This window comes from Mercenaria mercenaria, chromosome 6 (assembly GCF_021730395.1).
Source record: "Mercenaria mercenaria strain notata chromosome 6, MADL_Memer_1, whole genome shotgun sequence".
Lineage (NCBI taxonomy): Eukaryota > Metazoa > Mollusca > Bivalvia > Venerida > Veneridae > Mercenaria > Mercenaria mercenaria.
The window spans coordinates 14,466,143-14,610,321 of record NC_069366.1 but is presented as its reverse complement, the minus strand read 5'-3'; the positions used below and the strand labels follow the sequence as shown (position 1 = coordinate 14,610,321).

General features: G+C 34.6%; 6 protein-coding genes across 14 annotated transcripts; 5 read left to right on the top strand and 1 right to left on the bottom strand.

The window, feature by feature from the left end:
- The first annotated feature begins 6,097 nt into the window (after positions 1–6,097).
- LOC123549594 (myosin heavy chain, striated muscle-like) lies at positions 6,098–10,653 on the top strand. The gene is made up of 4 exons (XM_045337794.2): positions 6,098–6,165; positions 8,822–8,933; positions 9,318–9,462; positions 9,953–10,653. Exons 1-4 carry the CDS (start codon positions 6,154–6,156, stop codon positions 10,554–10,556), a joined length of 873 nt encoding a protein of 290 aa, XP_045193729.2. The 5' UTR covers positions 6,098–6,153; the 3' UTR covers positions 10,557–10,653.
- Positions 10,654–19,737: 9,084 nt separating this feature from the next.
- Positions 19,738–35,154, top strand: LOC123550659 (vacuolar protein sorting-associated protein 4B-like). Of its 2 annotated transcripts, none has more exons than XM_053545185.1 (12): positions 19,738–19,931; positions 21,451–21,562; positions 21,807–21,954; positions 22,753–22,820; positions 23,496–23,615; positions 25,694–25,731; positions 26,077–26,195; positions 26,515–26,684; positions 27,221–27,389; positions 28,396–28,507; positions 29,989–30,129; positions 30,948–35,154. In XM_053545185.1, the coding sequence occupies exons 1-12, from the start codon at positions 19,908–19,910 to the stop codon at positions 31,047–31,049; spliced, it is 1,323 nt and encodes a 440-aa protein (XP_053401160.1). In that variant the 5' UTR covers positions 19,738–19,907; the 3' UTR covers positions 31,050–35,154. The 2 variants fall into 2 exon arrangements, with proteins under 2 accessions (XP_053401160.1, XP_053401159.1); XM_053545184.1 differs by lacking the exon at positions 19,738–19,931 and adding an exon at positions 20,705–20,897.
- A 1,195-nt stretch (positions 35,155–36,349) lies between these two features.
- LOC123549595 (PSME3-interacting protein-like) lies at positions 36,350–47,510 on the top strand. Its single transcript, XM_045337795.2, has 7 exons — positions 36,350–36,431; positions 39,634–39,773; positions 40,252–40,350; positions 41,522–41,643; positions 42,651–42,772; positions 45,108–45,176; positions 45,890–47,510. The coding sequence occupies exons 2-7, from the start codon at positions 39,635–39,637 to the stop codon at positions 46,113–46,115; spliced, it is 777 nt and encodes a 258-aa protein (XP_045193730.1). The 5' UTR covers positions 36,350–36,431; position 39,634; the 3' UTR covers positions 46,116–47,510.
- Positions 47,511–58,925: 11,415 nt separating this feature from the next.
- Positions 58,926–67,587, bottom strand: LOC123549596 (NADH dehydrogenase [ubiquinone] 1 beta subcomplex subunit 9-like). The gene is made up of 5 exons (XM_053546679.1): positions 67,427–67,587; positions 62,133–62,272; positions 61,160–61,282; positions 59,344–59,440; positions 58,926–59,061 (listed from the first exon to the last, which is right to left on the bottom strand). Exons 1-5 carry the CDS (start codon positions 67,540–67,542, stop codon positions 58,926–58,928), a joined length of 612 nt encoding a protein of 203 aa, XP_053402654.1. The 5' UTR covers positions 67,543–67,587.
- An 8,643-nt stretch (positions 67,588–76,230) lies between these two features.
- On the top strand, positions 76,231–143,700 carry LOC128557613 (mucolipin-3-like). Of its 8 annotated transcripts, none has more exons than XR_008371266.1 (17): positions 76,231–76,306; positions 79,918–79,961; positions 80,924–80,957; positions 82,874–83,059; positions 126,080–126,219; positions 127,041–127,137; positions 128,903–128,998; positions 129,324–129,455; positions 131,753–131,876; positions 132,122–132,212; positions 132,780–132,879; positions 133,251–133,366; positions 134,903–135,070; positions 138,979–139,110; positions 139,464–139,586; positions 141,684–141,878; positions 142,177–142,317. XR_008371266.1 is itself a non-coding variant. In XM_053545164.1 (17 exons), exons 2-17 carry the CDS (start codon positions 79,923–79,925, stop codon positions 143,400–143,402), a joined length of 2,100 nt encoding a protein of 699 aa, XP_053401139.1. In that variant the 5' UTR covers positions 76,239–76,306; positions 79,918–79,922; the 3' UTR covers positions 143,403–143,700. The 8 variants fall into 8 exon arrangements, 7 of the variants coding, with proteins under 7 accessions (XP_053401145.1, XP_053401139.1, XP_053401142.1 ...); XM_053545164.1 differs by lacking the exon at positions 141,684–141,878 and adding an exon at positions 143,100–143,700 and having other exon boundaries at positions 76,239–76,306; positions 142,177–142,395; XM_053545167.1 differs by lacking the exon at positions 141,684–141,878 and adding an exon at positions 143,100–143,700 and having other exon boundaries at positions 76,242–76,306; positions 82,898–83,059; positions 142,177–142,395.
- Positions 83,461–105,409, top strand: LOC123549597 (mucolipin-1-like). Its single transcript, XM_053545171.1, has 12 exons — positions 83,461–83,596; positions 84,400–84,496; positions 87,571–88,138; positions 93,415–93,538; positions 93,792–93,882; positions 94,450–94,549; positions 95,197–95,312; positions 96,960–97,127; positions 101,562–101,693; positions 102,047–102,169; positions 103,748–103,966; positions 104,579–105,409. The coding sequence occupies exons 3-12, from the start codon at positions 87,979–87,981 to the stop codon at positions 104,879–104,881; spliced, it is 1,536 nt and encodes a 511-aa protein (XP_053401146.1). The 5' UTR covers positions 83,461–83,596; positions 84,400–84,496; positions 87,571–87,978; the 3' UTR covers positions 104,882–105,409.
- Positions 143,701–144,179: the final 479 nt, after the last annotated feature.

Here is a 144,179-nt window from a genome sequence, read left to right as displayed (position 1 = left end):
AAGGAGCTGGCAGGCCAGCGTCAGCATTTTCTTTGTCGTGCGTAACTACTATTTGAACTTGCTATAAGCTAAGCATTGTAATAAACCTAGTCAGCGACCCGTTAGATATGTTAATGTTCAACACATATGAGACTGAAGGATCTGTGAAGTACATATACTAGTATACCATCGAGCAGTTACACAAAATGGAAACAACTTCATTTTAGGAAGAGACTCTTTAGGTTTAAATATAGCATTAGCTGGTTCCCAGTTTGCCCGAGCATTTGCAATTGCTCGCACAGAAAGCAAAGTAGAAAAAAACATCCATGGGATTCAGTATCTTCGTTCTTTTTTGTTGTTTCTAAACAAAAATCCAATCGGTATACTGACTCGTCCAGGTGGGCCGTAATAATATGATACGGTAATGTGATTTGTAAGAAAATGATACAGCAATACGACTGTCCTAATTTTAGACATTTGTTATAATATGACGAGGCAATGCAACAGCCCTTAATTTAGACAAAATTTTCAATAATTCTGTGTAACATATTGAAGTTTTACCTAAGGGTATATAATATTAATGTCCCCCACCCATTTGGGGAGACATATTGATTTTGCCCCATATTAATTTTGCCCTGTCCTTCCGTCCGTTCGTCACACTTCATTTCCGATTAATAACTGAAGAACTATTTGATCTAGAACCTTCAAACTTCATAGGGTGACAGGGCTTATGGAGTAGACGACCCGTATTGTTTTTTGGTCACTCCATCAAAGGTCAAGGTCACAGGGGCCTAAACATGGAAAACCATTTCCAATCAATAACTTGAGAACCATTTGACCCAGAATGTTGAAACTTAATAGGATGATTGGACATGCAGAGTAGATGACCCCTATTGATTTTGGGGTCACTCTGTTAAAGGTCAAGGTCACAGGGGCCTGAACATGGAAAACCATTTCCGATCAATAACTTGAGAACCATTTGACCCAGAATGTTGAAACTTAATAGGATGATTGGTCATGCAGAGTAGATGACCCCTATTGATTTTGGGGTCACTCTGTTAAAGGTCAAGGTCACAGGGGCATGAACACGGAAAACCATTTCCGATCAATAACTTGAGAACCACTTGACCCAGAATGTTGAAACTTAATAGGATGATTGGACATGCAGAGTAGATGACCCCTATTGATTTTGGTCAAGGTCACAGGTGCCTGAACATGGAAAACCATTTCCAGTCAGTAACTTGAGAACCACTTGACCCAGAATGTTGAAACTTCATAGGAGAGTAGATGACCCCTATTGATTTTCGGGTCACTCTGAAAAAGGTTAAGATCACATGTTGAAACTTCATAGGATGATTGGTTATGCAGAGTAGATGACCCCTATTGATTGTGGGGTCACTCTGTTAAAGGTCAAGGGGACAGGGGCCTGAACATGGAAACCCATTTTCGATCAATAGTTAGACTTACAAATTCTGTTGAGTTCAAATAATCTGTAAATGTTAATTACTTTCTTCATACTGACACTGATATTTCCTCAGAAAACCATTTTCTCTCTAGGCTCATCTCAACAGACGTTAAGGATAGAGGTAAGAGATATCGTAATTTTTTGAGAAAGTGCTATTAGAGAGGATTGATGTTATGGCCAAGTTCTTTACGTTTAATAACTCTAATGCCAGTCTAATTAATAACTTGAGAACCACTTGACCCAGAATGTTGAAACTTCATAGGATGATGCCATGCAGAGTAGATGACTGCTATTGATTTTGGGGTCACTCTGTTAAAGGTCAAGGTCAGAGGGACACATGGAAAACCATTTCCGATCAATAACTTAGAACCACTTGACCCAGAATGTTGAAACTTCATAGGATGATTGAACATACAAAGTAGATGACCCCTATTGATTTTGGGATCACTCTATTAAAGGGCAAGTCCAACGGGACCTGAAAATGGAAAACGATTTCCGGTCAGTAACTTGAGAACAATTTGACCAAGAATGTTGAAACTTCATAGGATTATTGGACATGCAGAGTAAATGACCCCTATTGGTTTTGGGGTCACTCTGTTAAAGGTCAAGGTTGCAGCGGACAGGAAATTGAAATCCATTTCCGGTCAATAATCTGAGAACCATTTGACCTAGAACCTTCAAACTTCATAGGGTAATAGGACTTAAGAGTAGATGATACCTATTGTTTTTAGGATCACTCCATCAAAGGTCAAGGTCACAGGGGGCTGAACATAGAAACACTTTCCATTCAATAACTTGAGAACCACTTGATCCAGAATGTTGAAACTTAATAGGATGATTGGACATGCAGAGTAGATGATCCCTATTGATTTTGGGGTCACTTGATCAAAGAAAGATAAAGGTCACAGGCTAGGGGGCTGATCATAGAAAACCGTTTCCAATTCATAACTTGAGAACCGCTAGGCCCAGAATGTTGAAACATAGTAGGATGATTGGACAATGCCAAGTAGATGATCCCTGTTGCAGCCAACCATCAGTGTCTCTTTGACTTTCGCTCCTGTCCCCTATTGACTTCTTGCCTATACGACTATGCATTGGGGGAGACATGCGCTTTTCTATAAAAGCATCTTCTAGTTTTCAACCTTGATTTTGTTACTAGATTTAAAAATTACAGAAATACATTTGCCCTTTTCCTTATTTTAGTGTGTTTCTGTATAATCATTGATTGTTTTTCATATTACACTTAATTTCAGTGTCATTTTTTGTTCACATGCTGTAAAAACTTTAGAATAAATATTTTTATCAGGAATAAGATTTTAAAACTTTGGTTATTTCCCTTTCTGATTTCTATTTCTTCTAAAAGCTGGTCTATAATTTCTCTATTAAAATACGGTAGTGTAATATCTCTATAGCCAAGACAAGTGGGTGTGTTTAAATTTAATGCCAGTGACCAGAGGTTAGTTTGTTCTGTGCATTCGTGTGTGTTCTGGTTCAGCGTCTTTTTCATGCATAAACGACGGTGTCTACTTGTAGCAGTGAGCACAATGTCCAATTTATAGTACTGCCTCACTGGAATATCACGCCGTTTACAAGTGACATGATACCCCACCCAGACACATTATACTGCCAGCGGACTGACCGGTCCTAACGCTATCCTCTTAATGCTGAGGTATCATCAAAAACAGAGACAGGGTGCATATAATTGAAATTTCATCATCAAAATTGCAGGTATAGGATCAATACGTTTTATAGTTGGATATGTATAGTTCTACCAAGGAGAGTGGCAAATTCAGTTATCACGTGTTATCTGAACTTTGAACAAAGAAAAATACGTCTTAAAACGTCAAAATACATGAATTTTGATACATTTCTTCAAATTTTATAGTCATACCAATATTATTGATGACAAATCTGTCTATAAAATGTTCAACATCTTCAAATAGGTGTCATTAGCATTGTTCTTATTTACCTTAAAATAGCCTACATGTATATAAATCACACGAGGACGGTATCGCTCACACAAGTAGGTAGCCGGATACCCGGTGTGATATTGAAAATTAAAAAATATCTGATAAAGTAAAGACACTATCATTCTGCTACTTTATCCGATTTGTAAAACGTCACCTAAGTACATATAAAAGTTGTGTTTTTAGAAATAGAATGAATAGCATTTATAAGAACACAAAAGTGTACCGAATGATGTTATATACGAAAATGATTAAAAATCACACAAATATGAAATGCCCTTTTAAGATATGACACGACAACGTTACCGGCCTTATTTTGTCTTCACGTACAATCTATCGTTTTTTAAGCATAATGCTTTTCATTAGTTTGTAGATGTTATATATTAAAATGTATTTTCGTGACATTCTGAAAATTAGGTGATGTCAAATATGAATAGATTTATATGAAAGCACAATTTGTTCAGCTTACTGTTCTGATTGTAAGCTAAATTAAAAAAAAATGTAGTTTAAGATATTTACAGCATAACAAGTTACTGGTTAGCTATTTTGTTCTGTATTTTGTAACGAATAATATGTTGTGTTTTAAGTCTCATTTTTCATAACCTTCGGAATTTAAAAACTTATGATACGCTTACTTTATCTAGGTCATGACTTTAACCTGAACAATATAAAAGTTGCAGTTTGATAAACATAAAACTAATGAGCCCATAGTCCTAAAACAAGATAATGTTTGATAGCTGCAAAGATTTTGATGACTAGCAGCATAGGTACTACAGTATAAAAAGTAAGGAAGGATATTGCCTCTGAGAAGACATGGATGGCTATTGATGAACATATATTTGTTAAATTTGTTCAATTAATATTGAGCCTCACGGCATTTTCAAAAATGACATTAAATCCGTGATTTTGTCAGAATAAATTTGTATATTTGATGTATTGATAAAGTAACACATAAGCACAGATAGTGCTTGACTCCCTTTTCATTCTACCATTGCTATAATTATTGTTGAATTGCTGTTAATATTAGTATTTGGGTCATTTGTGGCTGATTTGGGTTCATTATGTCAATAGCTGGATCCCAGCATCACACATTATGCCATATGCAATAGTTAAAGGGAACCAGATATTTGTTAGAGCAAGTACTCGGTGTAAAATACTATGTATAAATTTGGACCAATCAGAAACAAGTTCTATAAATAGCACGTCTGCTAAGGTATAAATAGGTAGATGGATGACAGAGAGATCATTCGGTATCCAGCGAGAGAAGAAGATACATCGAGAATTCAACTAATAATTTATCCCAGTACCTTGATAAGGAAGTTATTGCAACTACACTGTCAGGGCGGATAAATTATTAAAAAAGAAGACGTTTGAAGTTCATAGACTAAAGAAGAGTTGCAGAATTTCAACAAGGTTTAGAGCTATAGGACCAGCGCATAGTAGTTTTACCTTAAGGGTGGTTGAATGCTATAGACGATAGCAAATATAGGCTGAGCATCAGAAAGCTGAGACAGAGATCCAGAGTTTGGTATCCTATGCGATAGGACTCGTATGTTGTTGATTCAAAGACATTGTCTGACGGGAACTTAAACATAAAGACCAGTCAAGTATAGAGTCTCCAGCCTATAAGAGTTTGAGCTTATTATTATTATTAACTGAAGATTGTTAGTTTGAAACATGATCCCTGAAATTATTTAGCTCCTAATAGAAATCATTTACGAATCATTGGTACACGAATCATTTAGTCAAGATAGCCAGAGTAAAATTCTATATATGAGATATTTGGTCTCACCAGCTCTACGTTTTAACAAAGGACATTCTACATCGTTTGTCAGCTAGTCTAAGACATAGTCACCTTAGCAATTGGACCCAAAACATTGTTCAAGATACTAAAGGCATAGGCAATTCCCTGTGTCATATACCCCGTATCCTGACAGATGTCAATATTTCCATGAGCTCAATAATCACATATTTCACAGTGAGCATATTAGAGTCAGGCATCAATCATTAAAGTCCTTTAAAACAGAACTAATACAGCGAACACAATGGACTCAGACATCAATCATTAGAGTATTTTGAAACAACTGTTATAGTGAACACAATATACTAAGGGATCAATTATTTGAGTCCTTTAAAGAAGCTACCACAGTGAACACATTTGACTCAGGCATTAATTATTCAAGTCCTTTAAAACATTGTTACACACATGAATTTCTTTAACTTAACTCGCCCGCTTAGCTCAAAAGGGAGAGTGCAGATCTACGTACGGACCGCGGGGTCGTTAATTCGATCATCAGGCGAGGCGTATGTTTTCATAAAAGAGATTGTGTCTGAAATCATTCGTCTTCCATCTCTGATTCATGTGGGGAGGTTGTTAGTTACTTGCGGAGAACATGTTTGTACTGGGACAGAATCCAGGAACACCGGTTAGGTTAACTGCCCTCCGTTACATAATTGAAATACTGTTGAAAAACGGTGTTAAACCCAAAGCAAACATTCAAACAAACAAACAAATTTCTTTCACTCAAAAGACTGTAAACATTCATGTGAGAAGGTCTTTTCTCTTTGTCATTTGTCAGAAGCTGTAAATTGTGAAAACAGTAAGGCAAACAGCTCGGCATTAGAATCATAGGAATTTTGGATCAAATGACTACCTTACACAAAGTACACCGAAGGTAGGTAGTAGCTTTAAACGTGAATATAAATAATATTTGAGTGGTGTTTAATCAAAGTTTGGTTTATATGGCTCTCCAGGTAATATTTCAAATACTGTTTTAATAATTTAATTGTTGTATTCAGCAAAACTAGACGACAACAGACGGAAAATAGTTTTCTTTTTGCAAATGCGAAAACATTTTTTGAAACAAGTTTAACATGTTTATCATTTACTAGTATACCATACTACATGTATATATATATGGTTCAATGGTTATTCTATATATTGTAAAACTATGTGGGTCAATATTTAAAAGTTAAAATCGTGCAATGATTTTACTTGACATTTCGGCAACCAGTTTTCCTTCAGAAATAAAGATGAAGCAAAAGAATTTCAAAAATGTATTGACTGAAGTAAGTGTTGAAAATCTGAAGTCATACCAGGCATATATGATTCTTCAATCATACTATCGTATAGACTATAAACTTGGTGACCGTTAGATCGAGCAAATGAAACTTTGTTGTGTCATTCAAATACAGAAGATGAAACGCGTACAATCACCAGACTTGGCTAGATACCCATGTGAACTATTGTAAGGCACAAGTATCTGGTCGGATGCCCTTAATCGCAACTTATAATAGAACGTAATAAGTTCATTAAAAATGAATGGCTATATCGAGTGTAGAATAAACTGTAATTTAATTGTCATAACAACATGTATACGTAATGAGTTAACATTATTGAATTTAAAATGAATCAATCAATGACATTATGAATATGAATGAATTCACGACGTGTAAATAAAGTAACAAATATATATGTATATATACATCTCTATTCAACCAGTACATAATAGCGTTATTAGGCAATGCTTTTATAAAAGCGGTTTATATATGCTAACGTTCTTTTAACGATTACGGGCTTTGATAAAGAAGAATATACAAAAAATATAATTTGCTAAACAATTAACTAGAAACATATAAGAGTGTAGAAGGTTAAAGAAAGAATCTTCATACTAAATGCGGACCCTGTTCGAAACATCTTGATTTTAGAACCATAAACTTACCATTGTAGTTTGGTCTGGTGAGATACTACTTAGGCGTAAAAAAAATGTTTGTTTCCGGTATCCCGACCTACCCTAAATTTTTGGCCCGATCCTAAATGTTTTTATGGCATTGGAGAATATTTTCTTCAAGTGCACTTTTTATGCTTTAAACATGGTCAATGATGTTAGAAATCAACTAACTGATGTTCTAAAGGCATAACCCCCTTATTTGTATTCATTTTTTGACAAAAAATAATAAATTTCCGAAAAGTCTCACTTCATAAAATAATATTCAAAAAAATAAAAAATGCCGACCTACCTACCCTAATTTTTTTGAGCATGCTACCGGAAACAAAGAATTGTTTTAGGCCTTACGTAGATGACCGCTTAAATCGGTGCTAGGGGCGGCAGAGAAGTTGCACGTTTCATTACCTCTCATGAACAGTCTCGGCCAAACCGAGACTGCTTTTATTATTCTTGTTTGCTTCCAGATAAAGTTCATATGCATTGTATTAACTATCACAACGGCAGTCCGTTAGTGTCAGTTGTGGTTTTAAAAAGTCTCATCATACGGACTCAGTGTTGATACATTTTCTAGTAGTTTTCTGGTACCTCTTTCTGATAAACAGGTTAAATACAACCGAGTCTGCAATTATTTGGGTTGAGTTCCGTGCTTTCAAAGGATCGTCTAAGAGATCTTACAAAATCGTCAAGGAAATTATTATCGTGTACGCCATTATGAAGCCTGTCTACTGAAGGTGTTACATCTTCAAACCACGTGATCTCAGAACGGTTAACATAAAAGTAATTCTTTCTCCTCTGTTCACAAAGGATAGTTGTTAATTATTTGCAGTGAAAAAGTCTGTTCCGTTCTTCTGGGGCCGTATTCATAAAGCATCTTAAGTATAAGTATAAGAAATTGATTATTTACTTAAGTATAACTTAGGTTAGAAATTTATTTTACATAAGTATATTTGTTATTCATAAAACAACTTAATAAGTAATTCTTGTTTTTTATTGTGGACGAAAACATTTAAAAAAAACATTAATTTCAGACAGATACAACATGCACAATTATGTTTAAAGTGCTTTTATCTGAAAACAACACTCACCACGCTATTTTATTTTCTGACTTTAAGTCATTATTCTACGTATCTTAAAGTTTTAGCGGTTTATGACTAGAACTTAAGTTTTTACTTAGACTTAAGTTGAAATCACCACAAACTTAAGTAAAATCTTAAACTTAAGTCAAAACTTATACTTAAGATGCTTTATGAATACGGCCCCAGATATAGAAACCTGGATAAGCTATTGTCCATAGTCAACGTTATATAACTGAAACACTGTTACACCAATGTATGGGAACCTACAAATCTGTGTCACAGAATTCTGGTATCAGTTTTCAAATTAATTTTATGCTTCCTATATGTGTACTGACAAATAGCTTTACACACTAGCGAATAAGGTCTTATCACCTTGACAGACGGCCACTCTGTGTCAAAAGTGTAAAATTATGACGGACAGCGAATATTTAAATACAAAATCTTTCTTTTGTAGAAATTTAATATTGATAATTTAGAATATTTTAACAGGGCCTAATGCTACGTAATATTTCATTCACTGCAGAGCTGCAAGTAACCGCACTCAAAGATATTGTTCCATTTCACCACTGCCATTTTGTAAACTGTATATTTTTATATTTATTTCAGAAAGCTATCGATATTGTAACCAATGCTGTAGAAGAAGACAAGAAAAGAAATTACAAGAAAGCATTGGAACAGTATGAGAAAAGTGTAGAATACTTTTTTCATGCAATTAAATGTGAGTTCTCACAGTTTTTTGACAAGTGCTAGAAACTGGAAGTACACGTGACTGCTTCTTTTACCACGTGTCACATCTAAATGGTACAAGAACTCGAGACAAATTTCTTATTGATTACGTGATAGTAATATGTCATGTAATTTTAGTGTATTAAGTTTGCTTTAAGCTAAGCTAGGGTTTGCAAAATACTTGAAGCATAAATGTCAATTTACCAGATTTGGTGTCTTAAGACGTTCACGAGGCATCAGCGATTTGAATCTTCGGGAGATACTTATTTACACACAAAATAAATTCAGATGCTATTGCAATTCTAATGTTTTCCTGAATTGTTTAAAAATTGGTAAATAGAAATAGCTGGATGATCTGCGTTTACACAAATTACAGTTGAGGCCCCGTCTGAGAAGTCTAAGAATTCCATTCGTGAGAAATGCAAGCAGTACCTAGACAGGGCCGAAAGGATTAGACACTATCTCAGTGAAAAACGATATCCAAAATCCTTGGAGGACACAGATGCTGGGGCATATGGAGGGTATCATATCTCGCATATTCTTTAACAGAAAAGCTTGAATAGTTTTATATATAGCTTGCTTCACCTGTTGCAGATTAGTTCCATAAATCTCGAAGAAATTTTTGATCACCATATTTTGTTTAATATAATTGAGCGAAATTGGCAAAAAAAATTCTGAAATATTAAAGGTTGTTTACCTGACAGCACTTTATTTTCAGTTTTAACCTGTTCTTCGCAAGTCATTGCTGCTGTTTGAAGGTATTAATATGAATAAAACGCGTTCCATAGACTATTAAAATGATTTTCAATATTTTGTTTTGTATGGTGTATATTGTAGCATAAATGTCCGACTAGACGTTTGCGTTGAAACCAATGTACGAATCTAAACATGTTCAGTTCATAAAATCAGTTTTGAAGAGTAAGCAATGACCCCATTCTAATTTAAAAGTAGTTATCTCAGGTATAGATTATTTTGCTTTGCTTAGTATATTATACATCATTCTAACTTCAGAACCGACGATTTCCTCTACTATGAGAAGAGCTTTGAGAATAGGGTAGAAGGAGAAAAAGAGCAGTCTGAAAAGCTGATTTTGGAAATTGAAAGTAAATTAAGAGACAAGGAACAAGAAAATGCTTTACTCAAAACTGAAAGGGATAACTTTGAGAAAGTAAATAACAAGCTGAATAGAGAAATTAAAGAATTGAAAGATTTATTACATAGTGATCCCGAAATAGACAACATACAAAAGAAGTTAGAGTCTAGTTTCAATCTAACACTTAGTTATGAGCTAGACGAGTTGAAAACAGAACAGAGAAAGGAGCGTAAGCATCTTGTAGAACAACTAGGGAAAGGTTTTGATAAAAAGATTAAGGAGAAAGACAAAACATTGAAACAGTTGGAACAGAAATTTCAAGCAGAGGAAAAGAAAAGAATATTGCTTGAAGAGAAATTTTATTCAAAGCGGAAAAAGTGTAAAGAGCTGAATAAAAGAGTTGAAGAGATTGCAAAAGAGAAATCTGAAATGAAGAAAGATTTTGAAAAGGAAAGAAAAACACTTGAGCAAGAAATACAAGAGAAGGATAGACTAATCGATAAACTGCGAGAGTCTAGATAGAAATTATTGAGAAAAATGAAAGCACACAGCTAATACCGTATGCAAGTAGCAATTATTACCCCAAAATTACTTGAGTCTGCGACGGAAGGTACATACTGTTGTGCAGTAAAAAATCAGAAAAATCGTTAAAAAATCATTTAAAAAATGTATATTTTTTAACATAGAAATTACAATAAGGATAAATTATTCAATATGTTTATGTTGCTTAAATTTTAAATAATGAAAATTCTTTTATGTTTTCATGACACTTGTGAAAACTTTATTGTTGTCTCAACTTTGACACATTTATGCACTTTAATCTTTGATAGTCCAGAATGTGCTAAAAGGCTTCTAAATCTATTTGTGATAGGTCATTGTGACTGACTTGATAATTTAAATGTAAAGACTTCCTGACTGATAAGGTGTTGATTGCTGTCAAAACTCTTAAATTTCAAATACTTGTAATTTTATTACCCTGTATGCTTTCTTGAATTTGATTGGTTTATACTGTTAATTGCACTTACAATAAGGATCATTTCAATTGGTCAGTAATGATATGCTGAGAAAAATATATTTTGAAGACAGCAAGTTTGGGGGTATAGATTTGGATTTCCAAGTAGAAACATCGTGGTTTTCCACTAGAACACTAGAATTGTTAATACATAAATCTTTTTTCTAATTGTTATATTCTACGGATAACCGTGTGAAAATTGTTATTTGTTGACTGTGTGGTTCTCCACCGAAGAAAAATAAAGAAGATAAGCTGGAACTGTGTGTTTATCATTTGGAAGTAATAAGTAGTGCCTTAGTACCTACAACATACATCATAATTTTACGGCATTACAATACTAAAAAAACCGACATTATTCGTGATGTCATATGGCGCAATGCCATTTTACTGGATTGAATAATTGAAATAACTGTAGCTTCTAATGTGTGTTAGTGCTATATCTTGTCACAGTTGAGTTTTGAATATCCACCTCTTAGCTGGAATGTTGAAGTCTGAAAATTAAGTCCTTTTGATTGAAGAACCACAGGTCGCCCAACACGACATAAATGAAATATTGCAAGACGCATTTGAATTTTTATTTAAAACCATGAAACAGTATATTCTAAAATAACATCAGTTGTTTGTAGTTCTTATGAATTTTACAATAGAAGATGAAATAATCGTTAGGTGAACTTTTAGTTTTAGTATGAATTAAAAGCGCAATATCCATATATATGGCAAATATTTCATTTTTTTGCAATATAAATGCAAACATTTTGATTTTCATATTCATGAAATCTGACCTTTACATGTTCAAGAATATATCAGAAGCATATCGATTTGCTTGGTTAGTATCCATATAAATCTAGAGCATAGCCGTGGTTCTATAATATCCTTGCCATTGCGTTACAAGAGCATTGAGACTCATGCTTGGAGAAACAGTTATGACAGTCAAATTATATACATGTATGATAAGAGAATTGGTAGAAATTGTTATAAAAGTCATCTTTATGCATTTTTTATGATATCGATCCTAGACTAAGCTTTTATGAATAATGAAGCTTTCCAGGCAAGTAGTTCGTACACATTATAACTTGTATCCTGAGAACGTTCTTGGAATTCCGTCATCAAGACAAGTATATAAGTTTCATCCTGTAGCGGAACATATTATGTGATTTTTTTGTCTTATACACATGGATAGTATGCGATTATAATGTAATAAATATAGGCTTCCAAACTAGTCCGGATTAAATTGCAGCAGAACTGGACACACTAATATGATAAGGAGCTGGCAGGCTAGAGCCAGCATTTTCTTTGTCGTGTGTAACTACTATTTGAAATTGCTACAAGCTAAGCGTTGTAAAAAACCTAGTCCGCGACTCGTTAGATATGTTAATGTTCAACACATATGAGACTGAAAGATATGTGAAGTACGTATACTAGTATACCATCGTGCAGTTACACAAAATGGAAACAACTTCATTTTAGAAAGTGAGTGAGTTGGGTTTTACGGCGAATCGACACAAAATGGTCATATATCGCCGACATTTTAGAAAGAGACTCGTTAGGTTTATATATTGCATTGGCTGGTTTCCAGTTTGCCCGAGCAATTGCTCGCACAAAAAGCAAAGTATGGGATTCAGTATCTACGGTCTTTTTCGTTGTTTATAAACAAAAAATCCAATCGTAATACCGACACTTCCAGATGGGCCGTAATAATATGATAGGGTAATGTGATTTGTTATAAAATGGTACAACAATACGACTGACCTAATTTTAGACATTTGTTATAATATGATAAGGTAATGCGACAGTAAAATTCTTAAAGAATTATCTGTACAGCTAGCCGCACCTCTATCTGATCTCTTTAATCAGTCTCTACGAACATCTGAATTTCCTGAACCATGGAAGGAAGCTTTCGTGACGCCAATTTTTAAATCTGGTGACCGATCTCTACCAGGGAATTATCGTCCCATATCTCTCCTATGTACAATAGGTAAGGTTTTCGAAAGAGTTGTCTTCAAGCATGTATACAACCATTTATCCTCACGCAGTCTCCTGACTTCGTTTCAATCAAGTTTCGTGCAAGGAGATTCTACTGTCAACCAACTTACTTATTTGTATAACTTCTTTTCCGAAGTAATTGACTCTGGAAAAGAGGTCCGAGCCGTATTCTGTGATATCAGTAAGGCTTTTGACCGAGTATGGCATATTGGGCTTTTACACAAACTGAAACGCTTTGGCATTACTGGTAGTCTTCTTGGCTGGTTCTCGTCTTATCTGAGTAACAGGAGACAAAGAGTGGTCATTCCTGGAGCGAAGTCACATTGTAATTATTTACGAGCAGGTGTACCCCAAGGGTCAATTTTAGGACCCATGCTCTTTCTCATCTTTATAAATGACATTGTCATTGATATTAATGCCAACATACGTCTATTCGCTGACGATACTAGTCTCTACATCACAGTGGAAGATCCAGCATCTGCTGCAGAAATTCTTAACTCCGACCTACGGAAGATCTCAATTTGGGCGTCCCAATGGCTGGTTAAATTTAACCCTCGCAAAACTGAATCTCTTATTCTTTCTCGTAGACCAAATGTCAGACCACACCCTACTATTTATATGAACAATGTAGAAATCCAAGAAGTGACCAGTCACATACATTTGGGTCTCTTCTTCTCGAACAACTTGAAATGGGATACCCATATTGAATATATAGTGAAGAAGGCCTATCAACGTATTAACGTCACGCGAAAGCTCAAAATTTGTCTTGCTGGGCGTTCCCTGGAAACCATAGATATGTCCTTTATACGTCCCATCTTAGAGTATGGTGATGTTGTATTTGCCAATTGCACACGTGAGCAAAGCGCAACTCTGTAAAAAGTCCAAAATGAGGCCGCTGGTATTGTCACTGGCGCTACAAAACTAGTCTCTATACAAAAACTTCTAAACGAGATTGGGTGGGACACCCTTGAGTCCAGGCGTCAAAAACATAAACTCATACTCTTCTACAAGATGAAGTCAAATCTAACTCCATCATATCTTTCTGAACTTTGTCCGCCCTAGGTTCACAACGAAACATACCAACTGCGCAACAATAAGGATTTTAGAGTACCAAGAGCACGAACATCACAATACTATGACGCTTTTCTTCCGTCAACTACCAGAGCCTTTAATGATCTTCCAATATCACTTCGTAACGCGCCAACTCTTTCCTCCTTTAAAAGACAACTCTTTATGCCAGTCAACAATGTGCCATCGTATTTCTTTTCAGGTAAGCGGAGAATGCAGATTCTCCACGCCCGTCTCCGTACAAATTGCAGCTCACTTGCTGATGACCTCTTCTCAAAACATATGATTCCATCGCCTCTGTGCACTTGCGGAGAGCAGGAAACAACAACACATTTCTTTTTTCACTGCAGGAAATATGATACAATCAGAGTACCACTAATTAACTCCGTTAGCGTCGGTGTACTGCCTCTCTAAAGACTTTGCTGTTTGGAAATACATCTTTATCGGACAACTCTAATGAAAATATATTTCACGCTGTCCATACATACATAGAGAAATCAAAACGTTTTGACTGAAGTTTTGTAAATCTCAGTTATATCACCGATCTCAACCTCTAATATCGCTCCTCTAACAACCTCACTTACTTCTAGATGTTCTAATCTTTTCCTTAGACTGTTTCGTGTCAATACTTACGCTTCGTTTTTATTATAACAATCATAGTAATCAACGGACATATTCAACTTTGGTCGAGATTTATTATTATAATCAATATTAACTGCCATAACCTTGTACCGATACTTATTATATAGTGGAGATAATTACTATAAGCTCTAGCAGCTTTCAATTCAATCCACTTGTCTTGATATTTGTATTGTATGGATGTTATATGTATGTATGTTATATGTAATATATATCTTGATAAATAAATATGTTTAAACCAATGCGACAATGCGACGGCCCTTAGTTTAGACAAAAAAGTATTCCAATAATTCTACAACATAATGAAGTTATACCTAAGGGTGTATAATAATTCTCAACCTTGATTCTGTTAAACCAGATTTAAAAATTATAGACCTAAATTTTCCCGTTTTAGTGTGTTTCTCTTTAATAACTGATTTTTAATATTACCCTTAATTTCGGTGTGATTTCTTGTTCACATGCTTTTAAAGCTTTAGAATAAATATTATGAGTTCTTTGCTTTATCAGGATTAAGATTTTATAACCTTGGCTATTTTCCTGTCTTTCTGATTTCTATTTCTTCTTACGATGTCGTCGTTGTTTTTCAAAGATCGTCCCTGACATGATTGTTTGTCTTTTTTCAGCGAACGCCGTCTAAGAAAGAATTCGTTACCTATGTCACGTGACTTCAGTTTGCAAATCAAACTACTTGATAACGCATTATAGATAATTTATCAAAATGGAAGATTTATGCAACACTCTGCATAATTGGACGAGAGTGTCAATTTCTTTCACTCTGTTGATTGTGCTACTCTGAGTGAAATGTAGACAAAGCGTTTAACCTAAACGACGCTGTTCACAGTTTTAAAGCTAACTTTGGCTCAGTATATTTAGCAAGAATATTGATATATCTCAAAATGATAAGTAAGTTTAATAAATATGATAAAAACCTGTTCAAATACCAACATATATCAAATTAAAGAAAGAGCTGAATACGGTATGCGTATCACATGAATAAGGGTGTGATAAGAGTCTTTTATGTAGAGAAGTGCTTTTTAAAAGATTTTCCTTGTTACAATTATCGTCTGTATATGAAAAGGTTTCTTGCTTTTGTGACTTATTCAGATTGCATATTAAAATGAGTACTTGTTTGCTTTGATATATTTGTTATAAATTATTTAACTGATTTATTATATATGAATATTTTTCTTTAGTATGGTATGCAAATATTGAACTCAGTTGAAATCTGTTTTATTATGTATATGCTATATAATGACTGAATCTCATTACACTGCAATGAAGGTATGCTGCATACAGTTTATCTATGTGATATAACTACGGTCAAACTATGCTTATGAAACAGAAATATTGAAATAATTACAATTGTATGTTTTGCTTGACCTTCACTTTTTTATAGGTGTGACGTCATTGTCCAAAGATTCATGAATAGCGAATATGCATTTGTTAAAGCGGGATCAGTTGGCCTATTTTTGAAATAAATAAAAATAATAAATAAATAAATCGTTTAATTGATTTTTTCTCATGTATTCTAATCAAACTTGATTTGTAGCATCTTTATTAGGCAGGCAGCCAACTTTGTTCAGCTGGGACATTTGACCCCTTTTATGGGCTGCTAGAGCTAAAACTAGAAATGCCTTTATACAGCATCTCATGAACAGCTTGGTGGATCTTTGTCATACTTGGTCTGGAGCATCATTATAAGGTCCGCTTCCAAATTTATTGATCGCGGCCGATGATATTGAATAGGTAAAGTATATGCGCGCTGGGGAAAATATTTCATGATGGACCTGTGAATTCTTTACTTATGGGTGAAACAGTTCTCATAAGCGTAAATACGACTAGCTTCTACTGATTATAAAACATACCGTACGATTTGTTGTGAATTAACTGTTGTTGTTCTTTCAGTAGTTCAACCGCCACCCTTGTTTAAGAGCAACATTTAAAAAAAAATTCATCCTCAAGTAAAAAATAAGTAGACTCGCCCAGTTTAATCAATCTAGACGCATAATCTAACTCTATACATAGAGCGCCTACTTCACCCGATTTACATTCGGAACATTTTCACGCGTTTCGGGCTTTATCGTATGTTTAACATGGGATTTTTGAACCGTCCAAAGATGTTGGAAATGTTTGTCTCATTGTTTATTTTTTTTTTAATAAAACTGTTACTGCTTTCATTGTCTACCACTTTTTTTCCACCCTTGCCTGAAAAAACAGTAATGAGTTTGTACACTGTTCAGACAATTGTGCTCTGTTGAAATTTAACCAAACACAAGTTTACCTGCATATACAGAAAGCATGATATGTCACCATGCGCGGATCCAGAAGGGGGGGGGGGGGCGGGGGGCCGGACCCCCTCTGGAAAATCTTTAAAAAAGGAAAGAAGACAAGAAGGAAAGAAAATGTTTTTCGAAAAAGGCAACATTAGGACTGCATGTAAAGTATATGTGGCTGCTGCTACATACGACCCCGACATAATTCATATTATTTATCTAACAGAAACTAAGAATTTTACCTTCAAGAAAGCTTGATTTTATCATTTTCCCAAATTTAACAGGTTAGTCCATAAAACTGTCACAGAATGCAAAAAATGAAGTGCTAAATTTCAAAATTTCCAGGGGGCGGGGGGGGGGGGGGGGTGATCGGACCCCCTCTGAGAAAATTGGCTGTGTCTGTGCATGGTCACTATACCTGTCCAGTACTGGACATTATGGTAAACACTTCTTACCTGCACAAATGACAATTTCGCAACTTCTGTCTGGTTTGTACAAATTTCTGGCCGCGATAAACCATTTGACTTGTTTATATAGGAACTTGGGCCCTATTAGGGACCACTATAACTAAAAGTAGATATGCACCACTAAAATGTAATGGATTTTTATCAAACTCGATGTGTAACAATATCGTAAGGTCTCCTGCTATTTTGTTACAAATGGATATAGGGACCAATTTAGCTAAAAATATGAACACGTTTAATGACCTCTTCTCATGAACCGCTTCATGAATCTTCATCAAACTACTGCTGTAATTATTCGTCTAAGGATAAACGAAACAAAATTGCAACCCTACGAAACCTTTGCGAAAAATTAAAAGAGAACAATTTAAATTGTTAAAGTGCGGTGTTTAGTTTTGCAATTTGAAAAATGTTAGATGAAAGATGAATGTTAGATGAAAAATTCATAAACTTCTTTCCTTATTACAATTCGCCGACCATCATTTTTAAAGATATTTCTTGTTATTATATTATTTCTAGTTTGTTTAATACACCTTAATCATAACGTCGCCAGTGTAAAGAATCACGTGTATGGTATATACATAAATTAAGAGATAGAAAGACAACATGGCTGGTTTATATTTGGTTTATTTATACTGTTTTAGCACTGGCAATGGACTAACACAGAGCAACATGAATTTGTTGTGTTAAAAGGAGACACTAAAATAAAGACGGCAGACGTATTGGATTACTATATATGATTAAAATACAGAAACAAAGATATTTGTTGATGGCAGTCATTTGGATTGGGAATTAGTTTCAGCCTGGAATGCATGCAAGTAGAACATTGACCCCAGCGGAAAGATGGTATTCCCAAACTGACCGTATTTTGGTGATACAAAAGAATAGTACATACATAAATATATATGTTTTATATATATTTTAAATCACTAACAAATTTTCCTTTCTCGTTTATTTTGGCTCTATTTTCTTCTATTTTCTACTAACAATCTTTTGTGGCTTGACGCGCACGAAAATGTCTACGTCCTTTTAAATGGTTAGACAGTATTGGAAGATAGATACCTGTGACTTAAATTTGCAAATACTGGGTTGGTTACAAAAATACGATAAATATAACTGAATCTCACTGATCATGCTGTACAAGATCTATAAAAGAAATGTCATGGTAGACACTATCTAGAAACAATGATTTCTTTGTGCGATTCTCACGAATCGGATCAAACTGAAACTCCCAGTACAACATCAAAATAGAAAAAGTGGAAACTTCACAGGTCGCTCAACACGACAAAAACGAAAATGTTGCAGGCTCGGTTTGATTTGGCCTGTTCATGGACGGTAGTGGAAATGCATGCTACCGTCCACGCCCTCTAGCCCCGGGTTGAACAGAACTCAACATTTACACATGCTAAAAGTACAAAAAGCAATTTAGAGACATCTGCAGATGTATTCAAACGACGGTGCACATGGAACCTTCAATGATACACGGGTTGTGGCGTGTAATTCCATGAAAAGCGGCGTTTGATCCCCAGATAAAGTAATGGGTTTGCCCTAAATGAAAAAACAATGGGCAGAACTAAACAAAATGGAATTTAGAAAGGGGATCTGAGGTTATGGGGCCTGCATATCACAGGAACTGTCAAAAGACAAAAATAAAAAGCAGGCACCATATCCAAGGGGTGATTATACAATTCCCAAGGCTATGAAAGCGGGAGTATTGGAACGCTAGCAAGACATTTCGACCCCAAGACATTTCGACACCAAGGGTTGGAACCACCCAGGCCGAAATGGTCATGCTGAGAAACTAAACAGTACCATTAACACGACATAAAAGTCGTGCTGAACGATCTGAGAAGATCGAAATATAACAGCCCTGATTGAATGTACGGGGAGACTTTTTACGGCCGCCACACGGCACAAACAACGCTGCTGTGATAATAAAATAGAAAAAGTGGAAACTTCACAGGTCGCTCAACGCGACAAAAACGAAAATGTTGCAGGCTCGGTTTGATTGAGCCTGTTCATGGACGGTAGTGGAAAGGCTAGTGTTAAGCCTTCAGTATTTCACTAACAGCCTAGCTGGTTACGTGTTCTGGCACAATCATCGTTTTTTTTATTACTAACTATATTTAACACCCAAGTATAATAGTAAGATTTTCTGAATGACTCCCGACCTTCCAGTGTTGTAATCAAATTATTAAAGTTGATTGTTGGAAGATTGGGATGTTTTAGTGGTTTATAACCTGTATCCATAGTTTGTAAGAGTTACTTGCCCTGAATTGGTCATGTGACTTTACGGAAGAAGATTTCCCAATTTTCATAATGTTTTGACTATGAATCATTTTAAACAACTTAAATTAAACATTCGAAAGCATTGACCAATTCATGTGACATAGCTTCATCTGTTTATTTGTTCAAGTCTAACAGTTAATTTCTGTCAATGTCTGGAGGAGGCACACTACAGGTACAAAAGCAAAACATTACTGTACCCCACCCAGTCCTCGTAGCTGTCATTTTTTCCCGTTTGTACCGGCCGTTGATGGATATGCTAAATTTATAACCACAAGTTTTGTAGCAGACATTGATGTGTACATTTTGAAAGCCAGGTAGAAGCTAGACTTTAGAAGAATTATGTGTGCTGATTCTTTTTTCCATCAGTTTTTAGACAAATTTTATCAAGTAATTTTTTGGTTTAATGATTAAAGTGAAAAATAATCTAGGCCCTCTTGTATAGCAGCATCTGTTCATTATCATCAAACTGTTTCCAATTATTGAAATGAGTGTGCAGTATCAGTAAACAGTGTGGCATCTGTGGACTGTCAAAATTTACTTAACAAAGATGTGTATGGGTATATATGGGTTTGGTTTTCTGATATTATCAGTTATTACAGTAATAATATTCCTATGTTGCACATACTTCGCCTTTATAATATAAATTGTACTGAAACAGAAAAATTTATAAAAGAGCCTAACATGTATATAACAGTCACATGAGGTTTACAATTTTTCATAAAATGAAATATATCGATCAGTAGTAATATAATATCACAATCAATACGATTTATAAATATACTTACGCCAAAAAAGTTATTTATAGATCTTATATTCATCATATGATCAGAACTATGTTAATGACAACCAATCAGTGGAATGTATGAAATGTAGTCATACGCAGGTGACATGATTAACAACAGTATAAATAAAGGTAATGCCTTGCATTAGAAACAGTGCGGCTTATAGATTGTCATTGATAAGGAAACATTAAAAAATATAGAACTGAAAAAAAGGCAAATTGGACTAAATATATAGACTAAGTGTATATTGATAATTTTTTTAATTGAATTGAATATACTGGTAACGGTTTAAGTAAAAAGGAAAGATGCGGTACATTGAAGGCAGAGGTGCTTACTATGGGGGACCAGCAATATGTGTTAGTATAAATAAAGACTAGCATTTAATTGAAATGAAAAATTAGTTTTAAGTACAAGTAGAATTAAGTAGAAATGGAAGGATAATTTTAATACTAGGCATATCTTTCAACTTTATATTGGCCATTTTTGTGTTAATAATATATCTGCACTCTTGATTGTTTTTGCCCAGTTCTAATTTGAAGAGTTATATTAGTTTTATCAATAGATCTTCCCGTTATATCCTAGCTTGGGACCAAAGTTTTTTGTGTGTGTTAGGCTTAAAGAAGGTTAATAAGGGCTGAAGAAGAAAAAGGCATTTTCAAATCCAAAATGATAATAGAAACAGAAGTTAAAGGCTATCTTTAAAATAAAAGAATCTGCAAATTGGTTTATGAGGAAACATGATCAGTTTGGCAGACTTCAACTTCTGGAGATGGAATGAATAGATGCTGTGGTTTTCTTGTAGGACAACATAATATTCCTTTCTGGCACAATGTGATATTGAGACTGTGTTGGATTGGTTAATTGTTAATTTTAACAACAGTACAAAAATGATTTTTTGATTAATTTTAGAAAGCTATTGAGCTTGTTACCAAGGCAACAGAAGAAGATAAGAAGAAAAATTATGAAGAAGCCTTGAAACTATATCAACATGCTGTAGAGTATTTCCTACATGCAATCAAATGTGAGTTGTATTTGTCTTAATTCAGTAAATTTATGTTGTACACTTGAAAGTCTGAACTTCCAAGAATTCTTACCAGTTTTAGCATAGTGCCTTGTTTAATGTATTAAAGGAGTCATTCGTAATAGTGAAATGTTAAGTACTTGAAGTTTGATGGTGAGAGATAAGTAGATCATTTTTTTGTCGCATTTTTGTTGAGCCTGTTTTGTTTAAAACCATACAGAAAAATGTGCTCTATTTCCTTCAGATGAAGCACAGAGTGATAAAGCAAAGGAGAGCATTCGTGCCAAGTGTATACAGTACCTTGATAGAGCTGAAAAACTGAAAACATACCTCGGCAAAAATGACAAGAAACCAAAACCAATGAAAGCTGGTGGTGGAGGAAGTAGTAAGAAGTAAGTTTTTTGTTTGCATTAATTCCTTGTTTTGTTGAAGGTTTTAGAACTCTCAGTCAGTACTTTTGAGGGTTCACTTTCTTTAGAGATGGGTCTTTTTACTAAACAGGTGTCTCATGATTGGCTGTATCAATAGGGGGTAAAAGATTGTCACTGCAGAGAATATTTGCTTTTGACTGCTGCACTTAAAATTATTCCAGTCTAGAGCTTGTGGGACAAATGTCTACAGATTTTGCCTATTGTTTCTTTAACCCTTATCATGTTGGACACAATTGATTCAGCCTTTACGACCAGTGTAGATCATGATCAGACTGCACATCCCTGCAGTCTGATCAAAATCAGCACTGTTTGCCATTCAGTCAGTATCTTTTTGGTAAGCACCCCTTTTAACAGTTAACATTACTGTCCGAATTGAAAGATTGAATCATGGACAATTTCTTTACAGAAATTTAACATGGTAAGGGTTAGATACAAGTCTTAATCGTATAATCAATGATAAGCTCTTTTGAAAAACTTATTGTTTTCTCATTTACAATACTTAATTTATGTAGTCACTGTTTTAACTCCTTTTATAATTATTGAGCAATTGGGTTCAGTACTATTTTTCCTACACACAGAAAGTTATTGTTACCAAATTACATAGATGGACACGGATTGTATCTTATATGTTATCTCAGTGTTATATTTTTTTAAGCATACTTTTCATATAGTAATTCTTCTATTCTAATGATAACTTGTTAGCACTTGAACACACCTACTACAGCAATTAGAATGTCATTACCTATACATTAATTTCAGAGATTCGTCTGACAGTGAAGATGAAGAAAAAAGTGCTGATACAAAGAAATTTGAAGGGGCCTTGTCAGGTAAAAATATTTTGTTTATTCTGATGTTATCAAATGTCTGTTTTATTTAGTTGCTCACTTTTTTTGCTACAATTTTGTTGCTAGCCTTACTCGTTTGGCTTATCGAGATTACTTACCGGTTTTATGATCTGATATTTTATAGTTGAATGTGACGGAAACAGCGATAGTCGAAAGTTATCACGGTGTCCCGAAACACCCTATTATTTGGATTATTTTGTTGCTCTCTTTATTTTTCTGCAATTTTTCTGCAATTTTTCTTTCTTTACTGTTTAATAGATCTGTTGTTGACTTATCTTAAGTTAATAGTAATACTTAATTTAAAATGATGAAGTTCAGATAAACCAGTTTACACACATCTAGATTTAGGTCTCACTTTTACTGATGTTTTAATATTAGGATCTTTCAGCTTTGATTTTATGTTGGGAAATATCTTGCCTAGACTAAAATGTCTTGTCAGGAATGAAACTAACTACACCAAAAAATACCAAGTTGTCAGACTTGTTAAAAATGAAATAGGATAACTTCAAAATATCATCAAGATGGAAGCTGTGGTTAGAAAGCTATATATAACTTACTGTTGCAAGGTGTCCGATTTGTTTTTACTGTAGCAACATTACTGGTTTACATGTACAAAATTTCAAAAATTGATACTATATAATTTTTTTTCACGTCTAGGTGCCATTGTGATGGAGAAGCCCAACATTCTGTGGGATGATGTTGCTGGCCTCGACGGAGCCAAAGAAGCCCTTAAAGAAGCTGTCATTTTACCTGTAAAATTTCCACATTTGTTCACAGGTTTGTAAATAAAACAATTATTAAGGTTAATTGGTATATTGTCTCCAAGATGTACTTAGCAACTGTTGATACTGTTTACAATGAAAATTGGGGTTATGAGTTGGGAATGGAGGAGTGGGTATTTCAGAATTAGTAAACAACAATTTTAAGGCTCTTATACCAAATATGAACTGAAGGACCTGAAGCAATAGTTAAGAAATGCTTTGTAAACATTTAATAGCACCTAATGTTATTATTTTTTTGGTTGAAAGTATTTATCTATTCTGGCTACATCTGTGCTGTCAGAACATCCATTCAGTACTGCTACACTTACTAAACATCAACCAAACTTATCTACATCCCAGCACAATGAGACAGAGTCATTATTACATGGAAATGGAGGTCATGTGAACAGTTTTCAAATTGAGAAAGATCTCATAACAGTGCAAAATTAATTCAATTTAAAAGTTACAGTACCATGGTTACAAACAAAAGAAAAACCTTATATTAGGGGTACAGAAGCCAGCTACTTAGCAAATAGAACAGGGCTGGGATTAGACTGTACGTAAGTTTGGACGGTATTACACCTTCATTGGAAATACTATAGCATATTCCTACCCTTTTAGCGAAATGAAAGGTATAGAAATGATAATAGAAATAAGTTTTGGTTATTTGTTTGATTTATACTTTAATTGCAGGTGTCAATGAATTTAATGTCTAAATAAATCCAGTTTTTAGCTCGACTATACGAAGTATGGAGAGCTATCCTATTCGACCCAGCGTCGGCGTCCTTTCGCGTCCGCACTTTGGTTAAAGTTTTGATGCACTTTCTCTTTATCTTTGTTATTACTTGATGGATTTACTTCAAACTTAAAATAGTTATTCCTCATCATCACCCACATCATATGACACAAGGGTCATAACTCTGGCACCAATATTTCATGAATTATCCCTCCTTTTTACTTAGAATTTCAGGTTAAAGTTTTGATGCACTTCCACTCTATCTCAGTTATTACTAGATGGATTTGATTCAAACTGAATTTATTTGTTCGAAGTTTTGAATGCACTTTCTCTTTATTTTGTTATTTACTTGATTGAATTTATTCTGAACCTTAAAAAGTTATTCCATCATCACCCACATCATTGACATATGGGTCATAACTTGGCACCAATATTTCATGAATTACCCCCTTCACTTAATTCAGGTTAAAGTTTTGATGCACTTTCACTCTACCTCAGTTATTACTAGATGGATTTGATTCAACTGAAAATTTGTTCCACACTCTCCCACATCATATGACACAAGGCCCATAACTCTGGTACCAATATTTCATGAATTATGCCTCCTTTTTACTTAGAATTTCAGGTTAAAGTTTTGATGCACTTCGACTCTATCTCAGTTATTCCTAAATGGATTTGATTCAAACTTAAAATGGTTATTCAACATCATCACTCACATCATGTGACACAAGGGCCATAACTTTTGTGCCAATATTTCATGTATTACCAACTTCAGGTTAATGTTTTGATACACTTTCACTCTACCTCAGTCATTATTAAATGGATTTGATTCAGACTTAAAACAGTTGTTCCACCTTATCACCCACATCATATGACACAAGGTGTTAGCTCTGGCATCAATTTTTCATGAATTATGCCCCCTTTTACTTGGAATTTAAGGTTAATTTTGATGCATTTTCACAATATCTCAGTTATTACGAAATACATTTGATTCAAACTTGAAGTAGTTGTTCCACATCATCACCAACATGATATGACACAAGGTGCATAACTCTTGCACCAATATTTTATGAATTATGCCCCCTTTTTGCTTAGAATTATACTAATAGTTATAGCGTTTTGATATGCTTTATCTTAACCTCTCTTATTACTTAATATTTTTGACACAGACTCGCACTATTGTGCAATATCTTTATCCACCATTGGAGTCATTAAACACTCCAGCGACAGCTCCAGTTTCCTCAGATGTACCCATTTTCAGCATCACAATAGTCGAGCGCACTGTCTCCTGTGACAGCTCTTGTTGAAGTTGTCAAGCTGATTTTGACTGATGATACAATGTCATTCAAAATTTTCAGGGAAAAGAAAACCATGGCGTGGAATTCTTTTATATGGTGTAAGTTGATGTGTTCTATTGTACCTTTTAATATGAATTATTTATACTGGTTTAAGCTTGTCATATTTAAAGCCTCTGTTAGTTAAGTTATCTAAAATAATATATCTGTGTCAATCTTCAGTTAAAAGCTACATAATAATTTTGGTTCCCTTTACTACAAGCTGTTTCAGTGCTTCGTTCGTTGAAAGTCCATTTACATGTTTATGGATGTCCCAGTTCAGTTTATCACATATTTGAAATCAATTATTTCTGTTATTTATAGCATTAATATCAAGAGATGTTGAAAAGATTATGCTTCCTATGTTATAAAGGAATTAATGTTGATATGGTGGTTTATATTTTCAGCCTCCTGGAACAGGAAAGTCATTTTTAGCTAAGGCAGTAGCAACAGAAGCGAACAACTCAACATTTTTCTCAGTATCTTCATCTGACCTTGTGTCAAAGTGGCTCGGAGAATCTGAAAAGTATGTACTTGTCATGTTTGATGCCATTCACTGCTGTAAATTTATAAAGGAGCAAAACAACAGTCCCTCTATGTACTGTATATGTACTCATTTGGGCAGTAGTTTTATTTTAGCTGTATTTGTGGTTTTGTTCGGGAGTGCAAAATTAAATCAACCACCAAAATTATGTACATAAATTACAAGTAAAAAGGTTAACAATTATCAACATTTTGGTTTCCTGGAATGGTGTCTGGAACTAGCAGAGTAATAAAACAGATTTGTCTAAAAAGTAATTGTGCACCAGCATGCACTGCTTGAAATAACTTCATTTAATTTTTAGATTAGTCAAAACCTTATTCAGCATGGCTAGAGAAAACAAACCGAGTATAATATTTATTGATGAAGTGGATGCGCTATGTGGATCTCGCAGTGAAAATGAGTCAGAATCGGCACGAAGAATCAAAACTGAGTTTCTCGTTCAGATGCAAGGTGTAGGAAATGACCAGGATGGTATGTGCTGCGTTTTAGCTGGAGTTTGTCAATTTAAACATTCAGTGTTTCTTTTGTTGTCAACCAACTCAGTACAAGTAATATGCCAACCTTTAAAAGGTGGAGGAATCCCACAGGTGTGCCACTGGGCATTAGTTTAGGTATAGGTGGGCACATAAGTGGAACCAAAATCCTTCCACAAGTCATTTGGATGGCTTTCTTGCATGACAGTATGAGCAGGGCTTGAATAAACCAATAGAGGGAAGGGCAAATGGTCCATTAAGTACTACTTAGCAGGTTATGGAGAGCTTGAGACCATCAGATAGTTACATAGGACAAGCAACTGTTTACGATGGTATGAATTGACTGAAGAAATTGTATGAAAAATTTGTACCTGTCTTTTTTGCAGGGTAGTAAATTGGTATTGATCAAAAGTCTTTAAGTACATATGTGTTGTCTCATAAAAACAAACAAAATCTTTCTGTTATGAGATAAAAATAGATTCAGTTCGGGGTTAAGCTATATCTTGCTAATTTGATTTTTAAATTTTTTTTCAGGTGTACTAGTTTTAGGAGCTACAAATATACCATGGAGTTTAGATTCTGCTATACGTAGAAGATTTGAGAAGCGTATATATATCCCGCTTCCTGAGGCTCCAGCCAGGTCACTTATGTTTAAGCTTCATCTTGGCTCTACACCAAATTCACTCACTGAGGAAGACTTTAGGTAAGTTGATTGAAAAGTAAAGTTCAAAGGTTCAAATATTCAGATTTTAAAACAACATAAAAAAAATCCAACTGTTCCTGCATGTGACAAGCAGCTTCATTAGAATCAGCTTGACCTAATGCTTTCAGTCCAACACTAGCCTTTAGCATCACAAGGTGATTTCACAGGTCATGTTACATAACTAGCTTTTATCTTGTCAAAAATTATGTCCCTTTTTAACAGTGAAATTTGCTGAACGTTTTTGCATATAATCTAGTATCATTTGGAAGAGTTTCAAGTAGTTTTTATACAGCTGTTGAAATTTTTTGTTGTAAGGTTGAAGTGGTTTTGAGCCACTTGTTTCAATCATGAATGCATTACTTTATAAATTCGTGTTAGAAACACAATTTGTTAAATAATCAAAACTCTTTTTAGCTCATGAATCTGATTATTGTCATCACTTGACTGGCGTCGGCGTTGCCTGGTTAAGTTTTATGTTTAGGTCAGCTTTTCTCCTAAAGTTTAGGCTAAAATATCAAAAGTAATTGCTATGAAACTTGAAATTGTGACCATCAGTACTGACCCTTGAGTCAGCAGTCAACATAACTCATCCTGCTTTTGCAAATTGATGGCCTTTTGGGCTTAGAAAATATCAGTTTATTGGTTAAGTTTTATGTTTATGTAAACTTTTCTCCTAAACACTCATCAAGATTGCTTTGAAACTTGCAACATTGCTTTACCCTCATAAGCTGATTCGTACAGCAAGTAACATAACTCAAGCCTGCTTTTTGTCCAGAAATTATGTCCCCATTTTGGACTTAGAAAATCATGGAGTAGACAAATATTTCTTTATACAGGAAAAAAAAATCAGTGAGCGTCTGCACCGGCAAGGCGGTGCTCTTGTTTCCACCTTACAGTAGCTATCTTATGTAGTGGTCAAATAAAAAGGCAGATGAAACAGCAGAAAAATACATTGAAAGACATGATGACAATGTTTTTTAAGTGAAATTATTGTTTTTGTCTGCAGACAGCTGGGGGTGAAGTCGGATGGTTATTCTGGTGCAGATGTTTGTATTGTTGTGAGAGATGCCCTCATGCAGCCTGTACGTAAAGTACAGACAGCTACACACTTCAGGAGGGTAAGTGTTTATATCATTCTGGCATCAGCTATATTGTGTCTATTGACCCTGCAATCTCACCTTGCTACCTGGCTATTGACATTGCCTCAAACCTGTTTGTAAGGAAAACTAGGGAAAAAGTGTCTCGTTGAAAGTAAAATAAGGGATAAACCATCTGTTTGTAAGTAAAACAAAGGGGAAAAGCATCTGGTTGGAAGTAAAAAAAGGGATAAACCATCTCGAAAGTAAAACAAGGGATAAACCATCTGTTTGAAACTAAAACAAGGGATAAAGCATCTATTTGTAAGTAAAACAATGGAAAAAGCATCTGGTTGAAAGTAAAACAAGGTATGAACCATCTGTTTGTAAAAACAAGGGATAAAGCATCTGGTTGAAAGTAAAACTATCTGTTTGTAAGTAAAACCAGGGAAAAAGCATCTGGTTGAAAGTAAAACAAGGGAAAAGCATTTGGTTGAAAGTAAAACAAAGGATAAACCATTTGTAAATAAAACCAGGGAAAAGGTGATCTGGTTGAAAGTCAAACCAGGGAAAAATGATTGGTTGAAAGTGAAACAAGGGAGAAACCATCTGTTTGTAAGTAAAACATGGGATAAAGCATCAGGTTGAAAGTAAAACAAGGGATAAACGATCTGTAAGTAAAACAAGTGATAACCTGTCTGGTTGAAAGTAAAAAAGGGATAAACCATCTTGTTGAAAGTAAAACAAGGGATAAACCATCTGGTTGAAAGTAGAACAAGGGATAATGATCTGTTTTTAAGTAAAACAAGTGATGAACTGTCAGGTTGAAAGTAAAACAAGGGATAAACCATCTGGTTGAAAGTAGAACAAGGGATAAAGCATCTGGTTGAAAGCAAAACAAGGGATAAACCATCTATTTGTAAGTAAAGCAAGGGAAAAAAGCATGTGGTTAAATATAAAACAAGGGATAAACCATCAGGTCAAAAAAGAAAACAAGGGATAAAGCATCTAAATATAAAACTAGGGATAAACCATCTGTTTGGATAAACCATCTGATTAAAAAAAACCAAAGGAAAAACCATCTGGTTCAAAGTAAAACAAGGGATAAAGCATCTGGTGGAAAGTAAAATAAGGGATAAACCATCTGCTTGAAAAATAAAACAAGGATAAACCATCTGAAAGTAAAACAAGGGATAAACCATCTGCTTGAAAAATAAAACAAGGGATGAATCATCTGGTTGGATACACCATCTGTAAGTAAAACAAGAGATAAACCATTTGGTTGACAAATAAAGGAAGGGATGAACCATCTGGTAGGATAAACTGTCAGGTTGAGAAATAAAATAAGTGATAAACCATCTGAAAGTAAAACAAGGGATAGACCATCTCTGAAAGATTTTCATCCTGAAATTTTAAAATTCAAAATATGTATATCAGGCTTCTACTGCCAATAATAAAATGTATATGAAAAAACTTAATGCTGGTATATTCAGAATCGTAATAATAGATTATTACTGTTGTAGGTAAGAGGTCCGTCCAGAGACAATCCAGAAGTTATTGTTGATGATCTTTTGACCCCATGTTCTCCAGGGGCACCTGGTGCAATAGAAATGAACTGGACACAAGTGGATGGTGATAAACTGCTAGAACCTGTTGTTAGCATGGTAAATATTCTGTTTATTTCTGTCTTTAGATATTTTATTTAATATTACCTTGGCTGATTGTTTACTGAGCAAATTTTTATCATGTTTTCTGACCTGATTCATACAAGGTTTTTATTTAAATTTTGTTTTCTGCCGTCATTTTTTCCAACAACTTTGAACTGAATTCATACTGCCTTGGAAGCCTTGTGGTAGAGCACCCACTTCGAGTGAGGGAGGTCACAAGTTCAATGCCTGGCCGCCTGGGGGATGGGGTGGGGGGCATATGTTCTCCGTGACTATTTGATAAACGACATTGTGTCTGAAATCATTAGTCCTCCACCTCTGATTCATGTGGGGAAGTTGGCAGTTACTTGCGGAGAACAGGTTTGTACTGGTACAGAATCCAGGAACTGGTTAGGTTAACTGCCTGCCGTTACATGACTGAAATACTGTTGGAAAATGGCGTTAAACCCAAAACAAACAAACAAACAGTCTGATGTCAGTATAATGTGTTTAAGTGGAATATCATACCAGGTGTGTACGGCATGAAATTACAGTGAGGAAGCACTAGAAAGTTTGGCATTGTGTTTACTGCTACAAGTAGACATGGTGGTTTCTATGACTGAAAAATTGTTGAAAAAGACCCTAAACCTAAACACACTCACACACTGTGAATTCATGGTCTGTTAATGTAAATCTGAAACTTTGAAATGTTTGCAATTTACTTAAATCATAGCTTTTCACAACCGTGTCAGGATAAACTGAAGGAGGGTAAAAATATGTTGGAACATCACTACAGCATAGTTTCATTACACTAAATACATATTTTTTTATTCCAGAGTGATATGTTGATGTCACTGTCAACACAGAAAGCGACTGTCAATGAAACTGACTTGAAAAAACATGAAGAATTCACAAACGATTTTGGGCAGGAAGGCTAGCACATATTGGAATTGTGACTTGATTTTCCTGTTAATAGCGATGTAAATTATTTTCGAGGAGGAACAATTTGATCTGCTGTTTTCTGAATAACTACAAACATAATCTAGGAGAGCAGCATTTTAGTATCATAAACAATTCAATATGAGCATGAGTGCAAAGGAGTTACTGATGATTGTATGACTGTTAATGCTAAAACAATTTGAATATACAGTTGGACGGTATATCTAAGTTTAAATGTTCCTAAAAGTCACTTTTGCTTTAAGACGTTTGAATTAGAAATTATCATGACTCTAGATATGATTTTTGATAGTTTTGTTTCCAGTACTTCTATGATTTTTGAATAACATTTCTAAACTTGTATCCAGAATAGCTCAATTCTTCTCTCAGTGTTGCTAGAGCGATTGTTTATGTGACTTAATCAGAACAAAAATGATTGTTATGTACCAGGAAACACTCAGCTCCCTTTTTGTTTTACTTCAGTGTTATAAATGTATTTCTTCAACCCAAAACTTTAAAACATTTTGTTCCTACTGATTCAGTATTCTTCAGTCTCATAATTCATAGACTTTGATAAACTTTTTTGTCCTATGACTTGAATATGTATATCTTTACTGTCTAGGAATGTAAGATATACTTCAGTCACATGTATAGGCCTTAAATGCACTTCAATGTTTGTAGTAGACTAGGGTAATTACTTGATATGAAAACTTTGATACAGGTACAGTTGAACCTAAGCAATCACCTGTATTAAGCAGCCACTTGCATTAAGCATCCAGTCAGCTTACTTCCAAAATTGACTTTCTGTTCTAATTTCAACCTCTCTTAAGCAGCCACCTGCCTTTAGCGGCCAGATTATGCTGCTCCCTTGGCTGGCTGCTAAACACAGGTTTGACTGTATATCCCTAGATAGGTTTTGCTTTAAGTAAGTTGACTAGAAACTGTTTGTACAGATGCTACCATACATTTTACATTATCAGTGTTAGATCAGTCATTATAAAAATGCATTACTTTTAACCCTTAGCCTGCTGGCAGCAAGTGATTTTGCCTTTGCGACCAGTGCAGACCTGCGCAGGCTGATCATGGTCTGCACTGTTCGCTATTCAGTCAGTAAATTTTCAGTGAACACCCTTTGAATAATAAGTGATGCTGCCCAAATTGAATGATGGACCAGTCCATTTTAGAAATTTAGCAGGGTAAGGGTTAATTTACTAATTGATGATATACAATCAATATAAAACATTTATGTAGAAAAATGATGTCAGTGACAACTTCAGCATATCATGAATGATTGTCGGTTTTTTTACTATTTCAGATTTCTCTGTTTACATTGTATTACTTTTATCTAGTAAACTTTATTCATGTCATTACAAAAAAATAAAATGATTATGTAAGATAATAATGTTGTATTGTATCTGAAACATTTATAAATTTATTCACATAAATACCTGACTCACAGATAGAAGAATGTTCTTATAAACTAGTCCTTTGAATTAAACAAGGAGCAGTAAGGGCTTCTTTGAAATAATTCATCATATCAAGTAGTGAATTGGACTCGACAGTTTGATAGAATTATTAGATAAAAAATGACTGTTTTCAGTCCAAGTCTTTCATGAGGAAAGGTTGTCAGTCATAAAAATAGATTTGAAGTCCTGAGACATGGTTAGAAATACTGGATAGTTTAACATATTGAATATTTTGTTTCTGTTAGGTTTTTAGTTAAAAGAACACACACTTTAGGTGAAGTGGCAACTTCACAAAACACATAATACTGTGATAAGTGATAAATCCACCACCAACAAAAATAGAACTTAACTATACCTGGTGTAGTATGGACTGATGCAAGGTGAACCCTTAGATATCTTTGTTTCCATTGGGTTTATTTCGCTTGAATTTTATGTAATATGCACTTTTGAACATATGCAACAAGTTTCCAATTGTGTAATGAGATCCAGAAAATTATTCTAAAATGCAAACAGGCCGTTGTCTTCAGTTGCCCTGTGTTACCAGATGGTGTTGTGAAATCACGAGTATGGTTAAGATTTAACGAATTGATTATTCTCTAAAATATTATTTGTTTTGATATATGAAGTAAAGTTGCTCCTCATAAATTTAGGTCATACATGTGTTCTAAGGAGCTGATATTATTTTGCTCCAACATAATTAAATTATTGTTGTATGCTCCTAAATATTGTATTATATAAGGTCTATGAGGAGTAGTCATGTGATTTCATATTGTATTATATAATTTTGAATTCACGAAGAAAGCGTGCATAATTAGAAGTACTATAAAAGCTCTAGAAGTTAAGACATTTTTATGACATTACAACGTATTAGTGGTGAAAGAAATATACACTTGGATTTAAATGGATTTACAAATAAAAAATAAAAAGTTATAGTTATAATATTCATTGTGGAAAGGACAAGAAAGGAATATAATATTATTCAGTCTAACATAAATCCAAATCCACCACAGTTCGTCATTGGATAAAAAAGGTCCTGAATTTAGCTGGGAATGAATGAGTGAATCTGCATATAATACTCTATAATTATAGTGAATAGTTAAATGCTATTTTTGTTTAAAAGTCTTTTTTGAAGTTAACACTCGAGAAAAATGTCTGTTATTGAACTACATTGTGATTCAACTGCATTCAAGGAGGCTACCATGACATGTTTAAACACTTGTCACCTAAACAAACTGGTTGTGCATATTTTTATAAGAAGTTTGGTTTTAGGTAGCAAGGTTAAATAAGCAGTGTATTGTTAGTTGGGTAACTGTTTCGCCTTTTAACTTACTGAATATTTCTTTACATTGTATTTGTTATTCAGACAAAAAAGTATGTTCAACTTATATTTTGTTAAAGGTTTTGATTATTTTTAATCAAAAAATGTATATATCCTGTCAGTTGTTGCAGATTTTGTGCATGATTTGCTACCACAAAACTGTGTAAGTCAGACATTTAACATTTTTTTGGAGCATCATTGGATAGTATAGCCTGATACAAAAAGATCTTTCCAACATAATTCATTCATCTTTGGTAATTTATTACATTTATACTATTGGCAACAATTACAGATGTCTAGAACTGTGATGTTTCTATACATGTGAAAAGAAGCATTTATCTTGAAGACTGCATTGCCTGTTTCACTTATTATCACACAGCCTTCCTATTTTGAATCCAACTACCTGTATAGATGTGGATCTATTCTTCTTATTTATAATAATATGAGCCGTGCCATGGGAAAACCAACATAGTGGGTGTGCGACCAGCATGGATCCAGACCAGCCTGCGCATCCGCGCAGTCTGGTCAGGCTCCATGCTGTTCGCTTTTAAAGCCTATTGGAATTGGAGAAACTGTTAGCGAACAGCATGGATCCTGACCAGACTGCGCGGATGCGCAGGCTGGTCTGGATCCTTGCTGGTCGCATACCCACTATGTTGGTTTTCCCATGGCACGGCTCATATGTCGTTTTCACATTACACTAGTAAGATGAAGGTTTTTGTGAATCAGAAACAACAAAGTGAGGTTCAGAGTGAGGTTAGTAGTCATTGCAGAGTGAAGTTGTTAGCTCACTCAGTGCTCCTTGATCAGGCAAGTTTATTATGAGAGGAACCATCTGGTTTCCTTTGCCTGTGAACTACTTCATGTCCAACTGCTGAATGTACATGAAGATTGTATTTTCTTAAAATTTAGTCCCTTGCAGCCTTTCCCTTCCCTTTCCAGTTCAATTCAAATGCTTCTTTGGAAAAAGAGAAATAGATTTAAAAATGTATCATCTTGTGAGTTCAATGAAATAATAAAAAAATAGTTCCTTTCATTCTTGTCTAGACTGTTACGTTCAGCTTGTACTTTTACGTTAGTGTGAAGTAAGTCCAAAGTCTAAAATTAGAATTACTTTGGTATTATTCTAATTTCAGGTCTCGTACTGCATGTTTGAAAATTCATGATTGTCAAATGAGCAATCTAGGGCCACAGAGTCTTCTTGTATGTTTTTTATTGTACATAGTAATGTATGTATCATTTTGTGATTCTGACTTGTGAATTTTTTGTACTCTTGTTATCTCTATTATAAGAATGTATGACAATAAAATGTTTTCAATTAGATTTTGGGCTTCCATTTTTCATTTATGGTACAACTGTTGAATATGCTTTTTAGCTCGACTATTCGAAGAATAGGGGAGCTGTCCTACTTGCCTCTGCGTGAGCGTTAGCGTTTAGTGTGAGCGTCACACAAATGTTAAAGTTTGCGTACCACACCAAATATTTTCAAAGTCCATTGAGATATTGCTTTCATATTTTGCATACTTGTTTACCATCATGACCCCAGTCTGTAAAATGGAGGAGGCAACTCTATCAAGCATTTTGACTGAATTATGGCCCCTTTTCGACATAGAATAAATGTTAAAGTTTGCGTACCACCCCAAATATTTTCAAAGTCCATTGAGATATTGCTTTCATATTTTGCATACTTGTTCACCATCATGACCCTAGTCTGTAAAAAGGAGGAGGCAACTCTATCAAGCATTTTGACTGAATTATGGCCCCTTTTCAACTTAAGAATAAATGTTTAAAGTTTGCGTACCACCCCAAATATTTTCAAAGTCCATTGAGATATTGCTTTCATATTTTGCATACTTATTTACCATCATGACCCCAGTCTGTAAAAAGGAGGAGGCAACTCTATCAAGCATTTTGACTGAATTATGGCCCCTTTTCAACTTATGAATAAATGTTTAAAGTTTGCATACCACCCCAAATATTTTCAAAGTCCATTGAGATATTGCTTTCATATTTTGCATACTTGTTTATCATCATGACCCCAGTCTATAAAAAGGAGGAGGCAACTCTATCAAGCATTTTGACTGAATTATGGCCCCTTTTTGACTTAGAACATGCTTATTGTAATGTTAAAGTTTTACTCATTGCTTATATTATACTATCAAGCACTGAGAATAGTCGAGCGCGCTGTCCACTGACAGCTCTTGTTCCTGGATGTCCATAGTCATAGATCATGATATATTTTTGATATCAGAACATATTTCAACACCAGCCTGTGATATTATTTGCTTACGGTACACGTGCCATGACAGAATCTGTTCCTTGGACAAAGAGCACCAAACACAGACTTTAATAATGATGCACACATGTTAAAAATCAGCTAAAATTGACTCGCAGTCAAAAAATTACTAAGATAATGACCACACTTTCTCTTGACTGTTAGTAGTACTGATACTTTTCGTCAAGAAATAAATTTTAGGAAAGAAAAGGTCCTATTTAGTGTGTTTATGCCTTAAAGTGATTTTCACGATTTTACATTTTAAACAAAAACACAGATTTTGGAAGGCTGCGAAAGAATATTTGAATTGCAATTAACTTCCAACGTAAGTAAATCTGTTGGTCCATATTCTAATCAACAGAAATTGAAGAGCTGAAACTTTTATGCTGATACATTGATCTGTTCATGCATTATTGTAGCTCTCTCAAAATCGAATATTCCTTTGTCCCTTCATTTCGGATAATTTTCTTTCGGCTAACCATTTAAATGTACGTCACAAATTAAGGAGCCATTCCGTTATAGTCTGTTGTAAAAGTCCGTAAGAGTTTTGTTTACGTGTTGTAGGCATGCCAACTATAAATTTGCGTACTAGCTGTCTGGTATTAAACTGTACGCTTATCTCACTTCTAGGCTCTTTGAGAGTCTTCAGGCCTACTGAAATAACCAAGTTAGATAATTTGGTTGAATTTAACTCAAATTTTGGTCCAATTTGGTTGAAACTCTGCATGCAAGTTGTTGTCATTGCCATAATAAAATTTAATTTTTTATTATATATTGTAATAAAATAACTCTTGGCTAATTATTGGTCCTTGTTAGACTTAGACGCTGTTGAATTGTTGAGGTCGCTGTCTTATGGACAGCTGTTTTGTGTCAAATCAAATCAAATCCAATCAAAATTTATTTATTGTCGGAGATATTTTAACAAGTTAACATAAGCTATGTATAGCTTTTTACCGACACATGAAGCAATGATTACAAATATATATATATATATAACATAGTAGCTACTCTAAAACAAACATAGTATTAATAAACTTGCATAAAATATGACATGTTAAAGCAACATAAGAGACATAGAATAAAATTATAGAAGCAACAGGTAAGCAAACATGAATGAAATACAATACATTTTCACATACACACATCAGTCAGGGGTGTAACTGTTTTAAGTTATGTAATCTATTTCAGTTACTTTTTCAAGCATTTTATAACCTGTATTAGTTATAAAATATAGTTAACTCAGGTAAGTTATTCAAAAAATGTCTTTTTGCTGTTCTCACAAAGTGACCTTTAAAGTGAAATTAGTTTCAAACTGAGGTTAATCAAATTCTCTTTTAGTATGAGCATGACCTGATAAGCATAATGGGATAATAATGAGATATTAAGAGTTTTATAGCTTTAAAGCTTTTGCGTAAAACTTTATCAGCCTTGCGTAAATTTTTTTACTGCATAGCTGGAAAGATAAAAGGTCAAGGATTCAGGAAATAATTGCATTAGTCTCATTCAAAATGAGGAATTGGCACAGGAGGGCTTTGTAATATTTTATGATAACTGAAACAAGTTATTAAAGTTTAACCAATAACTCAAATGGGTTATAAACTGCGATAACTTGAAACAGTTACACCCCTGACTGCACATAAAACATATAAAACACAAAAACAATTAGCACAAAAAAGGAAGCATCAAAGCATAAAGCAGCCAAGCACATAGAAAACAAGCAAAATAACATAAGTACCTGTACTTACTTGTTTTTTGCTTGCCTGGAGCATATTAACTCCTTTTAGAAGTACAGTAAGGAAGTGCAGAACATAAGTAGTTCTTGCACAGTCAATTCATGTATGGTACATGTCACATTTATAAAAGTAGCTATATCACACAGTTCATATGCTCACTTTACTAAACAGGGCTGGTCATTTTTTAGGGCAAATCTCGGCCCGATTCCCCTGGCCCCCTCTCCAAAAAGTATGTTTCCACACCTACCCCCTTAGTTTTAACAAAAACACTGTAAAATATCTTTTAAATTTTAATATATATTCCCGCGAGAATACTGATAGGTAGGACACAGTTATGTAAATATTAATATTTGAATCATAAGGTAGTGTGCTGTTTGAACTATTTTCCTCTAAAATGATTATGTAACATATTAAAAAATAGCACTTTCCTTTTTAATCCCCCGCCGTGGCGGAGGGATTATAGGAATGGTCTGCGTCCGTCTGTCCTTTCATCCGTCCTTCCGTCTTTCCGTCCGTCCGTCCGTCCGTCCTTCCGTCCGTAACAAAATCGTGTCCGGTCCATATCTCCTAAACCCCTTGAAGGATTTTCATGAAACTTGGGTCAAATGATCACCTCATCAAGATGATGTGCAGAACCCATGAGTCAGCCTTGTTGGTTCAAGGTCAAGGTCACAACTCGAGATCAAAGGTTAAAGCCTGCCATTTTGTGTCCGCTCTATATCTCATAAACCCCTTGAAGGAATTTTATAAAACTTGGGTCAAATGATCACCTCATCAAGACGATGTGCAGAACCCATGAGTCAGCCATGCCGGCTCAAGGTCAAGGTCACAACTTAGGGTCAAAGGTTTTGAGCCTTCCATTTTGTGTCCGCTCTATATCTTCTAAACTCCTGGAAGGATTTTCATGAAACTTGGGTCAAATGATCACCTCATCAAGACGATGTGCAGAACCCATGGGTCAGTCATGCCGGCTCAATGTCAAGGTCACAACTTAGGGTCAAAGGTTTGAGCCTTCCGTTTCGTGTCCGCTCTATATCTCCTAAACCCCTTGAAGGAATTTTATAAAACTTGGGTAAAATGATTACCTCATCAAAACGATGTGCAGAAATTATGAGTCAACCATGCCAGCTCAAGGTCAAGGTCACAGGTTTGAGCCTTCCATTTTGTGTCCACTCTGTATCTCCTAAACCCCTTGAAGGATTTTCATCAAACTTGGGTCAAATGATCACCTCATCAAGAACTCATGAGTCAGCCATGTCAACACAAGGTCAAGGTCACAACTGAAGGTCAAAGGTTTCAGCTCTGTATCTCCTAAACCCCTTGAAGGATTTTCATGAAACTTGGGTCAAATGATCACCTCATCAAGACGTTGTGCAGAATTCATGAGTCAGCCATGTCAGTTCAAGGTCAAGGTCACAGCTAAAATCAAAGGTTTACCTTTTCACTATCCATATCAGTGGCGGGGGATTTAGCTGTCTTTCAGACTGCCTTGTAGTGCGATATTATAGGATAAGTTAGTTATTTGTGTTTGATTATTTAAGGCAGACTTTGTAAAAGTAGAAAGTACATGCAAAAGCAACATAACAATCAGATAAAATAGACACGCAGTAAGGTAGTAATACAAACTAACCTTCTTCAGTTCTGTTTTCCCAGTTTAAAAACTTTGGAATAATACCTTTTTCCCCTCCATTAAGGGCCCCAGCCCCATTTCAAGAAAAGGGGTTGACGTCCCTTTATAGTTTAGTTTGGGAGCATTGTTTGGTTCTACCAGTTTCTTTGTTTTTCTGGATGCAGGATGAGTTTTAGTGGATCATCAGGAGGAGGCGTACCAGGGTTTACATTGAAGAAGTTTGAGTCCCAGGGGGAAGTTGAGGAGAAGAAACAGAAGAGACAGGAAGAGTGGGAGAAAGTTCGCAAACCTGATGATCCTGAAGGTTAGATGCAATTTAACAATGTGTCACTATAAAATGGTATATATTTAATTAAAGCTACATGTATGTTTAACTTATTCTTTTTCTCATGTCAGTCAATAAGTGAGTCATTCAGTACTGTTTGGCTTCTGATCAACAAGTGGAAATGACCAGTGTGTGGTGAATACAGTTGCCAAACTTAATAGGATGATTGCGTGTGGTTATATATTAGATGAACTCTATTGTTTTAGGATCAAAGATCAAGCTCACACTAACCAGGACAAAGAAAAACATTTAACTGTAGAAGGCTTTAATGCAAGCAGCTATTAAGATAGTGTTCACACAGCTTGTGTTAATTTATCTTGGCAAAAACACATGTGAGCCTCCTGAGTTTTTTAACCAGTTTATTTAAGTTCTGTCTATAGGAAGTTAAAATCTTTTCTCTTATACATTAGTTAATGTGTATTTTCCAGTCTTAGAAAATAGCATGTTTACATTCCAGAGTGCCCTGAAGCTCCTATAGATAACAGATGTTTGTATGACAAGTTACAGGAGCAGAAACTTAAGAAAGATGAAGAATTCGAGGAAAAAGTTGCTTTTAGTATGTACATACTCAACTTTACATAAGTATTGTCTTTATAAGTATGTAATTATTTTCACAGTAAAACAAATGTGTTTGAATTTTTAAATATTTTTAAACATAGTGTAATCTTTTAGATTAAAATACAAAAACAAGTCTTTATATATTTGTGTGTCTATCTGTCTCTAAAAGACCCCATGGTTGCCATCTTATATCTATATTTATATATATTGTAAGCTTCAGAGAAAAAGTTACTGATATATTTCCTGTATTTGGGTATCATGTGCTTAGGAAAATTGATATTTTTGTGTACTAGTAATCGGATGTTTACATTGTACAACAATGGATCTCACAATACAAATTAAGGAAAAAAGTAGTTTCTTTTGTTATGAAGTATACAAACAGAACTTTTTTGGTGGTTAACCCTTAGCCTGCTGGCGGCAAGTGATTCTGCCTTTGCGACCAGTGCAGACCAAGATCAGCCTGCACATTCGTGCAGTCTGATCATGGTCTGCGCTGTTCGCTATTCAGTCAGTAAATTTGTAGTAAACACCCCTTCAAATGATAAATGGTACTGCCCATATTGGAAGATGGACCAGTCCATTATAGAAATTTAGCATGGTAAGGGTTAAAGGGAGTTTTTTTTTTTTTAGTAGAAGATTATTATGCATATTTCCAAGCCAATCTGCTTACCTGAAAGGGAGAGGAAAAATCTACAGGTTGTGGAGTTTTTAGCTTGATCCCAGCATCAGGTCTATATCGATATTCTTGGTTATTTTGTAGTTCTAAGACATTGGGTCTGGAATCCTTTGTCATCTGCCTCTTATTCATGTGGAGAAGTTAGCAGTTACTTACAGAGAACATGTTAGTATGGGCACCAAATCCAGGAACATAGTTCAAGTTAACTGCCTGTCATTGCATAGAGCTGAAAAACTGCACTAAACCCAGAACAAACAATAACTGGCTTTCTTGATCAAATTGGGGCCACCAAAATTTAAAGGAGAAACATTTGTGATTCATTTACATGTATCAGTTTCAGAATAAGTCCAGACACTTACTGAAAACTATATAATTAATTATATTGATATAAAATTTTTAAAAAGTCTTGTCATTTAATTATTTTTTTATGAAAATATACTCCCAAGAGATTTTGCCTGGATCAGTTTCTGAAATTTCACTTATGTGTTTGCAGGGAACCAAGTTAGACGCTTAGATGCAGATGAAACCAGTTTTCTTGACTTCTGTACAGAGAGACAACATGAAATTAACCAAGAACGCAAACAGGAGGAAGAAACAGTCATTTCAGAACTGAAAATATCCTTTATACACTTCTTTTTTTAAGGACTGATATAAAAAGTAGTAATAGTTATTGCTTTTAAACTTTACACAATAACCTAGAAGAGGATCCCTATTGTCTTGAACAGTCAGTAGGTTAAGGTCAAGGTCACAGTGACCATTTAATATATGGAGAATGCTTAGTCATGGTCAGAATGTATTTGAGGCTGAATATTACGTATTGAATTACTGTGACAGGCCATCAGGGGGTGGTAGAGCTGGGGTATATGTGTTATACAAACAGCACTTGTTGACTTCATGCACGACACATTATCACACACCTTAATTACATGCACATGGTTCTTACTGGAGTTGGTATTCAACAGTTTGATAAATTTTTACTCCCTTTTTTTCCCCTTCTTTTTTTCTCACACCAAGTTTGTTGGGCTATCAGATAAAGTTTTGGTAGCCCATTGGGTTACCAACACATACTGAAGCCCTGATATATTTAGTATGGTAAATTTTGTGGGGTTTTTGTTTTAAAATTTGCTAATTTCCACGACCCAGAGTGACAAATGAATTCAACACTCTCAAGAATAATCATCAACATTGTCTCCATTACGGTAAATAACAAGAAAAGGGTGAATTCTTTGTAGCTTAAATAAGTCTGATGTTTATCATATTAAGAAGTAATAGTGCCACTAACATTATCAGATCTACAGTAATACTTCCCATTTAAATATTGTACAGTCTGCTTGGCCGTATCACTTTTCAATTGAAAGTCCTTGCACATGCAGTATTCACAGCCAAAATATACAGATAAATAAAATGAAGACTGTCATGTAAGTTATTAAAAGTTCTATTTCAAGAAAACCTGTAAAAGATTTAAGCAGTTGCAGTAAATTGTACATCTTTGGATTTCCCCTTATATAATACAAAATGTATTTACTTGTTTAATGAGACTGGCTTTATAGTGTAGATATTTGTATATAAATACAAGAGAATGATAACAATATATTGAATATAATTTCCTTTACTAGCAGTAAGATGCTAAAGTTATAAAGATGACAGAAAGCAAGCCAGAGGAAAAGAAATCTCGACCTATACAACAGCAACAGAGTAAACGATCTCAAATGTCTCTTTTAGCAGGAGCGGTCAAACGAAAGGGGTATTGTCTTAATTTTTCTGTTTTTAGCTTGACTATATGAAGTATATGGAGAGCTGTCCTATTCGTCTTGGCATCTGCATCCATTCCGTGTGCACTCCTAGATTAAAGTTTTGATGCACTTTCTCTTTATCTCTGTAATTACTTGATCGATTTGCTTGAATGAAAATGTTTATTCCCCATCATCACCCACATCATATGGCACAATAGCACCAATATGATATGAATTATGTCCCTTTTTTGATGCACTTCCAATATACCTTTGTTATTTCTCAATAAATTTGATTCAAACTTATATTAATTGTTCCACATTTTCATTCGTATCAATTTTATCATATGACATAAAGTCCATTGATCTGGCACTAATATTTCATGAGTTATGTCCCTTTTTTACTTAGAATTTCAATTTGAAATTACTGTTGTGATGTACTTTTGCTCTATCTCAGTTTATACTGAATGGATTTGATTCAAACTTACAGTAGATGTTCAACATTATTTGCCACATGATGATATGATGCATGGTGCATTACTCTTGCAGAAATAATCCATGAATTATTTACCTTTGTTACTTAGTCAATGTTTTGATACAGTTTCATACTATCTCTGTACTAAATACATTTAACACAGACTTAAGTTGTTTTCAGATATTAGCCCGCCCGCTTAGCTCAATAGGGAGAGCGCAGATCTATGGATCTCGGGGTCATGAAATCAGTCCCCGGGCGGGGCGTATGTTCTCCGTGACGATTTGATGAAAGACATTGTGTCTGAAATCATTTGTCCTCCACCTCTGATTCATGTGGGGAAGTTGGTGTTATCTTTTGTGCCATTTGTGTGCATTTTCTGAAATGTTTTGAGTATGTGCATTCTTGAACTTGGGCAATTTGAAGTATTTGTAAATCATTTTTAGCTTGACTATTCGAAGAATATGGAGAGCTATACTACTCACCCCAGCATCGGTGTCAGCGTCGGCCTTGGTGAAAGTTTTTATGAAATGGTAATATCTTGTATACCATCAAAGATATTTACTTCAAACTTGGAACACTTGGTTATTATAACAGTCTCTACATGTAGGCAAGAGTACATAACTCTGTCAAGTATTTTGGCTGTATTATGGCCTTTTTTAACTCGACTATTCATAGAATAGTAGAGCTATTGGACTCGCCCATGCGTCGGCGTCCGCGTTCCGATTTGGTTAAGGTTTTGTATGTAAGCTGGTATGTCAGTAACCACTTGTGGGAATGGATTGAAACTTCACACACTTATTCACTGCGATAAACTGACTTACATTGCACAGGTTCCATAACTCTATTTTGCTTTTTTATAAAATTATGCCCCGTTTTCGACTTAGAAATTTTTGGTTAAGGTTTTGTATGTAAGCTGGTATCTCAGTACTTACTAATGGGAATGGATTGAAACTTCACATATTTGTTCACTGTCATGATCTCACATGCACTAAGCAAGTCCCATAACTCTACATTGTTTTTTATCAAAATTATGCCCCTTTTTCGACTTAGCAGTTTTTGGTTAAGTTTTTGTATGTAATCTAATATTTCAGTATCCACTAATTGGAATGGATTGAAACTTCACACACTCTTTCACTGTCATGATCTTACATGCACTGTGAAGGACCCATAACTCTACTTTGCATTTTTACAAAATTATGCCCCTTTTTCGACTTAGCAGTTTTTGGTTAAGTTTTTGTATGTAAGCTGGTATCTCAGTTTTCACTAATGGGAAAGGATTGAAACTTTACACACTTGTTCACTGTCATGATATGACATGCAGTGCAGAGGTTCAATTACTCTAATTTGCATTTTACAAAAGTATGCCCCTTTTTCAACTTTTGTATTCATTCAATTGACAAAGCTGTTGAATAGTCAAGTGTTGCTGTTCTCCGACAGCTCTTGTTGGACTTGGAAATTTGTTCAGATTTCGTACAAGTCCATGTTTTGTAAAATTTATTTGACATTTGGCTTTGAAACTTTGAACACTTATCTTTCAAGTATTTTGGCTGAATTATGGCCCTTTTTGAACTTGGAAATTGGTTCAGATTTCGTACAAGTCCATGTTTTATAAAATCTATTCGACATACGTGGCTTTGAAACTTTGAACACTTGCTTATCATCATGATTTCCATCTGTAGGCAAAAGTACATAACTCTTTTGAGTATTTTGGCTGAATTATGGTCCTTTTTGGACTTGGAAAGACAGCTCTTGTAAAGTTCTTATATTTTGTAGGATTTTGGTGTCTGCAGTACAGCCAAAATAAATTTATACTAAAAAACAAAAGTAAACATTGCACAATTTCAAATAAAGATACTTATTTTGTTACTTTACAGATCAGAGGAAACTTCTCCATGTAAAAAGTTACGAACAGAGAGCACAGAGGGTGATACACAAACAGAAAAGTATGTTTTTAAAGTTGTTGATTGGAACCGAGTCTCAAGTTTGTTCAGATTGTTTGACTTGGTCCCTTATAGGGGCTGCCAGAGCTAGAAATAGAAAAAAACTTTAAATAACTTCTTCTCATGAACTACTTGATGGATTTTCACCAAACCTGGTTGCATCCTTGTATGGGCATCTACCAAAGTTGCACAGACAGTTCTTTACATTATGTAAAAGAATTTCCAGAGCTAAAAGTAGAATATCCATAAAACAACTTTTCTTGAACCATTAGATGGATTTTCACCAATTTGTTAGTATTCTGGCATGGATTTCACTCAGAACTAAACAAATGCTTGTTCTCCACTGTAGAATGTAGAAAGCACCAGAGAACCACATACACTAGTATGTAGAATCTGATTATGACTGACAACTAACTAATAAAGAGGTTCAGAATTGTTTATAATGTTGTAGTCATGTTACAAAAGTACTATTGTTCAGTATGATACATTGCCCAGTCTCAGTACCAGGAAATACTTTGTTGTTTTGATTGCCCAGTGGTTATTATGTAATGAGGGTCTTTCCATTGGGATCCCTTACAGGTATTATTTAAGATAATAGTGGGAAACTAGCAAAAACTTGATCTTTAAATATTCTTTATAAATCTTTAACAAATGTCATATTAATGAAACTACTGATATTTAACACGGACACTTCAAGTACAGTTACTATTTTACAGAGCGCAGAAAACTGAAGGGAATACGGCAGCTTCAGACGAAAACAGCGGCAAGTCCTCCCAGTTGGCACGAGTTATAGGTGTTCTTCCACGTGCGTTACCTGGCCTTACAGAATATGATGATTCTAGCGACTCTGTGTCTAGCAGTAGTGACTCTGAGGCAGACTTTTCTCTGTCAGGAAAAAATAGTATTGTGGTGATAAGACAGCAGATTCAACAACAACGTTAACAGTTTTTATTGTAACATCTGGGCTAATTTGTGACGTGAAATGAATTTAGTGTTACATACCAAGCAATGATATGAAATGAATTAAGTATTACACACCCAGTAATGATATGAAATTAATTTAGTGTTACACACCCAGTAGAAATATGAAAAGAATTTAATATTACACAGCCAGCGATGATATGAAATGAATTTAGTGCGACACACCCAGGAGTAATCTGAAATGAATTTAGTGTTACACACCCAGCAGTGATGTGAAATGAATTTAGTGTTACATACCCAAGAGTGATATGAAATGATATTTCACATCCGGGAGTAATCTGAAATGAATTTAGTGCTACACACCTAGCAGGTTACTTTTGATTATAAAGAATTCAGGCTCACTTTACATATTGTTATCGAGTCATTGATCTTAGGGCAGTAAAAAGTAGTGACTAGGTTTCCAAGTCTCGGAAATGATAAATGTGGTCCTTTTTGACAGGTGGTCTCCCAACACAGGTGCATTTATGATATATATTGTTACGCTGGTTGAGAAAATAGTGGCCTTTATAAAGCTTTTACATTTGTGGTCTTTTTTTTCAGAGGTGGTCTTTAGCAAAAGTTTGACCGTATTTATTTTCAATGACCAAATTAATATGAATAAATTAATAGTATAAAGAAACCTTTGATTGATTTCTAGCAGAGGTAAACAGGTTACTGTGAAATCATTTAATTTCGTGGGCATGAAATTTCGTGGTTTTGGTAAAAACGGTAATTTCGTGGAGATACGAATTCGTGGATTTCAACTTTTGAACATAAAATGAATGGGAATTTTACTTGTTCATTGGGATTAAATTTCGTGGATTGACTCAACCACGAAAATTAGTCCCCCACGAATATTAATGATTTCACAATATATAGAAAGTTGCTGGTAGAATTGTTGAACAATGTTGCTCTTGAAGTTTAACTGTTGGGCCCGGCAGTGTGGTTGTTGCTTACTTTAAAGCCATTGCCCCACATCGCTGTGGGTTTGAAACCCAACTTGGGGTGTAGAATTCTGTGGTGTGACAAAGTCATCCAGCTGGCTTACAGAGGGTAGGTAGTTCTACCCAGGTGTATGATTTTATTTTTTTCTATCAAATTTTGACAGGTAATATAGAATGGGCACCCCTGCATGGTTTCCATTATATCCGTTAAAGGATATATATTATTAGAATAGTGGAAAATACACAGCAGAACATATAGGCATCAGTTTTACTCTGTATACTGAACTCAGATCTCCATGCAGTGAAAAGATGCAAAAGACCAAACTGAAATTCGGTTGCTGCATTTTTCATGTTTTACTTACTTGTTAAAAGTTAAAATTGTTTTAAATTCTTCCAGTGTTCATTTAAATAAATGAGCTCTTGCTGAAAAATACTATGATGTTGGTCTTTTTGAAAGTAAACAAGAGGTAAAATTTTATGGTGATACCTGTCTGAATTGTTTTCTGCAGTGTTTAAGTCCCATGACCTTTTTCAAAACATCTTTGTAAAGAGTGGGAAACCTAAATATAGCTAACCTAGAAGTTCCATTAAGGATGGGAAGCCCCAATGATATTCATTCTATTCATTGTGAAATTTTGGAACTTGGGATGTATGGATGTACGTCGAGTTATAAATCTGATCAAATAAGTTTTTATCTGTTTCATTTGGAAAACTTGTGTATAAGAAGACCTGGCAACAGTCATACCTATTGCCTGATTGCAAGAGGCAACTAATAGGGTATTAATTAAGGAGGTAGGTTACCTTTAAAAATATTTGTTATGTGCACATGTCCAACCGAAAGCTAACACGATGATTTACGACGACATTTACGACGACATTTACGACAAACTAAATGCGTTTGTATATCTATTCTTCTGAAAAAAGATCATGAACATGCTCTTTGGCATAAATGTTCACCATAATGAGACGACGTGTTATGCACAAGACCCAGACCCCTAGCTCCAAGGTCAAGGTCACACTTAAGAGGTTAAAGGTTAACATGATCCGTTTCGTGTCCGGTCCATAACTCTGCCATCCATGAAGGGATTTTGAAATAACTTGGCATAAATGTTTACCATAATGAGACCACTTGTCATGTGCAAGACCCCGCAGATCCCTAAAGGTCAAGTTCACACTTGGAAGTCAAAAGGTTAACGGGGTCTGTTTCATGTCCGGTCCATAACTCTGCCATTCATCAAGGGATTTTGAAATTACTTGGTATAAATGTTCCTCATTCCTCATAATAAACAATGTGTCATGCGCAAATCAAACCCCCTAGCTCAAAGGTCAAGGCACTTTTGAGGAAAAGGGTTACGGTCGTTTTTTCCGGCCCAAAAACTCTCCCATTGATGAAGGGAATTTGAATACTTGGTAAAAAATTTTCCCATTAAGCGCATACTAGTAAAATTATAAATTTGCAGTTTTTACGGAAAACAATGAAACCAAAAACTCTGAAGTGTTAATATATTTTTTTCTTTAAATTTTAAAAGCTTTTGTAGGGTCTTTTTCAGCCCTGTATAAAAATTTACTTCAGAGCAGAGATGAATGGAATTGAGATGTAGCAGTTAAAACTTTTTTTACAGAAATACAGAAATTGCTGCGGGGTAACAAATTTAATTTACCCTTTAAAAAAGGGCCCACCCCCTTTAAACTTTCCGTGATACAGGTATGAAGTTTTGTTTCCCGTATTTCGTTTTTAGCTCACCTGTACATATGAAAAAGGGAGCTTTTTATCGCGCAGCGTGTCGTGCGTCGTGCGTGCTGGCGTAATTTTTTGTTGGTCCACTTAGAGGTCCTTTTTTCTGGGATCTTTATGAAAATTTGGTCGAATGTTCTTTGAAAATTTCAGGTAAAGTTCGAAAAGGGCCGTCCCCGTAAAAAATAGGTCGTAGGTTAAAAAATTAAAAACCTTGTGACCCTCTAAGCCTTATTCACAAGATCTTATAAAAATTTGGTCAGAATGTTCACTTGTGATTTTAGGTAAGTTCAAAATGGGTCCGTTCCGTAAAAAAATAGGTCATAGGTCAAAAAATAAAAAAAAACCTTGTCCCTCTTGGGGCCCATTATTTAAAAAATCTTCATGAAATTGGTCGAATGTTCACTTGATATATCTAGGTAAAAGTTCGAAAGGGTCCGTGCCATCAAAAAAAAATCAAGGCAAAAAAAAAAAAAAAAAAAAAAAAAATTTTTTGAAAAAAACCCCCTTTTAAAAGGGCCAATTTTTTTCATGGGGACTTTTGAAATTGGTTAAATTTATTTGATTATTGGTAAGTTCGAACGGGGTCAGTGCGGTAAAAAAAACTGGCAGAGGGCAAAAAATAAAAAAACTTGGGGACCCTCAGGGGCCCCAAATATTTCATGAGTCTTCATGAAAATTGGTCAAAAATGTTCATTTTTGATGATATCTGGGTAATTCGAAAGGGGTCCGTGCCCCCCAAAAATGGTCATAGGTCAAAAAATAAAAAAACCCTTGTGACCTCTAGAGGCCATATTTTTCATGGGATCGTAGAAATTGGTCAGAATGTTCTCTTGATGATACTAGGTAAAGTTTGAAGGGGGTACGTCCTAAAAAATGGGGGTCAGAGGTAAATATAGAAAACCTTGTGACCTTCTGGGCCATATTTTTCAGGGGGATCTGTTAAAAAATTGGTCTAAATTTCTTGTGAATTAGGTCAATTTCGAAAACAGGGTCTGTGGGGTCAAAACTAGGTCTGATCAAAAATAGAAAAACCTTGTGACCTTCTAGAGGCCTATTTGGGAATGGTCCCCATAAAAAATTGGTCAAAGTTCACCTTTGATATCTAGGCCCGTTTGAAATGGGTCTGTCCCTTAAAAAAAACTATCGTGGGTCAAAAAATAAAAACCTTTTGTGACCTTTAAAGGGCCCATATTTTCATGGGTTGTAAAAGTGGTCTGTGTTCTTCTTGATGATATCTAGGCAAGTTTGAAACTGGGTCAATGCTTAAAAAACTGGGTCATTGGTCTAAAAATTATTTAAAATCTTTTAAATTCTCTAGGGCCTTTTTTAAATGGATCTTCTAAAAAATTGATTGTATCCCCTTTGTGATATCTAGGTCGTTTCGAACTGGGTCAGTGCGGTCAAAACAGGCCAGTGGGTATAAAAATGAAAAACTTGTGACTTTAGAGGCCATATTTTTCATGAGATCTTCTGAAAATTATGAAAATGTTCCCCCTTAGATATCTTTTTAAAGTTCAAAACGGGTCACGTACTTCGAAAACTGGTCATGGGTCAAATAATAGAAAAACCTTGTGACCTTTTAAGCCCATATTTTTAAATGGATTTCATAAAAAATTGGTCAGAATTTTTATCTTGTAATTTAGGTAAGTCAAAAGGGGGTCAAAGCAAAAAAAATGGCCCCAAGTCAAAAAAATAAAAAAACGACGTCTACTCAAAACGGGGTCTGTGGGAAAGGGGTGAGCGTTCGGGCCCTCTGTCCTCTTGTTTTAATCCCCTGAGCACAAGAGCTTTAAGTGAGGTATTGTCAATGTCCCCCTTTTGTCCTTCGTTTGAGGGCTTCTGTGGAAGGGTTTTGGTTGTAAACCCGAATCATTGCCCCTATACAGCTGTAGGTTAAAAATCACTTGGGGTACGAACTCTCTCCCGTGAGCAAGCCCTAAGCGATTTACGACTGTTTTTTGTTCTTCTCAGATGCTTTCCCGAACCCGAAAAAATGTGCAGACAGGCACTTTGTTTTTTCCCAAAATTTATGGCTGGAAAGTCACTAACCTACATTTTTTTGGGGTTATTGCTGAAAATTATTTCAACAAAATTTATTTCCAGAACAAGAGGGGCTATAAAATAAGACAAAAACAATAACAAGGGTACATGGGGGGGATTTGGGAACATTAGCTTATTAGAAAGTGCCTTCCTTAAATGGGAGTAAGTTTTGAATGTATTGTTGAGTCAAAGGGATCAAAAAAAAATTTTAATTTTTTTATTGGAATATATAAAAATCCCCTAAACTTGTCATTTTATTTTTTGATTAAAAATTTAAAAGCAAACAAATTATATTTCCCATTACTATTTTGGCCTGAAGAAAAAACAAAGCAATTTTTTGCTGAGACATAAAATAAGAATCTCATAGTGATGATCCACCTTTCACGGTAAAAAATTTTTTTGGGGAATAAAAACCCAAACGGGATGGACGACAGCAGCGGGGGGCAACTATAAGTGCCTCCCAAAATTTTGGGGGGGCAAAAAAGTCAAATACATAGACAGACAACAAAAAAAAGGGAAAAACCCGGGTTAAAACAGTTTAAAATTTTTAAATGAACTTTTAAAAATTATCAATTCCCAAAACAAAATCTGCGTTATACATTACTTTTTCCATAATATAAAAAATTTCCCCTTTTAAAAATAAACATTTATTAAAAATAAAAAACAAAAGTCTTTTAGGACCTGTCTCTATCATTTAAAAACCTTCTCTATTTATTGAAATACAAGATAAAACTAATTTCATTGTTTATCAACTGCAAAAAGAATTAAGCCACTATTTTTCTTTATAGAAAAAATTTTCGCTTTCTTTCCCTTTTAAAGCTCTTGTTGTTTTTCATAAACTAAAAATTTTTGCTCTTTTCGTTCCAAAAATTTTCTCTTTTTTTACATCCCGGCACAAAGGATTCTGGGTATTTTGCCTTTTTTTAGTGGGTGCCAGTTCTAAATCTGTAAAAAAAACCCCAAATTTTTTAAAATATACAACTTTTAAACAAGTCAAAAGGGTTTTACAAATATCCAAGAAAAAATTCAAAGGACTTTCTTGAAAATCATCAATGCAAAAAAGAGGGGAGAAGGCCCCGTATCGCTCACCGCCTAATGACCTAAAAATCTAAAATTAACATTCTGACCAAGTTTTAAAAGATAGGCATAAATTGATCTCTAAATGTTAACTAGCTTTTCCTTTGTTTGACCCCGGGGCCCTAGTTTTTTACCCCACATCACCCCCGATTTGAACTTGAAACCAAAGATCAACGATTAACATTTTGACCAAGTTTCATGAAGATAAGTCATAAATTGGGGCCCCTTAAAGTGTTAAAAAGCTTTTTTTTTGATTTGACTGTGACCTTTTTTACCCCCCCTGACCCAGATCGAAAATGACCTACAGACATCAAGTCCATTTGACCAAGTTTTTTTATTAAGAAAGGTCATAAATGTGGCCTCTACTTTTTCAAATAGCTTTTCCCCTTTTATTGACCTGGTGACCTAGTTTTTGTCCTCTGACCCCCAATTTAAACTGGACCCGGACCATCAAAATTACATTCTACCAAGATTTATTAAGAAACAGTATAAATGTGGCCCTACAGTGAAAAAGCTTTCCTTTTATTGACCTGGGACCCCAGTTTTTTGAATCCGAAACCCAATCGAACTTCCAGATTTTATTGTGGATAATTCTGACCCAAATTTTAAAATTAAAATGGCCAAATTGTGACCTCTAAGGGGTTAACAAGTTTTCCTTTGATTTTGACCAGGGACCAGTTTTTTTTACCCTGAGACCCAATTCAAATCGTGCAAAATTTTATTTAGAGAAATTCTGACCAAGTTCATTAAAAGGGGCCAAATTTTTGACTCTAAGTGATAACTTTTCCTTTCATTTGACCCGATGACCCAGTTTTTTGACCCCATTTCCCTATGAACTCGTCCGATTTTTTGAGGGTAATATTCTGACCAAGTTTTTATTAAAAATTGGGCCCAAAAAGTGACCTCAAAGTTAAAAGCTTTTCCTTGATTTTACCTGGTGACCTAGTTTTGCTCCGATGACCCAATATCGAACTCGTCCAAGTTTTATTGTGTAACACTGACCAAGTTTCATTAAATTGGGGTAAAAATTGTGACCTCTAGAGTGAAAAAAGGTTTTCCTTTATTTGACCTGGTGCCTGTTTTTTGAGGGTAACATTCTGACAAAGTTTTATTAAGATTTGGGGCCAAAATTGTGATCTAGAGGTTCCAAATTGTTGCAACGAACAGGGCGATCACAAAAGCTCACCTTTTTTGGCATTTGTGCTCAGGTGAGCTAAAAAAGAGGGCCCGATGGTCCTGAAACGCCACCCCGTCCCCAAAAACCCAGTTTTGAACTGGTATGATGCGTGTTTTTTATTTTTTACATAGGGCCTAGTTTTTTACTCTGTGACCCAGTTTTTTAACCTGCCTTGATATCATAAAAGATGAACATTCAACCAAAATTTTTACGACCCATGAAAAAAAATTTTGGCCCCTAAAAAGGGGGGACAGGTTTTTTTATTATTTGACCCACTGACCGTTATTGTGGCACGTGACCCATTTCAACTTGACCTAGATATCATAGGGAACATTTCTGACCAATTTTTATAAGATCCATTAAAAGATGGCCATAGCAGGGCACAAAGGTTTTTTTATTTTTAGACCACGACCGTTTTTGACGCATTGACCAATTTCGAACTTGACCCGAATACATCAAAATGAACTTCAGACCAACTTTCATAAAGATCCCATGAAAAATATGGCCTCTAGAGAGGTCACAAGGTTTTTTATTATTTGACCTACTGACCTAGTTTTTGATGGCACTTGACCCACTTTTCAACTTGACCTAGATATCATCAAGGTGAACATTCTGACCAATTTTTATGAAGATCCATTCACAAGTATGGCCTCTAGAGAGGTCACAAGGTTTTTCTAATTTTAGACCTACTGACCTAGTTTTTGACCGCAGTTGACCCAGTTTCGAATCTGACCTAGATATCATCAAGATGAACACTCAGACCAACTTTCATACAGATACCATGAAAAATATGGCCTCTAGAGAGGTCATAAGGTTTTTTTATTATTTGACATACTGACCTAGTTACTGAAGGTGCGTCACCCAGTTTCGAACTTGACCTAGATATCATCAAGGTGAACATTCTGACCAATTTTCATGAAGATCCATTCAAAAATATGGCCTCGAGAGGTCACAAGGTTTTTCTATTTTTAGACCTACTGACCTAATTTTTGACCGCAGTTGACCCAGTTTCGAACTTGACCTAGATATCATCAAGATAAACATTCAGACTAATTTTCATACAGATCCAATGAAAAATATGGCCTCTAGAGAGGTCACAAGGTTTTTTTATTATTTGACCTACTGACCTAGTTTTTGACGACACGTGACCCAGTTTCGAACTTGACCTAGATATCATCAAAAACATTCTGACTAACTTTCATGAAGATCCATTGAAAAGTATGGCCTCTAGAGAGGTCACAAGGTTTTTCTATTTTTAGACCTACTGACCTAGTTTTTGACCGCACGTGACCCAATTTCAAACCTGACCTAGATATCATCAAGATGAACATTCTGACCAACTTTCATAAAGATCCCATTAAAAATGTGACCTCTAGAGTGGTCACAAGCAAATGTTTACGGACGCATGGCCGGACGCCACGCGATCACAAAAGCTCACCTTGTCACTTTGTGACAGGTGAGCTAAAAAATGAATAACCAGGCTTGGAAATGATCACTTTCAAGTTTGGTGTACATCCTCCTTGTGGTGTCCGAGCAACTGCGTAAAATACAACAAATCAAGGGCCATAACTCCAATTAAAATCACCAAACTGTAACATGCTGACAATATGCACAATGCAGCTTGGCACCGATCAGTCCTGTAATAATGTGTAACAGAATTGGCCAAAACATAAAGGTTAACAAATCAAAGGCTGTAACTCCTGAAAATCATGGAAGCAGAAAAAATACTGATGATATGCACCACTTTTGTGGAATTAGGTGAAAATCTGCCTAGTGGTGTCAGAGGTGTTGCGTGGACGAACTTTCTGACAAACAGTACTAAATTAGTTTGACTTTCCTACTAAAAGTGGAAAACATAATTCTGTGCAATTACTTATTCTCTTATGGTATTGCAGCATTCTTTGGCCACTTATTCAGCTCATACAAGCACACGACTTTTTTTAGTGACCATGTCAAGAGTTCACCGTACATTCTGATTTTTGTAATGGACTGTTATTTATACCTGCAGTGTGCTGAAAGTGGGAGATTGTGATCACCTGTATTTGAAGTTACCATCAATAATAAGAGGTCACAGTTTTAAACAGCAAGAAACATAACCGGTATCACTTTCTGAACAACATCATGCTTTGATGAACAAGAGGACCATGATGGTCCTGAATCGCTCACCTCTTCCCACATGATCCAGTTTGAGTATGACGTCATTTTTTCTATTATTTGACATAGTGACCTAGTTTTTGAGCTCATGTGACCCAGTTTTGAACTTGACCTAGATATTATCAAGATAAAAATTCTGACCAATTTTCATGAAGATCCATTGAAAAATCTGGTCTCTAGAGAGGTCACAAAGTTTTTCTATTATTTGACCTGTTGACCTAGTTTTTTAAGGCACGTGACCCAGTTTCAAACTTGACCTAGATATCATCAAGGTGAACATTCTGACCAATTTTCATGAAGATCCATTCAAGGGTATGGCCTCTAGAGAGGTCACAAGGTTTTTTTATTTCAAGACCTACTGACATAGTTTTTGATCGCAGTTGACCCAGTTTCAAACCTGACCTAGATATCATCAAGATAAACATTCAGACCAACTTTCATACAGATCCCATGAAAAATATGGCCTCCAGAGAGGTCACAACATTTTTTCATTATTTGACCTACTGACCTACTTTTTGCTGGCACGTGAACCACTTTCGAACTTGACCTAGATATCACCAAGATGAACATTCTGACCAATCTTTATGGAGATCCATTCACAAGTATGGCCTCTAGAGAGGTCACAAGGTTTTTCTATTTTTAGACATACTGACCTAGTTTTTGACCACACATGACCCTGTTTCGAACCTGACCTAGATATCATCAAGATGAACATTCAGACCAACTTTCATGAAGATCCATTGAAAAATATGGCCTTTAGAGAGGTCACAAGGTTTTTCTATTATTTGACCTACTGACCTAGTTTTTGACCGCACGTGACCCAGTTTCGAACTTGACCTAGATATCATCAAGGTGAACGTTCTGACCAATTTTCATGAAGATCTTGTGAAATATATGGCCTCTAGAAAGGTCACAAGGTTTTTCTATTTTTAGACCTACTGACCTAGTTTTTGACCGCACGTGACCCAGTTTCGAACTTGACCTAGATATCATCAAGATGAACATTCAGACCAATTTTCATACAGATCCCATGAAAAATATGGCCTCCAGAGAGGTCACAAGGTTTTTCTATTATTTGACCTACTGACCTAGTTTTTGACGGCACGTGACCCAGTTTCGAATTTGACCTAGACATCATCAAGGTGAACATTCTGACCAACTTTCATGATGATCTTGTGAAATATATGGCCTCTAGAGAGGTCACAAGGTTTTTCTATTTTTAGACCTACTGACCTAGTTTTTGAAGGCACGTGACCCAGTTCCGAACTTGACCTAGATATCATCAAGGTGAACATTCTGACCAATCTTCATGAAGATCCAATGAAAATTATGGCCTCTAGAGAGGTCATAATGTTTTTCTATTTTTAGACCTACTGACCTAGTTTTTGACGGCACGTGACCCAGTTTCGAACCTGACCTAGAATTTACCAAGATGAACATTCTGACCCATTTTCATAAAGATCCCATGAAAAATGTGACCTCTAGAGATGTCACAAGGAAAAGTTTACGCAAGGATGCACGTACGACGGACACTGCGCGATCACAAATAGACTATGAGCCAGAAGGGGTTTTGCTCCCCCCCCAGGGGGAATTTTGTGGACCATATTTTTTTGAAACTCCAATGTGTGGTGAACATTTTGGCATAAAGTTTGCAACTGGCGAGTGGGGCTTTTCTCCGTAACACCACCTTAAAATACGTTACCCTCAAAACCAATAATTTTTTCATCAATTTTTACAGACGAATGGTACCATTATGTTAGTAAATCATTTCAAGTTCGCATATTTTATTACAAGGTGTATACTAGATGCTGCAATTTGATAAAATTTCAATATCTAAAATGTGATGTTAAAGAAGAAAAATATCGGAAAAAGATACGTTACCCTAAAAAAAGCAACATTTTTGGCATGAAGTTTTTATTGCAAATTTAGATGACCAGGTAATTAGAAATTGAAGTTACTATTAAAAAGTTCAAAGTTCAGCAAAAACAATGGTATATAGATTGCTAGTATAAGTTAAGGGAAAGCATACTTTTAGCGATTCTTAAAATGTAACGTCATTCTTCCAAAAGATGCTAATTTTCAATCATACCTACTTCAAACATGTTTTTCATAAAAATGTTCTATCAATTTTATATTGACATTCTTTAGTTACATGTAATACAACTATATACTTATTTATCAACAAACCTCTAACTTGTAAGATGTCTTACATTGAATTCTACATTACATTTTACGTTACCAAACATACACATTATATTGTATGTCTTCATTTTCTTTTAAACACACTTTATCAGTTGAAAAAAACAACAACAATATAATTCTGTTCTCAACAGTATAGTTTTGCATTTCAAACTGAAGGTTTAACTTAAAACACGTATAAATATATCAAATTAAGTTATAGTTTACGTTACCGAACAAACTAACTATATCTCTTGTGTTCTGTTACCTTAAATATACTGTAGCACTTAGAAAAAGCATATCTACAATTCAATCAAAATATGTTTTAACATAGCTTTGCATTTTAACTTTAAACCCATGTATTTAAAAAACAGTCTACGTTACAATTTACGTTGTATGTTACCTAACATATAAGCTATTCATTTTCATGTATTCTGTATTGTGAACATATACTTTATCTTGGAAAAATAGCAAACTTACAATGATTTTTGTTTTGTTTTAAATATTTTGCTTTCAATTCTAAACACATTCTAGAACCTTATTTACATGGTCCATGATTACACCTTCACGAGAACACTATGCAGCCAAAGATTTTTTAAACAATTGATATATATATATTCAGCTATTTAAGCACATTGAATTGACATAATTATAATATATACAGACATTGATCAACACAGTGCTCTATAAAGATGCTAAATTTAAAACAGGCATATCACGATATTTAGAAATCTTGTGCATGTTTATGCACACACATTTTACATTTTGTTAACTGCTGTATGTTGTAATTGTGATTGTTTTGAATGTACAGTAGATTCATTCATCAACATAGACTTCATCCAACATGTTGTCAATCTCAACTGTATCCTTAAGTAGATATACCATGTACATGTATCTTCTATGGAGCCGGTATCCAGTAATGGTCATGACTGGAATACTGTGACTTTTTTAATACGGCATGTATATATTGATGGTAGTTCAATAAGACAATTATAGGAACTGCCTCAAAATAGGATATTCTGCAAGTGAAATTAATGTAACTCTAGTAGGTAAAGTAAAGTGCATTTGATTGCCCACTCTGAAGGCAAGTTCTTACAAAACTAACTCTTTTGATGGCAAATATGGGACTTTAAACTTTTATGGGTGAATTCTGTTACCAATTGACAAGTTTATTCCAGACAGAGGACCTATTTGATTTCCAGTCATTTGAACCTCAACTGGTTTCTAGAGAACCTAAGGTCAGAGACAAATAACACTATTGGGGAATATTGTTACTAAAAGTCAAGCCACTTGTGTGAAGTTCGGAGGCCACTTTCTTCCAAAGGTTTGTGTACCTCATACTAGCAACCCTATTCAACATCAACATCAAAAGCCCGCTTGAGTACTGCCCTTCAATCACACTGGGCAGTTGCCTTTTAATAATGTCGGGTACCAACAGTCAATCTATCATTGTTTTGTCTAGGTCATGAGGGCATTTGTCTAGGTCATGAGGGCATACAGGTCTGGTGGTTGCCACCACTAGAAACCTTATTGTATTCGGTACCACCTTCTCTAACAGGGTTCCATCTTCCTGCATTTAACCTAAGTGCATGTACATCAAGTCCATCTCCATGACAGCAACTGTGGAACAAATATATGTTGAGCAATACTTGTCCAGCGTCGCAAAGTGGCGGCAAGATCAACTTATCTCCAGTGTGAGACTGCAGTCTCTAAAACTGATGGTAGATATGGCTGTGCAGCCTTTATTTAACCACAACATCCTTTGTACTTGGGTTGAAACACGAGTCCCTTCCAGATGGGTATTGGTATTTCGGGACCTTTTGAGGGACCTGACTGGTTTAAGCAATAGAGATTCTTGGGCTGGAGGCCTAGGAAAGGGACTTCGGGTCATGGATCATTTACTTGAGACCCTCGTTTAGATATGTGTCAGCAGAGGCAAAGCCCAGTACAGCAATAGACGCAGAAACTGTGTCCATCTGTTTGAAGTCTTCCCAGCTTCCTGGGTATCACAGGTTTATCCTTGTGAAAGATGCAGATGCTATGTCCATCCGTCCGACAAACTTTCAAGAAATCCCAAGTTTCTCATATTTGTATGTTTTGCTAGGTATCTTGACTGTGTTTTAGAAATATAGGTCAGAATGAGTATCCCATAGTACACATTAGTATGGGTATTCCAGCACGGTAATAATTTGGTACATTTCTCCGTGCAACCCAAGAGTTTATGAACTAATGCAGTATGTGTATCACCTGGCATACATTAGTGTCAGTATTATGGTCCTTGCTCTGGGTATCCCAGGGCCTTGATAATTTGGTATTTTTTCCAGGCATCCCGGAAGTTTATGAACTTGGGTCAGGGTATCCCATGACCTTAAGTTTTGTTATTATAAGATATGTGTGGAATAACTGCTTCAGTATAGTAATTAACCATTCATTGGGGAATCTCGTCTGTTTTAAGAAGGAAGTACTTGTGGTCTGCTTCGCATTAGATGTATGATTGTTATTGGCAAAACCTCCATGTTAATTATCCTGCAGGGTATCCCTGTTATGTCTGATTCTGCAAGGAATCCATTTGTGGCCTCCCAAGCCCTTATGACCCACTTTATAGAACAGGGCTGGGGGAGTGTAGTGAGAATGCCGTTAATGGTAACCAAGGTCACTGTCAGAGGTCACAGGAGAAACAGCAAATCAGCGAGGAGGATCGACATCACATGGCTAGGAGGATCAATCGTTTACGAGGAATATCTCCTCTAGACCAAACTCTATTGAATGCAGTTGTATTTATCATCAACAACCGAAATCCAAGGCCATCTGCCTTTTAGCGTTAGAAACCTCTTCCACCCCTAATAAGAGTGTATAGTGAATACCATTTTTTTTACTTCAAGCTCAATGTCACACTTAGTCGTCAGAGGTCATACCTTATAGGGACTAATATTGCTTCGCATTGTGGAGTCTATGTTATTTAATTATACTAATGATAATTATGATATGCAGTCATACTGGTACATTCAAAGAGCTATATATTCTTAATATACATTTAAATATATATTTCTAATGAATTATAAAATCTATATACATTTATTTGATAATGTTGTTCATGTCTGGTGATGTTTATTTATTGTCCAATGTATATTATTTTTAAAATCCTGACCATATAGGTAATAACAAAATTTTAAATATTTTTTCTTTAACACATATTTCGGAAAGGTAACGTATCATATGTGACATATTGAATAAGTTAACTCTAGGGACAGTTTTATAATATATAAATTTAATTACTGAACTGTGTATTGGCCATTATCAGTATTTTACAATTTAAAAAATCATCATTGTTGATATATTTCTATGTTCTAGTAATTTCAAAAGAAGTAACGTAAGTTACGGATAATACATAACATCTATTCACCTAAAATGATATGAACATATGATAATTTCTATTTTAAATACATAAACATAGCTAAGCATCTTGTTTATTACGATTAATTGTACAACAGGCATGTTTATAATATTAAATTAACATAAATGGTGAATTAAATGAAAATTTGCATGGTAACGTATTTTAAATCTCCGTAACTCGTTAAAGCCCCAACGGAAACTTGCAAACTTTTGTCTGTGAATGCCAACTACCATAAGGTTTAAGAAAATCATAGTGTTGAAAATTCCCCCTGGGGGGGAGCAGGGTCAATTGTCAGCTCAAGGTCTAAAAAGCTCACCTTGTCACTTCGTGACAGGTGAGCAGAGCTAAATATCAATTTTGTTGTGTAAAAAGGCAAGGTTATAATACATACCCAGTCTGGGTCTGGTGGTTCTCTGCCATAGTTGGTTCCACCAGGGGAATTTGTAACTGTAAACAAATATAGAGTTATTCTTAAACTCTCTTGATCAATTTCAAGAATTTCATACTTAAAAATTATTTGCATATCCCATGTCAGGACTTGATAAATCCACTCCTACGTATGAGTAGAAATCAGCTGATGGCGAGTGGAACTTGCTGTAGTACTCATCCTGCAAGACGAGTGTGATTTTTGACCAAAAATACAATAAATCTAAATAAGATGGAACATTAAGAAGCAAGATAGCTAAAAGCTCTAAAACAAAAATTTGTTAATTCTGTTATGGTACCGCACTATGATCACATTACATAGATGCTCGTTAGTCAAGAACAAGATTCTGGTATGCACCATTTTTCACGGACTTTAAAATAGATGGTGTCTGTAAAAATATCATTTTCTTAGTGAGTCGTAGGACAGGTACAAACTGTAGCAGGAGGGGGGAAAATTCTAGGCAGCTGGTCCTGCAGGACGATTTGCTTTCAATGAATTTGTCGAGCCCAGCATGTGGTCTTTATCAAATACATAATGCAAAGGTGAATTGTAGACCGATGACCTGCAATATGAAACAAACCACTCTTATAGTTTATATGTATCATAATTCTGAATAAAGAAAGTTTGGTCTGGATGCAAAATTCAGCCATTAACTAATGTGTTCTGTTTAAAATCAAGAAAGCGCCCTTCCCGTGTGATTTCCAAATTAATATTGGTATCTACTGTCATTTCATGTAAATACAATTAAAGTCCCTGAAAAATATTTGTAACTGCAGTAAGAAAGTTAATTTGATGATAATTTACTGAAATCAAATTTCAAAGATGTTTTCTCTAAACACAAAATTCATGAAAGAACTTAGTACTACTTACACTGCAACGGTTTTGGGTGACTTTTTAAATATAGTTCCCTTTCACCTTCTTCTAAAGCTTGCTTGGCTTCAAATGGTTCCAGGTGTTTATTTTTATCAAATCTGTCTCGAAGCAGCACTTGTTGGTAACGTTGCTCCAAGCTGAAATATAAAAAAACCCACAATATGTCTTATATCAAATGATGATTCAATTTTTGTGTCATTTGAAATACCAGGCATTACAGGTACTTCTTTGGAGTCTATATTCGTCATCTAGAGCAATCTTTTTCCTCATTGCAGGTGTTTGTAAATTTCTTTGCACTGAACTGTAATTGCAATTTACCGGCCACTGCATGCAGAAACAAAAGAGCCAAGATGGCCCTAGGTCGCTCACCTGAGAAACACACCATAACAGAGTAAACATGTTTGACCTAGTGATTTCATGGAAACAAATATTCTGACCAATTTTCATTAAGATTGGACCAAAAATGTGTAAACAAGTATTTTCTTCCATTTGACCTAGTGACCTAGTTTTTGAGCCAAGATGACCTACATTCGAACTTGACCTAGATTTGTTCAAGGCAATCATTCTGACCAAATTTCATGAACCTCAATTGAAAAATACAGCCTCTATCACATACAAAACATTTTTCTTTGATTTGTCCTAGCGACCTAGTTTTTGACCCCAGATTACCCATATTCAAACTTTGAATTACTTTCATCATGGCTATCATTCTGACCAAATTTTATGAATATCCAGTGTAAAATGCAGCCCCTATTGCACACACAAAGTTGTTCTCTTTTAAAATTTGACCGGGTGACCTAGTTTTTGAACATAGATGACCCATATTCAAATTTAACCTTGATTTCATCAAGGCAATCATTCTGATCAAATTTCATGGAGATCTGGTATAAAATGCTGCCCCTATTGCATACACAAGGTTTTTCTTTGATTTGGCTTAGTGACCTAGTTTTTAATCCTAGATGACCCATTTTCGAACTTGGTCTAGATTTCATCAAGGTATTCTGACCAAATTTCATGAAGATCAGTTGAAAAATACAGCCTCTATCACATACACAAGGTTTTTCTTTGATTTGACCTAGTGACCTAGTTTTTGACCCCAGATGACCCATTTTTGAACCTGGCCTAGTTTTCATCAAGGCAATCATTCTGACCAATATTCTATAAAGATCAATTGAAAAATACAGCTTCTATCACATACACAAGATTTTTCTTTGATTTGACCTAGTGTACTAGTTTTTGACCCCAGATGACCCATTTTCAAATTTGGCCTGGATTTCCTCAAGGTAATCATTCTGACAAAATTTCATGAAGATCAGTTGAAAAATACAGCCTCTATTGCATACACAAGGTTTTTCTTTGATTTGACCTAGTGACCTAGTTTTTGACCAAGATGACCCATTTTCGAACTCGGCCTAGATTTCATCAAGGTTATCATTCTGACAAAATTTCATGAAGATCAGTTGAAAAATACAGCCTCTATCGCATAAGCAAGCTAAATGTTGACAGATGACCAGTGATTTTTTTCTCAAAATTGTGAATGGGTCCGGTACTAGAAAAATTGTGAAAATTAGCGTTGTTTTTCTCAAAATTGTGATTTTTTCCCCCTAGCTGAATTGTGAATTTATTAATACTTTGTGAATCAAAATGTTCAGTGATTGAATATGAATATATGGGTGTAAAAATATGGGTATTTAAAACTTACATTCATCAGTCAGGGGTATAACTGATTCAAGTTATCTGTTTATAACCCATTTGAGTTATTGCTTAATATGTTTTCATAACTTGTTTCAGTTATCATAAAATATTACAAAGCCCTTCTGTGCCAATTCCTCATTTTGAATGTGACTAATGCAATTATTTCCTGAATCCTTGAACTCTTATCTTTCCAGCTATGCAGTAAATTTTTTTACGCAAGGCTGATAAAGTTTTACACAAAAGGTTTAAAGCTATAAAACTCTTAGCATCCCATTATGCTTATCAGGTCATGATCAGACTAAAAGAGAATTTGATTAACCACAGATTGCTACTAATTTCACTGTAAAAAGACTTTTTTTTGAATAACTTACCCGAGTTAACTTATATTTTATAACTAATACAAGTTATAAAATGCTTGAAAAAATAACTAAAATAGGTTACATAACTTAAAACAGTTACACCCCTGACTGTTCATATTTTTATTCCAAAACAAAATAAATTTTCAAGGGTCAAAATCAGCTAGATTTTCAAGTCAAGATCAGCTTCTCAGGGGATCAAGCTGTACTTCTGCTTCAACCATGTTATGGCCAACATCAACAAATTGATAATGATATACTGTTATAAATGTAACTTCCACAGACTTAACCTAAAACAAGTCCATTAGTCATAGCAGAATTTTTTAAAGCCATTCATATTTTAGTTGTCTTATTTTGTACATTGCCTAAAAGTGGGTGGGATTTGGGGCATTTGCATGTTTTTATTCACAAAAATGCTTCAAAATAAGAGCTGCTTTTGCAAGAGTTATCATATTATTATTATTAAATGCAGATTTTTTATTGGCTTTTTATTTTGATTGTACTAGAAAATCTTGTAAAAAATGATAAAAATGTCCGAAAATCACGGTCGCGAAAATGGGTGACACATATGAAAAAACGAAAGCAAACATTTAAAATTCTTGATAAAATACCCGTTTTTAATTTCATATTTTTATCAGACCTATTCAATACTTATAATATCTGCTTATTTAAAACATTTACATTTTATTTTGCCCTAGCAAAATACCTCAGCAAAGATAATAAATTTGCATAAAGGCCGACCGGCTTATTTTTAAATCGAATCAAGCACACAAAATAATCATTTTAAATTGGCAACACATATAAAACAATACAGCATAAGCTGTTACCGCTTATTAACAAGAGGTACAAACAAGATAATCTAATGCTGCATTGTTGATCAATCAACTACTATACATTGATGATGACCACGTGTCAGTCGACGCGTGGCATGATAGACATCTTTCAGTAGCTAATTAATATATGATGCTCCGCCTACTGCCATACTTCCGCTTGTGTCGACAAACAATATTGAAGTTCACTGGGATTTTGATTGACAAAGGGCAGAACTTTCGAACTTGTGACGCCTCAAAGAGAATTACCGCGAGTCAAGAAGATGCACAGGGCATATTATGTGCGGGTCAAATACTTCTCGATTTCGCGGGTCAAAACTGGAACCTCGGGTCCACTGAACGCTCCTCTAAAGTTTTTCTACTATTTCTAAAGGTTTTCACACCCATTGTGAATGGGTCCAATGGACCCAATTTGAAAATTGTGAAGGACCGTCTGCAATTGTGAACGGGTCCGATATTCGGTACTACTTATATAAGGAAAAAAATCGCTGATGACAGATGACAGACAGACAGCAGGCATCGAGCGATCACAAAAAGCTCACCTGAGCATTGCTCAGGTGAGCTAAAAAATGAACACTATTTGAAAAGGGCACATATAGTAATTTGATGAAAAGGGCAAAGGGCGCTATTAAAAAAGGCAGGGCGCTGTGAAAAAGGGGCAGGGCGCCATGCCCCGCTATTTAGGCCTAGCTGGAACACTGTATTTTGTGAGCTTAGCGCAAAACGGTCGTAACTTATATGAAATAAAGAAGGAGTTACAACTGTTCTGCGTTAAGCCCACGTGCATCAGTGCTAATCCGATTATAGCCCAAGGTCACCTGTAAACAAGGCTATTCATGATGGGTCACGTGTCATGCTGTGTATTCACTATTGTCAAAAAAATGAACACTATTTGAAAAGGGCAATCAGTGTGCGACATTAACTTTTTAACATGGTAGCCAATGGGGCTATGGACTTCCAATTTTTTGTAGCCCGACAGAATTTTTCGTAGCCCCACCAATTTTTCGCTCAAGAATGAACAAGACTTTCATTCTAGTAATATTTTATTTAATTCCTTTCAATATACTGCTGTAAGTTGGTGAATATTGATATATTTCAGAAATTTGTTTTTCAATATTGATTTCGAAATCTGAAACAGTGTTCACAAAATTGTGCAGAAAGTCAAAGACACAGAGTCATGAAACTAGATCTAAACAGCTTTGTAGACAAGAAATAGCTTGTCAGTAGACTTCCCTTGAAAGGTTGTATGATAAAGCGCAAGGATAACCAAATATTACATTGGTCCCTTTCAGCTGGATTCCTCTGACTTTTCCGTTATAACCTATATCCAAGATGTTGCGGTTGGTCAAAATAAATATGCTTTTTATGTGTAGGTTTCTAGATATAAATGATTAATCAAACCTAAATTTAGCAGAGGGCCACTAAAAGAAAACCTGTCCTTAATCATTTTCCAATCCAATGAAATTTAATAAAGATATTGCTTTCGAAAATTACAAAGAAGTCAACGATAAAAACAGAGGAAGGACCAATCTACTTCTCGGACATAATCAGGGGAAGTAACTGACTAATGTTCCCCATTATCTAAATTTACGGCGAATGCAAACAGCATAAGTGAGACACGTGTTACGAAAATAAATTGGCCAACACACTTGTCACTTAAATCAAAGGCATGTTTGTCGCGTGTTGATTAAATCTATTACGTAAACAGTACTACATTAATCTACCATGCGGTTATTGGAAAACAATGATCTCTGATTGGTCGAGAGCCAAAGCAGCCAGTACTCTGCCTTTGATTTTGTGTACTCGGTAAGCTATGCATCCGACAATTTTTTACCCGTCCCTTGGACTCGCGGTTAGAATATTTTGGCGTCCTTTTCCAAAAAGTATGCATACAAATTTGCAGAATTATGCGTTCCTGAAAACCCTGTAACCGGACCCCTAGCCACTACCTAAATACAACCCATTTGAAGTTTCTATATGAATATAATGTTTAATTAATTGGAGCAAGTAAGTCAGACCAGTATTTTATGACTTTTCTTGATTTTTTAATGTCTTCGTTTTCCTAACAGTAAAATGCAGATACTGGTAAGGCTTAGAGCAATGACAAGTATAAAATATCGGAGCACTTGCACTTTAGCAGTCCCTATGATAAGCCAAATGAGGAAGACTAGAGCATCGATTTACAACTACATTTTGCTTTCTATATTTGTAAAATCTTCTAATAAGTTCTATCCAACTTATCCTATCCTCTTAACAACCTTTTTCTGTTTCTCCGGTAACGTGGAAACCTTGTATAATAGAAGTCCGACAAGTCCTTGTCAAGTTTTGTACCCCACCCACAGTTTTACAATGGAGCAGAATCAAAAGACAACGATAAAAACTTAAAGGCTACACAAGAAACCAAATTTACATTTTGTTCGGGCGATGAAATATAGTAGCTTCTATTTCCCTGCAAGCTCTTTTGTAAAGACTGCACACTTTCTTTCCATGCGACTGTACAGACGTTCGCAAATAATTCGTCGCCATTTTGGAGAAATGGGCAATTCGACCCCATAACAATTCGTTCCCTGGATTTCGTACAATATAATATTCGTTTTAGGACATCGTTTAAAATCTACATCTAATGACTACTTTTTGCTCATCCGGAATGTTAATTCACGAAACTAATTCACCAGCAGTTCTTATCTTTACTACTTTCTAAAAGATTAATCTAGCAGAGTACGTACAGCTAAAGCACGACCGAGCCAGCCAGCTGTTCACCCATCTAAACTAACTCCCCACATATATACATTATGATTACGTGCTAAGTCTGATTAGAAAAGAAGTCGGACCAAAAGAACAACATTGCTTTCTGGTCTAGTACTGCATTAATGATTGTTACAGCTTAAAGGTCAGTATAATAATATAGCCATATAGCCAAACAGGTTATTCCACAATACAACTGAGTGAGGCAAACAAGAACATTTCTGGAAGAGGTGAACTATACTTGTCTGAAACAAAATAAATTTATCTGTGTTGATAATCTAGATGGAATTTGAATGTAACTTAGAAAATTAACGACATCAAGATGATGATATACCTATATAATTTTATAAAAATACCAGACACTAATCTTCTTAGGCTAATACAAAACGCTTTAAATTTATTCAGTGAGTTGTTTAGCTAACGGCTGCTTATTCCAAGAAAGCGTTATTCCGTAGACTTTAGTTTATCAGGCCCTTCTCTGATGTTTCTCAGTGTTGATATTTATGCGACAAGACTGTGGAATCAGCTACCAAATCAGCTTGCCACTCCACCAAGTCTTGATACCTGCAAGCGTTTAATACCACCACTGCGCAAGAAGATGTACATAGTTTTAACAGATGTTAATCGTTTCCATGTTTAAACTGGTGCCAACTGGTGCCACACCATGATTTTTACCTACATTTTAAAGCAAATAAGCAATAACAACATCTGAAAAAAAAATGAAGACAAAATGTTAGTTCTTCCAATTTCCGACTTGAAGCAGTAACATGTGTAGTTATAGAAAATCGTTAAAAAATGACCCCGTTTTCACTCATATTATTTTTTAAACAGTAAAGTGTGTAAACAATATTGTAAATATAAGATTATATCACAGTCTGACTTTAACTGGGTGCGTACGCAGGTTCCAAAATAAGTCTATGTATTTCATTCCTAAAAGAAAAATACTAAACCCGCGATTCATTTTTAATTATATATATATATATATATAGGCAATGCAGACAAATATTTCTTTCAGTTCCATCTGACTAACTATTCATTCATACAAGTGAACACCGTTTTGCAAGACAGTACAGTTATAAGCCTGCGATCCATCGAATCGCATATAAATATGATTGTGCAATGTTTATAGCGTCCCGTGTCAGAAATATTCCTCACAACTTTAACACCCTTGTTAATAGTGTCTAATGTATTATACTAGCACACCGACACTACAGCGATAGAAATTACAATACTTGAAACCATAATATTTCTGTCCTACAATTCGAACGAAAAAATGATGGCATATTTGAAAGTTTATCAATGAAATCGCATACAATTTAGACTACAATTATCCGTGATAGAACAGATAGTCCATGATCATCGCATCGCCCATTGCCGTATTTTGTTTTTCACATTCCACAACCTTGTTTTAATGAGTCCCAAGTTCAAATATAAGCGTTTAACGCATTGGAACTGTTGCACTGAATAATTAATTATGCCTGGTAACTGCACCATATATGTGAAAAAAAAATGCAATTCGTTTATGCCACAATAAAGACACAAGATAGAATTAAGTGGATTGAAAATGTCTGACATCTAACAAAATTGTCAGACGTTAAATTAAAGTAATGTTATGTACAAAATTAGTTTTATGGCTATGAAATACGTATTGTGACATTAATTAGAACAAAATAATGTCCAAAAAGGCAAAACCCACATGTCCTGTTACTATGCGTAAATGTAAATAATAGTATCTGAAAGGCAAATATAAATTACTTTATATCATTTCACTCTATAAATGATGTTTTTTTTCGTGTGTTTATTTCTCAGTCTCTTCATTACTTTTGTTATTTGTTGAATATTACGAGCATGATCAGACAGACAATTATTTAGTGAATACTCAAGTACTAAATTCAAACCTTTTCGGTTAGTATGAACGAAATCTACCTTTAATGCACAAAATCAAACAACTCGGATTTACCACCAGATTTAACTACACATGTATTTAGTTATTCAATCACACTGTTATGTCTATTTAACGGTTTCGAAAATTAGACCTTCTCGAAAAAATACAAAATGTTTTTATGACACAAATTACCTCTGCTTAAAAAAAAACAGAAAAAAGAAGAAAAGAAAGAAAACAACAACAACAATTTTTTTGTACTCATTGATGAGCTTGGGAGATACCAAATTTAATCAGATAAATGTTCTTTTTTTGACAAAAGTCTCTGTCGAGTTCACGGCCTTTATTTGTCATTATTTCTTCTTAAGTCTTCTCCCCAGAAATGGACCAGTACAATTAAAGAAATCATCTGAAGTATTGGAAGACCTGATATTTGGCTAAGTGCATAAAATACTCACAAAATTCTAGACAAATATTTAATATATCAATAAATGCAACCGTGAATGATACAGTCAGTTGCAGCAAAAATGATTGTTCATTTAAATATAATTTAGAATTTGAGTGATATTTTAACATTCTTTCAAAAGCGGATTATATCACTCTGTTTAGATACAGTACTTGAAATAACCGTCTAAACAGCACTTTTTGGGTTGAAGAACTGCGTACCAAGATAACAGGTGTAGCCTCAGCAAGTTTGAAGAATCGGGCTCTGAGCAACATTATTTACTTTAAATGTACCTATTTCATTAAGGAAAGAAACTTTCTTTAAACAACCTGTTAATTTTTCTGAAAATGTACTTTGCCTTGCGAGAATACTAGTTACTCAGAGATGGAACTTACTAAGCTGAGTAAAGGGCTAGATTCTTTAAATGTCAAAATTGGCTTAATGTCAGAATGAGCTGAAATATCAAAGACGTTTAGTTTTGGACGGCAGATACACTTTCAGAAAGAAGGGTCACGAGAACAAAAAAAAACAACAAAAAACACAACAAAATCAACGCGAAGGTACTCGAATAACTGCAACGAGGTGATGGTTATGTTTAGGACGTTTCTGGAGATGATTTAAACGAGGCAGCTGCAGACGACGCAAAACAGAAAATTGCAGAAGGTATAGATAATTATAACTTTACATCGTAAGAAATGCCTGAAATTTGCTGACTCATCAGAACATGGCTGGAAAGTTGTAGGGGAATATACTCTCCCTGAAAACTCCGACGACGAGAAAAAGATATACCGTGCTCAAATGCAAGCAGATCGCAAAGTCAGACAGGAACGCACCCGGTCGGTTTATTTACTCATAGGGAGTACTCAGACTGCAGTAACTTCGGCAAAATTATGGTCACTGGAGAGAGGCAAACTCTAACGAACATATTTTAGATGATCTTGTAAGTAATATAGTAGGTCATTGTTTAGTATAACATTTAAATCAACTCTGTATAAATTGTTGTGCTTGAAATTGTTTTTCGGAGCTCATCGACGTCACTTTATTGTTTACAGAGGGTTTTCATTTTTTATACCAAAACCTTTAAACGTTGCGAGAAACATGGGTTTTAGAGTCGTATGGATACTGAAAATCGTTTCAGTTCTAGTCGATTTATGAAACTCACTTGGGTTTTCAATAGCGGAAGAAAAATATCACTATTCATAGGCGTAACCAGGATTTTTCGGAGGGGGGTGCGAGTTGACAAGTGTGGGAGGGGGTAACCCCCTCCCGCAGGTGGGGGTATGGGGGGCCTCCCCCAGAAAATTTTTAAATTAAGAAGTCATTTCATGCGATTTGGCGTGTATTTGAAAGTTTACTGATGGGTAGATATGTGACTCATTTTGCGCTTTTTTTTCTGTGAATAGTATATAATGTCTTTTAAGTTCACGCAGGTGGAGGTATGGGGGCGGCCCCCAGAAAATGTTTAAATTTAGAAGTCATTTCGTGCGTGCGATTTGGCGTGTATTTGGAAGCTTATTGATGGGTAGATATGTGACTCATTTTTTCGCTTTTTTTCTGTGAATAGTACATAATGTCTTTTAAGTTCCCGCAGGTGGGGGTATGGGGGGCCTCCCCCAGAAAATTTTTAAATTAAGAAGTCATTTCGTGCGATTTGGCGTGTATTTGAAAGCTTACTGATGGGTAGATATGTGACTTATTTTTTTCGCTTTTTTTTCTGTGAATAGTACATAATGTCTTTTAAGTTCAGATCAGTAAGTTAAGATAATGATTATAATACAAAAGTAATATCAAGAAAGACACACTATTTTTAAAAACAAATATTTGACAGATGTGATGTGCATAGAATAAGGTCATTGTTGTTTATGAAACAAAGTTTAATCGTACCATCTATTAGAAATTAATGTAAACTTAAACTGTTATTTTTGTATATTTCATTCCACTATTGTGAAAAGGTATAAAGCTATACATAATCATTTTTGCATAAAAGTAATCCTCTGGGTTTTCTAAAAATCATATAATAAGTTACAAAGAATAATTACATGTATATGTACACAGCTGAGAATATTTGGCAAGTAATGCCTAGTTTACATTTGGCCTGCGATGTGTCTTCGGAGCCCGTAGACTGCCCGTATCCTCCTTTCCATGCAGGAGGCGGCAGAACAATTTTTGTTCACGGGCTCCGCAGCCTCTACGATTTTACTAAGTGAAAAGTTATACAAATTAGAAAATTCGAAAGCCCGTAACTCGTAGACGTGTTGCAGATGGCACTGCAAATCCCTGCACGGGCATCTTTAGGAGGCCTTGCGCTGATCGTGCAGCCAACGTGCGATTTTTCGTGGATATGTTGCCCAAACGAAATGCACACAGCCGTTACAAGACAGAAGACATGCAAAGGTTCTGCTTCAAGCAGAGAAGTTCAGGTCTTTTCAAGACCATCCCATGAAAGCCAAGCTAGATGGCTACACAAAGAATCGGCTCAAACGTAGCAGCTTCGTACATGAGGCAAAGAAACTCAACCGAGAGTTCAAAACTGAGCTGAGCATACCAACGACTCCTCTAGGTAGTGAAGACATTATAAACCCACTAGCGAATGATCTGTCCTCAGTGACTGTGAGACTTGCTGTTCCTCTACGCCCTCGTGATATAATTCCTTCGCATCTGAACTCCAAGCAGTGATTTATTCAACGACAAATCACTGGATGAGATATATTATTTCTTAAATTTAACTAAAAAGCTTGTATATTCTCCTAATAACAATTTACAAGTCGGGTTTCATGAAACATATATGTTGTAATTTGAAAGTTAACAAAGAATGTATCTTTAGTGACGAATGGACAGACAGACGAACTCGCAATTCTTGTCCTAGCAACAAAATAAAGTGATTTACACATTCTATCTATACATTTATCAAATTTCATGAAAAACGTCATGCGTTTCTAATGTAATCACAGTCCTCTTCGAGTATCGGGCGGTCTGACTGAAGGTCGGACAGTGGACAAACCATAAATTCCCTCCAGGAGGGGATGAAGCAACGATCTGGGAATGATAAGTAGAACCGAAAAAATGTCAGATAATCTTGTGTCAAGGGTAACTCCTGGTTTTACTTTGATTTCTGTAGTTCTGTAGTTTGATCGGTCAGTTATTATCCATACATTGAGAGACTGAGTCTGTCATGCGTTTTAAGGTCAATCTGTTAACGTATATTGCCTACATCTTTTTTGACGCCACTGGGACTGGATTTGTGATAGCGGCTGTTGGTAGAACATTTTTAACTTCGGTTAACTTAAAAGTCTTGATGAGCATACTGTTTTGCTGAATTCTGATAAGAAGAATGTCTGATCAATATGAAAAAAAGGTAGTAAAAAGCATATTTGCATGACACAGCCGTCATTGTAAATGATGTGTGTAGACTAACAAGATTTCATTGGTACCACGTTGAGTTCAAGGTCAAGTAGCTCTGAGGTATATATTTTCGGCATATTTGCTGATAACGAAGACTGGTTGATTTAAGCCTGGGTCGTAAATTGAGGACAAATAGTGTTTATAATCATTTGACCATTTTGTATATGATCACATAATAAATTCAAAAAGTTGAGATCAAGATTTTGGTATCCAGGTACGTCAGGCATAGACGCATTAAATTTGGTCTTAAGAAAAAAATGGCTGGTCTCCTAAACACGGAGTTCAGAAAAACAAATTTGCATCTACACGTATTAGGTTACATAGCAGTAATTCGGTCGATAATATGCTTCCCTGCTTTGGTCGAAAAAAGTCCCTAATGAATCGATCCTAACTTTTCCATTTTAGCGCATTTGCAAGCGCTTAAAGCGGGGACCAAAAGGGCATTATTATTGGAATGTAATTTACATAAAATAAGACACTGTTTTCTGAAATGCGGCAATATGGTGGTACCTGGCCTCAGCTGACTTGCATTTCACTGCCGTTTCTGAAGCAAGTGTATTGATAAAACGAAGCAGGAACAAATCTGACATATTCAATGTTTACTTTAATAGCTGTTGGAATAGTACAGTTAATACTGATTTGTTATTCTACATGCAAAAAGCAACACTTACCAAAACAGATTCGGATGTGAAGTTGTCGTAGCGAATGGGATTCGGTTTTGTCTTACCTTTTTTAATGCTTTAAAGCTATTTAGATATTATCGGGTGCAAAATTATTTCGGTTATGTTTTAGATCTCGAGGCATTAGCAAATTAGTATACATAACAATGACATTTCTTTAACGTATGCAAGGGCAAGAGAAACAATATTGGATCGTTTAAAAAGCGTAACTGGCAATTTGAATCTGGGTTTGTACTCTCTAGGGTCCGGAGATGCTGCTGTTCTTCCCCTGGACATAACATGCTTTGAAGTATACATGCGTTTAAGGTCAGTCATTTGAAGATACTAAGGAACATGCAGGTCTCGCTAGGTGTGCAATCTAGGCCATTTTTTTGCCTCAACAGTTACTGTCCTGAAACCGAAATGTATATATATTTGTATATATAGTTGTTTTATATGAAATAAAAGATATAAGTCATATAAACGTTAATATTTAAAGCGTGGCAGCGGCCAAGGCCGCTCACCACTGATGTTATTGACGTTAAAACAAGACAAACTACTACATCAAAGAATAAAATAAATTTTGGCATTTTAAAGTAACCTTCATTTTTTTTTGTCATTAAGCAATTACAAGCATTAGCACTACTTCGCGACTTTAAACTTGTATTATGAAAAAGCCTGTCGGGTCGAGGGACCTTGTAATAACACACAAGCTTACATTTCTTCCACATATTAAATCGTTAAAAATATGCAAATGCTGATATCTCATTTTCTCACAAATAATGATAGTACATGTTTATCCTTCTTTTGAACTGGAATTAATCTTATATGTTAGTAAAAGTTTCTGCGTGGTTTTTGCATATTTTATGCTATGAGTTACCTCCCCTGACGGCCCCTACAGACTGAGATAATTACGTCACAAGGTAGACTATATCAAACTGAAATGATATGAAAGTAAGAAAAATACAACACGAACGGACTATTGTATTCCTACTACAAAGTATTACGCAATATGAATCAGAGAAAAAGTGGTGACTTGTCAGGGGATTCCATTTTTGTAAACCAATGAAAGATACATATAGATATCATTTTGTATACTATGAAATCACTAATGTTTGTGTGGGACTTTTTGTGTGTGAATTTCATGGTTGCAGCAATTCATAATATTAAAATCTCTTTGGAAATGCCTCCCCATGCCTGAACTCAGTGTTTTTATATTTTCTTGTACATTGGGGTCATAGAAATGATTCGCTCTTACTGTAATAAAGTTCCGCTTAATATAATGCTAGAGGTTCATTACCTGTCATGGACAGAGTCTGAAAATATTTTTCTTCGTTGCTTTCTTTGCTCCCAAAGGATCTTTTTACAATTTTTTTTTATAACCTTGAACCAAGCTTTCAAAATGCACTATATAGCACTTGTCAACACAGCACATACAATTATGAATTGCACTTTTGTTGGTCCTAATATTTCTAAGATCACAAAATATATTAGCAAAAAGCAATGTGCCCAAAATATGTGAAAATAATCCGAGGAGGATTATCTTTGAAATTTATAACCAAAGGCAAAGTCCACAATTGAAAAATTCCCCCCAAAACGTGAAAAGAACCAGTTTGAAAGGAAATTTTCTGTAGAACATGGAACAAGATAGAAATGACCATATTATTGAATTTATATATTACGGGTCTTTAAAAAATATTGAAATAAACCACGTTTTGTCAGTAAAACGTTTGTACATAAAACAATGGCAACAAAAGAGATTGGATATGTGTCAACTTATTACAAGAACTATCACATTACAAATTTTGCATTCTACAGAATCACTTAGATTTAAAACCGGAAGGTATTTCAGTTTCAAGGTGAATGGCTGTTGTATAAAGTTTAGATTCGTTGGAAAAAGGAAGTGAAACTTTGTCATATTGCATGCTTAGAGGTACAACCTAATCTATAAAGCCACAAAATGTTATGAATTTTGAGTAACATTCAATATCAGCCAAGGAAGTTTTATCACAAGCACTCTCTGAATCGATATAAAATAGTGCATTGTATTTGCGGTCATTAAACAAGGATGAAACTGTTATTTTAATTGTTAAATCAGGAAATGAAACGGAAAAGGGGAAACTATTATTAAACGGAATCTGAATCCTTGCTGTAAAAGTATGTATTACTCTTGTACTAGTAGATATTGTTAAAATCACAATAATAATTATAATATATTGAATTGTTTATTAATGTATAATATGTGCTCATTAATTATGCTTTTTACACATATCTGTTTATACCTGATACATAAATTTCTTTGTTGTAGCTTCCATTTGGATTTGAAAGGAACATATATGATATTTTGTGGTGTAGCTAGCACTTAAGAAACCATTGTACACTCAGACAAGATAGCTTAGTTATGAATTGGATATGTGCGTTTAGCCATTTTAATAACATACAAATAACTTTCACAAATCTGATTATCTTTTATGATTTATATTTGGTAATTGCTATTTCAATTTTCAGAATTTTAGATAATTTCCTCATTAAGATCCAGTCTTTTTCTGTTTCCACAGTTTTTCTAAAAAATGGGTTGTAAAAGTAAACGGCCATTCCATAGCTTATAACGATTGACTTGTTGCTATGAAACCTATAGTCATTGTAATTAATGTATACACTGCATAAATGATATAGGCGTTAAGTCTGTCTGCAGTTTGCAGTTTGCAGTTCGCAATTCGAATTGCAAACCGCAAACTATTTTGCATTTTGCAGTTCGAATTGCAAACTGCAAACTATTTAGCAAATTGCGAATCGAATTGAAAATCACCAACTGTTTTACAGTTTGCGATTCAAATTGCAACATGAATTTTTATTTTGCTATTCACAATATATATAAACAGAGATCCGCTTTCCGAGAAAGATGTTGTTGTACTTTGCTTTTCAGGCTTTGAAACTTAACATTTCAATCTAATTTTCAGTTTGAAATTTGAAATGCAAACTGCAAAACATTTTACAGTTCGAATTGCAAAATGAAATTTTATTTCGCGGTTCAAGATATATATAAACGGCGATTCTCTTTCTAAGAAAGATGCTATTGTTATTTGCCTTTCAGACTTTATTATTAAAGATTTCAGTCTAATATGCACTTTGTAATTTCAATTGCAAACTGCAAAACATTTTTACATTTTGCAGTTCGAATTGCAAAATGAACTTTTATTTTGCAATTCGAGAGATATATATACTGACGAGATATGAAAACGCAACAAAGATATGCCTGAATATATATATATTTCTACAAAAAGCATCACCTTGAAATGTTCAACACATACACATCTCGATACACTATACCCATTGTCTTCAAATTAAATCAGCACAACAGACCGTAAAAATTAACACAATGGGAATAGAGTATCGAGATGTGTTTGTATTGAACATTTCAAGGTGGTGCTTTTTGTGTAAAAATATATTCAGGTATATGTTTGTTGCGTTTTTATATCTCGTCAGTGTATAATACGCGATTCGCTTTCCTTGAAAAATGTTAATATTTTGGGCTACTCAGGCTTTAACATTGAATATTTCAGTCACGTCCGTGCTTTGTATTTTGAACTGCAAACTGTTTTTCTTTTCTGCGATTTGCGATTCGAATGGCAAAATAAAGTTTTACTTATTATTTATGATATGTGTGAGTTGTGATGTTTTGAGCTTTTCAGTATTTAAAAATGAATATATATTTCAGGCTTTAAAATCGAACAATTCAGTCATTTTTGCGCTTTGTATTTTAAATTGCTAACTGCAAAATAATTTGCTTTGCTAATCAAATTGAAAAATGATTTTTTTTCACCGTTCAAGATATATATTAATCGCGATTTTCTTTCCGAGAAAGATGTTAATATTTTGAGCTTTTCAGAATTTAGAATTAAACATTTCATTCTCATTTGCGCTTCATATTTTGCAGTTTGCATTTCAAAATGAATGTATGGATAACGCACATTTTTTTCTTGTTATAACATCTGCAGAATCCCGAGGGATCGGTTGTTGCCCAAGACCGGTACCATGTTTCTGAGAAATTTCATCGCAGTTCAATACATATATTGAATCTAAAGTAAAAATTGAAATTACAAAGCGCAATTGACATTGAAATCTTGAATTCTGAAACGCAAAACAAAAATTCATTTTGCAATTCGAACTGCAAAATGCAAAATATTTTGCAGTTTGCAATTTTAATTATAAAACGTAACTAAGATTGAAATGTTAAATTTTCAAGTCTGAAAGCCCCGAACAACACCATCTTTCTGAGAAACTTCATCGCAGTTCAATACATATATTGAATCGAAAATAAAAATTCAATCAAACTGCAAACTGCAAAATGCAAAATATTTTGCAGTTTGCTATTCAAATTACAAAGCGCAATTGATGTTGAAATCTTAAATTCTGAAACGCAAAATACAGTTTGCAATTCAAATTACGAAACGCAACTAAGATTGAAACGTTAAATGTTCAAGCCTGAAAAGTCTTAAACAATACCATGTTTCTGAGAAACGTCATCGTAGTTCAATACATATATTGAATCGAAAATAAAAATTCATTTTGCAATTCGAACTCCAAAAATGTAAAATATTTTACAGTTTGAAGTTCAAATTACAAAGCGCAATGGACATTGAAATCCTGAATTCTGAAACGCAAAATACAAATTCGTTTTGAAATTCGAACTGCAAAATGCAAAAATGCAAAACATTTTGCAGTTTGCAATTCAAATCAAAAAGCGCAAATAAGACTGAATTGTTAAATTTTAAAGCCTGAAAAAAACCAACCAATACCATGTTTCTAAGAAACTGAAAAGCAGTTTAATACATATATTGAATCGAAAATAAACAATTATTTTGCAATTCGAATTGCAAAATGCAAAATGCAAATATTTTCATTCTCAGTTTGTTAATATATACGAAAACATGACTTACAAAGCGCAAATGACATTGAAATACCGAATACTGAAACGCAAAATAAAAACTCGTTTTGCAATTCGAATTGCTAAATGTTTTGCAGTTTGCAGTTCAAATTACAAAGCGCAAATAAGATTGAAATGTTAAATTTTAAAGCCTGGAAAGCCCAAACAATACCATGTTTCTGAGAAACTGAAAAGCAGTTTAATACATATATTGAATCGAAAATTAACAATTATTTTGCAATTCGAACTGCAAAATGCAAAAATTTTCATTCTCAGTTTGTTAATATATACAAAAACATGACTTAGAAAGCGCAAATGACACTGAAATACCGAATACTGAAACGCAAAATAAAAACTCGTTTTGCAATTCGAAAGCGCAAATAAGATTGAAATGTTAAATTTTAAAGCCTGGAAAGCCCAAACAATACCATGTTTCTGAGAAACTGCATCGCAGTTCAATACATACATGTATAGTGAATCTAAAGTAAAAAGTCATTTTGCAATTCGAACTGCAAAATGCAAATTGGTTTGCTGTTTGCAATTCAATTTACAGAGCGCAAAGGAGACTGAAAGGTAAAATTTTAATGTTTCAAAACCGTCATTAACATATTTCTTGGAAAGCAAATCATGCATCATATACATCTTGTATTGCAAAATAAAAATCCAATTTGCAATACGAACTGCAAAATGCAAAATGTAAAACAGCAAAATGTAAAACAGTTTTCGGTTTGCAATTCGAATTGCGAACTGCAAACTGCAGACCAATTTAACGCCTATGCATAAATGATTACTTAAGAAACTGCATTCAACACTTCCCATGCACTATGACATATTGTTTCAGATAAGATGGCCAGTGCAGACAGACAGGAGATAGGAGTTGATAATGTAAGCAGTTCTGTTTTAGAGTTCTAAAATGATACCCTTATGAATAAAACGTTAGTTATAATATGATTCGATCTCTAAAAACAAGTTTGTGACACTTGGCTACTCGCAATTTTGCATATCTTTTTTAATCGTTCTTTATAGCAGGGAACTACAACTAGGTACAATTTTGCTAAAACGATTAAACTAAAATAAAATAAATATGTTTGTTTTAGATGTAAGATAAAGTTATCTTTTGCTCATGACTAAGTAGAAAGATATAAATATATTTTCACTGGCTCTGAAATTAAAACTGGGCAAACATCAATTAGAACAATTGATGAAAAATTAAAAGAAGAATGTTTGCTGGTTTATTTTAGATATAAGCTCTCGTAAACAAAATATATGATATTGTCAATCGTTGCTAGGCTACCTATGAGAATAGAGCAAGTACAATTGACTGTGTGCTACATATTTTGATATCAAATATCCTCCATGATGGTAGAACAAGTCGTTACAAACAGATATCATTAAAAATAAAACATACGATCTTTAATGACGAAGCATCATTTTGATTTCCAAAAAGATATAGTAGACGCGACTTGACCCCGATGGCTGACTTTTGTATTATAATACATAACGAGGCACTATCTATTATTGAAAAAGGAGTGTACGTAAAACGATTCATCTCTTTGCATTCATAAATTTAAAATTAACGTAAATTTATCGTGATATAGATTTACTCCTTGAATTCAAGTACCCCTTATTTCTACAATGAAATAATCGATATGAATAATCAGCCAAAGGTCAAACATCGCGGTCAAGCTGCGACTACTATACATAAAACAGAAAGAAAATAATAAATTACTGGAGTACTGTATCTGAAAGACTTATGGGCAGTCGCCTTCATTGAATGTGGCTTTTCCTGTTGGCATATGTCCTTGCTATTTTACATTAGAGTATGTGTATTTGCTTTTACATTTCAGGTTTCAATAAATTCTGAAGATATACAAAAAGAAGGTACCAAGTTAATAATCAAATTAAAATAAAAAATATGAAAATAAAGAGGAATGTAACATAATGTAACTGTTGTAAGTTAACCGGATTGGCATAAGAAATTACAAATTAATTATGGTGGCTTATTTAGGATATTTCTCAACATTGAACGCAACAAACTTTTCGTGTTGGCGCTTTGATGCGTTTGCACACGCTCTAGTATAAAAAGTATGAAATATATTGTTTTGTGTCTCGCGTTGGCGCGAACGGCAGAACGGCACGCTAAAAGTTTGGTATGTTGCTATGCGCATGCTCATATTCGTAAAATTTTCTGGAAGAATTCACAACAGTAGCTTTTGTCGCTATTCTTTGACGGCATATTCGCGAATCTTTCTGTACGAAATATCACCTTTGAATCAAACTATTCGGCCTAAATATTGATAAAAACATTCTCAAGTGAAAATGACGAATATGTAGCGCAGCACAATGGGACAAAAGTCGTGTGGCGCGCGCGATCTGCTGCGTTCAATAGTTCGTTCTTGAGCTTGATAGTTTCGTTTTGTTCCAAGCGCGTGTTCCAAGTCAACACAACGGAACTTCTTAAATTCAGTTCTGGCATGTTTGCGCGGGCACAAGGACAATACAACAAAATGTGCTACATAAGCCCTCGAGCACGCCAACGCGACGTAATTAATTGTCTTTTCTCACATGTTTTAATATGGCTAACAATGCTTTAATCATCACAACGATGGTATGTTGACGTCACGTCAACGTGATATTTAGCGCCATGTACGCATCAAGAAATAGCGCTTTCAAATTTCATGAAATATTTTACTTAATAATATGTTTTAAACGAAATGTGACATTGCACAAATGTTTTGATTAATTTATACACATACTGAATTAGTTATTCGCTTTGCTGAATAATTCGCAATAATTTTCGCTCGAACTGAATTCTGCCGCAAGACGTATTACCGTTTCCGGTCCAGGCGTGTTTTAACAAATACCTACTATTGGCGCCATGCTTGCGCAAAGAAACAGTTCCATCATATTTGATATAAATTTTACAATAAAGAACTTATTAGAATCGAAATAATTTATAGCAAAACAGTGCTTTATCACTATTTATACACTCGGGCGGTTATACGTCGTCCGAAATTATTACGCTCGACGTATAACCGCCCATCGTGTATAAATAGCGATAAAGCACTGTTTTGCTATAAATTATTTCTTAATTTGACGTCGCAGGAGTATAATAAAGCCATTAGATTAAAACAATAATACATTTGTGTAATAAAGCGTTGTCGTCGGCGTCGTTTATAGTATAGGAGACGTTGGTCAATTTGACTTGTTTATATAGTTGAAGAAAGTAGATTTTTTGATGTTTTGACAGGCAAAGCTAACATGTGTCAGATAAAAAGAATATTACATTTGTGACTTTTTGCATTGAATTTATTAAACTCTTTGAATAACATAGATAGAATGCTCAGCACAGCCTCGCATTTTATTATTTTATTCACCCTCTCCCGTTTAATAAATTCAAAATGAAAAGATACTCAAGTAATATCCTATGAAGATACTAAATGCGTTCTGTAAATACGCGCATTCATTGATATTAAAACAATATCATTTACAGGAGAGAGCTTTATGGCCTTAATGATTGTATTATGTTTGCCTAAATGTTTTCTCACGCACTTGATAAATTCAGACTGGTCAACAATGATTTATCATATTCACAAAATCACCAACACTTAGAGTGAATGAATCTTTCCGTTAACATGCTGTGATTGTTTAATCTATATTAAACTACGTACTACGATTTTACAATTATGTTTATTAACAATGCTGCTGAATATGTTTTATTTATTAAATCCCGTAATGGGATTACAGCATAATTATTGCGTTGTCTCAAAATAATTATGTTCGGGTCATTTTTGCAGAAGAAATGAAAGTCATTTTTGCAGAAGAAATGACACCTAATGATGACGATGACAAAGCAGAACACAATGTAGAAGCCCGCTGCCCCACGCATGTTCGTATGCTCGGAATTATAGATGAACAATCTAACAGGAGAGGAAACGCTGATTCCAGAAGTGTTAAAAGCTGTTCCAAACATAAAAACAAAGGTACCTTATTCAAGTAACAGAAGGAATAATATATGAGCCGTGCCATGAGAAAACCAACAGAGTGCATTTGCGACCAGCATGGATGCAGACCAGCCTGCGCATCCGCGCAGTCTGGTCAGGATCCATGCTGTTCGCTTTCAAAGCCTATTGGAATTAGAGAAACTGTTGGCGAACAGCATGGATCCTGACCAGACTGCGCGGATGCGCAGGCTGGTCTGGATCCATGCTGGTCGCAAAGCCACTATGTTGGTTTTCTCATGACACGGCTCATATCTTGATTTTAAACAATGCTTTGTTTTTATTTCAAATTAGTTATTAAGGCAAGAAATATAAAATTTTATGAAATATTTTAGTTTTACGTTTACATTATCAATTAGAATGAATATTTATACTATAGGTACTCTTTGGTTGACCTTTGCTTTACGACTCTTCTTATTTTCACCAATAAAATGCAAGGGCGGTGCTTGTTGGATAAGCGTATTCCATCTAGCTTGGTTTTTTGTGTACTTCGCCAAGATATGGTGCCTAACGCATATTGTAAGTACCCATTTTGTAGTCTTACACGTTGCTGTTCGTTGTTAAAATGACAAAAATCGAAAAGCAACATTCAATAAACGTAACAACAATACAAAACCATCCGTGCGTAACTAACACGTAAGATGTACATTGCTGCAAGTATTTCACATAAGAAAAGAAAAGCATTAGAACACTCTCAGATTTAACAAAGACTAACACAAACTGTCTTACGTTGCTGTCGTTTGAATACGCCCACTTCGTCTACTAAAGGTTATAAATTCTAACGAAATAACAATTTCGTTTAAACGAAATAACTAATTCGTTTAACGAAATAACAATTTCGTTTAAACGAAATAACTAATTCGTTTAAACGAAACAACTAATTCGTTTAAACGAAACAACTAATTCGTTTAAACGAAATAACTAATTCGTTTAAACGAAATACTATTTCGTTTAAACGAAATAAAAAAAGTCTCACATTACCTTAGTGGACAAAAAGTGCGTAACATGTCACTTTAGGGGCACCGTAAGTTCTCTTTTAGATATTACTGTTTTTTTTTCCTGTTAGAATATGTATTTGTTCTTTAAGTTTTAAATAAAAATGAATTGCGTCTGCTGTGCTGGTTCCATGCTACAAATGCCTTCATGGTAAAATAGTTAAATATTAAATGCATATTTTCTTGTAACTGTTGCTCGAAGGTACGAAAGTGAAATAACCTGGGACATAACTTCCGTGATTTTCTTATTTAGCTTTTATAGTGTTTTCAAGAAATGTAAACCTCATTTTCTATGTCATTTTTCTGACGTTTCTTTTACCGTTGCAGACGTTTCAAATAGGACATTGTCGTGAACGCGTGAGCAGTATTATCGAGGATGGCTACATTGCCTTACATCACACCTTGTTGCAAAATTGGGACGCCAGTAAGCTAATTCTATTTTCGTAGGTATATCTTATCTTTGAAACAAAGTGAGTCTTCCAAGCTGAGGAGTGATGGATCAAGGTATCAAAAAAAAAAAAAAACCAACAAAAAAAAAAAAACAACAACAAAAAAACCGGTTCTTGCTCTAATCTGAGAACGAGGCTGTCAGTTCCACAATTCGTAGTGGAATTTCAATTTAATTAATTTAAAAAATCGATCAACCGCAAAGTCACTAGACACACAATAGCCGTTGGTTTCTGTGCGTCTGTTGCATTGTAACATCCTAATTGCGCGCTGGCGCTGAATTTGATTCAGTCGTGTCATGCAACCAACATTTTTTTTAACTTTATGCGTCAATCATCAATGTTTCCAATGACAATAAAATTTTACAAAGAAGATCATCAGTTACATGCGCACGAGAATGTCGTGCAAAACGGCTATTGTGGGGCTACTGATTTCGAGGCTGATCTTTTTTATAGTTTATCACGTGAATTTCTTCAAGTGTAATGTGGTATGAAGATTGAATTTATAAAGTCCCAGTTAGGTGTCAGCGCAAAATGTTTTTTGATTTTATTTATACTTTGTGGTAATATACCTACATGTATTAAGTTTCATTAACAAGTGTTACTGTTACCAGTTTTGACTTACTTTTATAGATATTCACATTTAAAGTGGGTGGGGTAATCTGACACGTGACCAGCCAGGAACACACTTTCTGTTATTTTTTCTTTAAATGGTTCAAACTTTTTACCTGAAACTTTTATGATAAAATAACTAAGCAGTGGCCATTCACACAACATGTTGCATTTTAAATTGTACTGAATACTTTTTTCATCACAGAGCCACAAAGTGGTCTAATCAAATTTACTGATTTTCAATGGACGAACTTTACCAAAAAGCTAAAACATTTTTCATTAGTTGAGATATTAAGGTGTTATTTTCAGCAGATATTGTAAACTAAATAAACATTAAAATGACAGTATATCAGTACACTCTGATTAATATTGGAAGAGTGGTACACTCTCAAACTGGGAAAAAGTGGGTGGGGTAAATAAATATTCGAAGCAACACTACAAAAATTGTGCAGTTGTTACGAAATGGCCTCCGATTGTCTATTACTATCTTAATTTTATTAAATGCAGCATTGATTGATAAAGTTTAACAAAAAATTTCCCACTTTATATATGTGTGTCATGGAAAAAGCATGGACCTTGAACATGACATGTAGACAAACCAAATTAACCCTGAAAGCTCAAAGTATTTAATAAAAGGTTTTGCCTGAGGCAGTATATTATGAGGAAAGCTATTGTTCAAATTAACATTAAATTTTCTGCATTGATTTTTCCATGGCACACATGTATAAAGTCTTATTAAAGAGAACTATTTTTTGTTAAAATTTATCAACCAAGTCTGTATTTAATAAAACTAGAATGTGTCTGTAGGACACATGGTGTGCGCCGCCCCCCCCACCACCCCCACCCCCACGACTGGTACATTTGTCACAAATGAGGGGGAACAATTCAAATGTTTGCAGTCTTCATGGGGTATAGCCTAAAAAAATATGAAAAGGATTTATTATTCTATACCATATACTTTTTGAGCTATGAGCATCACAAACAAAGAATCCACTATTTTGGCTATTTCAAGGGACATAACTCTGTAATGAATGCTAAAATTCTCAAGAAGAATGCCATGTGTGCAAAGGTCACATTATGATAAAGACTCAAGTAAGGTTTCATGAATTTACATTTAAATACTTCTGAGTAAGGCACCGAGAATACTTCTGTGTAAGGCACAGAATTAGGTAAAAATGTGCATTTTTTTTACTATTTCAGGGGCCATAACTCTGGAAATAGGGGGCAGACCCAGGTAAAAAAATAGTAGGTGCACAAGTTCATATCATGATAAACACTCATCAATTTATATCAAATACTTTTTGAGCTAGGCGTGTCACAAGGTGAAAATGTGCATTTTTTACCATTTCAGGGGCCATAACTCTAGAAATAGGGGGCGTAGCCAGACGAAAAATAGAAGATGCGCAAGTCCATATCATGATAAAGACTCTTGCAAGGTTTCATCAATTTATATCAATTACTTTTTGAGCTAGGCGCGTCACGAACTTCGGATGGACGCACGGACGGATGGACGGACGGACGCACGGACAAGAGCAAATCTATATGCCCCCACCACTCATGGGGGGCACAATTAAGATAGTAATAGACAATCTGAGGCCATTTCGTAACAACTGCACAATTTTTATAGTGTTGCTTCGAATATTTATTTACCCCACCCACTTTTACCCAGTTTGAGAGTATACCACTCTTCCAATATTAATCAGAGTGTACTGATATACTGTCATTTTTATGTTTATTTAGTTTACAATATCTGCTGAAAATAACACTTTAATATCTTAACTAATAAAAAATGTTTTAGCTTTTGGGTGAAGTTCGTCCATTGAAAATCAGTAAATTTGATTAAACCACTTGTGGCTCTATGCTGAAAAAAGTATTCAGTACAATTTAAAATGCAACATGTTATGTGAATGTCCATTGCATAGTTATTTTATCATGAAAGTTTCAGGTAAAACGTTTGAACCATTTTTAAAAAAATAACAGAAATTGTGTTCCTGGCTGGTCACATGTCAGATTACCCCACCCACTTTAAATTTGAATATTTATCAAAGTCAGTCAAAACTGGTAACAGTAACACTTGTTAATGAAACTTAATACATGTAGGTATATTACCACAAAGTATAAATAAAATAAAAAAACATTTTGCGCTGACACCTAACTGGGACCCCTAGTTTTCTAATTAAAAAATACCCCAGTTATACATCTGGATAGTTTCTTTTGCTGTTCGATATATTATAGAAAAATAATGTCTATATGAAACAGATCTGAATATGACACGCGCTTATTGATTCGTCCATAACCGTTCTGAAATGAAATGAATAAGCTTTTTATTGCGACAATGTATGAGACAATGTATGATATATATTCTGACAAATAGAATTTTGAATGAATAAAGCAAACTATATGTAAAGTAAAAGTTATGATTTTTTTATTATACTTGTAGGTTATGAGACATTGCCATATCCCCCGTCCATAGGAAAGTTTGCAGTGTATAACACGGACAATCTTCGAAAAAGAATAAACTATGCAGTGGAAAATGGAAGTATTCGTAAATTATCAAAAACTTTATAGCAAGAAAGCTGTTAAGAAATATCAAAAATGTTTGGCATAAAATGCTTACAAGAGATTAATGTATACAATTCTAATATTACCATTTCAAGAAGATAAAATTAAAGTCATGTCATTGTAAAAACATCCATTAAAGTATGAGCGATAATATTTAAAATACCTTATACATAGAACTGAATAGAAGTATGGATATGAACAAAATATCGTTTTCTTCAAAACAGCGAATTTCTTGTATTTGCAAAACGTTTTGTTAAACTTTATACATTCGCATCAACAACTCTTGATGTTTTGGTCGTCAATATATTTTCAGGTTTACAATGCAGAATCTGAGGCCACAGGATACTTTAGAAAACTGCCTGGCGACGACATTACTATACATGTTGTTTACTTTGATTTGATAGATAATCCAGAAATTCAAAGACTAAAAAACATTCACACAAATGGTAAGATAATTGGCTAGATTACAACGCATGCAGACACATATTCGTAAAGTTATAATTGTTTAAAAAAGTACCGATGAATTAAAAGAAAAGGATCGCTCACTGAAAAACAAAACAGAGAAAAAAACAAAAACACACACAAAAAAACCCCCAAAAAACAAACAAACAAAAAAACACACACACACACATCATTTCGAGACTACAGCTGGAAACTTACTTTCGCGGTAATGTGTGCCACACGCGGGCCTTAGATTATTTCAGAGATCGCTTTATGATGATTATGTACGGTGTGTAAAGATATATATTTCACAGGTAACAGCTAGATATATACGAAATCATGTTTTGGAAAAAAGTATTGATTACGTTCCAGGAGTCCGATTTTGTACAATAGCACTTTAGAAACCATGTTATTGTTCCTTTTCATTAGCTCGTCTGATTTTGAAAACAAATCTACGAGGTATAGTTGTTACTTGATCGTCGGCGTTGTCGTCAGTGTCGGCGTTGGTCAAAATTTTTGCTAAGGTCCATCTTTTGCTATAAGTTATAAGTGCTACAGCTTTAAAACCTTGCTCACTTGCTCATCATCATAAGCTGACTATGTAGGCCAAGAACCATAACTCTGATTTATAGCGAGCTCGAAGAGCAGGCCCGAAGGGCCTGCTCGAGAATCGAGCTTTACGGTAACGCAAGTATACTTCCACACTTGGTGATGGATTTGAAAAGTTTCGTCGGAAGTTCTTAAAAAGCGCACCCTAACGGATAGGTGCTCACAGGAAGTACTTCTTTCCGGAGTGAATACATAACTTCATTCAATTGCTAAAAAATATTCATCACTTAACAATAATGAAAGAATGCTTTCCAGTTGTTTGAAAAAAAAATATTATTTTCATTTAAAAGATCAAGCATCGGCCAGAAAAGGGTAAAAATGTCATTAATAAGCAGAAAGAAACGGGAACGCGGTAATGACGTCACCGTGACACCGGCTTCCCATAATTTTTACAACGTATGATATTCACTGTTACAGGTATGGTGACACTAAATGTAGACTTCTTCAAGTGAATGGGTTCTCCTAACTCTTGTGAGTAAGGAATAGTTTCTGTGTGACAAATAAATGATGCATAATATTTTTAGCTAAATCCAATTTCTTTGAGCTCGCTTTGAGGCTTTGCCTTATTTCATATTATATATTTTGTCAGAATTATGGCCCTTTTTGTACTTAGAAAAAATGAGTTTCTTGGTTAAGGAGGTAGGTTACCTTCATATTTGTATGTGCGCATGTCCAACCGGAAGCTAACGAGACGATTTACGACGACGTTTACGACAAACTAAATGTGTTTGTATATTCATTTTTCTGAAAACAAATCATGAACCTGTCTTCGAGCTGATGCTTTTTGGTTTAATAATGTAGAAATAATGAATAAATTGCCGCAGAAACGCTTCAAAACAATGTTGCCTTTAAATGACGTCATTGACGTCATGACGTTACGTGTCAGTTACCGCGCAAAATTAATAGCTTTTATCTTGAAAGTACGTAATTCTGTGCATTTCCTTTATTTTAACTATTTTCAAATAACCATTATTTGCTAAAATATTTTTTATGAGTCTTTTGCTCAGAATAATAATCAATATTTTGCTTCTTTTATGTAGTTATATTGAAATGTTATGCGAAATGTAAGAAAATGGATGATGGTAACCAATGTTATTTGGAATATAGTTGGATGAAAGGTTACTTTTTACGGCCATTTTCAAATAAAAAATCTAGCAGTTTGATTTGTAATACCTTTTTTTCAGGGTCGTTGATAATTTGTTACTTATATACTAAAACTAAGATCTAAAATTGTTCAAATTTCAGTAGAAAATAGTGGTTTCTTAAATTGAATTGATGTTGCCATGGAAACGAAGCCCGTGACCTATGTATCTAAATGTAAAATTCAAAAGCGTTGACACTGATCTATTTAAGAAACACAGCTTCGGCTTTTTATTTTCATTTCAACAATATCCATGAGAATAGTAGCAGCAAGTTGAACGATTTTTCCATGAAAAATACCATACGAGGGGTACTGCTGTAAATATTCTAACCTGTGAAATGTGTTTGAATAAATGCAAATAACACAAAATGTAACTTACTTTAGAAATAATATGTTTTAAAGCCACATTAACTAAAAAGATAATCTTATTCAATATTTTTTATAAGAAATTACCACAAAAAGCATGATAAACGCTATTTTAAACATCTCTGTTGCCATGGTTACTTTAAACTTTAAGAAAAATAGGGTACCATGTAAAGTGCATGATATTTTGCTAATAATATTACCCAAATATTCCATGATAGTCATTAACAGAATGGCACTGAAGCCGTCGAAAACCCCTATTTTTATACATAGTTGTTTAAAAATGAGAGAAAATGCGTTACCATGGAGACACGAGCCCCGCGACATATACATTTTAAGCTTATATTAGAAAGCTAACGTGCATACTAGTAAAATGATCAATTATGCAGACTTCTACGGATATCAATGAAACTAAAATACTCTGAAAAGTGTTAAATTTCCGTATTTTCCTTCTTCTTTCAATATGAAATACGTTTGGAGGGTCATGTTCTTCAAACCTGGATAAAAATTGAACTTGAAGGGACAGAGACAAACGAAATTGAGATTGTAGCAGTTAAAACTTCATATTACAGGAAATACAAAAAAATGTTGCGGTTCAATTAATTTGAATTTACCCTTGTACCAAGGTAACCTACCTCCTTAATTGTTTGTTTAGGTCCACTTTTTCTCAAAGCTCCAACAGCTTTGAAACTTTGCACACTTGTGTATCATCATCAGATGACTATGTAGACTAAGTACTATAATTCTAACTTGCATTTTGTAAGAATTATGACCCTTTTTATACTTAGAAAATCTAACCTTTAAAGGTCCAATACTAAGGAAAGTGAACATTTTAATTTCTTTTAAAAAGCACAGAAACTATTTCATTTTATTGGAAAATGAAAGTTGGTATGTAGAAATTCGAAATAAATCGCAGTATATGTACAATTATTTTTCTATGAAGTATGAAGAAAGTTAAAAAGACCTGGGGGGTCATTCTGTCGATTCATTGAAATTTCAACATAATACACATACATTTCTTTGAGTTCCAAAGACCTTCTGTAAATTTTGACCTGCCAATCTTCATTATTTAGTGTCTTGCAGAAGTCTATGCACCGGCTATGAAAAAAATTGCCAACTCACTTTCCCTTAGTAATGGACCTTTAAGTGTTTTCTTACATTTTGTCCAGCACTTGCAGACGAGCGATGGCGGTGCTCTTGTTTTATCTCTGCCAATGTCTAAGAAGTGGTGTGACCGCGTCGCGTAACAATTATCAACATTTTAATTCAAAAGATGGAAGAAGTTACTGAAAGAGATGACTCTTGTCATTGTCGGTCCTAGTTTTTTTAAATATCAAAACTGCCCTTCTGTTAAAAATGTTGATGTAGGAAAAGCGACCGCAAAAATGTCCAGACAGTACAAAAACTAATCTTTATGACATATTGCTTTAATCATATTGGTACAATTCTCTATTGCAAAGTGGAGTGCTTAGTGGAAGGCTACGGCGCATGAATGTGTTTCTTGCATGTATGGCATATTACTGAAGTCTTGTTATCTATAAATCAGTGCTATGAATAAAATGCAACAAAGTGAAATTATAGCAGATTCGGGTAAGCAAAATCTTACGTGAGCCACAAATTATTGTACATTTTCGTGTAGGATTTCTGACAAACAGGTAGGGTTGTTGAACGCAGTAGTGTCACTAGCATTTAAAGATATTTTATAAATGATGGTTTACTTTAAAATAGAATATTTAGACAAAGAATATACAGTGCCATCGCCAGACACAAATTTTAACAGAGGTAATCTATTTTTCCCAGGACGTCTCTGGTGCGTTCTGAAACACTCTTAAGACTGCGTTATATCATAGTAAAAGTCAGCCTTTTAGCCCTATTTCTCACAGTTACTTTCATATTTTAACAAAACATTATATTGATAACAAGGATAATTGGGATTTATCCTAATCTTATATGGTCGGATACACTCATTTTTTTAATTGAGGCAATAAATTATCAGTAAAGACATATCATAACATGCTATCAGTTTACTAGAAGTTTATTAATTTATAGACCGAGGAGGGGCAGATACGGGAGAGGGCTTCTGTCCGTGTTTGGGGGTGAGGGGTAGGGGACGATTTTGAGGTACTATAGTGTAGGGGAAATCCTCTCATTTTAGGGGGTCAAGGGGCTCTCGCCCTGGAAAAGTTTGAAATACAGATATTAAATGGTGGCCTCTGTTGCAATTTTTGGTCTAAATTTTAATGTATGGGAGGGGTTCTCCCCCTCATTTTAGTTGGGTCAGTGAGCTCTCGAAATGGTGGCCAAGGTGCCTTTTATGGTCTACATTTTGAGGTGCTTTAGGGAAACCCCTATCATTTTAGGGGAGTTGGGGCGATCTCCCCTGGATTAATTGAAATACAGGTATGAAATCGTGGCCACTGGTGCATTTTTTTGTCTAAACTGTGAGGTATGGGAGAGGATCCTGTCATGTTAGTTGGGTCAGGGGGCTCTCCCCCTGGAAAAAAATGAAATACAGGTGTTAAATGTTGGCATATTGTGCATTTTATGGTCACATTTTGAGGTATGGGAGGGGCTCTCCCCCTTAATTTTGGAGTCAGGAGCTCCTCCCCTGGAAAATTTCAAAATATCGGTATAAAACAGTGGCCTCTGGTGCGTTTTGGGGTTTAATTTTGAAGGTATGGGATGGGATTCTCCCCTCATTTTAGTGGGGTCAGTGGGCTCTCTTCCTGGAAAATTTTGAAATACAGATACAAAATGGTGGCTTATGGTGCCTTTTTTGGGTCTAAATTTTGAGGTACTGTAGGGGAAATCCTATCATTTTAGGGGGTCAGGGGGCTTTCCTCTTCGGCCCGGCCCTGGATCCGGGCCTGACAAGGCTATCAATATGACCGCTAGGATTTCTGCCTCACTTTGTCTCACTGATGCCATGATGCAAATGATATTCTGATATAGATCTTTTCTAATGATATTATTAATTTACCTTTTTTCAACTTTTCATCAGTGTGATAGGCCTACTTTTTTGTTTTGCTCCTAAAATCTTTACCGAGGCAACTGCCTCGGTTTGCCTCAGTGTGGCTACGGCGCTGCGGCATACTACAAAAATGTAGTATCTAAAGATTTATCGCACAAAAATACAATGTAACTCTTGGTTTAAGATTATTTTATTAGTTCAGCGGAGTTTTAAACCAGACCTTGGATTGTCAAAAGATGAAAAAGAAGACGGCAATACATTATACAGCTACAATATTACAGTGGATCTCAATAACAACAATTTGTCCTCTGTTCTAGACAGGTTTGTTCGAAATAATTAAATTAGATGCAAATTTTATAGGACTGATTTCAGAAATATCACACAACTTTAATATCACGCCAAAGAAGTCATTATATGGCACAATACCATTATGGGGGAGTCAAGATATATTTTTAATCTTTAATCTACATATTGTTACAAAAATATTCAGTTAATTTGAAAATAAACCAACACATTTAGACAAATTTACCACACTCATAGTCAATTTAAGCAAACATTGTAAATGACACTTTAGGGTCCTGGAACTGAGGATTGCATTTTCTATTCATTCATTGAGAGTGGACAGGTTCAATAACGATTCAAGGTGCCTTCATATATATGGAAATGTAAGTATATTTCTAGTTTATAAATATGTTGTAATGCTGTACAAAATGTTTATTTTTCTACAAAGTCCAATTTGGTGGATCTAACCTTAATCAGTTGTATGCCTGTAATATAAACCATGGTCAGTAGGAAGTATAAGGAATACAAACACGGTGCTCTTAGAAAAGATTGAAAACACTATTTCATCAGTGTTCAAAACACAAATAATAGCTCCTACCTAAAGATACCAAGATTACTCACGTTTTCCTAACTGTCTTAAGTCCAAATTTTATATTTGAAAACAAAAATAAACAATTCATGCTCTGCATCTAGGTAAATACAAGATTAACACCTTTATGTGTATATTCTAGGTTAAAAACAGTCCGCACTTAATAAATACATAACCAACCTAAGTCGGTGTTCAGCACGAGACTATTACTTTATGTCACTTAACCGTGAACAGCTGTGAGTTTTATATGTGGTTATTTGATGAGGAATTTCTACCTTAATTGTAAAAATGATATGTGTAAGTGACAAAAATGAGCCTACTATGTGTTTAACATAACATTTATATGTACATTGTTTTCCAGGTGTCTTTCAATGATGAAAATCACAATGGTCAAGTGAATGTTAATCTCTTTACTGACACTTTACCAGTTAGATGTACAAAAATGAATTACTCTCTTACAGGTAGAAACACAGTTTTCATGGTTATCAAACCGGGCCTGCAACATTTTCGTTTTTGTCGTGTTGAGCGGCCTGTGAAGTTTCCACTTGTTCTATTTCAATCTAAAACATCAATAGGCAGAACTGAAAAGAAATTCATAAAAAGCGTATTTTTACTTAAAAACCAGGCCCCGTGTTCACAAAACGTTTTCAGTCTCAGCGTTTGATAATGGAACTTTATTTGTCATTTTTGTCTAAATAGCATGTTTAAAACTGAATTTTAAGTTAATAACTATTTTCAAGTGGCCATTCAGTATTGATGGTCAGTCTCAGTTGGAATTTAACCTTGACGTTTTAGTAAAATTGATATTAAAATTTCAAACTCAAACTCAGCTGAGACCGAAAAATGTTTTGTGAACACGGGGCCAGGATTGCAAGACGTGTCACGATGTTTTAATAAATTTCCCTTTATTTGATTGAAACTGTTTTAGCACCATTTTACAGCATTTATAATACCACATCAGCCTGCCAGAGTTACACTTAATTAAATAAACTGTATGCTAGACAAAAGATATCGTTTTTTTTTGTTCTTAGAGTTTAAAAGAAACAAGCTGATACGACTGAATAAAGGCCGGGAAATTTATCTAGACGTTTTTCTTTACTACGTACAGATTCTCCACAATGCAGGGATTATCACGGGAAAGTTGCACTTGGTGTCGAGATACTGGCTTACGTTACCATTTTTGCTGACTGTGTTATGTTTGTAGGAGGAATAATCGCACTGATCGTGAGTAAAAACTACTGGGTTATAAGAGAGGGGCATACGGATTTGATTGTAAAATATATATCTTTCACCGATGCAATACGAGATCTAGAGCCTAAAGTGAAACTGTAAATTCCCGTATTCACGAGTGCAAGATATCAATTTGTACCGGAATCATGTACAACATACGACAATTTCAATGTTTTAACACAATTCTACCAATTTTGTACCGAAATGCACAATGTCACGTTCATCGTCTTGACTTCGCAAAATTAATGTCGGAAAGTTCCTTTATATAGATTAATTACTTCTTTCTTTATATAATAGGTGGCCATTCTGCTTGTGTTCTTTGTGGTAAACATAAGTACACCTATGATTTTACTAAAGTTTATTTTCGATAAAAACTTTTAATTTTTTATATCCCACATTCTTTAGCATTTTAGTGTAGATCTGTGCCATTTCAATTATCATTTTGTTAGACACAGTATAAAATGAAAAATATCAATTTTAATTTAGTCACAAATACACAGATAAGTATGTCTTTGTTAAAACATTTCAATTATCGCCCAACTAAAGTCTCTTAAAATAACGAAAAAGGAAAAAGACAATTTGTGACCATTACCCATTTCTCGCTCATGAATGTAGATAATTTACCTGTCTCATTTGTCAAATAATCTGTTCATTTATATGTTTCGTTTTTTTAGTTGACATGTGTCTGTCAAAATATTCTTTGCTTTATCTCCTGGAATAAACACAGATGTGATAGAAACAAAATTTATATGACAACTTCCCAGTATGTTTCCGCTTTGATTTCGTAAAAAAGTCTTTTTTGTATAATTGTAAGAAATACAGGATATGATTTTTTTTCAATATGTTTAGAAAAGAATCACCACGAAAGTTAAGATACCATAATTCTGTTTGCATTTTTTTGCCCATTCTTTCCCCTTGCATTTGTATCTGCTTAATTTTGGCTGCTGGAATCCTAAAAAACAAAGACAAATATCAAACAGGGCATGCCACGCACGAAAAACGCAGCCTCCCCAAAACGAAACCTACAGCACGCAGACGTGCACACCACCCGCGCACACACACATACACGCGCACACACAGAAAGCCAATACACCACAAACACACACACACATACACGCGCACACACAAAGCCAACACATTAGGACAAAGGCGTTGCCCGATTGTTGTTTTTTCCTGCTTACCTGCTGATGTGTGTGCATGTGTGTGGTTGTGCGTCTGTGTGTCTCGGGCGGTGCCCTACATTGTTGATATATCTTACTTGACTGTTTGTTTATCTATATTTAGTTATGTGTGTATTTGCGTGTGCGTGTTTGTCTTTTGTACGCGAGTGTCTGCGCTGCTGTGGTTTACGTTTAGGGTAACTTTGATTAAGGAACATTGCATTCCCTTTTTAATATTCATCCTTGATCCACTTGCCCTTTTACTTCCCCCTTATACCCCTACCCCTTCCCCACTTTTACTTCTATATTTTGCATAAAATTAAAATGCACTTGTCGGGGTTTCGAAGCAACCCGTATATAATATTTTTCCATTACAACTTCTTTTTTTGTGGGCCTGCTTTGCAATACGTTTCTCTGTGGCTGTGTTTGTGGTGCTTTGTGCTTCCGAGAAACCTACGTATTCCTTTTATCTTTTATACAGACAACATACGCCTATATGAGAAAACATTACAAAAGTATCTACGGTGAGACAGAAGGAAGGAAAAATCTGCCTTGGGGTGAATATTTTGGTAATGTGCAGTGGTGGCATATTCCATCTATCACAGGTGATGTATTCACACTACTGGGAGTCAGGTGGATCATAGGCAAGGTAATGGATAAGGTCTTGAATACACTGGATATATGGATATATGCCATATACTTTTCTTTAAAGGATGAATTCATTGAAACATCAAAATCCTTCTAATAAAAATCACCATTACGATATAATTTAAGTTGGGCAACAAACATATAATACATTACTTACGAGTAATTAAACTGACAAAAGTATGCCAATGACTGATATAGTCAGAGTTTCAATAAAATACAATATATCAGTCCCCTTTTGTATTCATCACCGACTTGATTTATAAAACAGTTTTAATAGACGGTCAGAAGTTAAATAGACAATTTTGTCACAAAATTTGGATATTCTCGGAGGTCCTCATCACAGACACTTGGGGTCTGGAACCCCCAACACCTCCAGCCCAAACTACTACGCACCTGTATATATTTTTATCATCATCATTGTATATCCAGGCACAGACTGTAATCACACAAGCGATGTTAAACTTATTTGAACTAATTTGAAAATATATATAATCTCCCACTAGCTTAAAAATACACAAAACATAAATGTTCGCCAGAAATATCTCGCACACCCACCTTGAAAATTCGTCCCATGTTTACTATTTATGCAACTTTCCCATAGAATTTTGGTGTTCTTTAGTACAATACATATTTTTCTTCACGATAATGTTCAGGATAATACTTTATCTTCACTGCTGTCAACAAAATACGCGAGAAACATTACAATTGTGCAAAATTTTGTTCCATTTCCAAAATCTTTCGACTACGTAAGCTGTGGCTTCCGGCTTCGTACGATAAATAAACATCGCATAATGAATATGGGAACCAACTGGTTCCAGTTTTCACTGCGCGATACGGAGCCGGCAGCCGTAGCTGACGTAGTCGAAAGATATTGTAAGTGGAGCAATTTTTTTGACAATTGCAGAATTCCTCGCGTATTCTGTTGGCAGCACTGAAAATCCAGTACTATCGAGAATATCATTTTGCAGAAAAATATGTACTGTACTGAAGAACACCAAAAATCTATGGGAAAGTTACAAAAATAGTAAACATGAGATGATTTTTCAAGGTGGGTGTGCGAGATATTTCTTGCGAACATTTATATCTTATGTATTTTTAAGCTAGTGAGAGATTATATATATTTTCAAATTAGTTCAAATAAGTTTAATATTGCTTGTGTGGTTATAGTCTGTGTCTGGATATACAATGATGACGATAAAAATATATACAGGTGCGTAGTAGTTTGGGCTGGAGGGGTTGGGGATTCCAGACCCCAAGTGTCTGTGGTCCTCATTCCGTGATAGTCCTAATTCCGGTGATATTTATTTACCTCCTTTATTGCGAGAGTTCGTATGACGTCACACACGTGCACGGATGTAAATATTTACAAGTACCGAACGCAACTGTCAACTGACAAAACTTGTATAAAATGCGTCCAAAAAGGTAAGATTTAAAAATATATTACATATATGTCTTATATTACCTTGTCTACTAATCCCTTAAACATGCTTTGTAAAATCCCTATTTCTGAACCCAAAACTGCCTTCAGAAATTTCAAGTTTGTGCGCCCTAGAAAATATTCGTCTGTTTGACAGATCTAAACCGGAAGTCAGTTTTTACTGTTAGGCCAAACAAATTTTAATTGTTGGGTTATCATCACAACTGCTTATATGTTTTTTTAATGTTTATTTTAGGCTAAGCCCAAGCACATAAAGAGAAAAAACAAGTTATACTCACCCAGTGCCCTAACGTCTGCATATAAACTGGTAAAGGAAGATGGTGTTTCAGTTAGGAAGGCAGCAGCCCTCACCAGAGTGCCTGAATCTACTCTTAGAGATTGAACTTTAGGGAATGTGCATCCAGATACCACTTCTGCTGGAACTGCACCTCTATTTGATCAATTTCAAGAAGTTAAACTTGTAAATCACTTTAAAAAGATAGCTGCATTTGGATATGGGTACACCAGACAAGAGTGTGTGGACATTGCAAGTGATTTTGGTGTACAGTTGGGTAAACGGCGTCAAGATAAACCATTGACAATGAAATGGATGCGTGGTTTTTTAAAGCGTTTGCCTGAACTGAAAGTACTTAAGCCAAAGGGTCTTGAATTTTCTAGGGCCAAAATGGCCTCAAAAGAAGTATTTTTCAACTATTTTTCTAATCTGAAAACTACCTTGGAAAAAACACAATTTGGCTAACAAACCCCACCTGATTTTCAATGTCGACGAAAAGGGCATTTCTGTGGAACATAAACCACCTCACATTGTTGCTGGCTCTTCTTATACTCCATCAGCTGTCACTTCTGGTAAAGGAAAGACTGTCACCATTTTGGGTTGTGGGAGTGCTGCAGGACAAGCTATCCCTCCTTACTTGGTCTTCCCCGGACAGCGCATGCGAGAAGAACTGTTACATGGAGCTTCTCCTGGAGCTGATGGCACCATCAGTGAATCTGGGTGGTCAAACGCATCCATTTTCAGACACTACATTGAAAATCATTTCTTGAAATTTGCACCTGGTCATAATGGACAGAAGATTCTTCTTATACTTGATGGCCACAAGTCTCATATCAGTGTTGGTTTGTCTGAATGGGCTCTTCAGTATGGAATCATCATCTTCATTCTTCCTCCCCACTGATGCCATATTTTACAACCAATGGGTTTTGGACCTTTTCAAAGAATTTATGATGCACAATGTCACAAACTAATCAGACAGTCATAAACAATCATTACTCGATACAACATCTGTGAAGTTGCTTGTCAGGTGTACACTAAAGCTCTCTCATCTGAAAACATTCAGTCATCTTTTCGCCGCTCTGGTATATATCCCTTCAATGTTGATGCAGTCCCAAAGGAGAAGCTCTTGCCAGCTGAAGTATTTCAGAGTGAGAGTACTGACACAATAGATGATGCTGACAGCCAAGAAACAGTGGAAGGTGGAATTATGGTTGATCAGTTGAGAACTGAAGAGGACACTATTACAGACCTATTTGAAAAGAAAGAAAATGATCTTAAGAAGATCAAAAGTGAACGTAAAAGCAAACAAAGGAAAACAATGAGTAAAATAGTGGCTGGAAAGGAAATTACTGAGGAAATAGTTGCCAAGGTGACTGAACATGAGAAGAACCAAAAAAACCTAGCCAGAATAAGCATGATAAACTGAAAAGTGTGAAAAAATAAAGTAAATGTAGCAGTTTCAGAACCATTGTCCCCAAAGCCTGGTCCTTCACATATTAATTTGATTCCGGATACTGATACAGATGACTCAATGATTGATGAAGATGAGTTATGCTGCCAATGTAAGAGATACACTCCAGAGGAAGTTTCCAGGAGCATCTCTATCATTTTTGTCAAGTGGGGACGTTGTGATAATGTTACCAGGGGCAAAACATGCAACCACTGGGTGCATTTGTCATACTGCACACCAGTTCGCGTTCTGAGAAGAAGTGATTCTTTCCTTTGTCCATGTTGTGACAAGGAAGAATAAAAAGACACCCACAATAAACTTGTTTAAAAACTATGTACATAGATAAAACTGTTAAAGTTTACATATTTAGTGTTTAAAAGTTTATTTCATGTTCTTGGAAGGTTAAAAACTATTTTGACAATGGACCATAAAAACACATGATTAATTTTGAGTGCCTAACACTAAAACTCAACATGATTTAAACCCGCCCGCTTAGCTCAGTAGGTAGAGCGTCGGTCTACGGATCGCGGGGTCGCGAGTTCGATCCTCGGGCGGGGGCGTGTGTTCTCCATGACTATTTTGTAAACGACATTGTGTCTGAAATCATTAGTCCTCCACCTCTGATTCATGTGGGGAAGTTGGCAGTTACTTGCGGAGAACAGGTTTGTACTGGTACAGAATCCAGGAACACTGGTTAGGTTAACTGCCCGCCTTTACCAAACTGAAATACTGTTGAAAAACGGCGTTAAACCCAAAACAAACAAACAAACAACATGATTTACTTCCCTTGTGTGACGTCACCGGAATTAGGATCATAGCAAAATGACGGAAGCTTTTGACAGTTCAATTTGTTATCAACTTGTAACATTCCTGCTACAATCGCAAATTTGAGGAAAATTAATGCAAAATATTGGAAAAAGATTTATTTATTCAGGTAGGTGAGCATTATTTGTTTACTGTATATATTTTCTGCATTTCTTTACCATTATTTCTTATCTCCACGGAATGAGGTCCCTCGAGGATATATGACGTATTTTAGATGATGGTTTTGATAGACAGAAGTAATGAAACGGCGCAAGTATCTAATTGGTATGTTCCATTAGAATTGACCGTTAAGATCTATCTGCCTTCATCTTAATCATTTGAAGTACAACTTACAGAAAAGATGAACATGAACATAAAATAATGTTCTCATCTAGAGAACGTCATAGAGCATTACGCGGCAGAAACTTTATACACGTTAAAGTTTGTAACAAAGAAACTTTGTTTTAAGCTTGGTGATGATAACGACTTGGAGAATCAACCTTTGAACCAGTGGGACAAACATGTTGTGTATATTGGCTCCGGCTGCTTACTCACTTGGTTTTCTCTGCTTCGTTTCATCAAAATCAATCACAAGTTCACCGTAAGTATTTTGTAAGATAAAGAGGTTTGCTCTTGTCATATTATACTTTTTGAATTTCATTCAAACGGAATGATATAAACGTAGATTACATGGAACATACTAACGCAAATCTTTATTTATTAATAATAGCAAACTTAATGTTTCGTTTTGCAAGAAATATATATGATTACATTATGAGTTTTGCATTTGTTTGGCTTTCAAATTTCCGATTTTCTTTTGCATAGATTTGTTCGTCTTATATAATGGTTAAATGAAGCGTTTGGCAAGTTAGAGCCTTTGTTTTAAATATCGAGTTTCCTTTGCATAGGTTTGTTTGTCTTATATAATAATGTTATACTCCATATATATTTCAGTTGTTGTTTAAGACCATAAAAAGATCAGCCGTGGATGTTATTTTCTTCCTTGTCTGTGTTATCATTATCTTTGTCGGATTCTGGTCGTGTGCATATATAGTTCTTGGACCGTATCATGTTAAGGTACTACATCTTCTGAAAGGTTTATTTATTTTGTGAAATAGCATCAAATAAGTTACATCACTTTTTCAGATAAAATATTTTCTCAATCCATTTAAACCTATTAAACGATCAAGTCAAAACTTCAAACATTACAATACATCTAAGACGAAAAACCCGCATTTGACCAATACCTTAAAACCGGATTCCTTCGCCAAACTAATAGGACAACTATAACAATTACATTGCTGTCACAGGATCGACTATTTCGATGCTGGATAGTGAAATTGGGCACATCTGAAGAAGCTCGATCTGTCACTGGAGTGTTTAATGACTCAAATATGGATGAAGATATTGGACAACAGCTTAAATTAGCGTCAAATGTATTTAGTAATAACAGAGATAAAGTATATTTAAACATTAAATAAGTATAAAAAGGAACATAATTCGTGGAAAGCTTCTGCAAAAGTACCTGACCATATGCCAGATTATGTGGTTAATAATGTGGAACTACTTTTTTAAGTTTGAATAAAATCTGTTTAATATAACTGAGATAGAGCAAACGTTCATTACAATTTTAACCTGAAATCATATTAGTAAAATGAGGGCATTACTCATACCATATTGGTGCCACCGTCATATGATGTAGGTGATGATGCTAAACAAGCATTTAAGTTTTATCAAATCCATTTAGTAACAACAGAGGTATGGTGAAAAAGCATTAAAATGAAATTGAAATTCTGTAAGTAAAAAGGGGAAATAATTCAGTAAATATTTGGATTAGAGTTACTGTCCTTGTGTCATATCATGAGGATGGTGATGTGGAAGAACTATTTTAAGTTTGATTCAATAACAATGATATAATGATAAAGTGAAAGTGCACCAAAATATACCTGAAATATTTGTGCATGAGTTATGGCCACTGTTTCATACAATGTGGGTAATGATGTGGCACAACTATTGTAAGTTTGAATAAAATTCGTTTGGTAATAACAGGTATAGAGTATCAAAATTTTAATATGATACTTTAAGTAAAAAGGGTGATAATTAATAAAACATTGGTGCAAGAGTTATCTCCTTGTGGGTATGATATGGACAATTGCTGTAAGTTTCAATCAAATCTCTTCTTTAACAGCAGAGATATAGTGAAAACACATCAAAATTAACCTAAAATTCTAAGTAAAATAGTGATATTGTGCGAGAGACCCTTGTTCCATATGATGTGGGTGATGATCAGGAATAACAATTTTAAGTTTGAAGCAAATCCATCAAGTAATAACAGAGAGATAAAGAGAAAGTTTATCAAAACTTTAATCAAGGTTTGGACGCGTAAGGACGCCGACGCCGAGTCGAGTAGGATAGCTCTCCATATACTTCTTATAGTCAAACTAATAATGTGTATAAGTGACGGTGCAGCCATTCAAACGCTCTTTATGTAGGTTCTGTGTGGTTCCATAGTTTTTATTTTAATCCGTATTTTAGACATTGGTTAAATTAGACTATCCTTAATTTGCTCTTACCTGTTTGATGTTGAAGCCATATGCTAGCAATAGTAAATTGTTGTGTGTCTATGTACGTTGAAAAAAATACTTATATTTACAGTTCAAAAGTCTCTCAACCACTGCAGAAAGTTTGTTTGCTATGATAAATGGAGACGAAATCTTTGCATCGTTTGCTTTATTACAAAAAGCCTACGTTGGAGACTTTAATAGAGTCTGGATATTTTCTAGGATCATCATCTATGGTTATGTTACAATTTTCACAGTTTTAGCCTTAAATCTATTGATTGCATTGTTCAACAGTGCATACGAAGTCGTGAAGGTAATTATACAATATATCTGTAACATCTGTATAGTTTTTGTACCAGTTAGTAAAGCTTATTGTGAAATATTTCTTATATTATAATAACTGACGGTAATATGCTCATAACAAAATTTCACTTTTGTCCGAAAATGGCACAGAAAGCTGTCGGCCACAACCAAACAATGACCAATGGGAGAAGCTGAACATACGGTCAAAATATTATTGTGGTCCTTGTGTGTTCGCTACTAAAATATTCCCGTACTTTCTAAATATGTGCAGAAGGCCTTTCTTAAATTATCTGTAATTTCATCATTAGGTATTTTGATGTTTTAACAAACTAATGATTCAGTTTCAAAAAATAATTTAGTACAGAAGATGACCTTAATAGTATTTTTTATGTGTAGTTTAAAAAGCAGATTTTATCTAGAAGTAATCAAATTAGAATATTAAAAGGTATGATATAATAACATTACCATGAAAATTTGATATTTTTGTTGTAGCGTTAACACCATCGAACTTCTAATCTGATAAGTCATCCATGTTTAGTTTATACTAATATAAGCTATACTTTGATGAATGCTTCCATGTCTAAACACCAAAATGAAATTATCTTTATATTGTACATTACAGAACTCGTATGAACAACAAAAGGAAACACGCAAGGATTCGATTCCAACCACACTGTCATACTTTATGTGTATGGACTTCAGTACAGACCGAACCGCTGGTAGATGTTGTAAGATTTCGTACGACGATCGCATTGACTTGTTAAATTGTAGGCCGCACACGATCAATTGCTGTAGAAACCATGACTGCACGTTTGGGCTATTTAGCAAACTGATACAATTTATGTGTTTTAATATATTTACAATATGCTGCTGTCAGTGTGACAAACACGCAAGCGTTCAAGAAGATAATGAGTGTGAGGCATGAATGAATTAGTCAGATTTTCATTCAGAATTCAACTCCACAAAACAATGCGATATGTTTTTTTTTTCTCCAAAATTTACATTTTTGGTTTTGTATTTGGTGAAATCCAAGCAATTGTCGTTGACATTTCAAGTTTTATACTTAGATCTGCTCTGGTATTTTTGAAGGAAAAATTGAAGTAGTGTTAATATCTTTTTCACGTTTAATATTTTGCTTGACATTTGTCTGGATTCGTCTTGTGTATGCTTATTCTATATTTCAGATTGTGCTGAATTAGAATTTAATCAACAGAATTCAGCGATTATAAACTGAATTTTGTTTTGTTACAGAACGAAATAACACACTGGTTAAGACTTGTTAAGACATCAGTAACGCCCCGTCATAGACACAAAGACTTAAATAAACTTCAGTCTTCTTTTAAACGACTACTATTAATCTTAAAGATAGAACACTTTGTATGTAAATAATTTTTTTTTATTTACCTTAATTTACTAAACTTCTTGAAAGTAAACAGAATATTTGTGAAGCAGATTCTATTTGGTTGTTTGCTCTGTATAGTCAGGATTACCCCCTTTATTAGCTCAGACATTATATACGTTTGTGACAGTGTAATTATGGAAATGCACCATTTGGCTAACAATTTATATGAAATAGTTGAAGCATAAACATAAGGCAAATTGGAACTAGATCATCTGATAGTCCAGCAAACAATTAAATACTTAGTAACGTTGACGGCCTCTTGCTACATAGCGAGGACATTTACCCTTATTATGACACGATTGATTCTGCCTTTGCGATCAGTGCAGGTCGCCTTTCAGTCAGTATCTTTTTGGTTTGCACTTTTTAACAGTTAATGGTACTGTCCAAATTCAAAGAAGGACAAGTGCATTATAGAAATTTAGCAGGTTAAGGGTTGAATACATATCCATACAGACACTATTGTAGAGCTTCGTTACGGGCAAGCTGCGTTCTTGAAACATCGCTATTCCTGTTGAATATTTGTGATTTCTTTTAACCGTTAGCCTGCTAAATTTCTAAAATGGACTTACCCATCATTCAATTGTGGCAGTACCATTTAATACTCGAAGGGTTGTTGATTGAAAATTTACTGACTGAATAACGCACAATGATCAGCCTGAACTTGGTCTGCGCTGGTCGCAAAGGCAGAATCAGTTGCCGCCAGCAGGCTAAAGGTTAAAGGAAACTGCACAAAATGATTTAATGAACACAAGTGTTTAAAAACATTGCAAAATCAAGTTGATTTTACAAAAAGTTTGTTCTTTGTTCTGCATTTAAAGGGAATTCCTATAGTTTGTTATGCGCATCTTTCTGCGCAAACGACCCTTTCTATGGAAAATTGAAGTGAAGTCAACATTTGTTGAAAGATGTGACAGACCATCGTAAATATGAGGAATCTTGAATAAAATAACATTTATAATAAGTTTTATCAGTAATCAAATGTTGATGCTGGTTTATGTTGTATTGGCATGAACCATGCCTGACATTTATCTTGCTATTTTTGTGGCTGTGTTTTGACAGCGCATTTTAGTACAAAGACAGCGTTGTTCATATAATGTTAGACAATTAACTTTGTATTGATAAGAAAATATCTCTTTCAGATAATTTGGTATTCAATTATAGAAAGAATTAAGATTTTTAATCCTTTTTTAACTTCTAGCAGATATACATGTAATCAATTTGGTCAGGTTCACGTCATTTTTCGTCCGAACAGGTGTTGTATTCAAGCAGTCTTAACATAAAATTTAGCCTGGTTACCCATACATTTTTAGCCATTTTTATGTTCACAATACAATTATTTATAAGTCTATGAAAGGGTTGTTTTTCAAAAAAAATATTCTTCACTATGGTTATTTTTCATTGAAAAAAGTTCACAAAAGTGAATATGAAACAAGATCTTTTTCCCATTTGTACCCATTATTGTAATGATATAATATTGCAAATATGACTATAATATCAAATACGTATATAATTAAAACTGTAAAAAGAATAAACTTTACTGTGCTGTCTTAATATATATTTTGTTTGATATTCATAAAAAAGCAGAAAATTATAAAAATCCTGAAAAATCGCTGGCAGTTTCAACAATAGTGGGTGTGTTCAAAACAATTTTTCACAAAAACAAGCATTGTGACCCATTGTTTTTATTTGTTCATTGTTTTCAGCACAAATTTTCCTATCAAATATGCGAATTTGAAAAAATCTACGAAAGGAAACAAACTGTAGGAATTCTCTTTAATTCACTTTAAAGATGTTTAAATCTCAAACCGTACTTGAATACTTTTTCTTTTGATTTCATTCAAAAAGTGTATTTGGCAGACATGAATAAGCTAATGTATGTAAAAGTCCTGACGATTATTTTGTGCTTAATATGAAGGACACGTTTCTGGTTACGGTATCCGTCAGGAAAAAGAAAGTCCGTAATCAATCAGTACCTTCAAAAATGATCTGAAGGTCTCCTTCTTAAATTCGAGCAAAAATATAATTTCTTTTTATATTTACACAGCGGACATTTCAAAGCGCCGTAACTAAATTAAACCTTATTTTTAATATGCCACCTTCGTTTAATGAATCAGACTAAAATGCTGTTTAAGATAATTCTTTAGGTAATTTAACACCAATAAAGTCCCACTTTACATTGTACAATATGTGTGCTTTGTAGATTGACATATTGACTTGTATTTGCTAATTAAAGATCTACTCTAGTTTTGAAGTTCAAGTCTCTTGTTCCCGCTCTTCCGGCATGAAATTGTTTTCACGCATAGTATATCTGATCTATCGAACCACCAATTTTGGTAACTTTAACGAGGTTTACTAGAGTATTATTTCAATTCCATGAAATCACACTGCAGTAATGAGACGTTAACTGAGATGACTAAGGTAATATCTACCCAGACTGTAACACATGTAGCTGGATGACACTGTCATTATACCGAATATATCTATACAATGTTGATATACATTTTATTCCATTGTTATATATTGGGGTTTTTGGGACCGTGCCGGCAAATAACGTGTCAGTACTGCAGTGTGAATGGAATTGAAACCATATTTTAGTAAACTTCGTATAATTGTACAATTCCACTTCACACACTGCAGTGCTGATCCGCTAACTAGGATGTTTAGAGGAGATCTAGCGAAATATAAAAGGTTTGTTTTGCACCATCTAAATAGAAATTAACGAAAGCTTTGACTAACTTTATATTGGAGCTAAATAAGCAAACATAATTGTCTAACAAAACTAAGTATCAATTAATGATATAAAACATTCATGATAGTATTGATAATGAATAAACATAATACTACATAATACTACAGAATTTATATGAAAGTCATTTTGTTATATACCATTCACCGCAGGTAAATTTCTTAGAACCTCAATAAATCAGTTTGTGAGCAGTCATTTTGTTAGAAAAGCTTCTGCGAAAGCCGTGTCATTTGTGTTTGGCTTATTATAAAACCTCCGGGAAGTTGACTCCTTTGACCAACCAGCAGTTCTCATTAAAGTACTCACAGGCACATGTTTCTTAGAAGCACGCGATGTAGAAGCAGCTCTGATGCTATGACACTTTAACCTAGTAGTGTCGATGCCTGCGTTTACCAGTACTTACTTGACCAGTCAATCTAGCGATTGCATCTATCCTTTGACACTGCTTTATGAGATTTACTTAAACTAATAAACAGCAAAGTCTCAGTGTTGTGTAAACTTGATGTTTTTATGTATTAATGTAATATTGTAACAACACACAATGATTTATCAGAAAATTTTTGAAAATATAACTCAATCAAATGGTTGCCAGGCGTAGATTGTCTTAACAATTCAGTTATTCTATTTTTACACTAATTGTGGTACATTTCTATATTTCCCGTTCGTAGAAGGTGAAAGGGTTGCAATCTTTGTGCAGCCAACAAATCAAACAATCGCATTAATTTAAATGCTATAAGTTTTCAATCTACGCGTGGATGTATTTGTTTCAGATAATACAAACAATTTCGACACCCCATGTAAACTGATATCTGGGTAGAGAAGGCCCGAGTAAAAACACACCCCTCATAAATCTCTTCAGCAAATGATTGGTTCCCAACCAGTTAGTGTAACAATTCATGGTATTTATTAAAGAGTTACCAGCTGATCTAGCGGCGTTTAATCCTTACCCTGATTAATTTCTGTACTGAGCTTGTCCGTCTTTCAAATTGAACAGTACCATTAACTGTTAAAAGGGATGCTAACCAAAACAATACTGATTGAATGGCGAACAGTGCAGACCATGATCAGACTGTACGGATGTGCAGGACCTTCTTGGTCTGCACTGGTTGCAGAACGAAAGCAGGATCACTTGTCTCCGGCAGGCTAAAAGTTAAAGCACTATAGCTAAGAGCTTTCTTATAAAGGAAGTTCAAACAAGTTTAAAATATCTTTTTTACATGTGGTGAAAATAAATTAATATTTTGTGCGTTGCAAAAACTGAACCAATTTTAATATTATTCCCATATTGGACTTTTGTGTTGTTTTTACCTGACGACAGTGTGATGCTGGCAACGTCGTCCGATACTCCCTCTGTACAAACTTATCCCAAATATCCGAAAAACTGCAAGGCGTAGTCTGCACAAAAATGAATGGACAAGGACAATCGCTGGTTGAATGAGCAGATCTGTGTACGGAGACGTTAGGACAATCTGTAACATTCGTGATTGGGAACAACTGAGAAAAGTAGATATCTATGGGACCACACCTGTTGAAAGTATCGATTGCTATTTCACCTGGATCTGGTCTCCATGCATAGTAACAAATAACTAGATGATTTACCCTACAGAAAATAAATCAACATCAGGTGAACCATACAAATTAGAAATGTCAAAGAATATTTGTTTGCTTAAAATCCGCTCCCTATCACAATTATTCGTTTGGAAATCTGAATCAGCGATATTATTTACACCAGAAACTTGCTCTGCATCTATCTATCTATCTATCTATCTATCTCACACAGTCAGGCCTGATTTAATACACATATTTCTTTGCAAGCCACTTATTTTTCCCAAACCACTGACAACAGCAGTATTGAAATATGTGTTCCTCTGAAACTGAAGACCATTGTTTCATAATTGCTCTGCCTGTTCTGTCGTAAGGCTTACTAGCACATCTAATGATTTTAAAGGAAAATCTAAAAATTCAATGATTTGTTCAGGTATAAACACGGGGTGTAGAGTAAAACCTAGAGAATCAAGCAATTACGTTCCACAAACACAAAAGATAAAAGGTAAGGGTAGATTTCTCGGAAGCACGGAGTACTAAAACACAGCCTCAGAGCAACGCATTTATAAAGTAGGCCCACAACAAAAAGAAGCTGTAACGGAAAAAATATTACAAACGAGTTGCTTCAAAAATCTAACAAGTACAAACAAATTTATGCCAAATATAGATAGAGGGGGAGGAAGTGGTAAGGGGTAGAAAGTGGGTGGGGGAGGAGATTGAAGGGGAAAGAAGAACAAGGATGAATATACAAAGGGAATGCCTCGTTCGTTAATCAAAGTAATACTACAACGTAAACCACAATAGCGCAGACACTCATGTATCAAGGTAAAACACTAACCACACCCAACTAACTAACACAAGCACACAAACGCACACCAACAAGCAGGATAAAACAATCGTACACTGCCCCAAGACCCCGGCAGCCCAAATAAAGGTGAGGGGGCCACGAAAACCAACACATAGTAAAGGGGGAGGGGACGCCAAAAACGGGGGAGCGCAAATGGAAGGTGAAAGGATGGGGCGACAGGGGAGCAATGAGGAGGGGTAAAACGCTAACAACAAACAAGACAACATACGCAAAAGAAAATACAAGACAGATAGAAAATAGGGTTATAGCCTTGGAACGGTCAGTAACCTATATAAAGGAAACTGTGGGTTTAAACACGTTAAGGGCTTGCACTTACCCCATTTTCCATAAGTTAGACCACACAATGTAAATAATATCCTCGCTGAGAAAATTAATTAAGTAAAACATAGAATTAAGGTAATCTAAGGTATAATTACACTAATGTACTCAACGACTTGTCTGAAGTCAGAGCACCAAGAGCCTAATTTATAAGGACACGACTAAGAAACTGCAAGATAAAATTCAACACCCTCAGACCTTTGTATGTAGGATCTAGGAGAAAAGCATCATGGCGTCTTACACTTTATTAGTCATCGCACCATCAAATAACAAAGCGTAGCGATTAACTGTAGAGGGGTCAATCACTAAACATGCACTATTTCTACACGTTTTTCGTATCGTGTCCTCTTTTGATAAACTTCTAAACACATTTTACAAATATCTGATTAAAATCAGGACTTTCCAAATTTTATAAACTACATCTCCACAGTATTCCGGATGTGTAAGTCCAAGTGTTTTCAAGTTAGTATTGTACAGTTCGGACGATCTGTAGTAAAATTTACTGAAAGCTTACCGTAGCTTATGATCACGGTACCCTGTTGTAATACTTTCTTGGTGATATGAAGATTTCTATTATTAAAGTCCTCTATCTTTGAGCAAGCTCTTGTAAAACAAATATTTTGTGAAACATAGACACCGTATGATGTTGCTCGAGGGAAATCCCTATCAATGTGGGGGAAATTGACAAAATTAAAATCGTCCCTTTTATCATATATTTTCGTTTCTAGATTATTATACACAATTGTTAAATTTAAATCCAAGGCTTCTAAGTCTGAAGTATTAGCCTTGTTAAGCTGTAACTCTTTTGGGTAAATGTGTTTCACCATTTCTGAAAAATATAAGTTGTCTATGATTAAAATATCAAGATACCTTGAGGTTCCAAATCACATGTATCTCTTTGCAGCAATGAGTCATCAATATATTCAGTATTTACATAGCCCTGATTTCTTAAATGCGAGAATGCACAATTTAATAGTTCTGTGAAATAGAGGGGACCAATCTTTGAGCCATTACATAGAACTTTAAAAGGAAAACATCTATTCTTCCAGAAAATGTTAAAGAAATTTTAACTGGATTCACTGGTGTTTAAACTGTAATAAGCATCCTTTAAATCACAACTTTCAAAATACACACCAGGCTTAATCAAAGAAATGGCAGTCTGTAAAGTTTCCAGCTAAAATGATCAAACTGTACATAGGCATTGAGCTTTCTAAATTCAAAATAATGTTGACTGAATCATCTTTCTTCTTGCATTTAAAAATGCTAGAAAACAAAACCACTATCGTAGTTTTGCGTATAATCTAACTTTTCTGTAACAACAATGACAGTTCTGTCTGAATTAACTATTCTTCACTTTCTGAAAAATTTACAGGATTTTGACGTGGTATTTCCTCATAAGGAATGTCAATGCCATGCACAACGTCTAAAATTTCATAAATCCATATACGTGTATCTAAAGTAATCTGGCACCATTGTAAATTATAGTTTGCTACTTTCCCACCAGTGAAATTTTAAGGGGTATTTAAGGTATATATATTCAAAAACATGCAAGTTCTCACCTTTGCATCTGCTAACTGTGCTAATTTGCGAATTGCTGTTTCCCCTCCATTGCTCGAGGATGGGATCTCCGCTTGTCTAAGAAAGGCTTCTCACGAAACAGTCCGGTGTGCCTCGAAGACTTTTCATCCTTCTTGTATAAATGAAACATTTTCTCACACGTTTTTCCAGGTTTATATGACACTGATTTCGTGTCATTTATATCCTTTATCTTTTTCGCAGATCATCTCTGAATAGCTACTCCTTTGATGACTCTTGAAATCATTGTGCTGCACAGCCGTTCTTATTGTTGGCTTGCATTTCATACTTTAATCCGTCCTTCCGAATCTGGTTAATTTCAGTGAATACTGCAGCCTAGAGAATTACTGGGTCAGTATCCTTGGCCGCTTTTTTCTTGTTTCCATGAGTTTTACTTTTCAGTGCGTTAGTGATTACTTCAAGCACAAGAACACAACTTTAGCTAAGTTAAACAGGGTTTGTACTTTCACAAGTGTAAGGTCTTTAGCTTTGGTCATGTGACGTGACTCGTATTAAAGTTCAATATTCACCTTCATACAGTAAGGTTTTCACAATTTACTTATATCTTGTATTTTTCCCTCATGTTTTTTTTTTTCTGTTGACTCGCAGTGAACATCTTACGGGAAAACAAGTTCAAGTTCACATTTTCACTGATAAGGCGTTGATTTCCCTAATGCCATTACTTTCAGGGTATAATTGTTCAATTTGTGACAGAAATACAAATTTACTGTCAGAACTTGCTGAGGATTCTTCGTCTGATAATCCATAGTTAGAATGGCGATGTCCTGACCGAGTCTGCAAAGTGTGAACAGCTTGCACCGGCCTGTATATTTGTCGAGTCGCTTGGCCATTAGAGACTTTTTTGTTGACCGAGTCGGTCGAGCCGCTATAGCCTTCATTCGTTTAACTTATTGTCTCAGACTGTTGATTCATTAAGAATTTGAATATATCAATTGTTTCCCTCTCATCTTGCGTTTTGTTTATTCATATGAGGAATGTTCCTCCACTGTGACTGTATAATCTATTTTTATTAAAATAATTCTTCCTGTTGCGTAATGACCATGAATATACCAATAAATTTGCTCAAATTGTATTGATATTTAATCCAATATTTCTACTTCATAAATAAATCGCATCCCCTTCTAAAAATTGTGTATGTGCAATAGATTAAAATGTTCCTCTTAAAGTGTGTTTGTTTTTAAATACACTTAGGCCTCTCTGAAAATGTTTTATTTGCTTTTGAAAAAGTATCTCCCTTTTTGAATATAAAAGCTTTATTTTTTGTTTTTTTTTTTTCAAAAAAAAAGAAAAAAAAATACTCTCCTCTCAGAAAATGTTTTATTTGCTGTTGAAAATATCTTCCCCTTTTAAATTAAAAAAGTACACTCCTCTGTGATAATGTATCACTTCCTGTAAAATATATATTAAAACATGAACCTCTCTGAAAATGTTTTATTTATTATAGAAATATGTCTTCCTCTTTAAATATTTCAAACATACATTCTTCTCTGGAATTGTTTCATTTACTACAGAAAAAGATATGTTCCTCTTTAAGTGGAAATATGCGCATTTTTAAGTAAAAGTCCAGCTGAAATAGATGTGTGTGTAAACAGAGTTAAAGAAATTAAAGCTTTTAACCCAATACCCGAAACTCTTCCTGTTACCAGAACGAAATAATAACTTTTCTTATTTTGACTGGGGCAGTTATTTAAAGAAAAGTCAAACTGCACGTAAGAGTTGCTTCCCTTCAACTTCAGAAATCTCTTCCTATAGGTAAGGGAGATCACTGCGTAGAAGACTGAAGAAAAACACTATTATTTTATTTGTCCGATTTCTTTATTTCTAAAACATCAACTTCAAATACTTACGTGGCATTTTCGTTAATCTAACACATTTAAATACTACGGAATCCATAAAAGCAACCGAAAATTGCTTTTATAAAACATTCACAAAGAAGACACTATGTGCAGTAAGATGCGTATAATGCCACTTTAAATTAAAAAAAAAACACAACACTTCTCTTATTGTTGAATATGTTGTGCTTTATCATACTTTATCTCTCAATATTTTCAGACAGTGTCAATAAAGTATGTTGACATATGATGTTAGGTTAATCCTTATTTCATAACTTCATAATTTCATGAATAATATGTGTTTGCATTTTAAACAAAACTGACGGACAATAACTGTGTTAAAGTAATATTCTTCTCAGTGTCAAAGGTAGTTATATAATATATCACAAACATATAATCCATAAGACAAAGTATGACTTTGGTTTGTGTTTAAGATAGAAGTATGTTTGCTGTTTTACAATTTATCACAATCTATTAAGATTAATAGAGATTTTCAGCTTACTTCAACGCGTACTGCGGACCACGGACTGCGAACTTATTATAGGGGTTTTCTCAAACTGTATATAAGTTTTTTTTATGCATAACTGAACAGTGGCATATTTAGCATCCGGTTCTAATGCCGTAATACTGTTTCCATTTAAAATATCCGAGAAAAGACAGTCATAAGATTTATTAATATTATATCTGTTGTATTGTATATATGAATTACCGATATACATATATTTTGTCTTAAATTCTTAACAGCGTGGGCGCATTAAAAAAATCTCCTTTTACCTTTTATACCCTTTTTTATTAATGTATCTATACAAATCTTTCGACTACCGTATTTATAAACAAGACATCGCAAACTTATTCTTTTTTATCTGAAGTTTACCAACTTATTTATACGCTTGTAGTCAATTTCGCGAGGTTCTAGCCAGTATTCGCTAGCAGTGAAAACGGCTGTTAATTCAATGATCAACATACCTTTTAATCAAGGATTTGAACCAATGACCACCTGGTAATGAGACAGACACTCTTCCCGCAAGAGGTTCGTCTATTTTTAATCAGGTAATCAAAACAACATATTTTACAAGTTAGTTGAATATTTGGTATCAAAGAATGTATATAGTGATTTTAGAAACATAGTTTCGTACTGTTGCACTCGGGTCGCTGAAATGCTATTGTACGAAGCACAATTTTGAATATGCACGATACGATGCGTGAAAGTTTAATGCACCGCGGTAAAAAATGTCTTACTTGGTATTATATATATATATTCTGAACTATTTAAAACCCTACAAATTCATTTTTAGCTCACCTGTCACATAGTGATAAGGTGAGCTTTTGTGATCACCCTTCGTCCGTCGTCCGTCGTCAGTCCGTGTGTCCGTGCGTCCGTCCGTGCATGCGTGCGTCAACATTTCTTGTCTGCACGATAGTGGTTTCATTTATGATTTAATTTTAACCAAACTTGCACACAGCTTGTATCACCATAAGATCTCGGTTCCTTTCTTGAACTGGCCAGATTCTGATATGGGTTCCAGAGTTATGGCCCCTGAAAGGGCCAGAATAAGCTATTTTAACCTTGTCTGCACAATAGCAGCTTCATTTATGATTTTATTTTAACCAAACTTGCACACAACTTGTATCACTATAAGATCCTGGTTCCTTTCTTGAACTGGCAAAATTCCATCATGGGTTCCAGAGTTATGGCCCCTGAAAGGGCCAGAATTAGCTATTTTGACCTTGTCTGCACAATAGCAGTTTCGTTTATGATTTGAATTTAATCAAACTTGCACAAAACTTCTGTTACCATAAGATCTCGGTTCCTTTTTAAATCAGCCAGATCCATTAATGGGTTCCAGTGTTATGGCCCCTGATAGGGCCAAAATTAGCTATTTTGACCTTGTCTGCACAATAGCAGCTTCATTTATGATTTGATTTTAACCAAACTTGCACACAACTTGTATTACCACAAGATCTTGGTTCCTTTTTTGAACTGGCCAGATTCCATCATGGGTTCCAGAGTTATGGCCCCTGAAAGGTCCAAAATTGGCTATTTTGGCTTTTGCAGCCATATAGATACTTCATTTATGGCTTTATTTGATACAAACTTCCAAAATATCTTCAACAACAATAAATCTTGGATTCCATGCAAATCACATCCAATCGTTGGTTCCAGAGTTATTTTATATCTGATTACCTCCCCTGATTGTAATCAAAATGGATTTATATCAGTAAGTACTTATAGGACTTATTTGAAATTTCATTATTGTCATTAGTTGGACTGAGCCAATCAGGGTAGATAACTATGGACTGATTTTATGTCAAATTACCTCCCTTTATTTCAAATTAAAATGGGTATATCTCCGTAACTAATGAAGATACTGATCTGAAATTTCATTTATGTCAACAGATTTATTTGGCAGATCCTTCTTTTGTTTACTTAAAATAATTTTTTTTAATTACTTCCCTTTTACGTTACTATAAATAGGTTATTTTTAGTAACTTTTATATTATTGGCCGTAGGGAAAAACCTTGACCACTTTTCTGTGGTACAACATGGATGGTACCTCCAATTTTTAGGTGTATTTTGACATATCTGTACCTTGTAAGAATTTTTTTCTTTTTGGTAAATTTCTTCTCTTTGTTGTTCCTGTCCTTTGTGGTCTTAGATATTTTTCTGAGGACCTTCTTGTCCTCAAGTGCAATGATAACAGGTGAGCGATATAGGGCCATCATGGCCCTCTTGTTATACAGTACTGAATTCATTCAGTTTTCTCGGTCACGTTATCAGGATATAAAAGATGGCTACATTATAAATTTTTAAACCAATATATACCGTGAGTTTTCATGAGTTTAAATCTTTGTCCAAGTTCCCCAAAGCCGAGTATCTACACATACCATATGTATGCATGATGATCGGAATTTGACCTTGGACGCGTCCCATGCCTACTGTTCACAAAACAATTTTCGGTCTCCGCTGGGTTTTAGATTGACATTTTGACAGCCAGTTTTAATGGTACTTAAAGATTAAATTCCAGTTGAGACTGATAATCCATACTGAGTAGTCACTTTAAGATAGTAAATTTAAAACTTAACTTTTAACATGCAATTCTTATATCAGATTTAATCATTATGAAAATACGAAGTGGCTATTTCCTTTTTTTTATTTCCAAACATGCTGATACATAACTAATTCAGGATGATTTAGTTAAAATGTGGTAATGTATCGGATCTCGTTTCGACGGGGTTGAAAGATACATGTATGAGAACTTCCTGTATGTTTATACAAAGTGTTGAACTAAATCATTCAAGATATTTCAGTAAAACTTCTATTTTATCGAACATTAGATACAATTATCAAAATTAATGAAAAACAATGACCTTTTTCGTACAGAAGTCTACGAGAACACGGTATTTATACTATGCAACAAAAATTAAACGGACTTTTATTTCATTCAGAATGTTTTATTATTTTTTTCAACAATAATATTTTGTACTGCGTTTTTTTTCTTATTTTGTTGCTAGAAAAAACTAGTCTAGGAATTGTATGGACGGACACATATTAAAACCAGGAATCGCCGTTATCTTCAAATCCATGTTTCATGTTGTATTTTTAGTGCATGAACACATTAAGGTAAAGTATTATCGAAGTAGAGTGGGTTCAAAACTTCACATGTCATGTCGTTCGATTCGCGCGGAGGTTAAGTAACGCCAGAAATGTCTCAAAATATAAAAACAAAATGTTAAAGCATACGTATAATTGAAGAACCTGCTTAACGCAAGTAAAATGGGACAGAGTATTTAGATAACATCTGAAAATCGCGATTACGTGTTTTAAATTAGTCTGTTCACTATCCATATATTTTCAAACGTATGTATTGTGTAATAGCAAATAATTTTTTATATCACAATACTCTAATTTGTACAATGAAGGCATAAGTTACTACACATATAGGTAAAAGAAACATATATACCCTAAGTATGTTTTCTTTCCTTTGCGAACCTTTAAATATTTTGAGAAAACCCGTACTGTAAGTACGCAGTCCGCTGTCCGCAGTCCGCGTCGAAGTAAGTTGAAAATCTCTTATACTGATACATTGGATTTGGAGCTCAGATAAGGTTTTGTTTATTTTAAGATAAGGTCAATATACACGTAAAAGTGTGTATTTATAATGATACACCTATTTAAGTGTTAAACCGAGTTTTATATTATAATTACGTCATAATACACATTCATGAGGTTAAATATGTATATTTTGGGGCCATAACCCCTTCTTTCATAACATATTAATGTAGCTTACAAATGAAGATGTATTTTAGTACAAAGTGTTTATTTCTTTCATTATTTAATGTGTGTAAAGATATTGATCTGGTAACAATTTCGTATTACAAATTTAGGCGATTTTCATGAAAAACGATATACTGTAATCTATATGGAGGTGTCCCATTGTTGTTTATACGACAGATGTTCGAACACGTTATTTTTATAATAAGAACATTAAAGATTTATTATGTGGTAGTAAATTAGAAACTTATTATTATCGTTTTCAGCGCAAATACATTTTTGTACTTGTTTTGTTTGTTTGTTCTTCCTCTTCTTCTCAAACATGCGATATTTTCCCTTTCGAAAACAATCACAAAAAGTTCTAAGGTTAAATTTTATTGCTGCCTAAACCAAAATTAAACTGTCAACTGCGTATGGTATTTAAAACATTATCAATTTTAATTAATTCTTCTTACTTAAGAAATAATGCATAATAGAACCATAATTTAACATATCGAAATCATACAAAAAGGATATACGCCTGTGGAATACTTTCAAGAGGGTGTACATGGCCGTAGCGAGAGACTAAAGTTTACCGCGGCAATTGAGTACGCGCGTTTTGTTCATTGTTGTTGGGTAAATTTGAGTGATAAGGCAAAGCGATGACAGTCAGAGGGGCTAGTTAGGGAGGTTGTGTCCCACACTCCCCGATAGGCGGGTTTGTGGGAGGTCCCCCAGGAAAAGTAGGATATTTGATAAAAACACACTTTGTTGCGCTAGTGTTATGATTAAAAGAAAAAAACATTACTGAACATGCTGAAAAGGATATTAGTTTTCTCTAAAAAGTCTTCTTTCACTCACAACGGAGATAAGTGCAAAATGCGTATCAAATCATCAATACATTATTTGTGACGTTAACTTAGAATTAAACCTCATGAGGTTGAAAAGAACACTCAAATAGATATTAGTTGATGATTACAGCATAAATGAAGTTTCATCAATTGATCATGAAACCACAAAACCCCGCGGCATTACCTATCGCCTGCATATAACGCTTCAACAGCAACTTAGCGCCTAATATTCTTCAAAATTAGTGAAAATAAGCCGCATCGTTGTCCCATCAATATTGAAATACATATAGTATAAAATAAAATGATAGATAATTAAGTTTCAAGTGATTTTGCTTCAAATTCATGTTTTTTTTCTTTTTTTTTTTTTCTTTTTTTTTTTTTTAAATCTAAACCATGCTTTGAAATCAGAATACAAAATCGCCAGAAAACGTAGGATGTAACCTTTCTTTGTGAATGTTTTTGCTCCGGTTGTAAGTGCCCAAGTACGAAATGACGACGCAAAGAGCGCGAATTTCAATTCGGGATCCAAATGTTAAACGAATGAAAAATGCAATCCTTGTGAATGTTTGGTAATAGCTATTTGGTATGTTTTAACACGCCTATTTTATTACATTTATAGGGGGTCAAGGCGTAGCAAAACCAATGCTGAAACTATTCAGCGGGGGATGTGAAAAAGGGAATCCACTTCCCTTTGTGCAGGTCAATGAATCTCCCCAAGGGTGAAGATCCTGGGAAAGGAAATAGAACGTGAAGCCTCTTCTGAAAGCGACTGGCCAGTATGACCGGAGTAGACCTATAATGCACATGGAAGGCACGTAACTCAACATACTTACATACGCACAGACATATCGTCATTTTTCGACAATAAAAAAAAAATATATATAAACAGGAATTCAATGAATAAAAATTTAAAGGCTGAAAAGACGAGGTGTAAGATGAAATATAGGTTCAAAGAGACTTTTTGTCACACATTTAATGTTAAACTGCGATAGAGGTAAACATTACATCCTGCCGGTTATGTGATCCAAGCAACTGAAACGCATGCGGCATTCATTTCGCTATTTACATTTTAAAGCAATTTTTTCCATTGTATTGTAAATCCTTTTTTGCATTTAGTCGCAATGTTTCGATTATGAGACAAATGTATCTGATATGATATACTTTCATTTTGAGACAGTAAACCTATTTTGACCGCCATTTTATCTGATAAATCTTTTGAAAATTACTAAAATTTCTTCATTGACGTGTCTGAATGATGAAAGGATCATGAAAGGATATCAAATTATGGACTATTGTAATCCTACTACAAAGTATTACGAAATATGAATCATAGGAAAAGTTGTGACTTGTCAGGGGATACCAGTTTTGTAAACCAATGAAAGACTTTGTAATGACTGTATATAGATAGACTGTGAAATCTCTAATGTTTGTGTAGTAGTATTTTCGTGAAGTTCATGGTTGCAGCAATTCATAATATTAAAATCTCAATGAATTTATGAAATTTCCTTTTGTATAAATCTTAAAAATGTCAAGTCCATGGATTGCTGACTCTACTATAAAACTGTTTTGACTGAAACCATGGCATTAATAGACATTACTGTAATATAACAAGGGTCATAGGTCATCAAATTTAAGTTTTGAAGTCAGAATGTCATTGGTCATTTAAGTTTGGGCTAATATTTGTGCTTAGCAAATCATGTGCGTGCGTTTTTAACCGGTTTACATTTGCTTAAACCGGTGCTAGGGGTTGGCAGGGATGCTGCATGTTTCATTACGCCTTATGAGCAGACTCAATCAAACCTATCAATTTCACTTGGTTGCGGCCTTTGTTTCAAAAAAGGGTTTCAGATTTTATTATTTACCACAGCAAAAGTCTTTAAGTGCCGTGCTGTGTTGGAAATGCCTCCCAATGCCTTTACTCAGTGTTGTTATATTTTCCTGTCCATTGGGATAATAGAAATGATACAGTTTTACTGCAATAAAAGTTCTGCTTAATCTAATGCTAGGGGTTTCTTACCAGTCATGGACAGAATCTGAAAATATCTTTTCCGTTGCTCTCTGAGCTCCCAAAGGATCATTTTACAATTTTATTTCTAATCATGAACCAAGCTATAAAAATGCACCACATAGCACTTGTAAGCACAGCACATACAATTATAAATTGAACTTTTGTTTGTCCTAATATTTCTAAGATCATAAGTTATTTTACCAAAAAGCAATATGTCAAAAATATGTGATAATAGACCAAGGAGGATTATCTTTAAAATATATGACCAAAGGCAACGACCACAATTTTAATACTGTCCAAAATACGTGAATGGATCCAAAGGACATTTTCTATAAAATATGGAACAAGATAGAAATGAATGAATTGAATTTATATATTACGGATTTTTAAAAAATGTTGAAATAAACCACGTTTGAAACGTGTGTACATAGAACAGATTGGATGTGTGTCAATTTTTACAAGAAATATCACATAAAATATTTGCGTTCTACAGAATCACTAAGATTTAAAATCGGAATGTATTTCAATTTCAAGGTGAAATGTTGTTGTATACAACTGAGATTTGTTAGAAAAGGAAGTGAAACCTTGTCATATTACAAGCTAAATAACCTTAGAGTTGTAACCTAATCTATAAAGCCACAAATTATTGTGAGTTTTGAGTATTATATCAGCCCAGGAAGTTTAATACAGATCAGATATCACAAGCACGCACTGAATCGATATAAAATAGTGCATTGTATTTGTAGTCATTGACTATTCAATTAAACAAGGATGAAAGTGTTGTTTTAATTGTTAAATCAGGAAATAAAACGGGAAACGGAAAACCATTAATTGAAACGAAAACTGAATCTTTGCTGTAAAAGTATGTATTACTCTCAAGCTTTTATATTCACTTGTTCTAGTAGATATTGTTAAAGTCACAATAAATTATAATAAGTTATAATATATTGAATTGTTTATTAATGCATAATATGTGCTCATTAATTATGCTTTTTAAACATATTTGTTTATAACTGATATATAAATTTCTATGTAGTAGTTGTACCCCCCGACAACAAAGTTGTAAGGGAGATATACTAGTTTCAGGTTGTCTGTCTGTCCGTCTGTCTGTCTGTCTGTCCGTAGACACAGTCTTGTGCGCACCATCTCTCCTTATCCCCTTGACACATTTTAATGAAACTTCACACAAGTGATCAGTAACAACAGTAGTTGTGCATGGGACATGTTAGATTCTTTCAGAAAAACAATTTGCAGAATTACGGGACTTTGTTTTTTGTTACTGTACTATATACATAGACACAATCTCGTGCACACTATCTCTCCTCATCCCCTTGACACAATTTAATGAAACTTCACATAAGTGATCAGTAACAACAGTAGTTGTGCACGGGGCATGTTAGGTTCTTTCAACAGCAAAAATTGCAGAGTTATGGGACTTTGTTTCTTGTTAACATACTATGTTTATACAGTCTGCATATGCCATCTTGTGCGCGCCCTTGCACACAATTTAATGAAACTTCACACAAGTGATCAGTACCAACCCTAGTTGTGCATGGTGCATGTTACGTTCTTTTAGATAAATATTCTGCATAGTTATGGGACTTTGTTTTTAGTTACTAAACTGTATACATACAGTCTATATACATACAGTCCACATAATTATGCAATCTTGTGTGCGTTAAATTGCAATGTACCGTGTCAGTGCATGCGGGGGGTACATTCATCACCTTTAGTGATAGCTCTAGTTTCCATTTGGATTTGAAATGAACATACATAATATTTTGTAGTATAGCACTTAATAAACCATTGTACATTTTAGACAAGATAACTTTGTTATGAATTGTAGAGGAGTTAATGGTATAATATTGATATGTTCGTTTTGCCCTTAATAACATATAAATAACTTTCACAAATTTTGTTAAAGTAATTTCTATCTTTTATGATTTATGCTTGGTAATTGCTATTTTAATTTTCAGAACTTTAGGTAACTTCCTCAGTAATACCCAGTCTTTTCCTGCTTACAATGTTTTCCTTAAACAAATCCCCAAAACAAACCGGGTTGTAAAATTAAGTATTGGCCATTCCACAGCTTATAACGATTGACTTGTTGCTTTAAAACATGTAATGATTGTAATAATTTATTATTACTGTATACACTGCATAAATGATTACTTAAGAAACTGCATTCAAGACCATGCACTATGACATATGTTTCAGAAAAGATGGCCAGTGTAGACAGACAGGAGATAGGAATTGATAATGTAAGCAGTTCTGTTTTAGATTTCTAAAATGACACACTATTGAAGTAAAACTTTAGTTATAATATTATTCCAGCCCCTAAAAACAAGTTTGTGACACTTGGCTACCCGCAAGTCTATTTTGCACATCTTTTTTAATCGTTCTTTATTCCAGGGAACTACAACTAGGTACAATTTTGTTAAAACGATTAAACTGAACTAAAAAATATATTTGTTTTAGATGTAAGATAAAGTTATCTTTTGTTCATGACTAAGTGGAAAGATATAAATATTTTTTCCACTGGCTCTTAAACTCAAAATAGTCAAAATTCAATTAGAACAATAAATTAAAAAAAGATTAGGAAGAAAAAAATATGCTTGTTTATTTTAGATATAAGCTCTTGTAAACAAACTATCTTACATTGTCGCTCGTTGCTAGGCTACCTGTGAATATAGAACATGTACAGTTGACTGTGCTATATATTTTGATATCAGATATCCTCCATAATGGTTGAACAAGTCATTCAAACATATTTCATTAAAAATAAAACATATAATATTTAATGACGAAGCATCATTTTGATTTACAAAAAGATACATAAAACAGAAAGAAAATAATAAATTACTGGCGTACTGTATCCCAAAGACTTATGGGCAGTCGCCTTCATTGCAAGTTGCTACACATGTTGGCCTTTGTCCTTGTTATTGTACAAACAAGAGTAAGTGTACTTGCTTTTACATTTCAGATTTCAATAAATTCTGAAGATGTCATACAAAAAGAAGGTACCAAATTAATACTCAAATTAAAATAACAAATATGAAAATAGAGAGGAATGTAACATAATATAACTGTAAACCGGATTGGTATAAGAAGCAATTAACTATTGTGGCTTATTTAGGAAATTTCTCGACATTGAACGCAACAAACATTTCATGATGGCGCTTTGTTGCGTTTGCATACGCACTAATATAAAAAGTATGAAATAAATTGCCTTTTCGTCTCGCGTTGGCGCGAACGGCAGACGGCACACAAAAAATCTGGTATGTTGCTATGCGCATGCGCATATTCGTAAAATTTTCATGAAGATTTCACAACAGTAGCTTTTGTCGCTATTCCATGGCGGCATATTTGCGAATCTTTCTGTACGAAATATCACCTTTGAATCAAACTATTTTGCCTAGATATTGATAAAAACATCTCAAGTGAAAATGACGAATATGCACATGCGCAGCGCAGTGAGATACGCAAAAGAACAGAAAAGGCTTTTGGCGCGCGCGATCTGCTCCGTTCAATGGTTCGTTCTTGAGCTTGATAGTTTCGTTTTGTTCCAAACACGTGTTCCAAGTCAACACAACGAAACTTCTAAAGTTCGGTTTTGGCGCGTTTGCGGGGGAACAAGGACGATACAACTAAATGTGCTACAGAAGCCCTCAAGCACGCCAACACGACGTAATAAATTATCTTTTATCACATGTTTGACGTCGCTTGAGTGTAATAAAGCCATTAGATATAAATAATGATACACTAATCTAATAAAGCAATGTCGTCGGCGTCGTTTATGGTGTAGGAGTCGTGGGTCAATTTGACTTGTTTATATAGTTACAGAAAGAAGAATATTTGATGTTTTGACAGGAAAAGCTAGCATGTGATAAAAAGAATATTATATATGTGACTTTTCACATTGAATGTAATAAACTCTAGGAATAACATTTATACAGTGCTCGGCACAGCCTCGCATTTTATTATTTTATTCAACCCGTTTAATAAATTCAATATAAAAAGACACTCATGTAACAGCCTATGAAGATACTAAATGCGTTCTGTAAATGCACGCATCCATTGGTATTAAAACAACAACATTTACAAGAGATAGCTTTATGACCTTAATGGTTGTATTACGTTTGCCTGAGTGTTTTCTCACGTACTTGATAAAATTAGACTGGTCAACAATGAAGAGTGAGTGATTTTTTCCGTGTTGAAACATGGTGTGATTGTTTAATCAATATAACTATACGTGCTACGATTTTACCACAATTATGTATACTAACAATGCTGCTGAATGTGTTGCATTCGTTAAATCCCGTAATGAGATTACAGCATATTGCGTTGCCTCAAACTAATTATGTTCGGGTCATTTTTTGCAGAAGAAAAGCCACCTTATGATGACGATGACAAAGCAAAACACAATGTAGAAGCTCGCTGCTCCTCGCATGTTCGTATGCTCGGAAACATAGATGAACAATCTAACAGGAGAGGAAACGTTGATTCTAGAAGCGTTAAAATCTGTTCCAAACACAAAAACAAAGGTATCTTATTCAATTAACAGAAGGAATAAAATGTCATGATTTTAAACAATGCTTTGTTTTTATTTCATATAGTTAATTACAAGTGCAAGAATAATAAAATTTTACAAAATATTCTATTTTTACGCTTACATTAATAATTAGAATGAATATTTATACTATAGGTTCTCTTTGGTTGACCTTTGCTTTACGACTCTTCTTATTTTCACCAATAAAATGGAAGGGCGGAGCTTGTTGGATAAGCGTATTCCATCTAGCTTGGTTTGTTGTGTACATCGTCAAGATATGCTACCTAACTCATGTTGTAAGTACCCATTTTAAAGTCATACATAAAAGCTGTTCGTTGTTAAAATGACAAATATCGAACAGGAAAAGCAACATTCAATAAACATAACCACCAGTACAAAACCATCATACGTGGCTGTCGTAAGAATACGCCCACGTCGTCTACTAAAGGTTATAAGTTCTAACTCTCTGAGATCACAGAGTCCATTCAGCTTCCTCAGAGATATGATTCCTCTTAAACCGATACTAGAGGGTGTGAGGGATGTTGTATGTCTTATAAACACTCATTTATAGATTCAACCACGAATATATTTGTCCTATGTTCTCTCATAGATATGAGCCGCGCCATGGGAAAACCAACATAGTGGTTTTGCGACCAGCATCCGCGCAGTCTGGTCAGGATCAATGCTGTTCGCTAACGGTTTCTCTAATTACAATAGACTTTGAAAGCGAACAGCATGGATCCTGACCAGACTGCGCGGATGCGCATACTGGTTTGAATCTGTGCTGGTCGCAAAGCACTATGTTGGTTTTCTCATGGCACGGCTCATATTGTTGTTGTTCCTGTTAGAATATGTATTTGTTCTTTACGTTTAAAATAAAAATGAATTGCGTCTACTGTGGTAGACCCACGCTACATATGCCTTCATGGTAAAATCGTTGAATATGAAATGCATGCATATCTATAGTTTCTCATAGGTGTTGCTCGAAGCTACGAAGTGAAATTACCTGGGACATTAATTCCCTGGTTTTTTTTTATTAAGCCTTTATTGTGTTATCAAGAAATGTACACCTAATTTCAAATGTCATTTTTTTCTGACCTTTCTTTTACCGTTGCAGACGTTTCAAATAGGACATTGTCGTGAACGCGTGAGCAGTATTATCGAGGATGGCTACATTGCCCTACATCACACCTTGTTGCAAAATTGGGACGCCAGTAAGCTAATTGTATGTTCGTAGGTATATCTTATCTTCGAAACAAAGTGAAGCTACCACGCTCACGAGTGATGGACCAAGATATCCAAAAACGAGGTTCTTGCTCATCTCTGAGTACGGGACAGTCAATTCCAAAATTCTTAGTAGAATTATAATTTAATAATTTAAAAAAGGTCGATCAATCGTGAAGTCAGTAATCCCACAATAACCGTTGGTTTCTGCGCGCCTGTTGCATTGTAACATCCCAATTGCACGCTCGCGCTAAATTTGATTCAGTCGTGCCATGCAACCAACAATATTTTTTAACTTTATGCTGTTTTTCGAGTGAGCCAAAAACCTGACAATAAAATTTTACAAATAAAATCATTAATTACATGCACACGATAATTTCATGCTAAACGGTTATTGTGGGTCTACTGACTTCACGGTTGTTCATCTTTTTAAGTTTCCCACGTGAAGTTCTTTAAGTGTAATGTGGTATGAATAAAATACATGTATATATATATTTATATTTTTCTAATTAACAAATACTCCAGTTATAGGTTAAAGGTCAGTAATTCAAATCCTTCTTTGTTTCATATAAAAAACGACAACTTCATGTTGTCTTTACGTATCTTTAGAGAACATCACTTTTTCCTACACCAATTTTTCATGAAAGTTCTATCACAAATTAACGCAAAAATGAAAAGAAAATAGGGGGTTGAATAGTTCCTAGTGAAATGCCAGTCAGTTGTGGTCTGCTACCCTAAAAATGGCGCATATTTGCTCTCCTCCGCGCAATAAACACCTACTTCCGGTTTCGATCTGCAAAACTTGCCATGTGGGTTGTATGAACATGAAAACCGTCTCATTTCATGCAGAATGTATTCTAGTAGCGAAAAAGTGTGATTAAAGCACTCGTTCTACACGAATTTGCGCAGAAAATGGGAAAATTAGGATCTATTTATTATGGACTTCTTTCGACTACACCACGGAAGCACATTTTCGACCGAATAACTGACCTTATTCCTATAAGAAATGTTTCTTATCAAATTTTACACCATTTTCATATCTATTTCCAAGAAAGATGTAATACCAAACATATTGCCAAGTTTCATTGTGAAATTTCGAGACTTTAGAGAAATATAGACATTTAATAGAAGCCACCCCCTACCCATTTACAGGGCTAAATTTTGGCCCTATGGTCCTTTTATTGCATATTTTGGTAAAAGTTTCACTTTTTTGCATCATTTTTCACTGGGATTCTGAAATATCATTCATTCCGTCATGAATAAGACCTAGAAGGATGCATTTTGTGCATTTTCTGACATTCTGGAGACAAAGTATTGGCTTTTTAATCCCAGAAATCGCTGCTGAAATAGGCGCATCTACATAAAATAAGGTCAAAATTCAAAATTTTTCAAATTTCATTATTATTTTGCATTGGAAACACTCTTTTATATCATATACAACCGATTTATGGCTATAAAGACTAATTGCGATGTGTTTCGAGAATAGTCTTATTTCAGCTCTTATATACATCTGGGTAGTTTCTTTTGCTGTTCAGTATATCATAGAATAATGTTTATTTGAAACAGATATGAATATGACGACTGATCAGTAGGTTAAAAACGCGCTTATTGATTCTTCCATACCCGTACCGAAATATAACGAATAAGCTTTTAATTTCGACAATGTATGAGATATATTCTGATAAATAGAATTTGAAATGAATAAAGCAAACTATATGTAACGTAAAAGTAATGCTGTTTTTAACTTACTTGTAGGTTATGAGACATTGCCTTATCCCCCGTCCATAGGAAAGTTTGCTGTGTATAACACGGACGATCTTCGAAAAAGAATAAACTATGCCGTGGAAAATGGAAGTATTCGTAAATTGTCTAGAACTTTATAGCGCGAAAGCTGTTAAGAAATGTTACAAATGTTTGTGATAAAATGCTTACAATAGATTAATGTATACAATTCTAATATCACCATTTCAAGAAAACAAAATTAAAGTCCTGTGAATGACTTGTCTTCTTCAGGTAGTAAACAATCGTTCATGTATGAGCTATGATTTTGAAAACATTCTAGATATAGAATTGAATAAAAGTTATGGTATGTTAAAAATCGTTTTCTTGTATTGTTAACCTTTATATATTCGCATCCGCAACTCTTGATGTTTTGGTTGTTAAATATATTTTCAGGTCTACAATGCAGAATCTGAGGCCACAGGATACTTTAGAAAACTACCCGGCGATGACATAACTATATACGTTGTTTGCTTTGATTTGATAGATGATCCAGAGAAACAAACACTTAAAAACATTCACACCAATGGTAAGATTATTGCCTAGATTACAACGCATGCAGACACATATTCGTTAAGTTATAATCGTTTGAAAAAGTACCGATGAATTACAAAAAAATCGCTCGCTGAAAAACCAAATAATAATAATAATAAAATATAAAACCACACACCTTTTCGAGACTACAGCAGGAAATACACTTGCTCTTAGAATATTTCAGAGGTTGCTTTATGATGATTATGCACGGTGTGTAAAATATACATTTTACAGGTAACAGCTAGATATATACGAAATCATATTTTGGAAAAAAAAGTATTGTTTACGTTCCAGGAGTCTGATTTTGTACAATAACACAAACTAGATGCCCACGGGCAACATGTCGAGCCCGCCAGCTGTCAAAAAAGACTAGGAGTTGAGCATGACACCCTGTCTCATTGAGGCAAACATTTATGCCAAATAAAAATGATTGCAAAAAGTTACAATATAAGTTATTTATAGTAACAACAAAGGGAAGTAAATCTTTAAAAAAATCAAAGTCCACACAAAAATCCTTACCAGTAGAAATAGGTCAAAATACACCTCCAAATTGGATGTAACATGCATATTGTACTACAGAAAAGTGGTCTTGAATTTTCCCTACGACCAGTAATAAAAAGGTACAATATAAGCTATTTTATAGTAACAACAAAGGGAAGTAATTCTAGGTTCTTGCACATGACACTCCGTCTCATGATGGTGAACTGTTGTGCCAAGTTACATCAAAATCCCTCTATGCATGAAAAAGCAATGCTCCGGACAAAGTCATTCTTGTATCTGACTTTTGACCTCTAAGTGTGACCTTGACCTTAGATCTAGGGACCTGTTTCTTGCGCATGACACTCCGTCACATGACTGTGAACATTTGTGTGCCAAGTTACATCAAAATTCCTCCATGCATAAAGAAGAAATGCTCCGGACAAAGTCATTATTGAACTGAACCTTTGACCTCCAAGTGTGACCTTGACATTTAAGATAGGAACCTGCGGTTTGCGCATGACACTCCGTCTTACTGAGATTAACATTTATGCCAAATATAAATGAGATTGCTCCATGCATGTTAAAGTTATGGTCCGGACAAACAAATCCGGACGGACGCACGCACGCACGTACATACACCGAACAGCCATTTGGACAACTATGTCTTCGCTTCCGCAAGCGGGCTCGACAAAAGCCGTGTTATTGTTCCGTTTCATTAGCTCGTCTGATTTTGAAAACAAAGCTACGTGGTAGAGTTGTTACTTGATCGTCGGCGTTGGCGTCAGTGTCGGCGTTGGTAAAAAAATTGTTAAGGTCCATCTTTTGTCAAAATCTATAAGTGCTACAGCTCTGAAACCTTGTTTACTTGTTTATCATCATAAGCTGACTATGAAGGCCAAGAACCATACATATATATTGTCAGAATTATGGCCCGTTTTTTACTTAGAAAAATTGAGTCTCTTGGTTTAAGTTTTTGTTTAGGTCCACCTTTTCACAAAGCTCTACAGCTTTGAAACTTCGCACACTTGTGTATCATCATCAGAAGACTATGTAGATTAAGCACCACAACACTAACTTGCATTTTGTAAGAATTATGACACTTTTTATACTTAGAAAATCTAACCTATAACTCTTTTCTTACATTTTGTCCAGCACTTGCAGACGAGCGATGTTCTTGTTTTATCTCTGTCAATGTCTAAGAAGTGGCGTGACCGCGTCGCGTAACAATTATCAACATATTAATTCAAAAGGTGGAAGAAATTACTGAAAGAGATGACTCTTGTCATTGTCGGTCCTAGTTTTTTAAATATCAAAACTGCCCTTCTGTTAAAATATTGATGTAGGAAAAGCGACCGCAAAAATGTCCAGACAGTACAAAAACACATCTTTCTGACATATTGCTTTAATCAAATTAATACAATTCTCTATTGCAATGTGGAGTGCTGTGTGGAAGGCTACGGCTTATGCATGTCTCTTTTGCATGTATGGCATTTTACTTGTTGTTTATAAATCAGTTCTATGAATAAAATGCAACAAAGTGAAATTATAGCAGATTCAGCAAAATGTTACGTAAGCCGACTAATATCTCGTACATTTTCGTGTAGGATTTCTGACAAACGTGTAGGCTTGTTGAACGCTTCTTAGGCAGTAGTGTCACCAGCATTTAAAGATATTTTATGAATGATGGTTTACTTTAAAAAAGAATATTTAGACGAATACTATACTACAAATGTAGTATCTAAAGATTTATCGTTGATAAGATGTTCACACAAAAATACAATGTAACTCTTCGTTTAAAATTATTTTTATTAGTTCGGCGGAGTTTTAAACCAGACCTTGGATTGTCAAAGCATGAAAAAGAAGACGGCAATACATTATACAGCTACAATGTTACAGTGGATCTCAATAACAACAATATGTCCTCTGTTCTAGACAGGTTTGTTTGAAAAAATGTCTTTAGATGCAAATAGGACTGATTTCAGAAATATCACACAGCTTTACTCAAATATTACGTCAAAGAAGTCATATATGGCACAATACCATTATGGAGGAGTCAAGATATATATTTAATCTTTAATCTACATATTGTAACAAAAATATTCAGTTAATTAGAAAAAAAGCACATTTTTACAAATTTACTCTCATGATCAATTTAAACAAAAATTGTAAATGACACTTTAGGGCCCTGGAACTGAGGATTGCATTTTCTATTCATTCATTGAGAGTGGACAGGTTCAATAACGATTTAAGGTGCCTTCATATATATGGAAATGTAAGTATATTTCTAGTTTATAAATATGTTGTAATGCTGTACAAAATGTTTATTTTTCTGCAAAGTCCAATGTGGTGGATCTAACCTTAGTCAGTTATATGCCTGTAATATAAACCATGGTCAGTAGGAAGTATAAGGAATACAACCACGGTGCTCTTAGAAAAGATTAAGAAGACTATTTCATCAGTGTACAAAACAAAAATAATAGCTCCTACCTAAAGATATCAAGATTACTAACGATTTCCTAACTGTCTTAAGTCCAAATTTTAGATTTAAAAACAAAAATAAACAATTCATGCTCTGCATCTGGGTAAATACAAGATTAACCCTTTTATGTGTATATTCTAGGTTAAAAACAGTCCGCACTTAATAAATACATAACCAACCTAAGTCGGTGGTCAGCACGAGACTATTACTATATGTCATTTAACTGTGAACAGCTGTGAGTTTTATATGTGGTTATTTGATTAGGAATTTCTACTTTAATTGTGAAAATGATATGTGTAAGTGACAAAAATTAGCCTACTATATGTTTAAAATAACATTTATATGTACATTGTTTTCAAGGTGTCTTTCAATGATGAAGATCACAATGGTCAAGTGAACGTTAATCTCTTTACTGACACTTTACCAATTAGATGTACAAAAATGAATTACTCTCTTACAGGTGAAATCATAGTCATCATGGTTTAATCTAAAACATCAATCGGCAGAACGGAAAAGAAATTCATGAAAAGCGTATTTAATACTTAAAAACCAGGATTGCAAGACGTATATTCCTATTTTTTTTATGAAAAATAAAAGTGTCACTATGTTTTAATGAATTGACTGACATTTTACCTTTATTTGTTTGACACTGTTTTAGCACCATTTTACAGCATTTACAATACCACATCAGTCTGCCAGAGTTACACTTAAATATGCTAGACAAAAAAAATATCGTTTATATTTGTTTTTAGAGTTTTAAAGAAACAAGCTGATACGATTGAAAAAGAAAGCCGGGAAAATTTATCTAAACGTTTTTTTCACTACGTACAGATTCTCCACAATGCAGGGATTATCACGGGAAAGTTGCACTTGGTGTCGAGATACTGGCTTACGTTGCCATTTGTGGTGATTGTGTTATGTTTGTAGGAGGAATAATCGCACTGATTGTGAGTAAAAACTACTGGATTATAAGAGAGGGGCAAGACGGATTTGGTTGTAAAATATCTTTCACCGATGCAGTCTAGAGCCTCAAGTGAAACTGTAAATTCCGGTATTCATGAGTGCAAGATATCAATTTGTACCGGAATCATGTACAACATACGACATTTTCAATGTTTTAACATAATTCTATCAATTTTGTACCGTAATTCACAATGTCACGTTTATCGTCTTTACTTCTCAAAATTAATGTCGGAAAGTTCCTTTAGATAGATTGATTACTTCTTTCTATATATAATACGGTGGCCGTTCTGGTATGCTTGTGTTCTTTATGGTAAATATAAGTACACCTATGATTTTACTAAAGTTTATTTTCGAGAAAAACTTTCGATTTTTTTATATCCCACATTCTTTAGCATTTTAGTGTAGATCTGTGCTATTTCAGTTATCATTTTGTTAGAAACAGTGTAAAATGAAAAATATCAATTTCAGTTTTGTCACAAATACACAAATAAGTATGTCTTTGTTAAAACATTTTAATTATCGCCGAACTAAAGTCTCTTAAAATAACGAAAAAGACAATTTGTGACCATTACCCATTGCTCGCTCATGAATGTAGATAATTTACCTGTCTCAGTTGTCAAATAATTTGTTCATTTATATGTTTTGGTTTTTTAATTGACATGTGTCTGTCAAAATATTCTTTGCTTTATCCCCTGCAATAAACACAGATATGATAGAAACAAAATTTATATGACAACTTCCCAGTATGTTTCCGCTTTGAATTCGTAAAAATGGTTTTGTATATTTGTAAGAAATATAGGATATGATTTCTTTTCAATATGATTAGAAAAGAAACGCTACGAAAGTTTAGATACCATAATTCTGTTTACATTTTTTTGCCCATTCTTTCCCCTTGCATTTGTATCTGCTCTCCTTTTACAATGAGTAAGTTATCGTACCCATCTTAATTTTGGCTGTTGGAATCTTAAGGTGTTGCCCGATTGTTGTTTCTTCCTGCTTATCTGCTGATGTGTGTGCATTAGTGTGGTTGTGCGTCTGTGTGTCTCGGGCGGTGCCCTACATTGTTGATATATCTTACTTGACTGTTTGTTTAGCTAGGTAATTTAGTTGTGTGTGTGTGTGTGTGTGCGTGTGCGTGTGCGTGTGTGTGTGTGTGTGTGTGTGTGTGTGCGGTGCGTGTGCGTGTTTGTCTTTCGTGTGTCTGCGCTGCTGTGGTTTACGTTGTAGGGTAACTGTGATTATGGAACATAGTATTCTCTTTTTTAATATTCATCCTAGATCCACTTGCCCTTTTACTTCCCCCTTCTACGCCCTACCCCTTCCCCACTTTTATTTCTATATTTTGCATAAAATTATATTGCACTTGTTGTTGGAGTTTTGAAGCAACCCGTATATAATATTTTTCCATTACAACTTCTTTTTTCGTGGGCCCACTCTTTGCAAATACGTGTCTCTGTGGCTGTGTTTCTGGTGCTCTCTGCTTCCGATAAACCTACGTATTCCTTTGATCTTTTATACAGATAACATATGCCTATATGCGAAAACATTACAAAAGTATCTACGGTGAGGCAGGAGGAAGGAAAAATCTGCCTTGGTGTGAATATTTTGGAAATGTGCAGTGGTGGCATATTCCATCTATCACAGGTGATGTATTCACACTACTGGGAGTCAGGTGGATCATAGACAAGGTAATGGATAAGGTCTTCCATACACTGGATATATGGGTGTTTCACTGCCTGCCATATACTTTTCGTTAAAGGATGAATTCATTGAAACATTAAAATCCTTCTAATAATCACCATTACGATATAACTTAAGTTGGGCAACAAACATAATACATTACTTACGTGTAATTAAACTGACAATAGTATATCAATGATTGATATATATTCAGAGTTTCAATAAAGTAAAATATATCAATATCCTTTTGTACTTGTCTCGTTTTCATCATCGACTTGATTTATAAAGTTTTAATAGACAGTGAGAAATTGAATAGACAATTTTGTGACAAATTTTGGATATATGACGTATTTTAGATGATGGTTTTGATAGACAGAAATACTAAAACGGCGCAAATATCTAATTGGTTTGTTCCATTAGATGTTACCTTTAAGATCTATCTGCCTTTATCATTTGAGGTACAACTTATAGTGGGATCAATTCGTAACAAGAAATGCCAAAATACTTCAGAAAATGGAAAAAGCACCAAATTTGGCACAGGTTTTTACCAAAGCAAAAGACACATTATTTTCATGGGAACCAATTGATACTTTCAAGATGGCCGATACGGCGGCCATTTTAAAAATGGCCGCCAAAACTTGATATTAACTGTTAGGGAGTCAGACGAAAGGTCATTGTATTTACATTTATTCCCAAAATGCACTGAAATATAAATGTATAAGATGCGACGAATCTTATTTTTTTTATGAAAACTATAGAATAACAATTCAAATGCAGTTAGTTTCTTTCTGTGTCCATGGTAACAGGGAAAATATAGCCGTAAACCCTCTGTTTTGTACTATCAAAACAAAATCTTTGTCATGTTCTCATATTGTTTATCTTATTTTACTTTATGTAGTTTGTACTATAATATGAAAAAGGCAAAGCCTCTGAGCGAGCGTAGCTTAAACGACAAAGAAACTATTCACTGCTAAAAATAATTCGCGAGAACCTATTCACTTGAAAAGAAACAAAAATTTAGTGTCATCATACCTGTAACAGCGAATATCATACGTTGCAAAATTTATGGAAAGCCGGTGTCACGGTGACGCCATTACCTGTTTGCCGCGTTCTTGTGGCTTTATGCTTATTAAAGACATTTTGTCCCATTTTCTGGCAAATGCTTGATCTTTTAAAAGAAAATAATATTTTTTTTTCTACCAACTCGAAATCTTTCTTGCATTATTATTGAGTGATGGATAATATTCAGCAATCAAATGTAGTTCTGTATTCAAGTGAGCACCTGTCCACTAGGGACGCGCTTTTCGTAAAATAAAAGCAAAATAACATAACTTTTTAAAAATAAAGACACCTAAATGGATATAGAGATTGTAACTCAAATATGAAATTTAAAAAAAGAAGAAGAAAAATCCCGACTTTAACGGAAGTAGAACAAAATGGCGGCGCCCAGACGTCGACGAATTTTTTTCAGCTACAATACTTTGCCTCATTCAGCACACCTTTGTTATATTCGCCTACACATTGCCGTAAGGCGAGCTTCGCGCTCGCAATTACTTTAATTTAATCCACTACAACATATTAGAAGATTGTTGTTATTCCCCTACCAGTTTTTAGCCGTAGGGGTCATATACGTTGCACCCATAAGCCTGTTAGTCCGTAAGCCATGGAATGTGGGATACTGCGACAGCTATAAAAGTACAGTATAATTTTTCATGAAACATGGTACATAGACGGATGACAGAATGTGGAGAATGCCAAAATTATTTAAATTTGTTGTTATGGCAACTAATGTGGTTGCTATGGCAACAACTAGTCGAATGATATGACAAAAAGTGTCACCTGTGAGTTTTATAAGTAAGGGAGATGTTTCTCGACAAATTGTACATAGATAGAAAGAAAAATTGAGAACATCACAGTTATCTTGTTTTGTCAATTTTTACATCCGTTCGTCCGTCTGTATGTCCGCCCATCAGGCTAAAATAGTGAATTCTTTTATAACTTTAGAAGAACAAATCTTTCTTCATGAAACCTGGTTTATAAATCGGAAGTAACTTGGAGAATATGCAGGTCCTTAAGCTTAGTTTCTATGCAAAAAAGTTTAGTCTCTGTGTTACCAAATATGACAAATACCCTTTTCTTTTAGGGACTGTTGAAAGAACTGAGAATGATGTTGTGAAATCAAAAAAAATGGTCAAAGTATTCCCAAGCATTTTTTACAGAAACATAGGGGAATTGCATTTTATCCGTACGTGCCACAAACATCAAGTGGTGTTATCCTTGGGAACAAATGCATGTTGCAGTTATACATCCTGACAACATTCTGTCACTTCATGTACATCACATTAAAAGCTTGAAGTTTGTTTGTCTGTAGGTTCATGTACAATACTGAGCTTAATCCGATATTGTGAAATATAAGAGTCAGCATCTCTATTCAGATGTCAGAAAACAACGACATTGAGTCATATTTTGAAAATTAAAGCTCTCCCTGATATGGATCGATGTATTCTCAGTTCATTGTCCCTATTCATCAATACCACAGGAGTCTGAAAACTGTAGTTTAAGTAATTATATTCAATATGTCCTTACTCATCATATTTTTTAACTTTGCAAAAATGTCCAAATATAGATATTACTGCTCATTACTGCACATTTCTTCGTATTTTGAGGACTCTTGTAGAACTGATAGATTCTGCTTCTAACTTAGTGACTGTACACACATTATATGCTAATGACACGAAACTATGAAGTTCGATCCCTAGCCGTGTGATATCAAAGACGAACAAAAGGTATTAGTAGTTTCCTCACTTGGAGCTCAGCATTTAGAGGATAGTGCTAGGACTGGTCAGCCTGATGTCAGTATAATGTGACTTGGTGGGGTATCATGTCACATATCTACGGCTAGATAGATATTCCGGTGGGGTAGCATCATACCATGCCCAATGCTACAAGCAGACAGCCCCATTTAAATGACTGAAATATTGTTGACCCGAGCACACACACACACGCACACGCACACGCGCACGCGCACGCACGCACGCACGCACTAAAGCACAAAAGCACACAACGCATTGTGCTTAAACTTGACAAAAACAAACTAAAACAGGAACATACAAATATAAATCTGATTTTCCTGATTAAACGGCAACGATTTTCTTCCAAAAGAAACATTGTCTGACAGGGAATGTCCATATGTCCGAAGTAGCAGTCACATGCTCTACCGAACATTATTTCATATTTTAGCTAAGTTTTATTAATTCTGCAAGTTGCAAACTAATGACAAAATAAAACACATGTCATTTATTCTCTAATATACTACATTTTACATAGTTTTAATTGTAATAAAGTTTTACGTAGGACTGTTTCCATTTTAAACATCCTTTATAGGTCAGCTACCATTGTTTACGCAATTCTGGCACACTTAAAATTAATGCATTCTGATTTTTTCTTCATAATAGCTAATTTGTATCGAGGGGAGACAACTTTTTTAAATTTTTGTTGGAAGTATAGTATTTGAATAACAGAAAATATTTTAATTCATTTATACAGGTGATTAGCATTAATTAAAGTGATGACTTTAACTGTTTATCTAAGTATTATAGGTAATATTAGGTATTTCTTAAGATTATATAATGTATGGCGGCTATCTTGGATTTTTCGGCCATATTGGATTTTTGGAGTGGATCTTATGCTCATTTTTTTCGGTTTTGCCCTAAAGTAGTTATGTTCCAAGTTTTGTGCTTTTCCCATTTTCTGAAGTATTTTTTCACGATTTGACTGGACTATTACAGAAAAGATGAACATAAAATAAAGTTCTAATCTAGAGAACATGAAAAATGTCATAGAGCATAAACGCGGCAGAAACTTTATATATGTTAAACAATCATTTAGAGAATAACAAAGAAACTTTGTCTTTAAGCTTGGTGATGAAAACGACCTGGAGAATCAACCTTTGAACCAGTGGGACAAACATGTTGTGTATATTGGCTCAGGCTGCTTACTCACTTGGTTTTCACTGCTTCGATTCATCAAAATTAATCACAAGTTCACAGTAAGTTTTTTGTAAGATGAACTTCAAGGGGTTTGCTCTTGTGATATTATACTCAATAAATTTCATTCAAACGGAATAATATAAACGTAGATTACATGGACGATACTATACCAAATCTTTATTTATATATAATCGCAAACTTAAGGTTTCGTTTTGCAAGAAATATATAGTTACATTATGAGTTTTGCATTTGTTTTGCTTTGAAATTCCCGATTTTCTTTTTCATAGATTTGTTCGTCTTATATAATGGTTAAATGCTTTTGGCAAGTTAGAGTCTTTGTTTTAATTATCGAGTTTCTTTTGCATAGGTATGTTCGTCTTGTGATTAATGTTATACACCAAATATATTTCAGTTGTTGTTTAAGACCATACAAAGATCAGCCGTGGATGTTATCTTCTTCCTTGCCTGTGTTATCATTATCTTTGTCGGATTCTGGTCGTGTGCATATATAGTTCTTGGACCGTATCATGTTAAGGTACTACATCTTCTGAAAGGTTTATTTATTTTGTGAAATAGCATCAAATCAGTTACCTCACTTTCGGATAAAATATTTTCTCAATCCATTTAAACCTAATCAAGTTAAAACTTCATACATTACAATGCACGATATGCCAGAGGCTAAGACTAATAAAACACATTTGACCAATACCTAGAAACCGGATTCCTTCACTAAACTAATGGGACAACTATAACAATTATAAGAGCTACCACAGAGCGACAGCGCGCTCGACAATTTCGATGCTGGATGAAATTGGGCACATCTGAAGAAGCTCGAGCCATTGTCATTGGAGTGTTTAATGACTCAAATGTGGATGAAGATATTTGACAATAGCTTAGATAAGTGTCAAATGTATTTAGTAATAACTGAGATGAAATATATTTAAACATTATATAAGTATAAAAGGGACATAATTCGTGGAAAGCTTCTGCAAAAGTACCTGACCATATGTCAGATCATGTGGTTAAAAATGTGGAACTACTGTTTTAAGTTTGAATCAAATCTGTTTAATATAACTGAGATAGAGCAAACGTTCATTACATTTTGAACATAAAATCATATTAGTAAAATGAAGGCATTACTCATAACATATTGGTGCCACCGTTATATGATGTGGGTGATGCTGCTAAACAACCATTTTAAGTTTTATTAAATCCATTTAGTAACAACAGAGGTATGGTGAAAAAGCATCAAAATGAAATTGAAATTCCATAAGTAAAAGGGGAAATAATTCATCGATCGCGGCCGCGATCATATTGAATAGGACAAGTATATGCGCGCTGGGGAAAATATTTCATGATGGACCTGTGAATTCTTTACTTATGGGTGAAACAGGTCTCATAAGCGTAAATACGACTAGCTTCTACTGATTATAAAACATACCGTACGATTTGTTGTGAATTAACTGTTGTTGTACTTTTAGTAGTTCAACCGCCACCCTTGTTTAAGAGCAACATTTAAAAAACACGTTTTTTTCATCCTCAAGTAATAAGTAAGTAGACTCGCCCAGTTTAATCAATCTAGACGCATAATCTAACTATACATAGAGCGCTTATATCACCCGATTTACATTCGGAGCATTTTCCACGCGTTTCGGGCTTTATCGTATGTTTAACATGGGATTTTTGAGCCGTCCAAAGATGTTGGAAATGTTTGTCTCATTGTTTATTTTTTTAAATAAAAATGTTACTGCTTTCATTGTCTACCACTTTTTTTCCACCCTTGCCTGAAAAATCAGTAATGAGTTTGTTCAGACAATTGTGCTCTGTTGAAATTTAAACAAACACAAGTTTACCTGCATAAACAGAAAGCATGATATGTCACCATGCGCGGATCCAGGGGGGGGGGGGGGGGGGGGGGGGGGGGGGGGGGGGGCAGACCGGACCCCATCTGGAAAATCTTTAAAAATGGAAAGAAAATGTTTTTCGAAGAAGGCAACATTAGGACTGCTTGTAAAGTATATACGGCTGCTGCTACATACGACCCCGACATAATTCATATTATTTATCTAAAAGAAACTAAGAATTTTACCTTCAAGAAAGCTTGATTTTATCATTTTCCCAAATTTAACAGGTTAGTCCATAAAACTGTCCCAGAATGCAAAAAATGAAATGCTAAATTTCAAAATTTCCAGGATGTGGGGGGGGGGGGCGGGCAGGGGATCGGACCCCCTCTGAGAAAATTGGCTGTGTCCGTGCATGGTCACTATACCTGTCCTGTACTGGACATTATGGTAAACGCTTCTTTCCTGCACAAATGACAATTTCGCAACTTCTGTCCGGTTTGTACAAATTTCTGGCCGCGATAAACCATTTGACTTGTTAAATATTTGGATTAGAGTTATTGACATTGTGTCATATCATAAGGATGATGATATGGAAGAACTATTTTCAGTTTGAATCAATAACAATGATATAGTGAAAGTGCACCAAAATGAACCTGAAATTCTCAGCACAACGGCGGCATAATTCATGAAAGGGTGTTAATTAATAACATACTGGTGCCAGAGTAATCGTCCTTGTAAGTATGGACAACTGTTGGCTGTAAATTTCAATCAAATCTCTTCTTTAACAGCAGAGATATAGTGAAAATGCATCAAAATTAACCCAAAATTCTAAGTCAAAAGAGTGATATTGTGCGAGAGACCCTTGTTCCATATGATGTGGCTGATGACCAGGAATAACAGTTTTAAGTTTCAAGCAAATTCATAAAGTAATAATAGAGGGATAAAGAGAAAGTTTATCAAAACTTTAACCAAGGTTTGGACGCGTAAGTACGCCGACGCCGGGTCGAGTAGAGTAGGGTAGCTCTCCATATACTTCTTATTGTCAAACTAAAAATGTGTATAAGTTACCGTGCTGCCCTTCAAACGCTCTTTATGTAGTTTTTGTGTGGTTTCGAAATAACCTATTCATAGTTTTTATTTGAAGCCGTATTTTAGACTTTAGTTAAATTAAACTATCCTCAGTTTGCTTTTACCTGTTTGATGTTGAAGATATATGCTTGCAATAGTAAAGTGTTGTGATGTCTATATACGTTGAAAAAGAAAACAACTTATATTTTACAGTTCCAAAGTCTCTCAACCACTGCAGAAAGTTTGTTTGCTATGATAAATGGTGACGAAATCTTTGCATCGTTTGCGTTATTACAAAAGGCCTACGTTGGAGACATTAACAGAGTCTGGTTATTTTCTAGGATCATCATCTATGGTTATGTTACAATTTTCACAGTTTTAGCCTTTAATCTATTGATTGCCTTGTTCAACAGCGCATACGAAGTCGTGAAGGTAATTATACAATATATCTGTAACATTTATATAGTAATATAGTTATATGTATTAAAAAGTAATATGTTCAAATTTCACTTTTGTCCGGAAATGGCACACTTTTGTCCGAAAATGGCACACTTTTGTCCGCAAAGGGCACAATTAATGACCATTTATTTAATGAAAGAAGCTGAAAATACGGTCAAAGTTATTATTATTATATTATTATGGTCCTTGTGTGTTCGCTATTATAATATTCCCGTACTTTCTATGGCAGAAGACCTTTCTTAAAATATCTGTTCTTTCATAATCAGGTATTTTCATGTTTTAACAAACTAATGATTCAGTTTCAAAAATGAATTTAGTACAGAAGATGACCATAATGGTATTTTTTTTCTGTGTAGTGTAAAAAGCAGATTTTATTTAGAAGTAATCAAATTGATACTGTCCTTCAGGACACAGATGTTTTCTTTTATAACTATAGAAGTCTTCACCAGAATATTAAAATGTCAAATTAATGTTAAATTAAAATAACACTACCATGAAAATTTATCACGTTGAAATTCATTTGATATTTTTGTTGTAGTTTTAACACCATCGAACTTCAAATGAATAATTCTTATCTGATAAGTCATCCATGTTTAGTTTCTTCTTAAGCAATATTGTGATGAAAACTTCCATGTCTAAACACTATAATGAAATATTTTTTATGTTGTGTATTACAGAACTCGTATGAACAACAAAAGGAAACACGCAAGGATTCGATTCCAACCACACTGTCATACTTTATGTGTATGGACTTCAGTACAGACCGAACCCCTGGTATATGTTGTAAGATTTCGTACGACGATCGCAATGGCTTGTTCAATTGTAGGCCGCACACGATCAGTTGCTGTAGAAATCGCGACTGCGCGTGTGGGCTATTTAGCAAACTGATCCAGTTTATGTGTTTTAAAATATTCACAATATGCTGCTGCCAGTGTGAGACACAAGCAAGCGTTCCAGAAGATAATGAGTGTGAGGCATGAATGAATAAGTCAGATTTTCATTCAAAATTCATGGACTCCACAAAAATGTGATGTTTTTTCCAAAATTTACATATTTGGTTTTGTATTTGGAATATTTTGGTGAAATCAATGACATTGTCGTTGACATTTCAAGTTTTTTACATAGATCTGCTCTGGTATTGCAAGTTTTGAAACTTGAACTAGCGGTAATATCTTTTTCACATCTGATAACATGCTGGACATTTGTCTAGATCTGTTTCGTGTATGCCAATTCTTTACTTTAGATTTTGTTGAATTAGAATAAAGTCAACAGAATTGAGTGGTTATCAACTGAAAACACGTATTACACGACCGCATCTCTTGATAAGACATCAGTAACGCCTCGTCATAAAAGTAGACTTCAGTCTTCCTTAAAACGACTACAGTCGAGACTGCCTTAACGACCCCCTGAATTTAGCGACTCCCTGTCATATGCGACCCTATTTTATGCTCCGGACGCAATTTACTATTAAAAGAGTCTGAATTAAGCAACCCCCTGCCTTACGCGACAAGCGACTGTGAAATCAGGCTCCCGAATCGATATTTAGACCGTTTTCAGCGACTTTGAGACGCTCCCTCGCAAGATTTTACACGATCAGAGTTAGCGTTCTTTATCTCGCGTGACGTTGTTTGAGACGAGAACTTATTTGTTTACAAAAAATGGCTGATGAAAAACATAAAAAAAGAACTGTTTCGACATTAGAACAGCTGTTAAGGCACTCGAATTGCTCGATTAGGGAAAACCAGCGTATAAATAAA

Bases quoted from the DNA above. Each gene is read 5' to 3' on its own strand.
- LOC123549594 (XM_045337794.2), top strand. The intron at 8,934-9,317 runs GTGAGTTCTCAC...CACAAATTACAG, and splicing joins CTTTTTTCATGCAATTAAAT to TTGAGGCCCCGTCTGAGAAG. The intron at 9,463-9,952 runs GTATCATATCTC...TTCTAACTTCAG, and splicing joins GATGCTGGGGCATATGGAGG to AACCGACGATTTCCTCTACT.
- LOC123550659 (XM_053545184.1), top strand. From the start codon at position 20,847: ATGCGGTACATTGAAGGCAGAGGTGCTTACTATGGGGGACCAGCAATA. The intron at 21,563-21,806 runs GTGAGTTGTATT...TATTTCCTTCAG, and splicing joins TTTCCTACATGCAATCAAAT to ATGAAGCACAGAGTGATAAA. The intron at 23,616-25,693 runs GTTTGTAAATAA...CAAAATTTTCAG, and splicing joins ATTTCCACATTTGTTCACAG to GGAAAAGAAAACCATGGCGT.
- LOC123549595 (XM_045337795.2), top strand. From the start codon at position 39,635: ATGAGTTTTAGTGGATCATCAGGAGGAGGCGTACCAGGGTTTACATTG. The intron at 42,773-45,107 runs GTATTGTCTTAA...GTTACTTTACAG, and splicing joins GGAGCGGTCAAACGAAAGGG to ATCAGAGGAAACTTCTCCAT. The intron at 45,177-45,889 runs GTATGTTTTTAA...ACTATTTTACAG, and splicing joins GGTGATACACAAACAGAAAA to AGCGCAGAAAACTGAAGGGA.
- LOC123549596 (XM_053546679.1), bottom strand. From the start codon at position 67,542: ATGGCGACGAATTATTTGCGAACGTCTGTACAGTCGCATGGAAAGAAA. The intron at 62,273-67,426 runs GTAAATTTGGTT...TTTATATTTCAG, and splicing joins TTTCATCGCCCGAACAAAAT to CTTGGAGCAACGTTACCAAC. The intron at 59,441-61,159 runs GTGACAAGGTGA...TGTGATACCCAG, and splicing joins CTCTGCTCACCTGTCACGAA to GAAGCTGGGAAGACTTCAAA.
- LOC128557613 (XM_053545164.1), top strand. From the start codon at position 79,923: ATGGCCAGTGCAGACAGACAGGAGATAGGAGTTGATAAT. The intron at 135,071-138,978 runs GTAATGGATAAG...TTTGTCTTTAAG, and splicing joins TCAGGTGGATCATAGACAAG to CTTGGTGATGAAAACGACCT. The intron at 139,111-139,463 runs GTAAGTTTTTTG...AATATATTTCAG, and splicing joins AAATTAATCACAAGTTCACA to TTGTTGTTTAAGACCATACA.
- LOC123549597 (XM_053545171.1), top strand. From the start codon at position 87,979: ATGTTTTGGTCGTCAATATATTTTCAGGTTTACAATGCAGAATCTGAG. The intron at 88,139-93,414 runs GTAAGATAATTG...TTATTTTATTAG, and splicing joins AAAAAACATTCACACAAATG to TTCAGCGGAGTTTTAAACCA. The intron at 101,694-102,046 runs GTAAGTATTTTG...TATATATTTCAG, and splicing joins AAATCAATCACAAGTTCACC to TTGTTGTTTAAGACCATAAA.